The 115,478-nt window shown below is 38.5% G+C and overlaps 2 protein-coding genes across 2 annotated transcripts; both read left to right on the top strand.

The window, feature by feature from the left end:
- Positions 1–1,297: 1,297 nt before the first annotated feature.
- LOC112589500 (uncharacterized) lies at positions 1,298–96,521 on the top strand (the record flags this gene model as incomplete). Its single annotated transcript, XM_025303023.1, has 4 exons — positions 1,298–1,677; positions 4,960–5,064; positions 41,770–42,013; positions 96,318–96,521. Coding segments are annotated over exons 3-4 (423 nt in total), but the record flags the coding sequence as incomplete, so codon positions are not given.
- On the top strand, positions 63,682–65,331 carry LOC105183015 (uncharacterized). Its single transcript, XM_011140858.3, has 2 exons — positions 63,682–64,362; positions 64,558–65,331. Exons 1-2 carry the CDS (start codon positions 63,874–63,876, stop codon positions 64,612–64,614), a joined length of 546 nt encoding a protein of 181 aa, XP_011139160.2. The 5' UTR covers positions 63,682–63,873; the 3' UTR covers positions 64,615–65,331.
- Positions 96,522–115,478: the final 18,957 nt, after the last annotated feature.

The following is a 115,478-nucleotide window of genomic DNA, read 5'->3' as shown; positions in this document are numbered from 1 at the left end:
CGCTTGCGTGCGTGTCGCGGCCCTCAACATGTCCGCGCGGCGGCCGAGCGTATAGTCGTGGTTATGCGGTGGGGCGCGTTGCACCCCGCGAGCCGGAGGTCGTCAGTTCCCTAACGCAGGGGCGGCTCGTAACCCGCGCAAAGCGCCCCACGTTTTCTCTTCTCCGCGTCGCCGTCGCCGGACGTTGCTGTACGTGCGTGCGTGCGTGCGTGCGTGCGTGCGTGCGTGCGTGCGTGCGTGCGTGTGTGCGTGCGTGCACGAGTAAGCGAATGAACCTCGTAGTCCTCGTGTCGTTGTCATCGTCGTCGTCGCCGTCGTCGTCGCCGTCGCCGTCACCGTCGCCGTCACCGTCGCCGTTGCCGTTTTCGTCATCGTCGTCGTTGTCGTCATCATCGTCGCGGTCATCGTCGTCGAGGTGCTCTCTCGTTCGCCGACCCTCCACGAGGAGGAGCAGCCCCGCTCGTGCTCGAGGCGAGGATAGAGAGAGAGGGAGAGAGAGGGAGAGACAGAGAACGACGAGGACGGCGCACCGTCCGAGTGCTGAGTGCAGCGGGGGAGAAGCGGCTCTTCAGCAGCGTACAGCGGAGCCAGCGTATACGGCGGTGAAGGGTGCGCGCGTGAGGGAGAGGGGAAGCGAAGCGTCGCGCGGGCGGGGTGGACGGACGGCTAGCGGCTCGGCGAGAGGGTGGGTGACAGAGAGAAGGAACGAGAGTGCGAAGGAGAAAGAGCGAGCGAACGAGCGAGCGAGTGAGCGAGAGTACGAGGGGGAGAGCCGAGCGCGAAGGGGTGGTAGTAGCGTGAGAGTGAGAGGAGTACAAGTAAGAGGGAGAGAGGGAGGGAGGGAGAGAGGAAGAGAGGGAGGGAGGGAGGGAGGGAGGGAGGGAGGGAGGGAGGGAGGGAGGGAGGGAGGGAGGGAGGGAGGGAGGGAGAGAGAGAGAGAGAGAGAGAGAGAGAGAGAGAGAGAGAGGCAGGCGCGCGTATTGATTCCCGCGTGGCGTTATACGGTGAGGTGAGAAAGCTGCAACCGGAAGATTCCTCCTGCCTCCTTTCGCCGCGGGAGAAAGAGTGAGGAGAAAAATAGCCGTAGTCGGAGAGTGGGAAAAAAAGAAAGACAGAGAGAAAAAAAGAAAGACCGGGAGGAAAGGGGGGGGGAGAGAGAGAGAGAGAGAGAGAGAGAGAGAGAGAGAGAGAGAGAGAGAGAGAGAGAGAGAGAGAGAGAGAGAGAGAAGGTGGGAGGGAGGGAGGGAGGGAGGGAGGAAGGTTGACGAGAGGGTGAAGAGAGAAAGGAGAAAGAGAGCCGGCTGGTTTGATTGTGCTCTCTCGCGCGGCCCGCTCGCTCGTGCTCCCGCTCTCGTCAGGTACGTGTGTCCAGGTTACTCGCACGCGACGCCCCGACACGTCACGGTCTGTCCTCCGCGTCTTTTTATCCTTCCGCTTGTCCGTCGCCGGCGAGACGGAGGCGCGCGCGCGCGCGCGCCCGCTCGACTTTTCCCCGAGGACGGCGAAGGCGCGCTCGGGTTTTCTCTGTCGTCTCGAGGGCTCGCCGAGGCGAAGTTTCGAGCACGAGTGAGCGCGAGACCAAGTGAAACGGGGAGTGAGGGAGACGGCCCGACAGCGCCGAAAGCGGCAGGAGAGAAAGAGAGAGGGAGAGAGAGAAGGCATTCTCTCGAAAAAAGGGTATATCGATCGGTTGGTCCGGGACCATCGGCTGGCACGCCACCACACGATTTTCGTGGTGGCTCTGCTCTGTCTCTGTCTCTGTCTCTCTCTCTCTCTCTCTCTCTCTCTCTCTCTCTCTCTCTCTCTCTCTCTCCTTGCCCGATATACCGGCATCACGGCACCGGTGCCACACGTCGCCGTTTTTCCTACGCTGCCTTTTCCTTATCCCTCACATACACCGGCCTCTTCGTAGACGACTCGTACGGGCCTCCTTTTCCTCGCGGGTGCGCAGGTGTCGCTCGGAAAGCTCTTGCCGCGAGGACGACGTGCCTCCTTTTCCTTGCGGGACGACGCGCTTCCTCGGTGAGTTCCCGTCGAAAGCCTCGTCGTGCTCTCGACTCTCGCCCCCCGAATGAATCGTCCCGTTGGTGTCAGCGCTCCGATATCAGTGTCTTGTCATCGATGTCTTCGTAGAGATCCTCCGGAAGAGTTTTCGGATGAAGTTGCTTCGAATGTGCTACGTTGTTTCAAGACGAGCTCCGTTCTCGCCGGTGTGAGCGCCCGCTTGATGACGATAAACGGTGCAGTTCTCGTCAGTGGATGATCGATCGTGGATGGCGTTCGGAAACGTACGCGACGTCCTCGTCGTCGTCCTGGCGAAAGCGTCGGGAGAGCTCCTTTCGCGATATCGATATCTCGTCGTCGGCCGTTTCTGTGAGAATCGGAAGTGACGTTCCTCGAGGACAGGTTAGTTGTCGGCCGGCCTGTCAAGGAGAGACTGATCATCATCACCTCAGATGGGTTTTTGCTGTCGAAGTAGAGTTCGCCGGCTATTCGCCAATATATGTCGCGTAATTTATTCTCACGGGCATAAAGACGGTAAACGTCGCCGAAGGCGGTTGGTCGAAGTCACGGCGATTTCGGGCGATCGTCGAGAATCCCTTACGATTCGTGTATCGCGCGAAAAAGACGCGTTCGTCGTTGCTTCCCCGTCATGATCTCACGGATCGCGCCGCTCCGACTCTCGTTTCATCCCGGAGGACGCAATCGATGACGTGCACATTGTGCCGTTTTATACCTCGACCGTGGTCTTAGGTAGAAAATCTCCTCGTGGCTCGTCCGGAGCGCGCTCCGTCATCGCACCGTTACGCTGCGAATGTTCGCACGCGCGTATCTGAAAGCACCGCGGCGCGGGTGCGTGCAGGGCGGAAAAAATACAAATATCCACCGCGTACATCACCCTTCGTGCTGCCCTCACCACTCCGCCTTCTTCCAGCGGTCTCTCTCTCTCTCTCTCTCTCTCTCTCTCTCTCTCTCTTTCGGTCGTTCCATCTCGTGCGCGCCGGTGGGGTCACTCCTTCCAGCGTGGTGGTCATGGATCGATATAGCGTAGGAGGATCGCCACGGTGAAAGGAATCGAAGAGTGAAGTTCAAGAACCAGTTGAATGTCGGTTATGTAAATGGTTATGTCGGCGGCGCGGTGCCGTTGGCATCGTCTGATACGCCCGCGACGGGATACACGCGACGCGACTCCGCGGTTATCGGTCGCCCCGTCCGACCGACTACTGTCTGTTTCCACTTCGTCTCGCGCTCCCGACGTTTGTAACTGCCGCGTCGCCGTTCTTTACGTCGAGGCAGTAAGCCGCCAAATCCGACGAATGGAAGCTCGAGTTTTCACGCGGTTGTGTCGTTACGTTTGTTGTCGCTTCTCCAGTCGATCCCAGACGATCTACATTCGTGCAACGGCACTCGAGACTAGATTCCATTCTTGCGGTTTTATGTTCCGCGGGAGGGAGGGGACGCGTGATACTTAAAGGTTCGCGGAGACGAGCACGCGAGTATTGGGATTCTGGCTTGTCAGGATGTGAGTTTGATGAACAGAAGTCTGCTGGAAATCTCGTGGCGAATCGACGACGAGTCGGGGTGTCTCGTCGATTGAATTTCACTCTGGGGGAAGAATATCACACGGATGCTCGTTACTTCCGGCCGGCTTCAGTCCGAAGAATGTTTCTCGAGCAAAGGGGATGAATACGTAAATTCCGGCGCGCGTATGAACGTGTAATTTCCGCCGATCGACGGCCGGGCGTAAAAGAATCCAATTAAATTCCTTCGGCGGACGGAATACGCGGCCGAGTTAGAGAAGCTAAAAATCAAATACTTCCGCGAGTTTCTTCGACTGCGAGTGGCTCCTCGCTGTGCTATATAGCGAAGAAGTTCCACGGCGCGGGATGCTCCGCTTTGTTCGGCGCCTCGTTTTGTGCCATTTAACCGCAGTGCTAACAACAATCAAATGTATTTGCGAGCAAACAGCGCTCTTCCATTACCGGCGCGCGCTTTCGAGCCTCATTATTCTTCCACGTCGAAAAACTTGACTTTGTTGGCACGTCGCGTGTACACAATTTTTGCGTTAAACATTGCGCAACAAATAAATCGAGGTATCCTGTATTGATACTGCAAACATCCCAAGCGATTTAGATACTCGTGCGTTTGCATTGATATGTTTGTCGAATATATCGGACAACAGTCAAATGTTTGCTAATTTTTATACAGAGCGGCCGTAACGCCACAAAGTGAAAAACACACGTGCGCGCGTGTGATAAAAAGCGAAAAGGCGGAGGGAATTTTTTTTCCCGGAATGCAACGGCCGATATATATATATAGAGAGAGAGAGAAAGAGAGAGAGGGAGAGAGAGGGAGAGAGAGGGAGAGGGAGGGAGAGAGAGGGAGAGAGAGGGAGAGAGAGGGAGAGGGAGGGGGAGAGAGAGAGAGAGAGAGAGAGAGAGAGAGAGAGAGAGAGAGAGAGAGAGAGAGAGAGAGAGAGAGAGAGAGAGAGAGAGAGATAGAGAAGGCAGAAAAACGAAAGAGAGACAAAGGCGAATAAGAGGAAGAAGAAGAAGTGGAAGAAGAGGAAGAGGAGCTAACGCGCCACTCGGAGGAAAAATCGCCGGGTATTGTTAAGTGTTAAGTGGCGTGTGTAAGGGTATTAAGTAACCGGCGTGGCGTGATACACGACATAGTTAATCTCGTGTATGCGTAGAAACGATCGGACCGCTTTTTTTTGTTACGCCTTCGATACGCTATTAGCCCCGCGTCGTTTAAAAGTTGACGTTTTACTCGGGGGGAAAAATTGCTCTCTCCCCCTCCCTCACTCACTCGCTCGCTCGCTCGCTGCACCACCATCTCTCGCTCTCTCTCTTTCTCGATAAAGGCGAGACTCCTTATGTTAACCTTCGGAGGAGTCACATGGCACGCTCCGCGTCTGCAGCCGAGGACTAAGCACCCGCTTTTGTAATCTTTCAGGAAAACGGAACAGGGTGAGAGTCGTCCAGCAGAATGAGAGAAATCGCCAGATACCGATCGAGCAGGGATCCGTCGGCCCTTCGCACGAGAGATGGTTTTTAGAAGGTACGTAACCGCCCGCATGTAACTGAGAGAAAAACTTCTATTGTTCATAACAACTGAATGTTTGCTGTTTGACAGTTGTATAAATCAAACGGATACCGCAACAAATCATTTTTCGTTATTTGTAATTTTAACAAGTATACATCGCTGGGAATCAGCGATCATACATGTTTGTTGGATGTACGACTTCTAGTAAGAAGAATAACAACATCGTAATAGCGTAATATACAGGGTGTCCGGGATCTTTTGGAAATAAAAAATTGTGAAGATTAATTGGAGCAAACTGAGAAGAAAAGTCACGTATCATTTTGAAGAAATTGCAATAGTTATTACATTATTGATGATTGGAAATGACCACATCTAGAGGCTCTTTTAATTGATAACTTGAAAATTTGCGTACTTTGCAAAATGATGGGGACTTTTTTGTTCAAAATGACCTAATCTATATTATATGATGGTTACTAACGATATGAGAATATTGAACTTTGAAGTCTAAATCTTGAATCTATCGTTAGGCACAATAGCCGCCATACAATTGTAGGTTAGGTTATTCTGAACAAAAAAGTCCCTTACCATTTTGCAAACAAGTATGGAAATGTTCAAGTTATCGATTAAAAAAGCTTCCAAATGTGATCACTTCAATCATTAATAATTTAATAACTTTTGCGATTTTTACAAATAAGTACTTGACTTTCCTTCTCAGTTTGATCTGATTAATCTTTAGAATTTTTCGTTTTTAAAAGATCCCGTACACCCCCTGTACACATGCACGTGACTCTTCTGTGCTCTATATTCTGAATTATTATATATGGATGAAAGCATCTCTGAAAGTGATTTATAAGCTTTTTTAAGTAGCTACGAACTACTTTTACAAACCTTTTTATTGATAAAGTACTTTTGCAGTACGAGCCTTTGTGTGTATATCCGCCTTAACTTCATTTAACCTTATCTAACAGTTTATTAATTTTATATTGTATCGTGCCAAAATAAAGATAAAATAAAGATTAACGTAATAATGCGTTATTCTGTTTCTTTCTGCGAATGCCTACAAAACACAAACACAGAATTATTATTTCGTTAACCCTTCTTTACCAATGTTTAATTAGATGTAACGGAGCTATATTTGAATTATCTGGTAATTATGACACGCGCTAGTGTAGCATTGTATGTGTTTCATTAAGTATTTTACGCATTTTGCTATATATTATACGCCGATGAGAAAGAGTTAATACAACTGATTTGCTTACACATAATTTTTAACCTTTGCTTGTATTCTGCATCGCCAACAAATCAAAATTTTGCGGTTTGTCGGATTAACATAACAATATCATTTGCTCCCATTATATTGTTTGTATTGCGTAACATAACATAACGTAATGTAACGTAACGTAACATAATCTCCAGTTCGCCCTCCCGCGTGCTCGCGTGGTTCTTAGGGATGCAACGAAAAAGCGATAATATCGAAATATCGATATATCGAGAGACAAATATGGATATTTTTATCGATATTTTTTATCTCCGATAAAATCGATATATCGTTATGAATTTTATTGATATTTATTCAGTTTTATTTTTCAGTTACAGAGCTCTGAGGGCCTATTACGGTTCTATTACCGACATGAAAATTACAAAAGTGAATTCACTAGAATATATATTATGTAATTGGTCGATGTTTATAGTAAATTCGCTCACAATTATCATTTCCATCTCGATCGTTGAACCGTAATAGATCTCCTGCTCCATGTATGCGGTGATCACCGGCAAACAACTGCGGTTTATTATATATTTTCTAATAAGAATGTGACAATAAATTATATGAAGATAAAAATTTTTAAAAGATTTAAAAAAATTTTTCGTGTACATTCTTTATATGCATACGCATAATAAATATATATAATAAATGTGTACACATTTAATAATCATGTATTGTTAGCTACATTATACAATATATTACATGAATAGATATATAACTCAAATTTATCGCGAACAATACATTGTGTAAAATGACCTTTACATTAGTAGTATATTAAATTATTTTTGACTTTTTGTAGTATTATAAACAAATATTGAATTTGTTATGTTCAAGATAGCATTGTTGTAAAGTTTGTATCAGATTAAACTTAGAAACACATATGTACATATATTTTTTTATATAGATATCGATATAAATATCGATATTTTTCAAAATTATCGATATTATCGTTATTGATGGTTCTAAATGATGATAATATCGTTATCGATATTTTGAGAAATCGTTGCATCCTTAATGATTGTTCGTCGCCGATGCATTGAACGTTCTGTCTCTTCTGGCACCGAGAGGACCGACTCTTCGTGTTCGATGTAATCGCGGAAAGTGCAGAGAAGCGCGGACAGTTGTATTTAGCGTTAACTGCCGTGCGGTTCGAAAGCGAGCCTAATCCGAGCTCGAAAGCAAATTTTGTGGGACACCGGAGGCGCGTGACGGGATATCACAAATCGAGATTACCACTGAATATCTAGCCGATATTAAATAAAGCAGATCCAAAAGAGAAAAACGAGATTGCGTTGCTTTCGATCCTCTTCTTGCTGTCTCGCTTTATTTCGGAATTGTCGGAAATATACAATGTGAGTAAATGGGTCCTCTCTCTCGCTCTCTCCTTCTCTCTCTCTCTCTCTCTCTCTCTCTCTCTCTTTCTTGAGCATGGTATTTTGCAAGATTACATTTTTCTGCGGCGAATTACTTAATTCGTCTGAATATTTCTTTCGTTTGAATACTTCTTCACCGTCAATCGGAAATCGCGCGCCTGGAGTTATCCGTCTCCGCCTCGCTCTGGAAACAGGAATCTGTTGCATGTAACGTGTCGTGAGACACGTAATAAACGTTCTCGACGTAGTCGCGTTGAGGATCGACGATTGAGTATGACGGAAAATTGGTACCAGTCGATGTTTCTCAAATGAAGTAGCGATTACATTTCATCGTGGCGTTACGCTTGACATGTTTCGAAATTCGAGTGCGAGATCTTGTCTCTCGTTGTGTAAACTAAATATCGCATTGCAGGACGAATGTACTACAAGCGTGCGCGTGTGTATGTGTATATCGTGCTTGTGTTCGTAGAATATGTGAAATCATCATCGTTTGACGAGGTATCCTGAAACTCGTAACGTCACAAAAAAATTATTCTGTCGCTATGATAAACTTTTCCATTGTTTGGTAAGAACAGGGGTCAAATGGAAAATTTGATTAGAAGGACAGAAGATTTCTATAAGAGTTTTATATAGGGTGGCCCATGTAAAGTGTGACAACCCAAAAACTCTAGAAATATTTGTCGTATTAAACAATTGTTGATGATAAAGTTTCATGTGTATTCGGGAGGTTTTTCTAACTATATAAATAAAAGTCCGTCCCTGCTCTCCCCTGAAGGGGGTAACTTCGTAATTTCGAGTGGGACCTCTTATAAAATGTTACACGTTTGGGTTTTACGGGAAGAAACAAATAAACTTTGAAATCTGGAACATTTCTTTAAAAAATACTTCTATCTATCAAAAGTTATAAATATGTAAACTTTACAGCAAATTGCATTCAAACTAGTGATAAAATTAGATGAAAGACTTTATAGTTTATCACATGTTTTACTTTATTAAATGTTCGAACTGTTCATCACTCACATTTAAACACTTATTAATTCTTTTTACAAAATTTTGTCCAACTCTAAACAACATTTCTGGGGTTAAATGTTTATAACTTTTGATAAAAGTATTTTTTAGAGAAACATTCCAGATAAAGTTTACTTGTTTCTTCCCGTAGAATCCAAACGTGTTACATTTTATAGGAGGTCTCATTTGAAATTACGAGATTATCCCACACTCCTTTTCAGGGAAAAGAGGAGGTGGACTTTTTATTTATATAGTTAGAAAAATCTCTCTTATATATGAAATTTTGTCATGAACAATTTTTCGATACGACAAATAGTTTTAGAGTTTTTGGGTTATCACATTTTACATAGGCCACCTTATATATAATTAGTTAATTTTTGTTTCAATTAGTTTATCTCAGCCGAGTTTTGATACAATTGAATGTTCGAGTAAATTTTTTCAGTCACGGCAAGGAGAATGTCCCAATTAGTGATATTGCCTCATTTTGACTTAATAAATTGCACCCATTTGACTTAATAAATCATCTAATACGAGTCCGTATTTGTCTGAAATATGTGCTCTTATTCTAAATTTTATATACAGGGTGTTCTAAAAAGATATGTAAAAAATTTAAGGAGATATTCCTCACACCTGAAGGAGAAAAAATGTTATATGGACGTAGGTGCGGAAATGCTTATTTCAGGAGTTATATTGAAAATACTGTTAGCTGTACTACTTACATAAGGAAAAATTTAGGATTAATTAATATAGACGACAATCGTTTAATTAGGCTTATTTACATTTGGTTTTAATGTTTTATTCTGATTGGTGTTTACGAATAAGGCACAGTTTACCAGAGAAGGGCATTTTTGAACGTGTCCGTGAATCAATGCGTCGACGTGTCACTGCTTATATTCAGGCGAATGGCGAACATTTTCAACATTTATTGTAACTAACTCAAGGTCACATTAAATCTAAATGTAAATAAGTCTAATTAAACGATTGTCGTCTACAATAATTAATCCTAAATTTTTCCTTGTGTAAGTAATACAGCTAACAGTATTTTCAACATAACTTCTGAAATAAGCATTTCCGCACCTACGTCCATATAACATTTTTCATCCTTCAGGTATGAGGAATATCTCCTTAAATTTTTGACATACCTTTTTAGAACACTTTGTATTAGGAAGTTTCAAATGTTATAACAGGTTTCGAATAAAATTAAAAACTATATGCCGGAGCATGCATAATTATGGGCGTAGTATTGACGGCAAATTTGAACAGTTATTCGCCAATATTTAAAAAACTTATAGTTAATATCAAATGTTTATTCGATTTATTTAGATACAGTTAATCTCTAACTTCTTTAAAATTAAACTGTCAATAAGAATAAAGCAAGACAAAACTAAGCTATCATGGTACTACGAATATTCCTAAATAATTTCTGCGAAAGAACATTATAAATAAATTAAAATTTCATTCATAGTTCAGAAAAATATAAAACTCGGAACGTTCATGCTTCCCCACGTAATGAATTCCGTGTACTTAGCTTAATATGTATTTTATTAATTTTTTGATTTAATTTTTTTAATCTAATTTTTTAATTTTTATTAATTTTTTAATTTATTTTCGCGATGAGATTACTTTTCGTCACCAATTGGGGCCTTCACTTTGAGAAGTGTCTAATTGGTCCATTGTTTTCAGGTATCTTAATCGAGAATTGAATGTTCAGACGAATCTTTTTTATTGAGCTCATGGAAGTATCACTTCTCGTTTCCGAATTTTCGACCGGTTCTTATTCAGTTCATACAAACTGAGATTTTCCTTTTCGCGCGCAATCATAGTCTCCCAGGTGACCTTGATATGAGAATATCAGTTTTTATATATTCAGTTTTTATAAATATCGTATCAACGACGATACTTAATGGCGCGATAACTCACTTTTACGTCATCGTGAATTCCATTCGCCGTTGGCGATATATCGTTTGGGCGGAACAATAACTCAACGAAATAAACAAAAATAACATTCTCCCAGTGGGAAGTATCAGTGAAACGTTTCGCGCGCATTCTACGCTTTTTCTACACCATCCTAATTTCGCTGCTTATCTAATCACAAAGGAGCGGCATGAAGCAACCGACATTTAGCTTGCCGCTCTTCTTGCTCGAAATAACGAAAGTTACTTCACGTTATTTTCGTGATTCCGCCCGACTTGTCTCGTATTTCTCTCTCTCTCTCTCTCTCTCTCTCTCTCTCTCAACCCCTCTCTTTCTCGCTGTTCCTGCCATACATTATCCCGATTCCGACGTTTCATGTGTAATCAGTACACAAACCAGGAGAAGTGTTAAGCTTAATCATGGGCAACAACAGTGAGGCCCCATAAAGCATGAACGGCGTGCTCTCGAAGATTTACGCGATTGCAACGAGGGGCAAGAGAGAGAGAGAGAGAGAGAGAGAGAGAGAGAGAGAGAGAGAGAGAGAGAGAGAGAGAGAGAGAGAGAGAGAGAGAGAGAGAGAGAGAGAGAGAGAGCGAAGAGCGGGATACAAAATCGGCGCACGGCACCCTCGGGAGTGCGTGACGGTTTATCTTCCTCCGTTGCACGTGCATTATTATCATTATACTGCTCGTTCTTTTTCTTCCCTTCCTCCCTATCCCCCTTCGCTCTTACCCCCTCATTTTTTTCTCTCTATCTCTAACTGTACTCTCTTTCTCTCTCTCTCTCTCTCTCTCTCTCTCTCTTTAGTGCAAGCACTTTCCAGCAGCACGCCTCACCTCGCCTCGCCTAGCTTCGCCTTGCCCTGCCACGCCGCGCCGCGCCGCGTCGACTCGAAAGAATTTCGCAAGGGAGCGATTGGTCGTTTACTTGCTATAGCGACACTGTTTACGACCCCGGGTTACGATGCATAGTGCAGTAGTCGGTGGATAAGCCGCTGCAGTGTGACCTCTTAGCAGTTATAACCCTTCCTCGGTCAGAATTTACACGGAAGTCCGGCCCGGCGTGGATTTCATGAGAAATCGCCGGCTGATCCGTCAGCGGGGCACGCGAGCGACAAATCCGATGAGTAAAAATAAACGCTAACGGTGGCATTAAAGTTCCGTTTCTCATCCGTGACTCCCTGAGTGTTTAGTGAGGTGCACGCCTCATGAGATTACGTGCGCGTCAAGCAGCAGCAGCCGGAGATACGAGTCAATTTTCGTCAAAGTTGCCTCGCGACGATAAGTCGGCGGGAAACTTGTCCGGGGAAATATTTCCCGAAGAGGCAAAGATTTTTGCTTGTATTCCCGGGACAACGATCCGAGAAACACAGTTGCGCGTCCTTCAGCAACGAATTATTTTATTTCTGAGAGAGAATGTCTCTCGTAGCTTTTTTTCCTATACATTCTTTTCAATTCTTCTTGATTCTCTTCGACTCTTTTCAATTTTATCATGCTTTCTATTAGGTAAATCGGAAAGTTCCGTCCGTTTAGCGACAAGTAGCTATAGCTAGAACTATCATTAATCTCTAATGTCTAAACGAAGCTTAATAGTTTGTTTTGACATCTGTCAATAACATTCAGTACATAAAAGTATACGTTTGCAACAATAACATTGTCTTTCACTGCATAGAAAATGTCGAAATTTGAGCCAAATAAGCGTCATTTGCGCGAAGTGTTAATCTTTTGCTTCAATTGGAAGAAAACTGCAGGTGAAGCTCATCGAATGCTTGTAGAAGTTTATGGTGATAATGCTCCTTCCGATAAAACATGCAGAGAATGGTTTCGACGCTTTAAAATTGGTGATTTTGACGTAGAGGACAAAGAGCGTTCTGAACGGTCAAGAGTATTCGAAGACGAAGAATTGCAGGCATTGGTAGACGAAGACCCATGTCAAATGCAAAAGCAACTTGCAGAAGCATTAAATTGTTCTTAATCTGTCATTTCCGATCGTTTGAAAGCCTTAGGAAAGGTTTACAAGGAAGGAAAATGGGTCCCATATGAACTGAAGCCAAGAGACATTGAAAGGTGAAAAACCACCTGCGAAATTCTGCTCGCTAGGCAACAAAGAAAGAGGTTTTTACATCGTATCATCACTAGGGATGAAAAATGGATTTATTTTGACAATCCCAAACGTCGAAAAATTATTTGCAATCTTGGCCAACCCTCAACATCGACGTCAAAACGGAATATCCACGAAAAGATAGCAATGCTCTTGGTGGGCTCTATTTGGTGGGATCAGAAGCGTGTGCTGTACTATGAGCTATTAAATAGTGGACAAACAATCACAAGGGATCTCTACAGAGAACAAATGATCCGCTTGAGCCGAGCATTGCATGAAAAACGACTAGAATATGAAACGAGACAGCATAAAGTGATTTTGCTTCATGACAACGCTCGGCCCACGTCACAAAATCTGTCAAGGAAACGTTAGAAGCATTTCGCTGGGAAGTGTTACCCCATGCGGTTTATTCCCCAGACTGTGCCCCTTCCGACTACCACTTGTTTCGGTCGATGGCACACGCACTTGCTGACGAATACTTCAATTCTTATGAAGACGTCGAAAAATGAGTCTCTGACTGGATAGCCTCCAAAGATGAGTCATTCTTTCGCCGCGGAATTCGCTTGCTGACCGAAAGATGGAAAAAAGTAATCGCTAGCGGTGAACAATATTTTGATTGATGTACTTTTTCATTTTGTTTTTTAAATAAAGCCACATGTTTTACAAAAAAACGGACGGAACTTTCCAATTGGCCTAATATGTAGTTAATTTGTTTCCGATTTTCGACAATTTTCAATCTTTATTTAAAAATCGATAGAACAAGATTAATTAATGAAGTATTTTCCGTTGTTATCGATAACTTTACGCCATTTATTAGGCAACTGCTAAATTCCATCACGATAGAAACTTGCTGGCTTTGAGGCTACAGTCATCGATGAAATTTCGTACGTCGTCAACTGTCGAAAAATGTGTATCAGACAATGCGTGTAACATTGACTGAAACTAGTGAAAATCTGATAGAGCCAAGTCTGGAGAATACGCCGCCTGTGAGAGAACTTTCCAGTCCAAGTATAAGATGGTTTCCGTTGTGGTTCCTGCTGTGTGCGGTTTAGCATTGTCGTGCAGCAGGCTGACTTTACGGCTGCCTTGTCCAGTAAATGGCCTTTTTTCTCAATTGCATCGTTCAAACGTAACATTACTCTTGGTAAATCTCTGTTTTAATGGTTTTACCCAGTTCCAAGAGCTCATACTACAGCACACCCTTCTAGTCTCACCATATACGAAGAAATATATTTCTTTCTTTTCCGAAACGTTTGGGTTTTGCAGTCGACGTTGTCGGCTAACTAGGATCTATTCATAGGTTTTTGCGTTTAGGATTTTCATACATAATCCATTTTTCGTTATCAGTTACGATTTTATGCAAGAAATCTTTTTTTTGTTGTCTGTCGAGCAGGGTAACGCATGCAGTAAATCGGCAATTTTTGTTGTCAATGGTTAACTCGTGTGAAATCCATTTTCCTTCTTTCTGTATTTTTTTCCGATACGATGTAAACGATCGTAAATAGCTTTCTGGTTTACTCCCAGCTTTTCTGCAAATTCTTGTATTTGTGCTGTATTTTCATTCAATAGATTTTGCAATCCCTCGTCTTCAAATTTTTTGGCTGACTAGGGCGTGGTTAATCATGAAGATCAAATCGGCACATGCTATCAATCACAGCATTTTCATCATAAGTAGCACAAATCATTTTGGCTGCTTCAAAAGCGTTTTTGTTTAAATGAAATACGAAATGCATTGCATATCGAATATATTCGTTATCGATAGCCATCGAACACTATTGATTATTTGAGATTATTTGAGATTATTAAATACAGATTATCAAATTTGATCATCATCAAATCATATGTCATTTCGAAAAGTTAAATGTCAACAACACTGTAAAACCGCAAAAGTGCGGAATAATATTAATTTCAAATTTTGCTCTGAGCTGAGTAAATTTCATCGGAAAGAATTAACTAGACCTAATATATATATATACTAATAGAGATTTTAATTTCTGAAATATAAACAGCACCGTGACATAGAAGAATATTTATATATTTATCAATAATAAATTAATAGTCATTTAAATTAAGTTTGTATTATTATATATAGTATATACACTATGCATATATAATATAGAGTATAAATTATATAAATATTAAATTATATATTAGCAATAAATTAAGGCTGAATGTCGATGTGCTCCTCGGTTACCAAATTTTATAAGTTTTTTCTAGAAAATTTTTTTTTATTTCCGCGTATAACGCTTGGTCGACATATTTTTATATGACGTAGACATATTCTTATATGATGGAAAATTTTAGACTTCTTACTTTGTAATCACGGAGAAATGCATCGCGACAAAGCAGTTGCGGCTCCTTCGTCGTCGATCGGCTTCGAGTCGATTCTTTCAGCGATCTTATTACTTCTCGAAATGACGAAGACACGACTTACGCGATTTTTGCTGTACAGTTCAATCATGTAAGCACATCGACTGCTTTAAGTAGGACGACATCTGCGTTTGCTCGCCTTGGCATGCTTTACTTTCGGCTCTGGCATGTGCTCGTTTCGGCTAAGTTCTCAATGAAGTTTGCCCAGCTCTAATTAAATTGCGAGTGAATGAGTGCAGGGCGCCGTTATCGAAAGTGTCATGGATAATAAGTTCGCCGCGGAATAAGTAAACCCTATCGTGCAACCCCTAGAGACGAGAGAATCCGCGGGAGGATTGAACTTCAAAAGTATCGCTGTGCCGATTTGTTTGCGAGACGTGCAGGCGCGCGGAGCAACGCCGTCAGTAGTCGCGACCGAGTTCGGTCAAATGACGTCCATATATCAAGGATAATACATCATCGATTGACACATGTGACAGACTTCGTGCTTTCGCTAATGACACCGTATTTCTGCTCATTTCTAATTTACTACGAGACCCACATATACCGTTCATAATCGAACCTCGCTTTTTGCTTCTGACATTTTTCGATAAGATTTCATCCATTTTGTGCTATTTGAGTCTTTCAATTGGGTTAGCGAGTTGGGTCTCATATTGCTAACTCTCTGATTCGTATATAAGACTTCTTTTTCAAGTTCTTTCTTTCTTTTTTTAATTTGATATTTAGGCTTGCCAGAGTGTACATTTTACTCTTCGTGACAATTTATAGTTTTGTTCACTTTTTTTTTTGACGCTTTTGTCTCCAATGAAGTTCGTGGGAAAATCTTTTGTGAGACAGTCATGTTTTGTTCTTTTGTTGACTCCATATTATGCTTACAGTAGTAATTATTCCGTTTCGTCAATTTGTGAATTTCTCATCTACAATATTATAATTTACGCATAGTTTTGTTCCAGTAAGAAGAGTTCAAAATAGGACCGAAATGCTGCAACATTTTTAATGTTTTTTTAACATCTCAAATTACAATGTGATTATTAATAAATTTCCTGTACTATAAAATCCAATCCGCGACTATTATAGCGTTTACATTTCAAGAGTTTTGTTCGATATCGAACGGTTTTTTTTTGTTATATTTATATCTGAGTATAATCCTGAATTATACACTATTTTATAGACAATAATAGAAACATTAACCATCAAGTCTAAGATTTAAGTCACCAAATCCTCATCGAAAGCAGTTCTGATCTTCTGAAGATGTCATTCTTCTCGTTCAATAGTTCTCCACCAGAACTGTTGAAGTCCAGAAATATGTCACTAGCATTCTTAAAAGGTATTAGAATGTTCTCAGCAAGATACTTGACGTAACCTACATACCAAATATCATACATAGCATGGACATAATAACCTACAATATCGGGTGCCATTCTTATTTGTACAGTAATACCTTTTAATAGCGCCTTTTCCTTCAGAATTATGTTCCACAGCCATGTAAACGTAGCATATATTTTATTAATATATCTAGATTATATTCCAGCTTTTAAAAGTATCCAGCATGTGCTTGCTATCGCCGTCTTTACGAGAAGGTGTCCTGAATGTAGGAGTATAAATCTTGATGGTGAACGGAAAACTAAAAAGATTTTAGAATTTAGAAGTAATTCTTAACTAAACAGTAAAAGGCCATCGGTTGATCGAAAGCAAATAAAATTAATATATCTCACATGTCACATTGATAAAGTTCCAACATTGGCCGGCGTGTGTTTTAGCTATTGTAATTTTACGATTGAATATATAGAAGGTGTTCCATTTTAAACGAGCCAGGCAAAAATCTCGAAAAATATGGAAGATATTAAGAAACGTTTCAGACAAAAGTTGTATAGTTTCAAAGGAGATATAAAACAACTATATCATTTTGTTTGGCGCTACTTTCGAGCTATTCACTGATCATTATTTTTCTGAAACGGAAACAATTTTTTATTATATCATCTTTTTCTACCAATTAATTTTAACAACTTTTGCTTGAAACATTTTTTTATTTGCTTAATATTTTTTGAGATATTTAAGGAAAACTTCATAACTTTTTCAATATTTAACTCACGATATCTCGCTATTTGTCGGAAGAAAAAGTGGTACTAGACTTTTCTGCTCTATTTAATCTCAAGAATATTGTTATAATAGCGCTCTGACTTTTGTTAATTTACTGACTTTCGGAAATTGAAAATTATCAAATTATCAAAAGTCTATTGTAACAATATATTCTTGAGACCAAGTAGAGCAAAAAAGGCTAGTACCACTTTTTCTTCCGACAAATAGTTAGTGAAATATTATGAGTTAAATATTGAAAAAGTTATCAAGTTTTCCTCAAATATCTCAAAAAGTATTAGGTAAATAAAAAAATGTTTCAGACAAAAGTTATTTAAATTAATTGGTAAAAAAAGGCAGTGTAATAAAAAATTGGCATTTCCATTTAAGGAAAGTAATGATCAGTGAATATCTCGAAAGTGGTGCCATTTGTAAACAAAATGATATAGTTGTTTCATGTCCCCCTTGAAACCGTACAACTTTTGTCTGAAATATTTATTTCTACAATCAAAAATAAGAAAGTTATTGGGGTGGGCAACACTTAAAATGGTTCACCCTATATGTGATTATAACAAAATATATATAACTGTATAATTTATACAATAATTATAATTCGTCTCTGAACAAAAATCTACTAAAAAATGCGCTTCTTCTATTCGAATTTGAACGAAATCTCTGGCGTTTCGCGAGCCCGTTTCCGCAGCGAACGTACATGTCTACGTCGGTCTATGCACCGCGATGAGGCGGCAGAAATTTTTTCAACGAATACGTAACATTCATTACGGAGATTACGATCTGTTAAACACAATTTTTCAATGTAAGCATGCAACACCGCGTTTCTTGTCAATCCTATCGCACGAGCGTGCGGCCGTAGAGAGTATACGAGCATTGGCGGGGAACAATTCAACCGTAAATTTCGTGGCAGGCGGCAGGCGGAGATCCTTGCGGATTTTTACAAAGTTAGCGGTAACACCGCTGAGAACGCTCTTCATGGGGCACCCACGATTCTCTTTGCTCCAGCCCTCCCTCGCAAAGAGAATTAAAGGACGATTTGGCGGAGTTATATGTACGCGGAGGGTACGCGAGATTCCCTCGAATAGATCTTTGTCGAACGAGAACGGGGGTGGTGTACCTTTTTTTTCAGGGTGGGATACTTATAATGGGGGTCAAGGTTACGACGTGCAGACCTTGACACGCGCTTCGGGAGCTCTCATTGATTCTTAATGAGGGAAATTCGACACAGAATGCCATATAAATAGTAACCCGAGCAATTCGGCATAGTCGGCTCGCGACTGATGTCGCTTATGAGATTCCCGTCGTGCCATGCCATGACCCTAGATCAACTGTGATCGCGTGTCGGCATGTACCATCGATTATCCGATCGTGTTCGATAGCAAGATTGCCGTAGAAGTCGGTCATTCCCTCCTTCCCCTCTCCCTACCGCTCTCGTTTCTCTCTCTCTCTCTCTCTCTCTCTCTCTCTCTCTCTCTCTCTCTCTGTCTCGCTTTCTGTCTGACGGTAGAAACTGTACTAGCAAAAACAATCGGTTGATGATCGGTTTCAGGATGAAAGTCGATTTCGAACTGTAAACGGCTGGAGAAGTTTTTGGTTTTGATTTTTGATTTTGGAGAAGAGCTGGTTTTGTTGAATGATTTTAATGGAGAAGTGTGGAAAAACCTCTGCTGAATAATGCTAATAGTACAATTTACTACACTTGTATCACGCGATTGGACTATGTTCGTACGGAAACCACAAAATTTATATGTGATATGAAATAAATGAATTTTTGCATTTTTAAATCTGATGGTATGCAGGTATATCATATGTGCGAAGGAATATCAGAAAAGTAATTTAATTATTCTCTGAAATTATTATTAGCATTAGATTAACGCATGTTATGTAGGAAAGATACATGGAGATTTTTTTTCACGCGTATTTTTCAGAGTTGAACTACTGAAAGAGTTTGTTGTATTTCTTGGGAAAAAGTTATTTCTTTTTATAGTTTAAAAATTCTATTTCATATAGTTTCATTTTTTGACCCCTCTCCCTCTCTCTTTAAATATCACATGCCAGAAATTTGTTGACATTATAAGATATATTCCAATCGGGTAAAAGTACTTTTGAACTCTCTTGTTTCATGAATGTTCATATCTTGGAGCGAAATTCTCTGCGTTCTAATTAAACTGCAGAAATTGAGTCACTTAATAATTTGTTAATGAAAGTGTTTCTTTTTTTACGTACATTTTTAGTAGTTCCAGTTTCAATTTGCAATTCGCGACTCGCAAATACAACGTGAGAAGATTAAGGAGTTACACAAAGATCGATATTTAACATAATGTTGAAAGTGCTGTCGAAATGCTGACAGTGGGAGAGAAAGCAAAGATGAGCCTCGCAAACGAAACTGCGATCCGGGCGGTATAATTTTCAGGATATTTTTGCACCTTTTCTTTTTCGCGCGAGTTGCTCCGGGTTCTATCTCGTGCGTGCAACTCGGCAGCCAAATCGAACTTCTGTTCTTTGATATCGCGAGTGCGAATTTACTGCTCATTAAATTATTATTTCTCCATTAAATTCGCCAAGTCGATGTCGATGAGAGATAATTGATCTTTATTATTATGCCTATTTATGGCACTCGTGGATTACGGTCGGATTTCGTTTTCGCTTCATTAATAACCGGCAGGACGTAGACGGAAGAGCGGCGAGGGTTTGATCGCGAATAAACGAGCGAACGGGCAGGTCTCATTAATTTTCGCGGATTTTTTTGGCATTGTCGCGATTTATTAGTACGAGTGTGCGCCGGTGTGTATTATCGATTGTCTTGGAGCGGCTAGCGATGTGTTTGTATTCTGGCCCCCCTCGTTCGAATCGATCGGAGGCGATGTCGTTTAAATATTTGAGAGAATCGCGGTTGTGTATTTTACGGCGGGAATTAATATATATTTGCCTTGATCCTGCGCGCACGTGCGCTAACGTCGATATAATATTAAATGCGAACGTGGTATTGTAAGTAATACGCAGGTCAATTCGACCGAGATAATTTATACGCTAATTATGCGCAAGCGAATCACGCATCACTGACTGCGCATTACGATTTACTGTTTATTGATATGTTTTAATCGAATATACGTGCTTCTCTGCGCTCAGATCAACATAGAATAAATATCGCGGCTCTCTCTTATGTCGCCCATGATGTCAATGAGCGCAATTTTGTCGGCCGACATGTCTCGTTCCGTGCCTCCTGATCTTTGGCCATTTTGTCAAATGTCAAATATTGACATGTTCGTTACCAAGCGTTGTACATGTCGGACGTTCAAATCTCTCGGGAGGTCAACGTTACGTATATATGCGACAACGATCATTCTTCTTTATACGTCCATATTCTTTATACGTCCGAAGCAAACTAAAAGTGGCTCTCTCCCAACTCCGATTAATCCAATCGATGATTGATCGGGAGAACTGCTAATAGCAATTTTTAATTGTGTAATTTGTAGTTTGGCGATAAAGAAAAAATTGATAATTCTACGTATTTTAGGACAAAACTAATACTTGGCTAAGAGGTACGTAACAACTTTAAATAGAGGCTATAAAAAGTGAACGCGAAGACTTCTTGCTTATTTTAATAACAAACTATTTTTTATTTTCCATGTTGCTAATTCTGCCGGCTGAGATGATTATCGATTAGCTTAATCAACATTTCAGGAGCGCAAATCTATTTTATAATGTCAATAGTATGTCAATAAGAAAGAAAACAGAGTGGGTCTCTCTCTTTATCTCTCTTTTTCTGTAGGGGGAATGTTTCTTAAATAAGCCGCGATAGCGAACATGTTAAAATCGTACAATATCGCGTATGATAAAAAATTTGACACACCTGCATGGAAAATAAATCTCAGTTCGCGCAATTGAATAGGTAGTAGATAAAAAGTCTAGTGGTGAAAATTGATATCTTCGTTACGGAGCAGAAAAAAATTTGTCTGAATACTCAGCTGTCAAATTTGGTTGAAAGAGCTGAGAGCAATTGACTGATTAAAAACCTGCTACAAGAATTTTTGGCACTCCAGTTCTTTTTATTCCAATTAAATTTTCCATCTGCGGATCTATTTTATAACTTTTAACAACAGCGTCATTATTATTACGTTGCGCATCTTTTTTACCAAGAATTGAGTAAGCTAATATATTTTTTTAATTAAATTAAATTTAAAGTTAGGGACCTATAAAATTAGCCTAGTTAAATTAAAAGTTAATTGAATGAAAATTAACTTAATTGAAAAAGTTAAAATCAAATTAATTTGTTAAAGTTAAAAGTTAATTACGCAAATCAGTATTTATACTTTTTATATAAATAGCTTTTTAATCGTATGTTAAATCTATGTGGGACAATTAAACAAGAAAATATCGACTGCTTAGAATTCTATAAAAAGAAGAATACTACCCAATTGTACGTAGCGCTCAGAGAGGGGAAAGCAAATTCTCTTGACATTATCTTTTATTTATCTTATTCTACACGTTATAAGCAGCTCGCAACGATTTCAATATAATATTAATAACACTGATTAATTATTTTAAGGTGCATAAAAATATATGTTCTTAAGTTAATATTAATGCATTCTAAAGTAACTACTTCAAGTTAAGAATTAATTCTTTTGAAGTTAACTAAATTCTTTTGAAGTTAACTAAATAGATTGAGGTAGAAAAGTTATTAACGTTTCAATTTAATATTTAATTAATTAACTACTTATTACTCAATCGTATTTCTATCATGTATTGTACGTACAACGACTAATATAGTTATAATAATATTGTTATTAAAAGTTCCATAATAGACTTACTCATTTCTTGCAGATAACGAAAAGTTCAGTTACACTAATGGAATTATATTTTCCGTGTGGGAATTTATTTATTAACGTATCGATGTCCTGTGCATGTACGTTCTAACTGATATGGCATCTTGTTCTTCAGCTGCTATATCGTGGTACTTCAAATACTACTCGCATGGCACCGACACCCGTATGAATACAGTTAGGAACACGTGTTAATTAACGCGATGTTGATGAGAGCCCGATGAAATATTTTAATCACTCGATGGGCATGATAACCAGCTCATCGATGCACGTATGATACGCGTGCGCGCGTGTATATGTGTGTATTTTATGATGTGCGCGTGTGTATTGCTCGCTGAGAGACCGAAGTGCAATGCAACACTATCGTGGAATAATACACGACGGATGAGGGTGATTTTGACCTTGAAGATCCGGAATGTTTTGAGAACGCTAATTGTCTTGATTTCTCCGGTTGCCGAAACAGCGTGTTTTTTTATTGCCGGACAATGACAGTTGTGTTTTTTATTGGGGACTTGAATAAGTTCTCGCTGTTTCTCGACAGATGGTGTTACCTTAGCCTTTTTACATCGGGCAATACTACAGACAACTACATCGTGAAGCTCCACCATTAGGCTCGAAGTGACAGTATATGTTATTCCGCCGAAGCGTAAACAACATATTTTTTCATAGCGTTAAACATGTCGAATTTCGTGCCAAAAAAAGAGTATTTGCGGAGAATTTTACTGCATTACTTTTTTCAAAAAAAATCTGCAGCTAAAGCATATAGAATTCTTGTAGAGACTTACGGCGACCATATGCTCTGTCGGAAACACCATGCAGAGATTGGTTTAGACGCTTTAAAAATAATGATTTTGATGTTGAAGATAAAGAACGCTCTGGCGCACCGAAAAAGTTTGAAGACGAAGAGTTGGAAGCATTGCTCGATGAAGACCCATGTCAGACGCAAAATGAACTTGCAGAATCATTAGGAGTTGATCACACAACAGTTGCCAAACATTTAGAAGCATTAGGAATGATTCAAAAGCAAGGGAATTGGGTGCTGTACGAATTGAAGCCGAGAGATGTCGAACGGCGTTTTTTCACGTGTGAACAGCTGCTCCAACGGCAGAAAAGGAAAGGTTTTTTGCATCGTATCGTGACTAGCGATGAAAAGTGGATAAGCTACGATAACCCGAAGCGTAGAAAATCGTGGGGTAAGCCCGGCCATGCATCAACATCAATGGCAAAGCCGAATATCCATGGTTTCAAGCTCATGCTCTGTATTTGGTGGGATCAGCTGGGTGTAGTACATTATGAGTTTCTCAAACCTAACGAAACCATCACGGGAGATCGCTATCGACTATAATTGATGCGTTTGAGCCGAGCATTGAAGGAAAAACGGCCGCAATACGAGGAGAGACACGACAAAGTAATTTTGCAGCATGACAACGCTCGGCCACATGTTGCAAAACCGGTCAAAACCTACCTGGAAACGCTCAAATGGAAAGTCCTACCCTACCCGCCGTATTCACCGGACATTGCTTCTTCCGATTACCACTTGTTCCGATCGATGACTCATGGCCTGGCTAAGCAGCACTTCCATTCTTATGAAGATGCCAAAAAATGGCATCGATTCGTGGATAACCTCAAAAGATGAGTCGTTCTTTCGACGTGGTATTCGTATGCTGCCAGAAAGATAGTAGAAAGTAATGGCTAGCGATGGACAATACTTTCAATGACATGTTCTTTACTAATTTTTTTAAATAAAGCATTCATTTTCACGAAAAAACAGCGAGAACTTATTCAAGTCCCCAATAGATGGACATGCAGTATAGTCAGAAATGAAAATCTCAACATTTGGAATGGTCATATATAGGATGTTCGGGATTTTTTGGAAACGAAAAATTGTGAGGATTGATCAGATCAAACTGAGAAGAAAAGTCAAGTAGCATTTTGTAAAAATCGCAATAGTTATTAAGTGATTAATGATCGAAAATAACCACATCTAGAGACTCTTTTAATCGATAACTGAAAATTTACGTACTTATTGCAAAATAGTAAAGGACTTTTTTATTCAAGATGATCTAATCTACAATTATATAATGGCTATAACGTGTCTAGTAATAGATATGAATATATTAAACTTTGAACCCTGTGAATCTTGAACTTGTCGTTAGGCGTAATAGCCGTCATATAATTATAGGTTAGATCATTATGAATAAAAAAAGTTCTTTACTATTTTACAAATAAGTACACAAATTTTTAAGTTATTAGTTAAAAGATGCGATCATTTTTGATCATTAATTAATAACTTAGTAATTACGATTTTTGTAAAATGGTACATGACTTTTCTTTTTGGTTTGAATTGATTAATCTTTACAATTTTTCGTTTCCAAAAGATCCCGGATACCCTGTATTGTTGCCAAAATATTGTATACAATCGTTACGAGAAGGAACTATTATATTATCCCGAAAGTACGTACATTTATATTAATATCTATTTGAGTACGTTCTTGCTACACTCAAATGAGTAGATACTGAAGCATCCTGTTGTACAATGAGATAGTTTTATTATTTCGGTAAAATTCGTTATCTGAACTTCAATATCATGACCTGTTATAAAATTGTCCTATTTTTTAATTTCGACACGTTTTGTTCGAGGCGATGAATGCATTTACCTTTTTTTGGAGTCGTTTTGGTATTTTCGCACGTCTCATACTTCATCTATCGCCACTGCCATAGAGCATTTCCGTCATTGCGATTTATATAGGGTGTATAAAAAGTACCGGGATGACGAAATATCTCGAAAACTAAGCATTTTAGAAAAAATGTTTCAGACAAAAGTTATTAAAATTAATTGGTAGAAAAAGATAATATAATAAAAGATTGGAATTTCCATTTAAGAAAGATAATGATCAGTGAATATTTTAAAAGTGGCGTATTCTGTAATCAAAATTATATAGTTTTGTTTTATTAAGTGTACAAATGAATAATCCAAATTATTTTAAGCAGTTATGAAATCAATTTTAAATTGAATAGATTTTCCCGCTCTTTTGTGATTATGCAATGTTGACATATAACTATTAAAAAGGAACATATAGTTTGGCGGAAGGCCCAACATAACCTTTAAAAGTATTCAGTTCAATACAGTCGAAAATGGCAACAGATAAAGTACATATCTGACACTGCATTCTTTACGAATTCCAACAAGGAAAAAATGTTACAAGAGTGTGCGAATCGATTTGTTCCTTTCTCAGCGAAGGTGTTGTATCGTACGATGTGTGCGCATTTTGGTTTAAGCGGTTTAAAAGCGGTAATTTCAGTCGACAACCGACAATCGACAAACAATGCCCTGGAGGCCCTCGGAAGTGCGATAATGATGATTTGGAACAACTGCTCGCTGAGAATTTGGCACCAACACAAAAAGAGCTTGCAGAACAGTTGGGAGTAACGATTTCCAAACGACTTCCAAACGATTTCCAAACGCCAACATGAGATGGGAAAGATCCAGAAAGAAGGAAAATGGGTTCCGCATGAACGCACTGAAACCAACAAAAATCAACGAGTGGCAGCGTGTCTTTCTCTTTTCAATAAGCAGCGTCGAAAGTCTTTCTTGTGAAAAATCGTTACGGGCGATGAGAAATGGATACTCTATGACAACCCGAAATGCAGAAAGTCATGGGTAAATTCCGGCGAATCATCAAAATCGGTCGCAAAACCTAATCGCTTCGGAAAGAAGGTTCTTCTCTGCATTTGGTGGGATATCAAGGGCGTGCTTTATTATGAGTTGTTGGAACCGGATGAAACAGTTACTGCGAACTGCTACCAACGTCAATTAATCTGCTTGAGTTAAGAATTGGAACGAAAACGCCCGTATACTGGCAAAGGAGAACGTCCAGTGAAATTGTTGCATGGCACAACGCCAGGCCACACATTGATTCCAATACAAAAGACATCATAATGAGTCTTGGCTGGGACGTCTTGCAGCACTTGCGGCGTATTCACCAGACATTGCTCCATCCGATTATCACTTGTTCCGGTCGATGCAACATGCCTTGTCCGATATGCACTTCCAATCAGTGGATGAGATCCGAAAATGGCTTGACGACTTTATCGTATCCAAAGAACATTTTTCCGAGATGGAATTCATCAGCTGCCTGAAAGATGGCTTAAAGTTATAGAAAGCAACGGCGAATACTTTGATTGAACAATTTAATTTACTTTCTTTTAAAATAAACCTTGAATGTAGCTGAAAAAATTGGATTATTCATTTGTACACTTAATATATCCCCTTTGAAATCATATAACTTTTGTTTGAAACATTTTTTTCTAAAATGCTTAGTTTTTAAGACATTTCGCCGTCCCGGTACTTTTTATATATCCTATATACAGGATATTTCAGACAACTATTCTTTTTATTTTGAAACAAGGTGGTATTAGAAAATTGGGAAAACATATTTACCACGAAAGCCTATCTGAAATTTTTGATGGTGGTACTTTCATTTTCGGAAAACTCCAAGAAATATTGAAAATCAAAGGCAACTTAAAAATTTTAAATAGCCACATGGGGGTATTATTGGATAGAAAAGTTAAAAAGAAACAACCTGTGCTAAAAAAAATTAATATCACTCGGAGATGAAAAGATAATTATACATGTTCAAAATGCCTGCCACCTTGACGAAGACATTTTCCCATCCTTTCTCACACTGTCGACGACTCTGAGGACTTCTGCAGAGTTTAGAGAGTGACAAGCTTCCTGAATTCGCCGTTTCATATTGTCGTTTGGGGCAAACGACTAATATAAACACACAACATAATAAGTCAGACTCGTGATACGGATCACAAGCTAAATATAGCATCTGTTCCTTTTAGCTGCGCTGCTGAATTGCTGCAATGAGTTAGAGTAAGAAAAAATATAATTGTCTCAGTCTAACTTACTGCACCAGTTCAGCAGTGCGACTAAAAAGAACAAACCAATAAACACGGACGACTAGTCTCGACGCGCTTGTCCTTTATGACGCACGTGTCCGTCGCGTAGTGACTGATGGACAAGGATGTAAAGATATCTTCGTCAAGATATGAAGTCGTCAGACGCTTTGAACATCTGTAACTACCTGCATTTCCGATGATGTTAAATTTTTTTTCCAAACAAGAGTTCTTTTTAAAAGCTCTATTTAACACGATATCCCCATATTGTCCCCATGTTGCTATTTAAAATTAAGTTGTTTTCGGTTTCCGGTAAGTTTCCCAGAAGTAAAAGTATCACCGTCAGAAACTTCAAATAGGCTTTTAGTGGTAAACATGTTTTCGTAACTTCCTAATTTATATAATCACTCCTTCTCGGAATGAAACGGATGGTCTAAAACACCTCGTATTTAGATCTATTGTAATAAGCCTCTTATTGAAAACTTTTCTTGCTGGCTTTTATAAAGCTTATGACCCGCTTTGGGTTTTCGAGCCACCCTCTGAAGCGGTGTTAAAGCCCAGATACGCCTGTTTGCGGCGACAAGTAATACGTTTCTCCTATTTACTCCGTAAACGAATCACTACGTTCCTCGAGCCGAGGAAGGACGCGCATACCGCAGCCCGAAGTATGTGTATCTCAGCAAGTTCCTTATGCAAGTTACTGCATTTCCGTTCGCTCTTAACGTACTTAACGGGCTTCTCATCGGCATCATTAATTAACACGTATATCTCGATCGAGTCGTTTCTGCGCAACTGCGTCAGTGACGCGAGTGAGTGAGTGTATTTTGGGCGCCATGGTGAGGCAGTTGGGAGCAGGGGGCTGGGTCGAGCAGGCAGGACGAAGGACGTACAGGACACTGAAATGAGTTTTATTATATATTTTCAAACTCATCTCATCATATTCGGAATTAATATACAGAATATATTCCGTGAAGGCCCATCTACAATGGCTGCAAGAATAAGGTTCTAAGTGTAAGCAGTAAGAAATGGACCAACCACAGTCGATTATTATAAGAATAATCGATTTTGGTTGGTCCATTTCTTACTGCTTACGCTTACAACTTTGTGAGTCAGTAAATACGTTTTTGACCGAATCACTAAAGGGAATATTCCATCGATGAATTTTCACCAATTTTGAATGAAACCTCCAATTTACCGTTCCATCTCACGTTTCGTAGAATTCCGCTCGTGGGGCGCAGTTTTCGCTGCAAAATGTGTGATACGCAAATTCATTTTGCACCATATAAAGTGCAATTTTCCGCGACGGTGGAATTGACGGCTTCTGTGATGCGCCTTGCGCATGATGTCAACGTCTGTATTTGTATACTGCACCAATAATGGAATCAGTCGGCACTGTTAACTGATCCTTTCAGCGGGATCTCGTTTATTGCACGTGGGTTGCTGCAAAAGTTTCGGAAATGTGAAACTTCTAGTGTTGCCAGCTTACCGGCAACATTATTTTCATGAAATTTGACAATTTTAATGCTGGAGGGCGTTGACTGAACAAAAAAATGTCAATTGGTTTCGTTTTTATAGCGTGTCAAAGTTGATAAAAGATGAAAAAAATGGATTTAAATTGAGAACATCTTCACGCGATAATTTTTTACGATATTCGGAGTAATTTAACTCAACAACAGCGCATGGAACGGTTTGTTGCGGCTTTTGCTGATGATTGCACCGTCAAAAACAACAATTTATTGCTGGTTTCAAGAATTCAAAAATGGACGTAACAGTCTTAGTGATGATTTTCGTGAAAGTCGTTTGCCAACTGCTATTGTTCCAGAAAACATCGATGCTGTTCGCAAGATGATAGAGATGGATCGAAATGTAACATACTGTGAGATTGAGTCATCTTTAAACATCGACATGAAGCAAATACATACGATATTGCATAAACATTTGAATGTAAAGAAGCTTTATGCTCGTTGGATTTTCCTCACAATTTCACCGATGTTCAAAAACAAAATCATGTAAAGTGGTGCAAGGAGATGTTAAAAAATTCAATAAAGGATCGTCAAATCTGGTGTACAACATCGTCACAGGTGACGAAACTTGGATTTATTCGTATCAGCCTGAAACTAAGCGCCAATCGACTATTTGGGTCTTTTAAAGTGAACTGAAAGCAACCAAAGTTGTTCGTTCAAAAGTGTTTCGAAAAAAATGATCGCTTCATTCTTCGGTTTTACTGGACATGTTGCTACTGTGGCTTTAGAAGATCGAAGAACAGTTAATGCTGTTTGGTACACGACAGTTTGCTCGCCAGAAGTCATCGGTGAAATTAGAGAAAACAACACAAGAAGACGAATCATCATGACAATGCAAGCTCTCACACAGCAACTGAAACGGTCGATTATTTCAAGCGCCAAAATATCGAATTAATGTCTCATTGTCCTTATTTATTACTTTTACTATTTATTATTACTTTTTACTACTATTTACTATTTACTGTTTATTACTATTACTATTTATTACTAAGTCCTGATTTATTACTTAATGACTACTTCCTGTTCTCTATGGTGAAGAATAAAATGCGTGGTCAGCGTTTTACAATGCCCGAAGAGGCTGTCGAAGCATATAAATTGCATGTTTTAGCTGTACCTCGTTTTGAACGGAAAAAATGTTTCAAAAACTGGTTTGAGCGTATACAAAACTGCATAAATGCATAAAGAGGAATATTTTGAAAAACAATAAACCCGTTTGTTCAAATTTCTCTCTGTATTTTTTCCCATACTATTCCGAAACTTTTGCAGCAACCTATGTATTTTATAAAGCATAGTATGGAATATGTTTTGGAAAGGAGGAGGGTCCCTAAGGCCTGTTTTCGGCATCCTTCAAAATTGGGCCAAAATGGCTGGAATCACTTCCTTATACCCTTGGAAGTAATATTTAGTCAATTCCAGCCTAAACGGAAGTATTTAGAGTGTATACTTCAAGTATACATGGTGCATCAGCGCGCCCGTATCAAGCATTTCTTTGGAAAACTAAGCGTTTCTGAGAAAAATGTTTCAGATAAAAGTTGTATGGTTTCAAGGGGGACATAAGATGGTGTCATTGGTTTGACCTTGGATAGTTATTTGAAGGTCACGTGAATGTCGATTTCAATATTTTATATAGAATCCCCTATTTTTACATATCTTGTAGCTTATCTCGAGAGCTTTCCAAAACACTATCGTCACGTAGAAATCACGTAGAAACACTTATTAGAAATATTTTTGAAAGAAATGACTGATGTATTTTCTGCCGCAAGGCTAAATACGAAGTTTTGAAAAGAACTGTTTTAAGAACTGTATGCACCTTCTTGAGCAACTACGATCTCTTAAGCTTTTAATTCAGATCAAGTTCTGCTTATGTCCATGGCCTTATATCGGACCCGATCTCACATCTCAATGTCAGAGATACACAAAATGAGTACCCAGGGACCTGGTTACGATAAAAATAAAACTAATTCTTGTCAGAGCTACTTCTCGAGATTTTCTTATTACGCAAAAAGATATCTTGTTATTTTTGAGTTTTTCTTCTTTATTTTTTCTCCTTCTTTAGTTTTTAACCTTGCATAATTATTCAGATTTGTTCTACAGTGAATTGCAATTTATAATTATAATTAGTTTCCAATATGGCAGAAAATATGTTCCTGCAAACGAAACAATAACTATTCCTTTTAGTAGATCATCTATGACACATAAATGCATTATCTGCAAAGCTAAGTTGTTGTACCGCTTGTTGTTGTACCTTCCCTGGCTAAACTTCGGGTTTCTCTTAAGCGTGGATTGATAATTGATAAAAAGTGACAGGACTCATGTAAATCCAACACCCTACTCTACGTGGCTTCTTAAAGGAAGACTACGTTTACGATTTTACTGTTCACGTGTGGAGAATCAACAAGAATAAATAATATGATTTCAATCTCGGATCTCCTTAAGTAACGTTTCTACAAATCTTTCTGTAAGAAGCCTCATAACTCGCAAAGTACTTAATGAAAAATGACTTAGTTATAAGTGTTTTGGAAAGCTCTCGAGATAAGCTACAAGATATGTAAAAATAGGGGATTCTATATAAAATATTGAAAACGACATTCACGTGACCTTCAAATGACTATCCAAGGTCAAACCAATGACACCATCTTATGTCCCCCTTGAAACCATACAACTTTTATCTGAAACATTTTTCTCAGAAACGCTTAGTTTTCCAAAGAAATGCTTGATACGGGCGCGCTGATGCACCATGTATACTTGAAGTATACACTCTAAATACTTCCGTTTAGGCTGGAATTGACTAAATATTACTTCCAAGGGTATAAGAAAGTGATTCCAGCCATTTTGGCCCAATTTTGAAGGGTGCCGAAAACAGGCCTTAGGGACCCTCCTCCTTTGATGAAATTATTGGAAATAAGCTGCTACTTTAGTTGTGAATTAAGGGAACATATACACCTAGGAGCCCGAAATAAAGGTAAATTTCGGGAATTTTTTTTTGGAAAATCATTGAAGTTATAGGGCCGGGGTTTTTTTATTTGAAAATATACATTTTCAAGAATATTCATGATTTTTTCTGGTCAGTAGTTATAAAAATAGTAGAGATACTAGTAAACGAAGAAGTAGTGTTCGAAAAATCCGTATATTCCAGTACCAGATGTAGCTCTTTTAAGACTAAACTGAAACAAAAAAAGAAAAATGGAATATTAAAATAGATAGTATAATTTTCCGCGTATCATAGCCAATTTTGAAAATATCGATTTTTGATGAAACGGCGGACGCTAGAATTTGACATGGCGATTTTCAAGGAAAAATTCATTTGTTTCGTTGTAGTAAGAAAAAAAACGAAATATCGTAAAAAAAAATCCTATGATACGCGATGAAGAATTATGTATAGAATAAGCAAAAAAGGTCGTAGGTAAATCGGCTCAGTAGTTTTCGAGTAATTTTTGGTACTAATTTGACAAAAATTGTTTCGAGAAAAACGCGTTTGAATGTTTAGTCGTAGATAAAACATGAAATTTGTTAAACACATTGAATCATCGATACCAGGACCGTAATGCAGATCTTCCGCGACGGATGATATACAGCTAGATCTTCTACATTTTGCTGGCGACGACGTGTTCTCGCTTTCTTAGTAGTTTCAAATGCGCGCGCTTCTGCTTGCGCGATGCGATGGCCGTCTTCCTGTGCAGCATATTGATGTGCATTCGGCCCGACAGATACATCCATTGCATACATTATTTATAATAATGAAGCTGCACTATTATTAAACATGCACACGGTTGCCACTTCTACGCCAGGCTTTGCCCGGAGGTCTAAAAAAAGCGGGGAGGCAGGAACAAATAAAAATACATATCAAATATTAAATTTTCGACATTAACATACATTAACATATTAAGTTCAAATTAAACATCGTGCGATACTAATAATCATTATAAAATTAAACATTATTTATATTATATTATATTATATTATATCTTTACGAAGATACGCATATTGCACTAATATTACATCGTTATAAAAATATGTTATGAAAAAATATGCACCACCCAATATTTTAATATATTAACATAATATTATGTTTAAATTAAACATATAATTTTATATGTTAATAAAATAAATACAAATAAATACAAATAAAAATAAATACATAACTATTATTTAATTAAAATTTGATAAAAATTTATAAAAATTCTTAAAGTGTGTCAAGACTTAAAGCTATTACTTTTCTCTCTCTTTTTCTCTCTCTCTCTCTCTCTCTTTCTTTCTCTCTGCCCGATTATAAAAAATAGGGAAAATATAATTTTTTTCTTCTCATATCATATGACCCGGAGATTTTTTCTTCTGAGCCGGAGAGCCGGAGATTTTGTGTGTTGTGTTGTGTATTGTGTATTGTGTTTTCAAGGCTACTTTCCAAATTAGATTATTCAAAGCTTAAACTCTCGTCACTATTTTGCGTATAGTCACCAACGCAGCGCTCCAATAACGTATCACATTCCGATCCACGGAAAACATTTAAAAGTTCAAAATTTGATATCCCGTACAAGGTATTTCCGGAACTGGAATGTCGTCCGCACTTTTTAATTTTTTCGTATTGACATTAGTACTTGCTTTGTTTCTTTCGGCTTCATACCGATTTTTAGGTGGCTTTTTCGTTTTACATCTTTCCTGAATCTTCGAGAAATATGATTTTGTCTCGATCCTTTTCTTTCCTTCATTTTCACTTAGAATACTGTGAAATGAAGGCTTCGACCTCGGCTCCAACTGCCAGCTGTACGGACGGCAAGCTTCTGATGAATTAAACTATATTTATGTCTGGATAGCTGTTACGTACAAAATATGTGGCTAAAACAAGCTCTGTACAGATATACAACAGCGAGAAGCACAAGAAATTCGGGAAGGATAATACAGAGGGCGAGCAATTATGCCACGTTGCCTGGATGGCGCCCGCCTGTGCAAGTTTCCAACTCTCAGGCCTATAACTTTGTCATTTGTTGCATATCGACTTAAAACTTAAGGAAAATATTCTTTATGAAGCTTTAAGAAAGTGTAAGAAACGAAAAATCGATTTTTTGAACTCTGTCAGGTGTATATGACCCTTATATACAGGGTGGCCCACATAACTCTTAACAGCTGAATATTTCGGAAACTATTTGTCAAATCAAAAAGTTGTTCATGAGAAAGTTTTATGTATTCGGGGGGCCTTTCTAACTACATAAATATTAAGTTACTCCCTACCCCCTTAAAGGGCGGCAGAGGGTAACTTCGTAATTTCAAACGGGACCCCCTATAAAATGTTAGATGGTTAGGTTCTGCGGTAAAAATCGAGTAAATTTTGTTCAAAACATTTTTTGTCAGATGTTTCTGTTAAAAGATATGACGGTGTAAAGTCTCGAAGCTATATGAAATCAAAATCACAACACACTGTTTGTTTATTTATTCAATTTATTAAATGTTCAAAATGTCCGCCATGGACTTGTAAACATGTATTTATTCGAAGCAACAAATTACTCCTAACATTTTTTAACATTTCGAAAGTCACTGAAGTATAAGCGTCGCGTATCCTTTGCTTCATATTCTCTTTCGTCGTTGGCGGTTCAAACATAACTTTTTCCTTCACATATTCCAAAAAAAAAAATCTAATGGTGTAAGATCGGGAGATCGAGGAGGCCATTGAACAGGTCCACCATGACCTACCCATTTGTCTCCAAATTTTTCATATAACAACTGTTTGGTGATGTTTGCAAAATATGGCGGAGCGCCGTCTTGCTGAAACCACATTTCCCTTCTGACGTGTAGTGGCACATTTTCTAAAAGCGCAGGTAAATGGTTTTGTAATAAGTTACAATAAATTTTACTCGTTACAGTTTCTTCAAAAAAATAGGATCCAATCGCAAGGTCTCCTATTATTCCGCAACAGTTAAAGACCACCGATGTTGGAATGGAATTGATCGCATCCGATGAGGATTTTCAACGGCCCAATAATGCATATTATGTCTATTCACATGCCCTGAATTCATAAAAATAGCCTCGTCGGAAAAAAAGTATTTTGTACAGAAAGTCATTATTTTCCATAGCATCATGTATCCATTTACAAAATGTTATGCGGCGTTCATAGTCTGTCACAAAAAGTTCTTGTGATTGAATTAAGTGATATGGATGATATCTATTCTCTTTCAAAATTCGTTGAATTGAAGAACGACTGATACCCGATGCTCTGGCAAGTTCACGTTGACTAACATGAGGATTTAATGTAATTGCACCAAGAATATCAGCACTGTTTTTCTCATTAGTAATACTTTTACGTTTATTGTGAGTTGTTGTACGCGATTTACCATGTTCACGAAGCCGCTTTTTTACATTAAAAAATGACACGTGCGATTTTTTAATTTCATAATGTTCAAAAAACATTATTGCTGCACGCCGATAATTCTTTTGGCATTCACCTAATACTAATAACATATTCACTTCTGTATCAAATATAGTGATACCTATGATTTTCAAGGTACTAACTTTTTGAATAGTAATGTACAACTGACAAGATTTTCATGAATAGTTAAATTGACCTCAATGAATGTATGAATGTTTGTTTACGTTTGAATCGACGAAAGACAAGGATACGCGACGCTTTTACGTTTCCTATAGCTTCGAAACTTTACACCGTCATATCTTTTAACCGAAACATATGACAAAAAATGTTTTGAACAAAATTTACTCGATTTTTACCGCAGAACCCAACCATCTAACATTTTATAGGGGGTTCCGTTTGAAATTGCCAAGTTACCCCCTGCCCCCCTTTAAAAGGGGCAGGAAGTAACTTAATATTTATATAGTTAAAAAGGCTTTTTGATTTGACAAATAGGTTCCGAAATATTCAGCTGTTAAGAGTTATGTGGGCCATTCTGTATAGGATCCACGCAAAGTGTTACAAGTCTATAACTTTAAAAATATTTATCAAATCAAAAAATTGTTCATAATGAAGTTTCATGTATTCGAAAGACTTCTCTAACTACTTAAACGTAAAGTCGTCCCCGCTTCCCCTTTAGGGAGGACGGGGATAACTTCATAATTTTAAAAGGAACCCCCTATAAAAAGTTGCATATTTGGATTCTACAGGAAAAAACAAGTAAATTTTATCTGAAACATTTGTTTGAAAAATGCTTCTATCAAAAGTTATAAGCATTTAAACCTTTAGCGATTTCATTTTGATAGAAGCATTTTTCAAACAAATGTTTCAGATAAAATTTACTTGTTTTTTCCTGTAGAATCCAAATATGCAACTTTTCATAGGGAGTTCCTTTTAAAATTATGAAGTTATCCCCGTCCTCCCTAAAGGGGAAGCGGAGACGACTTTACGTTTAAGTAGTTAGAGAAGTCTTTCGAATACATGAAACTTCATTATGAACAATTTTTTGATTTGATAAATATTTTTAAAGTTATAGACTTGTAACACTTTACGTGGGCCACCCTGTATATATATTTATATATATACGAGGGTGGTCCGATAAGTACTTAGCCTACAAAAGAAAAACGAAAATTTTGGAAAAGTGGCGATTTATTTCTCAACATAGTCTCCTTTTAGCTCGATACATTTGACCCAGCGATGCTCCAACTTCTTTAACCCGTCTGAAAAATACGTTTTCTCGAGGTCTGCAAAGTAGGCCTCCGTGGCGGCGATGACCTCCTCATTCGACTCAAATTTCTGCCCGGCGAGTGACTTTTTCAAGTTTGGAAACAAAAAGATGTCGCACGGGGCCAAATCTGGAGAATACGGTGGACGGGGCAGCAGTTCGTAGCCCAATTCGACCAATTTGACCGTGGCGAGGGCGGAGGTGTGAGCCGGTGCGTTGTCATGGTGGAAGAGCACTTTTTTCTTCGCCAAATGGGGCCGTTTTTTCTGCAATTCGGCGTCGAATCGGCCCAATAATTCGGCATAGTACAGCCCTGTGACCGTTTTGCCCTTCTCCAGGTAGTCGATGTAGATCACACCTTGTGAATCCCAGAAAACGGTGGCCATCACCTTTCCGGCCGATAGGACAGTCTTCGCCTTCTTCGGAGCACGTTCGCCGGGTGAAGTCCACTGTTTCGACTGTTCCTTGGTCTCTGGTGTGTACCAGTGGATCCATGTTTCGTCGACGGTCACGAAACGACGCAGAAACTCCTTCGGATTGCGCTTGAACAGCGTCAAACACTGCTCTGAAGTGGTCTCACGGTTGCGCTTGTTGTCCGGAGTGAGCAAACGCGGCACCCATCGCGCCGACAGCTTTCTCACGCCCAAAATTTCATGCAGGATATGACCTACGCGGTCTTTTGAGATGCCTACTGTCTCAGCTATCTCGAGTACCTTCAATCGGCGGTCTGCCAATACGAGATCGTGGATTTTTGTCATGTTATCCTCCGTGGTAGCCGTTTTCGGGGCACCTGGGCGTGGCTCATCAAAAACCGACGTGCGACCACGTTGAAACTCGTTAAACCAATTTTTGACGGTCGCCATCGAAGGAGAAGAGTCACCGTATACAGCATCCAAGCGCTCTTTGATTTCGCTGCGCGATTTCCCTTCCAAAAACAAGAATCGAATCACCGACCGATATTGCTCTTTTTCCATTTTTCTAAAATCCGCGGACACGCCCGCTTCCACACGCGGTCAAAACAAAACGAGTCCGATTCGGCTGAAATTTCGACAGTAGCCGTCTACGAGAATGTATTACACGATAGTAAATTTCTCTTGCGATAGTGGCGCCATCGGGCGGTGAGGCTAAGTACTTATCGGACAGCCCTCGTATATGTACAGGGTGGCCCACGTATATATATATATATATATATACGTATATACTATATATATATATATATATATATACAGGTTGTCCCATTTTAAAGGACCCACTCAAATATCTCAGAAACACTGCGTTAAATCGAAAAATGCTTAAGACAAAAGTTGTTTAGCTTGAAGGAGGATATAGGACAGCGATAGCATTTTGTCTATAAATGGTACCGCTTTCAAGATATTCACTGATTATCAATTTTCTTAAGTGGAAATCTCAGTTTTTTATTATATCATCTTTTTCTACCAATTAATTTAAACAACCTTTGTCTGAAACATTTTTTTATTTGCTTAATATATTTTGTGATATTTAAGGAAAACTTAGTAACTTTTCCAACATTTATCTTACGATATCTCATTAATTATTCGTCGAAAGAAAGAATAGTATTAAACTTTTTCACTTTATTTACTATCAAGAATATATTACTATAATAGTGCCCGAACTTTTATTAACTTATCGACCTTTGGAAATTTCAAAATTATTAACTTAATAAAAGTTAGGGCACTATTATAGTAGTATATTCTTGATAGTAAATAAAGTAAAAAACTCTAATACTATTTTTTCTTTCGACGAATAGTTAGCTTGATATCGTAAGATAAATGTTGGAAATGTTACCAAGTTTTCCTTAAATATCTCAAAATATATTAAGCAAATAAAAAAATGTTTCAGACAAAGGTTGTTTAAATTAATTGGTAGAAAAAGATGATATAATAAAAAACTGAGATTTCCACTTAAGAAAATTGATAATCAGTGAATATCTTGAAAGCGGTACCATTTATAGACAAAATGCTATCGCTGTCCTATATCCTCCTTCAAGCTAAACAACTTTTGTCTTAAGCATTTTTCGATTTAACGCAGTGTTTCTGAGATATTTGAGTGGGTCCTTTAAAATGGGACACCCTATATATTAAATATAAATATTTAGCCACCATGTTGTGTCCAGTTATATTTGAAAAAATGTAATAATTAATTTGTAACCACTGACCAAAAGGTTGTAGGAACATGAAATTTTTTAATGAAAATTTAACAAAGTTTGTGAGTTTCATTTTACAAGATAATCATTTTTCAGCATTTTACTTATAAACTGGCCGCTATATTGGCTTCGACATATTGAAATTAAACATTCATATTAATGAGCAACAACTGAAAAAAATCGTAACGGTCAAATTAATAATAATTAGAACGAGTGTGTATGATTTGAATATCAACTTCATTATTTTTTAGCACTTTTTTCGAATATATAGCTGCCATATTAGGTTTCGTTATATTTAAATATACGACATCCCAATTGTTAATCTATAATCAACATCTGAAAATGTATCATGATATAAATTTCCACGGAAACTGAACGCAGTTTGTAATTTTTAATTACAATATTTAAAGTATGAAATAGTAATTTTTTAGCATTTCACGGAAAATTTAGCCGCCATATTGGTTTTGGACAAACTAAAAATTCATTTTTTTTCATGGATTCAATGCTAGCTACTAAATAAACCCATTAGCACATATTTCTGTGAAAATCGAAACTGTTTTATAACTTCTAAGTAACGATTTCATCTGTCGTATCTCGTTATTTGCAGACTTCGGCCACCATATTGGGGTCCGCCATGTTGATTTTTCGAAAGGTCACAGTTAAAATAAAACTACATATGTATAGCTATAAGATGAGCCTCGAAGGAATTTTCCAGTTGACCCCCGATTTTTGGACAGGAGAGGTGTCTTATTTGACAGAGACTGCCTTATATACCATATACCATATACCATATGGTACATATATGATATATAAGACCGGTATCCATAATTTTTCTAAAACAGCCATACACATTCATAACTTTCTCGAAATTATGTCGCTCTGCGGAACATTGTGCGAGATGCTTTACGTTCATGCACGTGCATGCTCGTCAAGATTCCCGTCACTCGGGCAAAAGTTACGTGCGCGTTGAAATGAATCCGATGGAATAACAGCGACACGAGATACAGCGGAGGTCTGCGAACGCGGAACGACGAATTTGACGAGTTTCTCGTAGTTCTATCGAGAGTAGGCACCGATATATTTCGAAGCGCGCGTTTCAATTACTAATGCCGACATCGCGTGTCACGCTCATTTTCGGCAAAAAGAAGAGAGACATTTTGCAACGGGCGCGTCGGGCCAGGATATAATGGAAATGTAGAACGAGGGCAAGAGAAGAAAGAAAAAGAAAGAATGAAAGCGCAAAAAAGAGAGTGAGAGGGGCGGGGGAGAGGGTGAGAGGCGACACGGTGCGACAGATCTACACATATCGTAAGCACACACACATACACGTACGTTTGTGTGGATTTATATAACCATTCACGAGAGGACGAGTGGAGGAAGAAAATCATCCGCACGCGCGAATCGGTAATCGATTGCGCGCTGGCCGGTTAATAAATTAAGGCAGCCGCGGATATATCCGAGAGAGCGAAAGAGAAAATGGGTTAATGAGACATGTGACGGAGGGGACGGGTCCGCGGGGAACGGGTGGGAAATGAGGGATCGGGACACGTGGAGATTACCGGGCATCTCTTAACAAGTTTATGATCCGACCGCGCATAAAATGTGCGGACGTGCCCGCCACGATATTAAACGTGCGTTAACGTCGCCGTAATTTAATTCTCTGTGTAAGAATACGACATCTATTCAATGCGCGCGCACGCCACAATGGGTCGTCCATATCGCATTACACTATTCAGATTTAGGAGCATCCCGAGCAAAACATTGATAGGGACATGCTCATGAAGTATATAAGGCCCTGATAAGATTGAAAGTAGGATGCCCTAAAAAGGTATTCTTCATTATTATCACATCCGGTCCCGAGATGGATGTTTTAGGGATGCCTTAGATTTTATGAAATAAGGCTTTGATAGGAAAAGCTGAGAAGGGCCTTAGAAGGATTTATTAGGAATGCCTTAAATCTAATAAATAAGGTTTTGATGGGGAAAGTTGAGAAGGGCTTTAGAAAGATTTTTAGAGATGCCTTTAGATTTAATAAATTATAGGCTTTGATAGAGAAAGCTGAGAAGGGCCTTAGGATTTCTTAGGAATGCCTTAGATCTAATAGATAAGGTTTTGATAAGGAAAGCTGAGAAGAACCTTAGAAGGATGCTTAGAGGGATGCTTTAGATTTAATCAATTATAGGCTTTGACAGAGAAAGCTGAGAAGGGTCTTAGAAGGATTTTTTAGGGATTCCTTAGATTTAATAAATTAGGCTTTGATTGAGAACACTGAAATGGGCCTTAGAAGGATCTTTTAAGGATACCTGAAATATACAAAATCAAGTTTTGTTATAGAAAATTAATAAGATCTGAAGCGTGTAATAAAACTATCATAGTTTAGTATTGTTTTAGTAGGTACGCTCTATCTGATTTTTCTAAAGACTTTTTAATTATACTGCAATTATAAACAAATTTTATTAGTTTTATTAGTTGCCATATTCATTAATCTCTTCCCAGGATTTTTCTAATATTGCCTTCGTTTTGAAATACAGCAAACTTTAATAAAAACAGTAGCAATATTTTTATGTACAAAGAATGCTATATTTTATTGTAAAATATGCTATATTTTTAAAATAAAGAATTCTTGTTGTATACTAACAAGGTTATAAAGAAATAAAGGAATTACAGTCTAAATTTCTTGAAATAAAAGGAATGAATATTTTTACTCAAGCGATAATAAAAATATTTTCTTATAAGACTTTCATAATATTCCCTTATAAGGACCTGTCATCATTCAAAATCATTTGTTACACATCTTGCAGGACCTTTGTCTTTCTATACCTACTGGGGCCCGATTAATGCTAGAGAAAAATAATCGGACCCTTACCAGAATCCTATTAATTTTTCTACTCGGGATCGCACTCGAGATGCACTTCCCAAAGCTGCAAACGCTAAATGCAATAATTTATGCGTCAGCTATCGATGAAAAAGAAGGCATTGCGTCGAAATTTTCAAATAACTTTATACTTTCTCGAGTGATCGGTGTCCCTATGCCGTTACAATCAAGGTGCAAATTTCTCAAATCTGCAAGTGTTTGTTGTGTAATTTACGTGCCAATTCTGCCGGCAGTGAAAGGAAGAGGGTTACGTTGAAATTTTCAGATAACTCTGTACTGATATTGATATTTTTATCTCATTACGCGCCCGAGGTGTATTTTCCAAACTTCCAGCCAGCAGCCGCTGCATAATTCATGTACTAGCTTTCGGTGGAATGAAAAAAGCATTACGTGGGCATTTTCAAATAACCGTGCGCTCTCTGATATGAATATTTTTATGTCATTACACCTCAGGCGCCTCAGGCGTATTTTCCAACCCAGCAAGCATAATTTGCTGCATAATTCATACGCTAGCTATCAATGAAAAAGAAGCGTTGCGTAACATTTTTTAAATTATTGCACACTCTCCCTCTGATACTGTTGTATTCACGAACGTACAATTACGCGTATTTGGCCCACGACTATCGCGTATCGCGCGCACTTTTGGACGAATGCGTGGGTACTTTGACCGGGTGTCCTGCCGTGATTCCAGGAAGAGGGCATGACGCACCGAACTCATGCAGTGGCGAAAACACGTGCGCATCAAGTACGGTGGTCGAGTCGGTGTCGGTCAAGGACAGCGGGAGCGGGAGCAGGTGCAGCTGCAGGTGCGCGTGGTGCAGCTGCAGCGGGAAGGGGGCGCACGACTCAGCTACGTCTGTCATCAGCCTCAACTCTCGTCGACGGCTCGCCGCAGCTGCAGCGCAGCAGCCATGCTCTGCTGCGGCCGCAGAAAGGTAAGTGCGAGACGTAGAGGAACGCACAGATTGATACGTCATATGACGGATCGCTCGCATTCGTCACGGTGGAGAAGCCGTGGTAGCCCCTGGGAGACATACGGGTGCTGAGGGTGCACGAATCTGACCAGGAACAGAGATTTCCTCGAATCTCACCGTGAAGAACTCACCACGAGTCTGAGGGTGTTTGCTTGATCGATTAATCTGTCCGCTACAAGTGTCGCTTATACTGATCTCTCATGAGAGACTAACGCCACGTATTTGTGACAGCGGTAGTTTTTCACTCAATGTCCACTTAGTTGCGTAACAGTGCAGACGCCATGAAATAAGGTACTCGTCAAATTATTACGATTACGAGAAGCTAAAGCAAATGTCTCAATTAGTCTTGATTTGTGATTTGTGAACAATATCTGTTTTATTCGACAAATCAACCAATACGTGGGTCCATATTAATCTAAATATGTGTTTTTTAAATTTTGTGCATTGTCGGTTATATATAAGTTTCGAGCAAAATTGAAAGTCAGTAAATGTGCTGCAACATCATTATTATATAAGCGCATTGGTAACGGCGACAGTTCGAACAGTTATTCGCGGATATTTTAGAAGTTTATAGTTAGTATCAGATCTTTGTTTGTCAGATTTATGCAGTTGTTTCTTTAATTTTCCGAAAGTAAATTGTTAATGAAAAACAAAACTAACATATCGTGTCTAAATGCTACTTTCGATTATGATTTCTAAGCAAATATTATAAATAAGTGAAAATTTTTCTATAAATTAAAAAAATTAACACAAAACCCCAAATATTCCAAAAAAATCAACTTTGTGTACTTAGTTTATCATGTATATCATTAAATTATTTACTTATTTCCACTATGAAATTACCTGGTTACTAATTGACACGTTTGCCTTACTACTGACGACTTTGTGTAGTTATGATAACGAAATGACAATATTTGAAACATCCGACTCACATTGCAAAGAAGAATTTAGCAAAAACGTAAGTATATTCTTATTATATTCTTGTCTGTCAGACAAGAATATACAGGGTGTCAGGGACTTTTTGGAAACGATAAATTGTGATGATTAATCAGATCAAACTGAGAAGAAAGATCAAGTACCATTTTGCAAAAATCGCGATAGTTATTAAGTTATTAATGATTGGAAATGGCCACATCTAGAAGTTTTTTTTAATTGATAACTTGAAAATTCGCGTACTCATTTGCAAAATGGTAAAGGATTTTTTTGTTCAGAATGATCTAATCTACAATTATATATATAACGACTATTATGTCTAACAATAGATATTGAGATAAGAGTATATTGAACTTTGAACTATGAATCTTGAACCTGTCGCTGGGTACAATAGCCGTCATATAATTGTAAATTACGTCATTCTGAACAAAAAAGTTCTTTACCATTTTGTAAATAAATACGTAAATTTAATAGCAAATTTTCAAGTTATCAATTAAAAGAGTTTCTAGATGTGGTCATTTTCAAATAATTCAATTATTATTGCGATTTTTGCAAAATGGTACTTGACTTTTCTTCTCAGTTTGATCGGATTAATTTTAACAATTTTTCATTTTCAAAAGATCCCGAACATGCTATATATAACATAGAGCCAATATTTACATTATATACATACATTATATATATGTCTTACCTCATCTCTTATAATCGATTCATATGTACAGGGTGTTAAATTTCAAATATAACAGTTTAAATATTTCGAAAACTATGTGATACCGAGGTCCGTTTTTTAAATGTATTTTTTCAAAGGGGACGCGTTTTAAAATAAGTAATAAAAAAGTTGATTTTGAGTGAAGGTGTCAAATAAAGGTCAAATAATTTTTTTAAATGAGACTCTAATTTTTTGGACACCTACATTTATAGCCCTTGTCACGATGAATTTAATGATCATATACCCAGGATACCAGAGGATGATTAGAGATTAAGGGGGAACCTGGTTTAGGAAGCTAAAAAAAGGAGATTTTTATGAATTTTTTTATCGACAATAATGCAGTTGAGGTTTCTGAAACTTTTACAATATTTAACTGCTTATTTGAAGATGTAAACAAAATTTTTATATTGTAAAATAATCGCAAAATGGAGCCGTGGTGTATCTCTAATCAAAGCGCCTCGCCAATTAAGTTACCAATCTGCGGGAAAAATATAGCTCGCGATTTTGATCTGAAACAATAAAACCAAAAGGATTATTAATTTTCATATATTTTTATTCTATGTGAACCAGGAACATGGTTAAAAACCCGTAAAATACACAATTTTTTAGCACTTGAACAAAAAAATGACATTTTTGAGAAAAATGTCTTCCGTTTTTATGCAATAACAACTATTTAAATTAATGTTTTTACCAATGCTTGAGGTTCACATCAAGTCGATTGATCAATTAGTTTATTCTCTATCTTTCCTGCAGATTTTAAGAAAGTACGAAAATGATATTTCGAGAAAAACGCGTTTAAAGTTTGCGGTACAAAAAAATATCATTTATTGGTGACTTACCGCAATCTTATGCTGATCAGCTATACCAGGGTCATGCTGCAAGCCTTCAGCTTCTTCATAAAACTCGTTTCGCTGCATTTGCTTCAGTCTACGAGCTGTGCGAGTCTTCTTGGTCGTGCTGCTTCGGCGCCGCTGCGCATCGTATTTATCAACAAACATTTTGCACTGCTGGCCGATATTTATTTCTAATAATTGCATTGTTAATAAAATGGCAGTATAGCTTTCATTAAAAATGCCAGTAGCCAAATATGCAGCGATTTGAACAATTTTAAAACCCGAATTGAGGTGTTTGGGAGCGATATACCACACAGTCGAATTGAAGGATTCGTTGGAATTTTATGTATGCCCACCTAAACACCTAGTCAAAAGATCTTCATTGGAAAGATCTTCATAGATCGAAGTAAGATGTTCCTCAATATCAGGCTTTAATGCTACGCACTGATGCTCTTGTCTAAATTATCACTTTCATTCTTGGAATGTTGGTTGCCATGAAATCTTCTTTTCGGCGGTTTTGAAACGCGCTGCGAAGAACCTCTTGAGCTTTTTGGATACATATTTAAAAGTGTCAAACGATCTTTGCTAAATAGAAGCTCTTTACTCGTCGAGAATCGGAGCAAGACTGACCGTTGAAACTATAAACGCATCAAAACCAAACATATACACTTATTGTTCCTACGTCTGTAAGTAAACCCACACATCTTTATATTACGTGTTGGGACACGAAATTACAATAATATAAGTCGTGCGTTACTCAGATAAACATTTGCCGAGTATTAAATCCGGACAAAAGGACCGAGGAACAAAGCGCGCGGCCCGCTCCGGCCGAGCGCTCATATACTTGCGCGACGCTGACTCACCATATATTCTATAACTTTTAAAATACTTCGAATTGGACTCTGAAACTTTGGGAATATATTCTTGAATAATTTAACTATCGATTAAGAAAAAAAAATTCGAAAATCTTGACCCTATAAACCAGGTTCCCCCCTTAAATAATGAAAAAACAAAACTCAGCAAATTTTATTCGTACATCTTAGTAAAATCAACTTTTATCTTGTTCGTACCGAGATCTATCATAATTTTCCTGCGTTAAAGTTTATAGTTTTTTGGTATAATGTAAGTGGATATGGAATGGGTGTTGGACAATGCAAAAACTATATACACTCTTCAGGAAATAAACATGCAGCACCAGGTCAGAGATATATGAGAAGATATAGGAATGTGTAGTATTTAAACCAAGTCAGTTATTGAAATTAAATATGAGTGTGACCAGCATAATCATTAGGATAAGTTGCGTTTCTATTTTCTTTTCTTTTGCGTTATGGTATACTAGTGAGGAATATCGTGACATGTTTTTAATTTATGGTAAATATCGATAAAATGCTAGAGAAATTGCTAGAATTTTTTTGTCATTTGATCTCTAATCATTTTGGACATGTGGCCATTGAATTCGTCGTGACGAGAGCAACAAACGTAGGTGTTCAAAGAAATTAGAGTTCCATTTGAAAAAACAAGTTAACCTCTATTTTACCTTGACGCCTGCACCGAAATAAAATTTTTTTTATTAAAATGTGTCTCTTTTAAAGCAATACCTAAAAATAACCTCAAAAAAACGAACTTTGATATTATTTTGTTTTCGAGATATTTGACATGTTACATTTGAAATTGAGCATTCTGTATATACGGTAGTCAGTCTGTTAGTAGTGGACTCTCAATCGTAATAATTTGGTACACCACTAATTCCGTTTTGTCTAAACTGTTTTGCAACGTACCAATGCAACCAAATTAAGTTTCGCATATAACACACTATTACGTAATTTACATATTGGGTTGACAAATAAGTTCGTTCGGTTTTTTAGAGTAGAATAAAACGCAATTTTTTGATACACAAGATCAATTATATATTGGCCATCTTTATCGATGACCTCTAGCCATCTTTCCACCAACTTCATTATGCTGCGTTCGTAAAACGTCTGGGGCTTATCGGCGAAAAACCAATCCATGTGGTTTTTAACGGCCTCTTCATACTTGAAAGTTTTCCCGTTCATAGAGTTCTGTAGCGACCGGAATAAATGATAATCGGAAGAGGCAAGATCCGGTGAATACGGAGGATGAGGCAAAACATCTTAGCCAAGCTGAAGCAATTTGTTCCGAGTGGTCAATGACGTATGAGGTTTGGCGTTGTCGTGGTGGAAGACGACACCCTTGCGATTTGCCAATTCTGGACGTTTTGTGCGGATTGCTTGGTTCAATTTCGTCAATTGCGAACAGTATACAGTTGAATCAATCGTTCTGCCTGACGGTAACAGTTCGTAATAGATGACACCCTTGAAATCCCACCATACGGAGAGCATTATTTTCTTCGGATGCAATCCCGCCTTCGAGGTTGTTTGCGGTGGCTCGCTGCTGTGCCCCCATGATCTTTTACGCGTTATATTATCATAGACGACCCATTTTTCGTCATCCGTCACCATTCGTTTAAAAAATGGGTCGTTTTCTTGGCGTTTCCGTAGCGAATCGCAGATGGATATGCGTGTGGTCAAGTTAGCCTCGGTTAATTGATGCGGCAAACATTAAACCGAAAAACCCAGCTGACACAAATGCTTTTCTATGCTTGTGTGGGATATATTCAATGTCGTAGCAATCTCTCGTACCGATTGGAATGGATTTACTTCGATTATAGCCTTAATGTCACTTGAATTAATCTCAGTCGGGCGATCGGAGCGGGGCGCATCATTGACGTCGAAATCTCCAGAACGGAAATTAGCATACACTTTTGGCATACGCGTCCTGTTAAGGCATCATCTCCATACACACATGGCATATCTTTTTATGAGCATCCGCAGCTCGTTTGCCTTTTTTAAAATAATAGAGCAAATTGTGACGATAATGCAGTAATAGAGCAAAATGTGACGATAATGCACGTTATTTATTTCCATGTTCACAGCTACGTAGCACACATAATACTGATGTTAGCCAAACTAAACACAGCATAACATAAACAGTGAAACATAACCTTTCAAATATGTATTCGATATGCACGATAGCGCTGAGAAAAGAAAAGCGAATCCGCATGAAACTTACGCTGAAACAAAAACCGCCAACTCAATATTTTACATACTATTATATAAAAAAATACACGATGATCTGTTGGGATCACGGTTTCTCTAGTGATAGCAAACGTTCTACACATACACAGTGTCTCGAATATATCGAGCTTCTCGTTGGCGAATTTTGGAATGAAATGTGAGTCGATATCTGCTTAGTGAAAACGTTTGGTGAAATCATCGTTAAATCCACCAAATCTGAGACGTCGCAAATTAAATCGACATTTCTCGATAAACAATTAACTCGAATCGAATCGAAATTAAGGGTTGTCGTTTTAAAACTTCAGCCGGGTTTAGCTCCACACATGACCGTGCTCGAAGCGTGCAATTTTTTCACGGTTTCGTGGAAGGTCTCACCGGGAATGCGTAGTTTGGGTTACCCTTGGTTGTTGCATAGGAACTCCAGCATTCGTATCGCACAATGTGTGTCCTACATTAACGGACAGGCACGAAAAAAATGCAGCTTGTCTATCACGCGTTCATTCATATCGCAACTTTTGTCCGATATAATATTGCGCGTGACCAACGCGTGGCGCAAAAGTTATTTTTTATTCGTGTACGAGCGTATTTAATTTACATTCTGCGCAGGATGTTCACGGCTATCGTCCTTGTTTGCGTTTCCACTTTTTTCGAGATAATTTTTAATACACACCGATCTCTCCCCTCCCCTGCGATAGTTTACGTTCATTCATCTGTGCTGGACGCCACTACGTGCTCGAGAGAGAGAGAAAGAGAGAGAGAGAGAGAGAGAGAGAGAGAGAGAGAGAGAGAGAGAGAGAGAGAGAGAGAGAGAGAGAGAGAAGAGAAAAAGAAGGGAGATTACATTTTCTCCTTTCTCTCGAATTGAATTCACAACTCCTTTTCCGTGGTTCTTGAGCGCGAGGAGTAAGATATTTTGATTTATGATATTACAAATGAAGAAAGATCGCGGTCATGATGTAGCTGCGGGTGTGAAGGGGTTAACGGAAGTCGCGTTCACCCTCCGTCAGGACACTCACCCTACATCGCGAGCTGAGAAACGACGGCGCCGGAAGCGGCGCTCGAAGCCGTTCGAGCACACACCGCTCTCTTTTTCTCTTTCTCCTGACTCGCTCCCGGATTGCCGTCCGTTCAATTTGTCTCAATAAATCGTCTGGCGGGCTTCCATCGCGTCAGGCTGACCGAGCGGCTCAGACGGACGCGGTTTTCCCTTTCGCAGGACGTGTCCCTTATCTTGGAGTATGGGTCTTAGGCAAAATGTCGTCCCTGATTCAGACGTGCTTTATTTTAACAAAAGGTTTCACATCGCGACTTGACAGAAAATAAACGCTCCTCTCGCTCGCGCTCGGTCTGAAACTGTTATCGAGAAGCGCTGGGATTTTCAAGCGCAAGATGTCGTGATATAAAATATGAAGAGGACACTCGAGAACACATGCCCGATCGTTCTCTTCACAATCTTTGATCTTTCGCGTATGCGTGTTCGTATCATTGACGTGGATTGTGAATCCAGATTTGCACGTACGCTTCCAAGGAATTACCTCGGCTTATGCGTAAGCACTGGTAACTGTTACGATGGGCGCTCATATTTGCAAGGACATATCTTGAATATCATGCAGAACAAGATATTTCAAGTATTTATATCAATACTTTAACGACGAAAATAAAAGATAATACTTCGTTTATCTCGGTCTGTGGCTTTCGATTTTTCAAGAAGCTATTTCGTTCACGATTGACTCACGACGGCTCAAAGTATTTCGTTTTGAACGATTGCTTAGTTCTGAAGTACTCTGCACTCGAAGAATTAACGTGTGAACTTTCGTAGTGGTCATCAGTGAACAGCGCTAAAATATTGTAAAAATTGAAGATTCAATTTTTCGCGAAAAATCTTTTTTATTTTTCAACGTATAAATCTTTTTTATTTCTCAACATATAAAAATATTTTTTATTTTTCCCTCTGAGCCTATACACTCAGTTCAACAATGCTCAAATTTCTTGATCTCATTTTTTATGTTAAGTGATAATAGTTCGAGGATACCAAATTTGGTGAGTAGAAGGATGCGGAAGGATTTCGTAGTGTAATGCAAATGCGGTTTTGCTGCCACAGTTGCGGAATGAGTTGGTGCATTGTTTTGGTGAAACAGAATCTTTTTCGCTAAATGCGGTTGTTTTTCTTTATTTTCTCAAACAATAATAGTAAAGATGCGTAATATTTGCCAGTTATCGATTTACCTTTCTCTAGAAAATCAACGAAGATTATGAAATCAACGAGCATCCTATAAAACAGTGACCATCATCTTTCCGACTGCAAATTATTGTTTTGACTATTTCTCGATCTTAGACTGATGGTGATGAATCCGACTGTGCTCATCAACTGTTATGAAACGGCGCAAAAATTCTTTCGGATTACGTCGAAACAGCTTCAAACTTCGTTTACAAATATTCACACGCTCACGCTTTTGATCGAGTGTGAGCAAACGCGGCACTCATCTTGCAGGTCATTTTCTCATATGTGAATGTTCTTTCAAAAAATCATACATCCGGTCATTTGAAATGCCTAAGATCTGAATAATCTCACGTACCTTCAATTTTATATCCTTCATCACCACGGACTTTTTGAATAGTTTCTGCAGTTGTGACCTCGACAGACCATCCAGAACGTTTGGCATTGTTAAATATAATATGTATTGACAATGATATGCCCGGACTAACAGAGGCTAATGAAATCCACATGCCTCCATGATGTGAATCTTCTCGTCAAGTTGAGCTGCAACATAATACTGACTTCTTTTTTAATTCACAGGGTGTCCTTTATTGCATAAACTACGGAAATTAAAAAAAATCATTATTAACAAAATAGCGTCATGTAGAAGGAATGAAATCATTTTTTCACGAAGTTTTACAGTGTTTTTATAGTAAAAAAATAGAAATAACAAAAATACATACACCATAGTAGTTCATGCAGTAGGGACAATAAATTGAAAGGTGTATGGCAATTTCAAGTCAATCGGATAAGTAGTTTTAGAATTATCCACACCATAGTGTTGAAAAACAGCATTTCGAGAAAAACGCATTTAAAGTTTGATGACAAGTTCTTCATTAATTCAATATTTACCTTCAATTAGCGATCTCTAGGGCTATATAAACATGTTTCCTCTTCTTTTTGATGCTCTATTAATTCATTTTTTTCGTATTCTTTGAGTGATTTTCGCTTTTTTAGAGGCAAAAGTCGCTTCGCGCGCCGCTGTTTTCAAGCGCGCATCTTTCTTTTCAATATAGTTTTCGGCTACATGTCCTACTTTTATTCCCATTAAGTGGAGCATATGTAAAATTGTTGTATTATCCTGATTGAAAAAACCAGCTGCCAAATACGCTGCAATATTTACAATTTTCTCTCCAGTATTTAAATATATGTTTTGGGACCATTTGCCATATAACAGCATTATAACTTTCATTATTATTTTGAGCATGACCCCCAACATATCTTTTTAATAAGTCTGGACTACTTAAATCTTCATAGATTAATTTTATGGCCGATTGAACATCTGGATGTAGTGGTAGTTTATGGGTGAAACCATCGAGATCGTTGTTACCTTTAACGCGTTGCCAATCACCCCAACTACCTGAACTTTCTGTATAAAATATATATTTATTACCATGAATCTTTCGTTTTCGCGTACGTGACGGACGTTGCTAGTCGTTGGAGCCATGTTTTCAATCCATGTTTTCGAAACGAACCGCTTTATTGAGAATATATGTCTCCGTAACGATGCTCAGAAATAAACTGACCCTACTAATATACAGGGTGTCCCATTTAATCTGACAAATCGTAATATCTGGAAAACTATAATACATGTCGGATCAAAAAAAGTGGGTAATGAAATTTGTTTGTCTCGAAGGGGGACATCCAATGATATCAAACTCGATCTCCCACCCCACTCCCGGGGGGTGGGGGTGGGGGACAACTTTGAAATCTTAAATGGGAACCCCCATCTTTTATTACAGATTCGGATTCTACGCCACAAAATACGTAAGTTTCGTCCGAAACTTTTTTTTTTATTCGTGATAGATGGCGCTGTAATCGCAAAAAATTAGATTTTCTGCAATTCTCCAGAAATGATCATTGGATTGAAAAATAAAAAAAATACCTGTTCAATATTTTTAAAAATATTTTTAAAAAACATAATAACAGTTATTCCCCCCATCCCCTCGGGGTAGGGTGGGTAGTAACGTTCAAATCTCAAATGAGAACCCACACTTTTCATTGCAGAATTAGATTTTACGTGAAGCTTTTATGGAAACAATTTTTTTCATTCGTGATAGATAGCGTTGAATTTTTCCGAGAAACTACTTTTAGCGTTACCCAGGAACAACGACGAGGACGTAGTAGCTTTCTGTTCCCTTCGGGGTGCTTGTTTTAGGTGAGTCCTCTCGCCTCTCACTATCACGGGGTGATTTTGCATAATTAATTTGTTAGTGGCATCTCTCCATCGTCCGCGCCCATAGAACTTAAAAGACAATCATTATTAGATACTTACCTTTCTAATCAGGAGAGGTGCTTAATCAATTTTTGAAGAGTGTTTCATGCCACTATCATTCTCTTCTGACTTTGCATCATGGATTATGTAACTGTGCAAGAAAAAATTGAAATGATTTTCATTTATGGCGAATGTAGGAGAAATTTTGAAAGTAGTTTCTCGGCAAAATTCAACGCTATCTATCACGAATGAAAAAAATTGTTTCCATAAAACTTCACATAAAATTTAATTCTGCAATGAAAAATGTGGGTTCTCATTTGAGATTTGAACGTTACCACCCACCCTACCCCAAGGGGATAGGGGGGAATAACTGTTATTATGTTTTTTAAAAATACTTTTAAAAATATTGAATAGGTATTTTTTTATTTTTCAATCCAATGATCATTTCTGGAGAATTGCAGAAAATCTAATTTTTTGCGATTACAGCGCCATCTATTATGAATAAAAAAAAAGTTTCGGACGAAACTTACGTATTTTATGGCGTAGAATCCGAATCTGCAATAAAAAATGGGGGTTACCATTTAAGATTTCAAAGTTGTCCCCCACCCTCACCCCCCGGGAGTGGGGTGGGAGGTCGAGTTTGATATCATTGGATGTCCCCCTTCGAGACGAACAAATTTCATTACCCGCTTTTTTTGATCCGACATATAGTTTTCCGGATATTACGATATGTCAGGTTAAATGGGACACCCCCCCGTATAGGATCTACCAAGTCTGTAAATATGAAGCCTGAATTTGCCCATAGATGGCCCTAGCTGTCAATGTAGTTACCGTCAAACCGCGTCATTGGCGCCATTTCCATTTGTTGACATCTGACAAAGATTTTCAACTCACAACAATACAAGTTTCATACAACAGCATAGTTTGTAATAGCGTTGAACATGTCGAATTTTGTGCCTGGAAGCTACGATTTGCGGACGGCATTGATTTTCTGTTACCATTTGAAGAAAACTGCTGCAGAATCGCATCGAATGCTTGTCGAAGCTTATGGTGAGCATGCTCTTGGTAAATCACAGTGCTTTGAGTGGTTTAAAAATCTCAAACGTGGTGATTTTGACGTGAGAAACGAAGAATGTGGAAGACCACCGAAAAAGTTTGAAGACAGCGAATTGCAAGCATTGTTGGATGAGGACGACGCTCAAACGCACCAGCAACTCGCGGATCAATTAAATGTAACACGAGAAGCCGCCTCCATATGTTTGAAAGCTATGGGAAAAGTCCAGAAGATGGGAAAATGGGTTCCACATGAACTGAATGAAAGACAGCAGGAAAATCGAAAAACTACTTGCGAAATGCAGCTCGCCAGGTACAAAAGAAAGTCATTTCTCCATCGAATTGTGACTGGCGATGAAAAGTGGATATATTTTGAGAATCCTAAGCGTAAAAGATCATGGGTAACTCCAGGCGAACCATCGACATCGACTGCAAGGCCAAATCGCTATGGACGAAAGACAATGCTCTGTGTTTAGTGGGATCAGAAGGGTGTGATCTATTATGAGCCGCTAAAACCTAGCGAAATAGTTCATACTGAACGCTACCGACAACAAATGATCGATTTGAATCAAGCTTTGCGTGAAAAACGACCAGAATATCAAAAAAGGCAACACAGAGTGATTTTGCTTCATGATAATGCACCATCACACACAGCAAAACTGGTCAAGGAAACGATTGAGGTTTAGTTGGGAAATACTTTCGCATGCGGCTTACTCACCAGACTTGGCTCCGTCCGATTACTACTTGTTTGCATCGATGGGACACGCACTTGCTGAGCAGCGCTTCACTTCTTACGAAAATGTACGAAAATGTCTCGATGACTGGTTTGCCTCAAAAGAGCAACAGTTTTTTTGGCGTGGCATCCACAAATTGTCAGACAGGTGGGAAAAATGTATAGCTAGCGATGGGCAATACTTCGAATAAAATATTTTTTATCATTTTCATACAATAAACATGTATTTTCTATACAAAAATCCCGGTTTCATATTTACATACCTGGTATTCAATAACTATAACGGACAACCAACACTAGTTTGAAATAGAGGGTTTTCGCCGAATGCAATGAGCTGCACGCGTGTATTTAGACATGGAACCCAACTAACAAAAAGGGCTGCGACTCTTTCTGACCTGAGCGCTTCATGACTTGCCCACGTTTAACTTGAATTACTCCGAAAATATTTTACATATTAAAAGAAACCATTTAAGGCGTTATTTCTACATACCTAAAACTATCAATTTATGAAGAAAATCGACTTTTGCAACCTTTTGAACTGAGAAGGGTCTTTAAGATAACTCATGCCCTTTCTCGCGTAATTACACCGACGCTTAGTTCAGGTTAGGTTAGTTTCACGTAGAACGACCAAGCGTGCGTCGGCGACGTGCGACGTGCGAGCGAGCGAACGGTCGCATCGGTCGAGATTAATCGGGTTAATGTCACGCGTTCTCACGTGCGCGCCTCGCCTACACTGACCGCCACGTGTATTGCCGATGCCGGTGGACATGCTGAGGATGGCGTTGCTCTTGGGGATGGTTAACCTTTACCGCACGTGTCTGTTGAATGAACTTGAGAGGTCAGGCATCGTATAGCCTGTATCAGACTATGGATTGGGATTGAGATTGGATTGAAATTTGACCAATTAGAAAAAAGAAAATAACCTCAAATATAGTAAAGTTAACTCTGATTGGTTAAATTTCAATCCAATATTCAATCCCAATCCATAGTCTGATACGGGCTTAACGTCGACTGTGCACAGGCATCATGGGACGCTTGTCGTTTTCTCTTTCTCGTTAGAATTGTCTTAATATATTTGGGACTTGTCATTTATTTGGAACTTTCTCGCGAAAATGGAGTTCTATTATGAGCTTTGTCATGACTGAATAACAGGTCGCGTAGAGTAAGATCAATAAATGTCGCTCAAATATCAATCGATCGAAAGTCTCTTTAGGCTTTCTATTGGATTGTAATTGGATCGTATAAACAATCGTCGGATTTCGTATACTATTACACAGGTAAAATATATATTTTTATGTTTATATTTTTATGTTATTCTAATTATGAGGAATGATGTACGTGTGAAAGATGATAGGAAGCGATACATCAAAATAGTGTGTACGTTATTTCAAATTGTAACAGCATAAAAATATATGATCGTTTCGAACATTAGTTGAAAAATCCGAAATTATTACTCGATTTATTAGACACCTATCATTTCATATCGGTGTCAGCATATAACGTGTATAGTTGACTTCTATATTCTTCTATATTTTATATTCATGTTTGACTTGAACGTAAAAATTTCACGTATGGTGCGACGTACGTTATTCGTAATTATGAGTAGTTGCGATGCGTTCGATTCTACGTATAACGAAAATTTAATAATAATGCAATTGAATTATATGTGTTTAACCAGGTGAGCTTATCGAAATTTAACCGGAATTATACAGCAATAATTACATCTCTCACCTACGTTAAACGTGCGAAAACTACGGGAGATGCGATACGGGAGATGTATTCTATTAATTAGCCTGAAAGAGAGACCAATGTTTTCCAATATGTCAAAGGTCAACGCTCGATAGTTTATTCGCAAATGGTGTTGTATCTTTGAATTCTTAACATATCATGAGCTGTTCCGCGACATGCCAAAGTCAATCTTCAGCTATCGTCATTTCATTCCGTCGAAGATTCAATTGCTTGAAAATAATCCCGTTAAAATTGCGCATTAAAGCTTTATTATACCTGAAACTTCGATTTTTTACAAGGTTTCAAGAATTTCTGAATTTTAAATTACATCTGTATATATCGTAGTTACTCTTCGTTAACACCTTCTGCTCAGAAAGTACTCGGAATCGACCAATAAAACACAGAATATTCAATTATTCAGATAAATTTATCTTGTCGCCTTCAAAATAGTTCCCATTCTGTGCGACATATATATGTCAACGTTTAATCCAATCTTTAAAACACTTTTCTTGAGCCAATTTTGATATGGCCTTGAGTTCCTTCAGCGAGTTCTCTTTCACCGCCTCAGTCGTCTCAAAACGCTTACGACGAAACGGTAATTTGAGTTTTGGGAAAAGAAAAAAGTCACAGGGTGCCATATTTGGCGAGTGCGGTGCCTGCGGAATGATGTTAGTCGAATGTTTGGCCAAATAGTCTCGTACGAGAAGCGATGTATGCCGATGGTGCATTATCGTCATGCAAAATCCATGAGTTGTCTTTCTACAAATCGAGCCTTTTCTTACGAGTTTGCTCTCTCAAACGCCTCCTAACGCCCAAGTAGTAATGTTTATTAACTATTTCGCCTTCCGGAAGAAATTCTGAATGCACGACGCCGCGATCAAAGAAAACGGTCAGCATTGCTTTAATTTTTGACCGACTTTAACATGGCTTTTTGGGTTTTGCCTCATTATCGCAACGCCACTCTGAATATGGTTGACCAGTTTCGTCATCGTATTCATAAACCCACGTTTCGTCACCAGTAATGATACGTTGCATGAACGTTTTGTCGGTAGATGCTTGAAAAATCATTTCTTTGGCCACATTTTTATGGTACCCTTTTTGCAAAAAATTTAGCTGTTTCGGCACCAGCCGTGCTGCAACGCGTCTCATGTCCAAAACTTCGGTCAAAATGATATGGACAGAGTCATTTGATAGGTTATGCTCGGTAGCAATCTTTTTTTCGCTCACACGGCAATTTCCAAGTACTAATTTCTTCACTCTTTTAATATTTTCGTCGGTATTTGACATGGATGGGCGACCAGAACTTCGTTCTGGTCGCCCATTCATGTCAAATACCATGTCAGGTCTTCGACGGCTGTACGATCCTCTTTGAACAATTTATACTACTCATTTGCCTGTGTTTTTGAAATACAGTTATCCCCATATGCTTTTTGTAGCATTTTCAACGCGTCGGCACAAGAAATTCAGTTGGAAACACGAAATTTAAGGCAAGCTCTTTGCTCCATAATATTCGATGTCGTAAAAATTGCAGATGGTACCTGAAGTCGACTGACATAAACAGCCGCCACGAATAAACTAATTGACAGATTGTGTTCTGATTTTGTATGGAAGTTAAGTGCAGTGGTACCAACTTAACCAGAAAAGGATTTTGAAGTATCTTAAACGCGCGTCATTTAAATGAGCAATTTCGGTTAAAATTTGAGTAGAAGGTATGCTAGAGGAATTTTATTTCCTAAGATTTTTTATACACCTCGCCGATGATCATAGAGATACCAATAATTATATTGCTTACCCTTTATTATTCGAACTTGAATATTGAAGCAAATATTAACTGCGCAGAATCTTGTTGCATTTCTCCGAATTAATTCTGCTAAGAGCTTTAATATTTCGTATCCTCAAATAGAGTTGGATGATTTGAATCTTTGATGTCGAATTGTTTGAAGTTTCAAACTTCAACTTTAAACACCGAATTATACTAAAACTTTGGAATCCAGCTTGAAACGTCGAATTATACCGAGGCTTCACGGTACTTTGAATACTTTGAATGGAACTGCTCAAATATTATAAATAATACAATAGTATGAATAAAGAAAGAAGTAAAAATCGCATAAGGTATCATAGTTATCCCTTCGAACGATCACACAAATATTCATAGGATATAATGCGGGCGATTACAAATTTTTGGTAATCCTGTACATCTACCAAATCTACCGTGAATGGAAACGGCCCAATTTTAGGACGCCGGCTGAATGTATTTGCGCGATACCCCGGCATGACATATTTCGCAGCGACTACTTTCCAAAGAGAAAAAAGCCGCTCTTTCTCTCGAGTAGTTACGAAAATACTGACCTAATAACCGCGCTTGCGCCCTTAAATAGTCGCCGTAGTAAGAGGCGGCGTATATAGCCCGTTACTATTGTAACGTGAAAATACCCTCGCCCTTAAACCGCCCCAAATCCCCGCGGATTCGCGAATCGATACGCTCGCTCGCGCTACGCTTCAAGCGGCGACGCGAGAATATGCGCCGCCGCCGCTTGAATTCGGCAGGAACTCTTAGCCGCGGTAAAACCGTAAAAGCCTCTCTCGCCGGCTCGCCGGCGCGGGGGGGATCTTTAAAATTGATATCGTCGAGAACACAGGGAGGAGGGGGGCCGCAGGATCGAAAATGTGATACCGGCTGGAGTATCAGTCCGCGGTGAATCAATATAGAGAGATACGGAACGGCACGGCGCGAGGCGGCCGGCCGGCCGGTCGGTACGGCGGTGCGGGCGGGACGCGGGAGAGGGGGAACTTTATCTGATATATTTGTCACAGTCGCGGCCGCAAATATCCGGCAGGCTGCCATTATTTTGCATTCTATCGGCGCCGGGAGCCCCGGCGAAATAAACGCGCATACATTTTCTATCGGGCCCGAGCGGTCGCGCTCTATCGGACCACGCTTGAGCGAGTTTTCGGTACGCGCGGCCGGAAAGTCGGCGAATACGCACGACACGGCCGGCTCGGGGAATTTATTTATGTATATAACGTACACGCGACGCGCGTGATTGCCGAATGCAATTAAAACGCGGACGCGCTCGCGCCCGTTACACGCCGAGTGGAGCGAGTTCGGAAACGCGACGTCGATCCTGTCTCGCGTTTGATCGAAGGGCGATGGGAGGTGGGAGAGGGTGGGGGGAGGAATCGATGCGGAATTTCGATCGTGGGATCTGTCGTAGGAGATGCGACGTCGGTTATGCTGCGGCTTAATTGTTAGAAAGTGAGACGATTGTCCGACGATGATGGGAATTTTACGAGTTTTTAAATTGCATCTCGGAAGCAAATATACTGTGCTGAATTAATTGTTAAATTTACATCGTACGTATCATAATAAATTACATACAATACATGTGCAGATGTGTAAATCCTTTGGTTTTATTGACGCAGCAATGAATTTACTAAAAGTTGCGCGATTTACATATTGCATTTTGCATGACATATTGTTTTCAGTAAATTTTCATCGTTTTCGTTTTGCACTTTTTTGTATTTCTATTTCGTCGTTCTACGTGACAAACACGACTGACGTATGAAATCATAAGGGATGCAACCTTTACAAATTGAGTAAATTTGTTGCAAAATTTATGCACCCTTTTCCGTCTGGACAACGTAATAAAGGGAGATGATAAACAGCATCGAATAGTATTTATATGTAGCTTCCTTGCTTTATTACCTTGTATAATTTTATTTTTGTATATTATGAAATAATTTTAAAAGTAACAAATAAAACACAGGCAGGAGCCAAACGTCATTGTTCGTGCGCGGTAAAGTTTACAAATATCAAATATCAGAAAAACGAACGTCTTGGTGATTCCAACATTTGGAACCTCTCCAATGCACGTAAAGGAAAGATACATTATAATCAATCTATCGTGAACAATACATGAAGTTACGATCGAGAAGTAATACCGTTTCCAAATTTTTCTTTATACTTTTATTTAGAATATGGCAGTTTGTTCGAAGTATTTGTTATAATATAAGGTGTCCCATTTTAAATGAGCCAGACAAAAATCTCGAAAAATATGAAGGATAGATACCAAGAAACGTTTCAGACAAAAGTTGCGTGGTTTCAAAAGGGACATAAAACAATTATATCAATTTGTTTACAAATGGCACTACTTTCGAAATATTCATTAATTTGGACAACTTTTATCTCAAACATTTTTTTATTTGCCTAATATTTGTGAGATATTTAAGGAAAACTTGATAACTTTTTCAATATTTTATTTACGATATCTCGCTAACTATTTGTCGAAAGAAAAAGTGGTACTAAACTTTTTTATTCTATTTGGTTTCAAGAATATACTGTTACAATAGCGCCCTGACTTTTGTTAATTTGATGATTCTGAAATTTCCAAAGGTCGATAAGTTATATATATTTTTTATATTTAAATTATACGGATATTACAATTTATAAGTAGAAGTGGTACCATGTATAGGTGAGCAAAGTGCTCACCTATACAGCACAGAAGTTTCAGCAATAGCAACATTGCAGCAACGTTTTTCAACTTTTTCAACTGTGCAGTATGAGCAGTAACTTGCGCGAGTGCTTAACCGCTATATTGCTACAATGCAAATAGCGAACATCTACTTGAACATTTTTTAAATATATTTTTATTAATGCAACAATATAAAATATTACATATATAAAAATAACTCAGAACTATTAACACATAAACGCGGGCCGCCAAACATTTTTTTATTTGTGACATATATTCCACATCAGATTGTTTTCAAGTGTGTTTAATACAACAAACGAGAAAGGCATGCATGCGAGTTTATACCGACATATTATATATATACGTACATAGAGACATTACAATTTGCAGTATTTATCAATGTCCAGGTATGTCTTTTACTCCGCAATAAGTATATTATTGTATAATATTCAATAAGTTATTTTTTAATTCTTCTTCATAAATATTCACCAGTGTATCTTGTTGTATACTAATGTTTAACAAAAAGCGTCTCGTTTCAAAGTATTTATACTGTCACATATGTACAGTGTTATCGCATAAATATTTTAAAATAAGTCTTAATAAGAAAATAATATTATGTAATTAAACTAAAAGATTAAAAATATTAAACATCACCATCACAGAAAACAATTTTTTTTGCATAATAACTGATGCCGCTCGTGCCACAAATAATTCCACTAATCAATAAATCGAAATCGTTTTCGATTAAACACAGATTTTTCAGCGCATTATCATAAATTCTTTCTTCTTTCACGTCAATTCTTTCTGATACCTCAGAATCTCATAGATCTCACTGTTAACAAAAATTTATGTTTATGTTTATGTATTATATATTAATTAAGTTTATGTGTTATATTCTGAATTATTTTTACACCTACGTTCAAAACATGTAAGATACTCATTATTTGCGTAGCGATTAAGCACTCACGTACATTACCATGCACCTTATGGTACTCGTATCCATTTTACTTATAAATCGTAACCGTCCATATAATTTAAATATGAAACAATATATATATAGATGGATTATAAAAATATATATATATATATAGATATATATAGAAAAATATATAGATGGATTAGAAAAATGCTAACTTTTTCTTCCATATAATGAATTTGGTAAATTACTAATTAAGCCTGACATGGTTATTTTGTTAATTGTTGCAAATATTTTTTATCCTAATCAAGCCTATTTTATTTTTCATAAAAAACTGTACACTTTTTGTCCAAATAGTTCTTTCCTATCTGCAATAATTATCGAGATATCATAAAGAGGGTGAAACTTTGAGCGGTAGTCTCACTCCTTAAACCTGAGCCATTACCGATAAAAAAAATATAAGTCTCTTATTTTTGGCTGCTCTATAAATATGCCAAGTTTCGTCGAAATCGGAGAGACACACGTCGCGGATGTTCCTTGTTAGTATCTTTTATATTTTTCGAGATTTTTGCCTGGATCGTTTAAAATGGGTCATTCATGGGTATAATTGTGGAACCTGCTCTCTCTGTTTTGTAAAGTTTAGGATTAATACATGACGTGTATGTATGTAGGTGTACTCGGATGCGTCTGATACGTTGAGCGCCGCGGTACAAAGATAAAAAGCGCCAACGACGACTCATAAGAGTTTTAAAAAAAGGTACGTTCGCAAATAGAGAAGTCGCCTACGATAGACGATATTTCAAGCACTTCGTTAACGCGATATTCCCTCTCGCTGGCTCTCACAACCTGATGGACTTTTATTGCATCGGATAATCGCGAGCTTTCGACGCGATACTCCTAATAAATGTATCGCGTACGTACGTCCGAATATGACCGCTATCTCCGACGTGTTGCCTGATAAAATCCAATTTTACCCTCTCCTCGTCGCGATCTCGGAAGCTTGACACGATCGTGCGTACATATACGTAAGGAAGACTCGCGTGCAATAGATTGTTTCGTTATTGTTTATTTACCGCGGGCAATTTTGAGATTTTTCCATTTTTGTCCGTCCCGCAGACGGCACGCTTAGAATTGCGTGTGAAAAAAATATGGCGACGCGCGGACGAATCGCCGTGAAATATCACGGCCTTCTGCATACGCCCCCATCGCTTTCCGCTGACGTCTGGCTGGGACGGGATCGCCTTTTGAAAGCGAGTCTCGCGTTGAGTAAGTTCAACGGATGTGAGAGAGACAATCGGGAGACGCGACGCGAAAGAAACGACGCCGGGCGCCGTTGACGCGCGTTGCCCTTTGCGTCGTTGTCGCTGTCGTCCTCGCCGGCGTTACGATCTTTTGTTGAATACTTCGAAGACGCAGAATGGGAAAAGATAGTCTACTCTTCTCGACTACTTTGGTGATTTTCATCCTAAACTAAGCAATGCCATATCGTCTGCGCTCTCGAGTCAAGTTCAGGTTCTCTCGACGTTCGTGTGATGATTTTCGAGAATTTTTATATTTTGACTGTGTCATTTTTCATCGTGTTATTTTTATTATATATATATATATATATATCTTTTTTTTACGTAAGTCTCGTTTAAATATTTCTTAACATAATTATAATTTAATTTATTATTAATTTTTTTATCAGTTTATATCTACTTGAGTTTATTTGTTAGATTATTTATTAGATCAGAGTTATTGTTCTATATTATATATAATTAGTATTATTATATATAATTAGTATTATATTATATATTATATATAATTAGTATTATAGATTTATTAGTTTATGTTATATTAATAATACATCTGTGTGCTTACGTAATCCCGAAAGGGGATTGTATTGAAAATGAGTAAAAAAATATTGACTTTTCTATTGATTTCAAATTTTCTGTTTGATTTATGAATTCCTCATTATATATATATCCCGGGAAAAAATAATTATATACGAACTTTGTATCTAGATAGCGATATATAATAACATAATTATATATAATATAATAACACAATTATACATGTTCACGCAGAAAATAATGCTGTTGTACATTACAAATATAACTGAAGTCAATGTTTATGTTTTGTGGCAGCTCCTATCATCGATGTTTAATCACATTACATTTTTTTCTTTATTCTACAGCATTTTTTACGTGTAGACATATCTGAACAAATATGATTATACAGAGTATAACATAAAAAGTAACGGCACTGCAAAATATCTCGGAAACTAAGCATTTTAGAAAAAAATGTTTCAAACAAAAGTTGTATGGTTTCAAGGAGGACATAAAACAACTACATCATTTTGTTTATAGATGGCACCATTTTCGAGATATTCATTGATTATTACTTTTTTTAAACAGAAACCTCAATTTTTTATTATATCATTTTTTTCTACCAATTAATTTCGACAACTTTGGTCTGAAACACTTTTTTCTGAACTGCTTAGTTTTCGAGATATTTCACCGTCCCTGTACTTTTTATATATCCTATATACAGGGTGTCTCAAGTTTTTCCGTACAAACTTTAGTAGAATGTTCTAGCAGAAATAAGAAAAAAATGTTATATAAACATAGGTCTCAAAATGCTTTATTAGAAAGTTATAGCAAAACTTAAAATTTCACGTTGAAGAAGTGAGTGTACATAAGTAAGTGGTACGCCGTTAGATGATGTTTATCTTATCCGCTTCTTCTTGTCGTGTTTACTGTTAGAAATGGTTGAAGGTGATCATGAAAACTATAAAATCAATTAAATCAAGAGACACGGTAGTCTCTCGCGAACTGTCGAGTTGCGAGTATTTCAGATTATTCGCTAGTAATAACAAACAGTGAACATTGTCTCAAAATGCTGCGAGTTTTCACAAACGAAGAATACACGGATATTCATTATGTGTACGGTTTGTGTGCAGGAAATGCAAGGGCTTCTACTAGAGAATATGAACGAAGATTCCTTAATAGAAGAGTGCCGTATCACACAGTCTTTACCAATGTTCATTTGCAATTACGTTCGACGGGTTTATTTCGTCCATTGGCAGAATGTGGAGTTATACGTAATTATCGTCGTTCTCAAAGAATTCTTAATGTGTTTAATAATGATCCTACTACAAATGTTCGGCGAGCGCCATATCAGCTCCAGCTAGCTCCCGAAGTATGGTTTGGAGAACATTGCGAACTGATAACAGGTACCCGTATCATTTCACACCGGTACAAGAATTTTTGCCAACCGATCACGAAAAGCGAACACAATTTTGTGAATGGTACGTGCAACAAGTACAAGAAGATGATTTTCTCCCATCGAGGATACTATAGACTGACGAGGCTACATTTACGAGAGGTAATGTTTTCAATTTTCATAACAACCATGTATGGTCACATGAAAATCCGTACGCTGTTCGAGAAACAGCTTTTCAACATCAATTCAGCTGTAATGTATGAATGGGCATGTACGACGACATGCTAATTGGTCCACATTTCTTGCCAGAACGTTTAAGTGCACATTCTTTTTTAAACTTTCTTAACAACGATTTAGCAATTGTTCTCGAAGATGTACCTTTACTATCTCGCCAACACATGTGGATACAGTTAGATGGATGCCCAGCACATTGTGGTAGACAAGTACAACAGTAGTTAAACGAACATTATCCCGAAAGATGGATTGGTCGAGGAAGTCCGATATCTTGGCCTCCAAGATCACCAGATCTCCAGAACGCCATTAGACTTCTACTTGTGGGGGACAATGAAAGAAAAAGTTTATCGAACACAAGTCATATCAAGAAATGAACTAACACAAAGAATTATCGACACAGCTGCAGAGATAAAACAAAATCCGCAAGAAAGTCTTAGGGTGATAAATTCAGTAGTACATCGATGTATAGCTTATATTGACATGGGCGGACGGCACTTTGAAATGTGAACTTAAGTGATTGTTTCTTACATTTTGTATTTTATTTTTGCTATAACTTTCTAATAAAGCATTTTGAGACCTATGTTTATATAACATTTTTTCTTCTTTCTGCTCATAGAACATTCTACTAAAGTTTGTACGGAAAAACTTGAGACACCCTGTATATGACCACACATAGAAGCAAAGTTCATACATGCGCAGAAAACATTTTAATAGAATAACACACGACACTGTATCGCGTAACTGAAATATATACACACCGAAGTTTAAATTTATGCATTTTACAACAATTAATAGTTTTAATTGGATATCCGTTTAATTTAGCAGTATGAAAATTTAAATTATCCTTGCAACATTTTCTCATACTATCCTCAAATATTTTGGATAATATGAGTACATTTTAGCCGGGCATACTAATATGATACTATCTCAGTGTATGAATATTAATATTTTCCAGAAAAATTAAATATATATGATTGTATATATACATACAATACATATAAAATTTTCCTGACGATGTGCTTTATATATATCTTATTGTTATTTCAAGCAAAATTGATCCTCTTTCAAAAGGGCTCAATTGATCGCCTATATTTCAAAATCAGAGACATAATTTATAACATAATTTATAAGTCTATGCATATTGTAATTTAGAGATAGCGTATATTCGCTCGCCAGAAATTTTAGCGAGTGAAATTTTAGTATCATGGCTAATTTACCTACAAGGCGTTTAAATCCAGCCGACCGTGTAATTACCGTTATCTCCGAGACGTTGCGTAATCTGCGGCCGTTTATTATCGCCGATTTTGTTTTACGCTCTTAAATCACTTTTATCGTGTTTCTCATCGAAATGGGCGAAATCGATTGTTAGTAAGGAAGAGATGAGCATACGGGAGAGCGGTGGGGAAGAGAGAGAGAGGGAGGGAGAGAGAGAGAGAGAGAGAGAGAGAGAGAGAGAGAGAGAGAGAGAGAGAGAAAGAGAGATTTCACCGCGTCAATATAAATATAATATGTTTCTCGTGACGTTTCTCCTTGCCGTCGTGTCCACTACAATCGGCTTGTAGAATACGACAGGAGGAGAGCTGTCATTTTCCGGAGAATTGAAAAATCACTGCCGCGAACTCGCGTTTCTCGCCGGTCTTGGCCGGGTGAAATAACGCCGGCATTGTGTCGGCGGCGTCGCGACAAGCGAAACTTATGTCGGCCCGGGTCGGATGAAGAGGAGGCAGGTTGACAACTTTACTTAAATTTCACTAATGACATCATTAAAATAATAAACGACGTCGTTTATAAAGCAGAACGCGCGGCGAAGCACGACTTCCGTGGCGTCCGGCGCGAAGCGGAGTCCTCGAATCGGAAAGTCCTCGTTCGCCGACACGGTGCCGGTTTCGTTCCGCTCAGTCTCTGTGCTTCGATTATTGGTGTCCGATATTCGGTCGCTCGATGCCGAGTTACTCACATGAGGGGGAGCGAATTAAGTCGTAACATACGTAGTCGCGATCCGCGATTGTCCGACTGCCAAATCCAGCGCACGCGACGTTACACACGCGTGCAGTTTCCAATTTCTCTTAAAGCGAATGTCTCAATTAGTGATCGAGTTATCTCACCGTGGAAATAAATTAATAAGATACATGCTAGTCTAAGTATATAAAGTTGATTCTGTTGAAAAGCTGGAAAATATTTGGGATTTCAGTTGTGTTATATCTCTCTCCAATTTACGGAAAGATTTTGATTTATTTATAATATTTTCTCAGAAATGATAAGCTAAAGTACTATCTGGCGATATAGCGGTTTAGTCTTGTCTTTTTATTGAGCACTTTTGAGAAGGTTGAAAAATAGCTACTTGAATCTAGCAAATAAACATTCAATGTTAACTATCAACTTCTCTCTAAGATATTAGTGAGTAATTGCTCAGTCTGCCGCCGTTATGCTTGTAATTGTTATGATGTTTTAGCACATTCACTATGGTTTACAATTTATTCGAAACTTGTTATAATCGATAATATACAGGGTGTCCAAAAAGCCCCGAACCGGTCAAATATCTCGAAAACTAAATGTGTTAGAGAAAAATGTTTCACAAAAGTTATACGGTTTCAAGGGGAACATAAAACAACTATATCATTTTGTTTACACGTGGCGACATTTTCGAGATACTCACTGATCATTATTTTTCTTAAATGGAAACTTATTGGTTTTTGGAAATTTCAAAATCATCAAATTAACAAAAGTCAAGGCGCTATTGTAACAATATATTCTTGAGACCAAGTAGAGTAAAAAGGTCTAGTACCACTTTTTCTTCCGACAAACAGTTAACGAGATATAAGTTAGATATTGAAAAAGTTACCAAGTTTTCCTTAAATATTTAAAAAATATGAGTCAAATAAAAAAATGTTTCAGACAAAAGTTATTCAAATTAATTGGTAGAAAAAGATGATGTAATAAAAAATTGGGGTTTTTATTTAAGAAAAATAATGATCAATGAATATTTCGAAAGTGGCGCCATCTGTAAACAAACTGATATAGTTTTGTTTTATATCCCCCTTGAAACCATACAATTTGTATGAAACTTTTTTTTTCGAAATATTGTCTTGTTTTTGAAATATTTTACAGGTCCAGAACTTTTTAGATACCCTGTATATGATTTAGGATAAATACACCCTTATTAGCTGATTTATTGAAGAAGACGGATGCGCAGTTGTCACAAATGGGGATGATATCTAATTGAGTCACTACTAATTGGGACATTCACATTAGTGTTTAGTAGATTTCCAGTGATGCGTTCTCTTGGTTGGTTTCTTTTTAGTAAAGGCGGATATCGCCGCGGTTTTCAAGCTACTAATTAAAAGTATTATAATGGGAAAAATATGCACGTCCAAGGAAGAAATGTATTCGAAACTTTAACAAAAGATTCCTCAGAGACTTGTTTGTATGGACGTTTTATTACAGTTCGAGTTCGAGATTCCGCTTTATCAAAATATTAATTATTTAAATATTTCTAGAAAAGTATAAAACAGTATCTCGAGGAATCTGTCCATTGACAAAATTAAACGCCAAGAGATACCAGAATATACGAGATAAGGATCGATCAAATTTCGAAATTTACTTTTTAGATAAATTCTGATCAACAGTTGTTCGTTAATTAACATATTGATTGACTAATACTAGTTATCATGCAACTGACATACGGATAAGATCCTTTATTCTATATGCTAACGAACTAATCTGCATAGGTTTTCTCTAGAAGAATACATTTTTATTGAGTTTTGCTGAATAACAATCAACACATTAAAATGAGTTGCTAATTTCGAAATAGCGTCAGGAACGAAGGTTTTTAATATCACTATGTAGCAATCATTATGTCTGTGTCAATTTCTTTAGGGATGAACTTATTAAAATTAGAAGAAAATAATTTGATTTTAATATGACATAAATATGACATTCGTCGCTCATGCGCCGAAATTTCTTTCTTCTTGTGAAATTTTATACCGAATGTTTATTCATGATGCTATACGTTATATTTTTATCGGTAATGTTTGAATTAAAAAGGGAGAATTGGACGTCCGCAAGATCGCGAGCAGAAAGGTTGTTCGCCATACTTCACGTGAGTTTTGGAACGCACTGGAGGGTTTTCATGCTTGGAAAGCAAATTCTTCTGTTGGACACAAGGCGAATATGTTCCGACTCACATAAAATCTAACGGACTACTTTTCTGTACACGGTTGTACAGGGTGTCCAACGGGAAGTTGCTAAAACTAAACGACTGGTTCTTCCCTCCATGATTTTAGAACGAGTCTTCAGGTTAATGGCCGCCGCTTGAGGGTCCGCAGTTTTATTCTGATTGTGATAGAAGCAGGTCTGTCTTATCGAGTGCTTCTTTTCTAGAGAAAATTATATAATAGTGCTTGTAGAGGTTAGGTTTTGTATTAGATATGGAACATATAAAATTACAAGCGAAAACACACTGAAGAGGTTAGAATTCATTAATTGTTTAAACTTAGGCGTTATGTCATTTCATTTTTTGAGAATAAATCTGCATTAAAATAATTCTTTGTGTTGTTTTTAACAGAATTATTGATAATTTTATGCAGTATGGAACTACCCAAGATCGTAGATACGATCTGTTAGGTCCTTCTGTGTCTGTATCTGTAGAAGAAAATATTGAAGAAATTAAGGAGTACTTTGAGCAAAATCCAAATGCCTCTATTCGGAAAGCTGGCCAATCCCTTCAAATATCAAAAACAACGTTACACAGGATATTAAAACGTTTCCTGAAGATATATCCGTATAAAATAATATTTCATCAATTGCTTTCGTCGGAACGCGTTACGACGAAACAATGTATAAAGTTTATGGCACCCGAGTCGTCGGTTTGAGATATTCCAAATTTGCTCAGGGAGAACTAACATGGCCACCGTATTTATCGGATTTAAATCCATTCTTTCTTTAAGGGTACATTAAAGACAATTGTTATAATTATTATGCCGGAAATTAAAAAACGGTGCTAGATTTAGTAACAGTAAGAAGATTGTCTGTAATATTAAAGACGACATGTTGAGAAAAGTTCTTACGAGTTTTCGTAAAAGAATTGAGTTTTGTACAAATTTAGATGGCGCGAACTTTGAAAATGTTTCTCATTAATTTATTTGATTATATTTTTTATCATTTTCCATTAACGAAATAAACTGATACACTAATATCTTTTTAACATTTTATTTATATCCATTAAAAACTGCAGACTTTCCTCTTTTCAATGCAATTTTTTTTTTTACAATATCTGAATACATTCGAAAATGACAGCTGATTAGTCTCAACAACTTCTCATGAGACACTTTGCATACGTATGTGTCATCTTTGAAAAAATAAATATCTTTGGAAAAATTAAAGTAATTCGGTGAGATGATAGGGGAACGATCTCTCTATAAAGTTCAAAATCTGTTTAAAGTATTTACAAAACAGAAGCGCGTGAGAAGCTCTCTAGGGCGCGATGAGCAATTTTTCGCGCGTTTTCCAGCGATTTGCGGCGCTTTCCAAGTAAATAAGACTCACCATCCCAATGTGTTCCTATGTGTTACCCAACTTCAGCCGCGCAACTCGCGCTTTCCCGACTTTAACCGACTTTGTCCGCCGCCTCGGCACGAAGGAGAAAGAAATTTGGCAGCGCGCGCATCGCAAAGGACCATAAAATAGATACACACGTGGATCTCTCTCGTTCCAACTGGTGCGGATATCAGGCACGGTTTCGGTGCCTCGTTGTACCTCGCTTCGCTTGACAACATGCCAAGAAAAGAGGGCTCGACGTCGTAAAAGTAACTTCCGATTCGATATTACCATAAGTGCGGCGCGGGCGACGGTGGCGGCTGTGTGAGTTTCCGGAACCTCGGCTTTACATCCCTTCCGCGTATCACGCGTGTCGGCGGCCGGCCGGATATTTTGCATGCTTCTGCGAAAGTCGCCCCCGCGAGCCCGCTACTCTTACACGGCCCCGAGAGTGTATTACGTGCAATCGAGTCTCCCGCGCGCACGCGAACCGGATGTTTCGTAAGGACGACCGGCCGCTCGTGCATAACGGGGTGTCACAGACGCGGCATGATTCGTTGGTACAAAGGGCCAATTTGAATTGTAATTGTATCTCGCCCTCGGCTTCCGCGGAAACAATTATTCCGCGTAGAAATCGCGCTGCCACCACAGTCGCAGCCGCCGTTTCTGTGTGTCGCAGGCTCCTCTCTCGCGGGAAGGAATAAGGTAATAGTCTCAATTATGGGTCGAGTCCTAATTTCGCGTGAGGCTTGATTAAAAAAGGTATGCATAATGAAAACGAGGAAATTTTTTAATTTTTTTTTACAATTGTTATATCCGTAGGTCACATTCGCGCACATTGTTAACTTTTAAGGAAAAAATATAAACTGTCAATTGGTCAAAAAGGTACACATAATGAAAACAAGGAAAACTTTTTTATTTTCATTAGTCCTTTTACAATTATTATCTGAAAGTTACATTCACAAACACATTGTTAATATTTCAGGAAAAGATTTTAAACGTCACTTGGTCCAAAAGACACACATGATGAAAATAAGGAAATTTTTTGTCCTCTTTAATCCTTTTATCTATTATACCTGAAGGTTACACTTTCTGTATTTACAAATATTATTAGTATTCATAGAAAATAATATAAAATGTCACTTGATCAAAAAAGGCACATAACAAACATTTAATGAAAACAAGAAAAATTAAAAATATTTTTTTTTAGCTCTTCATAATTATTATACGCTAAGGTCACAAGCATTAAATTGTTAATGTTTAAGGAAAATATATAAAATATCACACTTACTGCTCGCAGTATGCTTCACTCGATAAAATTACCTCTTGGGATTAAAAAGCAAATGTTGCTCATAAAATCTTAAATACGTCATAAATTTAGTACGTATTATTCTCTTGACCCGAATTTACGTATCGTATGATCTTTGCTAAGACGCGATGTAATATGTCGAGCCAGACTTGGGATTCATACGTGAACGTTTCTTATAATTTTTTTCGAATTTGAGATTAATGAAATTAAAGTCTCGTAATTTTACTTTCAAACTGTGATGTCGGTCTCTCATATTGACATTAACAGTTCCTCTCAACTGTCCGATCGACAACTTTGCAGAAGTTAATGAGTCATTTCAGCCGTAAATAAACCATAATTAGAACCGTTACTTGGCGTCCCGCCGAAAAGTATATATGTTCACGGTGGATCATGGACGGAGTAATTGGACGGCGTGGATAAACGCGATGTTGGTAATCCGCGCGTCGGGAATATCCGCTGTAGAGTTTCGCTTCGGATGCAATCGGAACACGCTCGCCGATTCAAGATTAGTCGGCTATCGATTGCGCGTGCGCGCGCACACGTTACTGTCGCCGTCGAAAATTCCGAATCTTCGACATTTCGCACGGAAATACGTTTTCGATGCGCGTCCGTAGTACGAGCGCGCGGTATTTTTGCAAATATAGGTGCGACCTACTGGATTGAATAAATCATTCAGCGTGACCCGAATTCTGCCGCCCCGCCTGCCCGCCCTCTTGACGGTCTGACGTAAATCGAACGCTCGACAAGAGTGGAGCGCGCGCCCCCGCGATTGTACGAGCGCGCGTGCGCGCGCGCGCGAACGTACGCGAGCTTACGCGAAGATTAATTACGCGGGCGTAATTTAATCTCAAATGAACCCCGCTCGCCCGTATTCGAACGCTGCGGATAAAACCGCCACGCTCGACGGCGCGTATGAACGACCTCTCGAACTTTTATTTCGCTCGTTTTCTTTCCCTTTTTTTACACTTTTCTTTTTCTTTTTTCTTCTCTTCTTCTTCTTTTTTTTTACGCCCAGGTTTCGCTGCGAAGGAATGAGAGAAGCGCGTCAATATGGCCTTGCGATTGAAATCTATCAGTATTTTACCGCGGTATTTCTTAATGCGAGCATCGAGGGGAGAAGATGATTAATGTCATTTAAATTCTACTCGCTTTCGGCACCATCTACAGTAAAACGTTTAGTAGCTGGCCAATTAAGGCCAGCTATATCAGGATTTATTAATTATTTATTTTATTTTATTTATTTTCTTTTTATTATTCCATTTTATACGTGTTATTGTAGCTAATATTATAACATTATTATATAAATTTATTAATAATTTATTAATTGTGTTTGTTAATTATTATTTATTATTTATTATTTATTTCTTTTTGTAATTGCTATACACTTTAATGTTGTAAAATGAAATCTCGATTGTAATTCGATGAAATTCGCGTGAGCGGACCTTTTTATTGCTCTATTACAAAATGGTACAGTTACAATTGCATATAAAATTGTCCTAACTAACACTATAATATATTTCTGCAGCAATTTCTAAGGTTAATTTTGCATTAATTTAATCAGTAGTTAATTTAAGTAATATAATTTTTTTATTACTGGTTACAAATACGCTTGCCAAACATTTTCGTCGTAATGGAGACGTTGATACAGACTGTTGTTGTTTCTTGCTTGATACGAGAGACAATTGACAGTAAAATTTTCGTAGGAGTTTTAATTACAAGAATTAAATGTCTAGCGGGCGAATGGGCGACACAGAAAATTGCGATTGACTGATAACGCACAATAATACTTTTAAACGGTTCGGTCACTCGAAGAAATTATCCACGAAACGTGCATGTGCGTGCGACAGAACAAACTATCTATCGAAAGTTTAACATTTTAAGTGCCGGCCTGGAATGGCATTACGCCTGCCTTTGCAAGAGAGCCAACGTAATTCGATCTTTTGTGACATTTTAAAATCTACTAGAGCGCGCGCGCGCGAGCAATATAATATTCAAAGTTTTAAGCATCTGCGCACACATCTCTCTCTCTCTCTCTCTCTCTCTCTCTCTCTCTCTCTTCGACGTACGTGTTAATCGTAAATGCGCATTCCTTGTTAAATCGGATAATACTTGTCAATGAGCTCGCAATAATTAAATGCGAATTTTATCCGTGAAAGCGACGGGAAAGTTTCCCTTGGCCATAAATAACGTGTCATTTATGCAACGCGCGCAGCTTTCTCGATCATTGATACAATTTAATTATTCGACGGGGCATTAAATGACACATCAATTTGCTCTTTGGTCAAGGTAGATTTTTCTGCGATCGGATGTCGGACAATCTGGCGAAAAAGGCAGCTCGAAAAGCAACGTGATATATTTAAAACAAGAAAAGATGAAAAAAAGCCGGCTATCTCTAAATATCACGCACGGACTCTCGTTCGACTCTCTCGTTCCGATTCGAGCTGCGGGTTTGCGTTTCATTCGCGAGTAAATTAACTTTCAAAAAGTAAAAACGTGCGCTCACGCCCGCGCGAATCTCCGGCAATTATCTCTCACGTTTATCCTCACAAAGGAAGTGGAATTTTACGGATAAACGATCGCACGCGGTATGCGTAATAATCCGATAACGGGAGAGACCTGTCGGGATTCCGGAATGGATAAATGTACATCTTGAAGATGTAATTCGTTTACCGCTCCTTCGTTTCAGGGATATTTGTTGCGCCTAGGATTCGCGGGATTCCCGGCAACTGCGGTGAACGCGAAAATCTCGGCGAGAAGATGCGAAAAGGGAACAATGCCTGTACTACATTCGAATATTGCTGCGAGGCTTCCCTTCTTCGCGCCGATTTTCGCGAATCATATCTAATTAAAAAATACTTCAATATTTTATACTTGTTTCCTTTTGTCTATCATCATCGTCATCGTCATCGTCATCGTCATCATCAATATTTTTTATTATTATCATTGCTCTGTCATATCGTCATGTTCTCGCGCGAGCGTTCACACATCCTCAACTATTCAATGTGTGTGTGTGTGTGTGTGTGTGTGTGTGTGTGTGTGTGTATGTGTGTGTGGCGCCGTTCGCGCTACGAAGCTGCAATAAACACTTATCTATTCACTTATCCCTGGCCGCTTATCCGCGCCATTATCTATCCCGTGGCTACTTCTGCGAGCGCGTAAATATTGAAACACCCTTCCGGGAATGAAGTGTGCTGCCCTACAAAATCCGCGACTTGGTGCAGTTTCCCGGAAGTACGGTGTAAAAGACCTCGCGGTTTCCTTCGCGGAAGCCGGTTACATTGCGCGACGTCAGTCGCTTTTACATCGCGAGCTAAAGAATATTTTTTTCTCAGATCCTCGCCCAAAAGAACGAAAGCCGACGCGATTATTAGATTCTCGGCTGAAAGCTAACATAATTGGAAACACTCGTTATTTTTTTCCCTTCCCCTCTCTTTATCTTTTTCCCTCTTACCCTTCTTCTCTATTCTTCTTTCTTCCTTCTTTCTCTCTCTTTTTCTCCAATGACGTTCGTTGAGGGTTCGTACGAAAATTGTGTGTAAAATATAAAACTATTGGGTTATCCGGAAAATAATTTAGGTTTTTCCAAATAGATGGTATTAGTTACCTTTTTAAGCAGTTAACCTCATTCTAAACCAGAAAATCATTTTACATTTTTACAACGCACATTTCAACCTTTATTTGAAAAAAGTTGATTTGGAATCTGTCAAGTTGTTTTTGTTTGGCGTCGTATCAAAAATGGAAAATCAAGGTGAGCATTTTCGTCATATTTTGCTTTTTTATTACCGTAAAGGCACAAATGCAGTGCAAGTAAGAAAAAAATGGAATATCGCATATAAAGAGTATGTGTTGACTGAATACCAGGGTTAGAATTGGTTTTCGAAATTTCGTTCTAGGAATTTCAACCTCAAAGATGCACCATGTTTTGGAAGGCCAGGTTGAGGCTGATGAAGACCAAATAAAGGCATTGGTGGACGCAAATCGTTATTTAACAACACGAGAAATTGCTGAGAGATTGAATTTATCGAATTCGACCGTGCATGAGCATTTGAAACAACTTGGTTTCATTTCAAAGTTTGATATTTGAATTCTCAAACGCATGTTTTCAAAGAAAGAGGTTTGATTCGTATTACCATCTACGACTTGCTATTGAAACGTGAAGAAAACGACCCATTTCTGAAGCGATTCATAACTGGAAGTGGAAAATGGATTGTGTACAACAATATTAAACGCAAAAAATCATGGAACAGACGTGATAAATTAGCTCCAAGCACATCGAAAACTGATACCCATCAAAAGAAAGTGATACTCTCTGTTTGGTGGGATTGGAAAAGAATGGTTTTTTTCAGCTGCTATCAAACAACCAAACGATTGATTCGAATGTCATCAATTGGACAAATTGAATGATTCTGTGCAGAATTCCATGACTTCAAGCGGAAGAGACCGGAATTGGCGAACAGAAAAGATGTGTTTCATTATGACAACGCCAGATTTCAGACAAGTTTAATGACTCGCCAGAAGCTGTTAGCACTTGGATGGGACATGCTACCGCATCCACTATATTCACCTGATCTGGCACTATCAGATTGTCACTTGTTTCAGTTAGTGCAAAATTCTTTTGGATGATAAAAATTTCGATTCAAATGAAGATGCCAAAGTCACTTAATTCAATTTTTTTGCCAATAAGGATCAGAAATTCTACGAGCGTGGAATCATGTTATTACCTAATAAAAATGGCAAAAAAGGTGTTAGAACAAAATAGTCAATACTTAACAGAATACAACCTCTTTCTATTAAAAATATCGTCTTTCATTTTCATGCAAAAAACCGAAATTACTTTCCGAGCAACCGAATAGATGAAAAAAATATAATCAGTAGTGCATTAATTGTTGATTGCCTTCACTATGTAAGATATTTCGTATGTATTGACTATTATATTATATAGCCTAGATATATCTGTTGTGTTTCATAAAAGGAAAACATGTCTGAGGAGAAAGTTGCACAAAGGGTTATGGTAACAGGAAAAGTTTTTTTTCTGAAAATCAGTCGTTTGGAAGATTTCAAGGTGAAAGTCATACCTTTGAATGGAATAATACGTTTGTATTAGGTTTGTGTAAAAGAAATTTTTGCGTATCGAATATAAAGACGCATATTTCAGTTAAAATTTATATTTATTAATCAAAATAAAGACCATTGGTCTGCACACATTTCTCCCAACGGGAAACAAGTTTGTTTATTCCTACAAAATAGAATTTTGGAAAAGATAACGGTAGAAAAATCGGCGCCAAATTTAAAATGATAAAAACCGCAATTATTTTTGCACCAACATAATATTTGCGTCATTTTATAGTCAGTAGTTGGAAGAAATTTAAAGACCTATCACAATATGATTTTTTCAAATGGTTCTAAATGTAAAATATTACATATGTTTGAAGAACAAACAGGAAGATAAAAAGTTTGTCTTTCATATAGAAATTTTTTCTTGAAAGGTGTTCAAAATGACTTCGGTATATTATTTCAATTAATTAAGATATACGGGACAACCGGTATAAGTGAGAAAAAGAGGAAAGAAGAAGCGAGGAAACGATGACTTAAGAGTTGCAGACGTCAGAACCTTTGATTTTTCAATTCGAGTCAGCTCGAGGATTTCGAGTTCGTAATGTAAACCGAGTGCTTTTGTAACTATGCCAATTACTCTCGAGGGAGGAGTGTTCCTTTGAGCCGAGGTGGTTAACTTTAGAGAGATCGATATGATGTATCTCGAAACCTCTAGATCTTAATTTCAGCGGTGACTTTCTTTATCAATCGATAGAGTTCGCTTACTCTTTCTACTCCGTATAGAAATTTTTCGATATAATGTGTTTTTCATAAAAAATGCCAAAATTTATCTTGGGATTATACAACTGATTAATAATTTTCCAGATATAATATATCCTTTATTTAGAATTTCCAAAGGACCCCGCACATTTTATATGAATGTTACTTCGGTCAAATTAGCTGAGATTATGAAAATGTTGTGGTTTAGGTGGTGCTGATTAAAAGTTTCCTTTGGCAAAAACTCTCAAAATCAAAATTGTAAAAGATACGATGGCTTAAAGTGAGTGCTATTGGAGTTTAAGAAATGCCGGTTTCTCTGAATACACAAATTAAATTAATATATAAATGTTTGAAAAATAAATATATTTGGTGCTCGCGCGCGCGTGTGTGCGTCGTATGTGTATGTGTGTGTGTGTATGTCACGCAGAGATCAGGACCCCGTGGATCGTCACTTCTATAGTATTTAATGACTCCAAACCCTGTCTGTCGTGCGTATGTGTGTGTGTGTGTGTATGTATGTGTAGTCATTATCGCGGTGTAGTTAGTATATAAAATATTAGTTCTCTTATTTGTCCCACACATAGTCTTACTAGTCCTAGTTATTTTGAAGATGACAATTTTCTTTTACGTCAATAATTATGTTTACATTATCATGTTCACATCTATATGCAGCATCAAGAATATAATTTAATATAACTGTACTTGGATATTTAATAATTTGTTGGTGTTTTGCATAGCCTAAGAACCATGTGCTTCATGTTGCCAGTGTCTTATCTAATTGCGTGACACACACACACACACACACACACACACACACACACACACACAGACACATACACGCACACGCACATGCCCCGCGGGTCGTCACTTCCATAGTCTTTAATGATTCCAAACCCTCTCTGTCGCGCGCGCGCGCGCGCGCGCGCGTGTGTGTGTGTGTATGTGTGTGCGCACACACACACACACACACACGCGCAACAGAGAGAGTTTGGAATCATTAAAGACTATGGAAGTGACGAACCACGGGGTCCTGATCTCTGCGTGACACACATTCAGTGTTTCTGATCCCTGCGTGTATTCAGAAATAGGCATTTCTTAAACTCCAATAACACTCACTTTAAGCCATCGTATTTTTTATAATTTTGATTTTCGGATTTTTTGTTAAACAAAACTTTTGATCAGCACCACCTAAATTACAACATTTTCATAATCTCAACTAATTTGACCGGAGTAATTTTTTTTCACATAAAATGTGCAGGGTTCTTTATTTTGTAATTAGTTGATAATTGATTACGATTGGAAATGTCACTCTTATCCTAAATATGGGGTCTCTGTCTAAAATTGACATGCAAGCACTGCGGGAAGTTACCTTCTCTGTCGGTAACGTCGATATCAAAAAGGGAATATTATTTTTACACAAACTATTGCATTTAAACTTTATATTTTGTACAAAAATTATATTTGGATATAAAACAAAGACTAGAGAAAATATCGGAAACATTTTGAATTTCCTATTTAGAATCGGATAATCTGAGGCATTACGCTTATCTATTTATTATTTATATGTTCGTTTGTGTCTATTTGTTCTATTTATTGTATATGTATTTATTCATCCGTCAATTTATAATTTATAGCAAGACGTTACTTTCGAATTTCGCGCGGTTGCACGATACAAATGTGAGTGCAATGTGTATTTAAAGACCGAATCGCTAGGCGGTGTTCGAAAAAAAAAACAAACGAGAGGTGGGTGGTAACCTTGTCGTTATTGGTTGGTTGTAAGCAATATATATATTGATAATAATAGATAATATGCATTATTATCCTTCCTTTTCACAACGCTTTTAAGTGAAAGCACAGTTACGATTATCAGGCCTACAATATATTTTGCATAAATTCATCATCTCGAACCTATTTATTTAGTTTTGTATTTCCCTTTGTCGTCGATTACTACTGCTGTCCCTATTTTTCTCTATTATTTACTACTTTTATTTCCGTCCTCGTGCCATTATGTGTATTTAATATTATGCAACTACAAAGACCAGGCTTCCCAATTAGATAACCCAAGAAATATTCCACTCGGAACGTCCTCCACGAAATATTTCCTAAAATCGAGATTCCACTTTGTGCCGTCGAAATTTTTACCGAGCAATTCTATCGAATCGATTAGAATTGCCAACTTAATGAGAGAACGAAACCCCTGCGTCTCCGGCTCCTTCTCATTCCTTCGGAAAGTTTGTTGCCGACGACACGATCGCACGGGATCATCTTCTAGATGGAACAATCGGTCTCGACGATCTCAAAGGAAGACGAAGACAAGGGCGGACGGCGATAGGGCGGAAAGGAGATGGCAGCGCGTAATATACCGGGAGGTTTCTCGGCTCTCTCGGCTCGGTCTTGGATTTTAATGGATCGACCAATGAGGGCGAGCGACGACGCCCGTTATAACACGTTAATGAATAGCCGTCTATCTTGGCGCGTTCTAATGCGAAATCGATACTTAATTATCCACCACCACCTATCTACCTTTGCATTTCGGCCGATACTTGCGTACTGCTTAACACTCACGCTCGATTCGCAGAAATATCGTCGAAACAGCGCCGACTATCACTGCCGATATTAGGGAGGATTCACACTTGGGCAGAAAAGCAGAAAGTAGAAGGGCAGCAGCCAATCAGAACTCGCGCTGATAGACTGTCCTTCTCTTGAGAAAGAGAGACAGAAGAGAAGGACAGACTATCAGCGCCATTTGTGACTGACTGCTGCCTTTCTGCTTTTTTGCCCAGGTGTGAATTCTCCTTGAGACTCTACTACTACTCACTAATATTCGCGATTAGTGTATTTCTTCAGTATATTAAATGTACCAACATAATACTCTCGTTGAAACAATCGCTCGTATTACTCGTTTTATCGTTCGTAGTCGTTTATTTTTTTGCATAAATACGAGCATTTCTACTTCTCTCTCTCTCTCTCTCTCTCTCTCTCTCTCTCTCTCTCTCTCTCTTTCTCTCCCTCTCTTCTTCTCTTTAATTTATGTCAGGGCGATTTAAGTTGAGTAGAAGTATCGTTAATGTTGCCAGTTGCAGTGCTCCTAACGCCGCGATTACGAGGCTCTCTGATTCTTACGCTAATTACAGCCCTTTATTAACGCGCGGCTGTATGCAACATGACGTTAACACGATTCCGACCAAGATACGAAATGGCGTGACGATTATAGCCGTCAGAGCCGCCAGACGTGTTAATATTAACCGGTAATAGCTCTGCGTGGGCGTTTTATGATTAAACATGCAATCATCGGAATTATTTATAACGCCCCTGCATACGTTGGAATTCGCCGCTCATGCGTGAACATCTGTAATTACATATTATATATAGACGGGGGAGAGAATGTAGTGAGAGATAGCGAGAGAGAGAGAAAGAGAGAGAGAGAGAAAGAGGGGGGAGGAGAGAGAGAGAGAGAGGGAGAGGGAGGGAGTGACGGAGGGAGGGAGAGAGGAGGGGGATGAGAGAGATATTTCGGTAGTGAGTTATTTTCACGCGGTTACGCGATTAATAGAGCAGAAATGACGTTCTAGGTTTAAGGCTTAAGAAACAGGACGACTCTCTACCTAGGTAGGTGTCACGAAACACGAGCAGCCATTAATTTCATCTTATATCATTTTCCGACGTCCTCTGCCCCTCTCTTCCTCTCATATCCACGACTCTCGACTGTCGTGTAATGTGGAGCATCCCCGTGTAACGCCCAATATAATCCGCGAACTCTAATATCGTCCATGAACGAGGGCGGACGCTCGCCCGAGTTATCGATATCGGTGAAGACGCGGCGGCGCTCCGGCTCTTCCCGAGGCCTGTAATAGAGCGAAGTTTATCAAACCGCTTAAGAGGACGATGCACCGGCTTGCGAGCACGAAAATGAAGTCACTTTTTTAGTCGTGGATCGTACGGAGCGCGGGTCGGGCGATGAGACCACAGAGTTTATCGTGTTATTAAGCCTTTGAAGCATGGTGGGATCCCACAATCCCACCTTTTCTTTCTTCATTTTTAATTATTTAAGTTATCTTTTTGATATTTTCGTCCGAATATTTTTCACTTTTAAGATATGTTAGGTATTAATATATGTGCTAAAAATGTAAAATGTCAATCTTTTTTTAAATTTAAGCATCCTGTAAATAAACAAATTGCATAAAATTATATATTTTTCAGTAAAAATTCATTTAACGAGGTGATCTATAAAAACAATCGTAACGAAACTTATTCTTTTTTCGTTTTTGAGGTCGCCGATTACGAATCCGCGGTCAGATTTCGAAATTCAAAATGACGGATCCAATATGGTGGACAAAACTGTTCAAAATCCTTCGATTTCGACAGAAATAGATACATGGAGGTTTTTTATGTCGCTAATCACGAATTTATTATCAGATTTCCGAAATTAAAATCCATAATATCAAATCAAAGTTAACCGTTTGAAGTCGTTATTGGATCCGCCATTTTTAATTTTTTAATTTCGACTTTGTATTTGTCATCTATGATCGAAAAAACATATATATACCGAGTTTGATACATATCCATAATATCATATCAAAGTTAGCTATTTGAAGTCGCCATATTAAATCTGCCATTTTGAATTTTAAAATTTTGATTCCAGATTCGTAATCAGCGGCCCAGGAAACCCCTATATATATAATCAGTTTCTTTTATTATTGCATAGAAAAATTCATGTTTCAAAGGGTTAACAGATATTTCGCGTTGTTCTCGGAATACGCAGGCCTGAGGCCATTATTTTTTAAAGCAGTGGGGGGGGGGGGTTGTAGTAACGAGCCAAACGGATATTTTCAGGAGCCGTCGTTTTCACACATATGACTGCGGAAAAGCGACCGGGTGATTTGAAAATTACACCACTCTCTGCGTTGTGTTTATATCACGGTCGCAAAAAAATCTGACAGGTGTCGCCACTTCTGACGTCAACATAATGCCTTCTCGAAGTTCCGCGATTTATTCGGAGAACTTTCGCGAGACTAGCGTACGGCTTGATGAGGAACGGCAGAAGAGGATCAATAAGGACGTTTTTCTGTCCTTGCAGGTTTTCAAAAAACAAATTTTTTTTGCATTGCACAATCATTAGGAGTGTCAGAAGTGTTAAAAACAACCACTAGGTGAAGAAAAGTTCGATCTATAAGGCCACAATTAATTATTAGTCTAGATATATCATTGTTTTTCTATATATAGGTATATCTATAGTATTTCAATTCCTTTTACGGCTAATAAATGGACTAATAAAATATTTCTGCTCATTATATTTCTCTTCGCCATCATATTAACATCATTTTAGACCATCAAGAGATTCTGAACATACATATTATTATTATCGTATCGTATTATTACAGACGATGTTGCCCATTACTTACTGGATAGATAAAGACAAGGGAGGAGAATCATACTGAGCAATCATTTTTAGAAGATGTTTGAAAATTACGATCATAGTCTTTAACATGTCTAAAAAAAAATAAAGACAAAATCTTACAAAAAACCTTATATAAAAAAAGCAAAACAAAAAATGAAAAAAGAAATTATAACCTCTAAAATGATCACAATCTTGATGCGGTGTGGAGGCGATGTGAAGTCTGTAGGCAACTAATAGTGATCACCTGTTTGTTATTGGCACCTATGTGTCAAGAGTAATAAAAAATTAATTTTTTCACTATAATCTGTATTCACCTTGAGAACAATACACATTGTAGTCTAAAATGACGTTATATGATGGCAGAGAGAAGTATAATAAGTGAAAATATTTTATTAGTCCATTTATTAATCACAAAGAGAACATAAATAGAGTGTATAAAAAGTATCGGGACGGCGAAATATCTCGAAAACTAAGCATTTTAGAAAAAAAATGTTTTAGACAAAAATTGCTAAAATTAATTGGTAGAAGAAAATGTTATAGTACAAAATTTCCATTTAAGGAAAGTAATGATTAGTGAATATCTCGAAAGTGGCGTCATCTACAAACAAAATGATATAGTTGTTTTATGTCCCCCTTAAAACTATACAACTTTTGTCTGAAACATTTTTTCTAAAATGTTTAGTTTTCGAGACATTTCGCCGTCTCGATACTTTTTATACACTCTGTATAATGATACACTTAGACTAATAATTAATTTTGGTTTTATGGAACAAATTTTCTCTCACCTAATGGTTACTTTTGATATTTCTAATGATTATACAGCTCAAAAAGAAGAAATTGTTGTTTGAACATTCTTAGACAGGAAAACGCCCTTCTTGACGCCGTTTCCTTTTTTTATTTATCGCCCTAAGTCATTTTGCACAGCCTAGCGTGGAAAATTGCCGTTCGCATTCAGGTTTCCAAAATAGCGCAACTCCTTTACTAAACAAACGAATATGTGGCCCAGTTTGCCCTAATTTCTTCTTTCCTCTCCCTCACTCCCTTTCATCGAGCGGCTCGCTCTCTTCTCTTTCTTATTCCTCCTCCTGCCCTCCTTCCCTCCCGCCTCTCTCTTGCTCTACTCTTGTCTTTGTTCGCCACTTTCCACTTGCACGCGTCACGCCATGCGCCGTTATATTATCCGAGATGCATTCTGGGATGCGTCTCGACCGAATCGTTGCAACGCGATGCACGGAGGCCGGATTAAAGTTTAACGCCGCAACAATGCGGCGTGGTCGAGCTGGCTGGTACGTTTATGCTCACACTAGCATTCTTACCCGATATTATGCACGTGCCTGCGAATGCAGGTGCTTGCGCAGGTAGCTCTCGGCGATGTTTGCAGAGCAGCCCTGCGCTGCCGCCGACGCGTGCATGTGTCAAACTCCCGCGATAACTCGCAGATTGAACTGCGTCGGTATTCGAGATCGCCAACACCACAGAGGATCTTGAGATAGCGAGACACGCCCCGCTGTTCCCCACGATTCTCCGAACTAAATCGCGCGGAGAATCGTGGGCGAAGAAAAAGCATCTCGTTCTCTCTTTCATCCGAGAACGAGATCACTTGCGTCCGAGAAGCCAGGAATGTGCGTGAAAAGCACCGTCGCGCGGCGCGAGACTGTGCTTCCTTTTATTTCCACGCATTTTTTCTCGCTGCTTGTCCCTCCAACGAAGATGCCGAGACATGAATTCTCCAGTCGCCGGGCGGAATATCTCGTGTCTCTTGCGAAATAAATTTCAAGACCGCAAGGGAACAACGCGGAATATTCCTCGGTCGAGTGCAAGCGAATTTTTCGCGTCTATTTGATAATTAACGAGAGAGACATGATTTGGCTATTTAGAGACACAGAAGAGAGAGAGAGAGAGAGAGAGAGAGAGAGAGAGAGAGAGATATCAGTTTAGTTGTACTCTGGAGCTACGATCCCTAAAGCGCTGACTAAGTTTATATTGAATTATATAAAAATAAAATATTAAGAAGTAACAATAAAAATATACATACATATACAGGGTGTTCGGGATCTTTTGGAAAGGAAAAATTGTGAAGATTAATCAGATCAAACTGAGAAGAAAAGTCAAGTATTACTTTGCAAAAATTGAATTAATAATTGAAAATGACTACATCTAGAAGCTCTTTTAATTGTTAATTTGAAAATTCACTTACTTATACTTACTATATTACGTACTTATTTGCAAAATGGTAAAGGACTTTTTGTTCAGAATGACCTAACCTACAATTATATGACAGCTATTGTGCGACAAGGTTCAAAGTTCAATATACTCGTATCTATCGCTAGACACAATGGCCGTCATATAATTGTAGGTTAAGTCATTCTGAAAAAAAAATCCTTTGCTATTCCTTTACTAATCCTTTACTATTTTGCAAATAAGTAGGCAAATTTTCAAGTTATTAATTAAAAGAGCCTGTAGATGTGGTAATTTTCAATCATCAATAACTTTATAACTATTGCGATTTTTGCAAAATGATACACTTCTTTTCTGAGTTTGATCTGATTAATCTTCACAATTTTTCGTTTCCAAAAGATTCCGAACATCCTGTATATGGAAAATAAAAGAAATAAAGATATAATTCTTGAAAATTATTTTGCGTAACATTAACTTGCTAGATTTAGAAAGAACAGAGAGCATATTTTTTAAATTTGAGATGAAACTAGCAGATCTAATATTACAGGGCAGAGAGATAGAAAGAGAGAAAGAGAGAGAGAAGGAGGGAAGGGGAGAGGGGGGAGAGCAAGAGAGAGAGAGAGAGAGAGAGAGAGAGAGGCGATACTTTTAATAAGCGACTACGGAATCATTAACTATTCACCGGTCAAAAAAACCGGAGGAGATTTTGCGCGACCCTTCGGATGCGGCTAAAATGCATCACCTGCGATCGACGACCCTCCATGGGCGCCGCATCAAAAAGTGCATGCATTCGATCGGTTACACATAGTATGCGCACCGTGGCAGCCACACACTCGTGTGCGACATCCTTAAGCGACTCTCGGGCCACCCTTCCTTTCCGGGTCACGCGTTACCGCGCCGAGGGAGGTTTCATAATTGAGGACTAATTGTCGCCCCTGCCTGTCAGGGTTCGAACGGGAAGAATACGGAGGATAAAAGTGCAGGGGAGAAACGGGAAAAGGCGAGCAGAGGGCGCGGGGAAGGAAGAGAGAAGAAGATACTCGAGAGATAGCACGTGCACGCGTGCGAGAGAGAGAGAGAGAGAGAGAGAGAGAGAGAGAGAGAGAGAGAAAGAGAGAGAGAGAGAGGCGGAGAGCGAGCGAGATTCTTTTCCTCCGAGTACGTGCTTGCTCCTCGACTGAATCCCCTTTCTCGTCCCGGGTGTAATGGCAGCCAGCGGATTAAAAACGGGACGTTCTCCCGACAGGCGTAAAAACGAGATGCCGGGAGGAGACGGAGTAACATCGGGCGGGGGGGAGAAGGTCCCTTTGATTTTCAGACGGGCCGCAATTATCCTTCCGTCGCACGCGGCCTCCGCGCCGCCGGAACTGGAGCAGGTGGATCGTTACGACACCTCTCCTCTGTCCTCCCTTTATTTTCCCGTCCATTTCTCGCGCCTGTGGCTTTCCGCGCGCGCGAACGTATGAAAAGATCCGCAGGAATATCAACGGGAAATACCCACCGGCGATGGCGGGCGCAGGGGCGACAGCGGTTAGATATCAACTTCGGCGATCGTCATCCCGGGAGAGCCGGATTGCGTGAGAAACGTGTGCCGACTCGTTTGTCGCAGGCGACAATCGATTGCGATCATTGAAAAAAGATAAGGGCCACCGCAGCTCTCTCTTTCCCGCCCCCTTCTCCCTCTCTCTCTCCTTCCTCCTTGCCTTCATGTCTTCTTCCTTTTCCATCGTCCTCTCTCCTTTTATCTCCATTTCTCTTTCCTTCTCTCGCTTTCTCTTCTTTTCTTCTTCCCCTTCTTCCTCCTTCTCTCACTCTCTTTCTTTCTCTTCAGTTTTTCATTTGTACGCGATTTTACGTTGGAATGGTAGATACATGAAATTCTGAAATTGAATAGACTTTGAGAAATGGGCACTTCTGAATTTCCTTTTCGTGGTAATGGGAAATATTTCATCGAATATTTGTTCGATTTGTTCGGATCTGCTATAGAGAGAAAGAGAGAGAGAGAGAGAGAGAGAGAGAGAGAGAGAGAGAGAAATACAAAAATTAATTTAATAAGTGCAACATCATTAGGCAGATGCCTTGTAATTCATTCCCGTTACTCATTTCTAACAAACATTTTGAGAAATTTGCTTCGCCAAGATGTCAAAAGGAATCATTGTTTATAGCGACTTTTCAATTTTCAATCGCAACATATCCTTGAGGCCAAGTCTGAGGTTAAAGTCCGCTTCCTCGGTTGATCGTATCCCGGCGATGGCGATTGCACTTCAACATTTTTGCTGAAACAGAAAGAATAAGTTTTCATAAAAAAATAGCGTCATGTAAATAGCTGAGCTATTTGCGCCTTGTGTAAATATAATTATAGTAATTTTCATTTGTGTTTTTCGTATCGTTAAGTACACGTACCGCAAGTTGCGAAAATTGTCGCTGCTAAACACGTGAAATTTAAAGCGCCCGAAATTCCGGGTAGGTCCAAATTTGCCGAAATCACGCGATTGATGGAGAGGATTGTAATTTATTCGGAGAGGACACAGAGGCGTATTAATTATCCCGTTACTACAATTATCGTACATTTACGAAAGCGACTTTGCGCAAAATGCACTGCGCGCTCCTTCCCCCCCCCTCCGCCCTCCTTCATGCCTGACCGCGAGAATATAGCAGCGTGTACAGAGTGATTCGAATCAAATCGTGAGCTATAACTCAATGCGGTCGTCGCGTCGCAAAAGATTCCATCGAGGATATCGACCGTAGTAATCGGGCCAATTGATACGAGAAGAATGAATCTCGCGTGTGCCCCTGAATTCTCTGCGGGAACGTGCTCGTAAATTATCGAGCGCGTGTGGAGTTTCCGCGAGGAATTTTGCGTGTGTCATTTAATTTATTACTTTATTTAATAATTGTCCTCACGAGTCTCTCTCTCTCTCTCTCTCTCTCTCTCTCTCTCTCTCTCTCTTTCTTTCTTTCTTTCTTCCTTTCTCTCTCTTCCTGTTTCCTTTCCACCCTTTTCTCTTTATCTTTCTCTCTTATTTTTTACCTCTTGCTCATCGGTCGTTATATAACGCGCCTGCACGCCACTCGACGTCGGTATATTTTAAATAAATTACGCTCTCTAGTTATTTCATTAATATCGCCGTCGTATCCGCCCGATGATGTATCGTAGTGGGACACATCGTTTATTCATATCGGATAACACGCAGTATTATAATCAGCATGGATATACGTATTAATTATGGATTATTATTGCGCCGCTAATATGGACTAATTATGACTGCGAAGCAGCTCGCGCGCGTCCGCCGGAGATATTGGAATTGCGTGGAGATTTACATAGCCGAGTGTTTAAATAATTGGGAGACGCTCGTGTGTGTAAATATTTCCAAGGCGAGGCGAGGGGAACACTTTGAATTCGAGGTGACTGAAACGGACGATCTTTTTTAAATCTCGAAGTGAAACCTAGTCGATTTATGTCGGACAATTGCGAGAGAACGTTGAATACTGTTCACCGGCGCACCAAGTTACATTATGCAAAATCGCTCGTATTATTGCGAAAAATCCGCGATTGTTCCCCTCGGCATGTTCCGTTACGGATTGCACGCATGAATGCGGACGTAATCATCGCTGAAGCAAGAAATTAATAATTCGCCAGCGCGTCGGTCGTGCGGTCGACCGATGTTATTATTTCGATTTTATTTCCGCCTCGTATACTTATAGTATGCGCGTGTTCGCAACAAAAATCCGACCGGCATTCATTTATCGGAGTGTTTTTTCGCTTGATCGCGAATTGCACACGGTTCGCGCTAATTGCGGCCTCTGTTGGTGGTCCTGCTTTAATTGGGGAATACCGGCGGGCTACGATGTAATGGCAATCGCATGCAGATTGACTGAAAGTTTCGGACGCGTATGAGATTTAATACAGGCAGCCGCAAATGCCAAGTATGCGTCGCGGGCGATCGGCTTTGGGAACCGTCAATCGATCCCCCGGCAACGGTCTATAAGCTTTGGCCGAGGTATTTTGCGAGCACATCTTACATTACTTATAAGCCAGCCGCGTTACGTAAAGGGGAGAAAATGAGATACAATATTATAACGATTTATATTTTATGCGGGTTCTTTGTTACTAACCAATATCTTAAAATTGAATACTTAACGATTATGCATTCGTCAAAGTGCTGTTTAATCGATTGTGTTTAATCGACTCAAAATTATGTAACGTTTATTACTAGGTCGTTAGGTTACGTATATAAATGTAAGGATGCTGCGTAATGGGTCGAAGAGGAACAGAGGTGGTTAGGTGGTCCGCTACTCTAAAATAGTTTAGAAAAATTGTTTAAAAAGGAACAGTGTTTTGTTACAAATTTATAATTTTGAATAAATATATAAATTTGTAATATGTAAATTTATAATAGATATAGTCGATATATTGTAGTTTTACCCTTAATTTATAGTTCACATTACATGTACTGTAGATTTTCAGTTTTATTGCAACAGACTATGTAGAAGTTTTCATATTGTAAAAACAATTGTAGAAGTTTATTTTGAATAAATATACTATTATAATATATATTATAAATATATATTATAATATATTTCGTTACAAACTTATATATTTATCTAAAATATTTATATATTTATTCAAAATGATCTTCTAGAATTGTTTCTATAAAATGAAAACTTCTCCTGCATATATGTACCATGGTATAGTCTATTGCAGTATTAAAAATTTACAGTACATGTAATGTGAAATATAGATTAATGATAAAGCTATATATCGGCTATATTTATCACAAATTTACATATTAAAAATTTATATATTTATTCAAAATATATAAATTTCTAACGAAACACTTTTTCTTTTTAAACAATTTAAATATTTATATAAATTTGTAACGAAATATATTATAATATAATATATTTATTTATTCAAAAATTTATTCAAAATAAACTTCTAGAATTTATTTCTACAGAATGAAAATTTTTTCTGCATATATGGTCTGTTGCAGTAAAATCTACAATGCATGTGACGTGAATTATAAATTAACGGTATAGTTACAATATATCAGCTTATCGAACATAACTTCAATGGAAACCTCGAAAGAAGTTATGTATCAGTACTGCTTAGGAAGCTGCGTTAATAAAATACCTTATTATTGTTTAACTTTGCACAACTCCAAGTGTATATAATCGAAAAAATGTTAAATAACGAACAGAACACTCACAAGGAAACGGTCGGAACTGTCCCTCACCGATTTTGATGGGCTTTGGATATGTTGTAGAGCAACAAAAACTATTAGACATGTATTTTTTTTATGTGCGTATCTCAAGGTTTAGGGGACGAACCTCTCGAAAAAAACCAACATTTTCATTTTTTGCGAATATCTTCTAAATTTTCTTAAATAGAAACCTCAATTTTTTATCACTTTTTCCTTACAATTAATTCGAACAATTTTTGTCTGAAACATTTTTTTTCTAAAATGCTTATTTTTCGAGATATTTCGCCGACCCGGTACTTTTTATATACTCTGTATAGAAGATACGAGGGTAGACCCAAAAGTACCTGACCTGACGTACTCTCTAAAAGTGAATCAGTGAAACTCACTGTCAATCAGCGATCATGCATTGATTGTCAGTGCATAATCGCTGATTGACAATGAGTTTCACTGATTCACTTTTAGAGAGTATAGATAGCGGTTATTGTTTGAAAAGAATGACTATGGTAGAAAGTACCAACCTTATAAAGCTTAAGTTTGAAGTTTGACGACGCTACGTTGTTTAGTATTTGTTTGGCAGCCATCAATAGTGAACGCTCTTAGTAAATTTGTAAACATGGAAAAAATTGGTCATCGTTATGTGATACAATACTTTCATTTGAAAGGCCTCAGTCCAACCAATATCAAAGCGGAACTAGATTCTACTCTGGGGGAGTCTGCTCCTTCGTTTACAACAGTAAAATATTGGGTGGCAGAGTCTAAACGAGGCCGTACGAGCTGCCAAGACGAACATCGCAGTGGTCGACCAAATGAGGTGACCACGCCAGAAATAGTGAAGAAAATCCACAAAATGGTATTGGATGACCGTCGACTGAATGTGCGCGAGATAGCAGACATGGTAGGCATTTCAAAAAGTGCTGTACATCGCATATTGACTGAAAATATGGACATGAGAAAGCTGTGCGCAAGATGGGTGCCGCGATTGAAACAAAAACAGCGTCGTGAGGATGTTTCAATCGAATGTTTGGCGAAGTTTCGCAGCAATAAAGCTGAGTTTTTGCGTCGATTCATAACCATGGATGAAACATGGGTCCATCACTTCACAGCTGAGACGGAGGAACAGTCAAAACAATGGACCAAGGTGGCTTGATGACTATTTTGAGGAGATCGACGATTTCCACTATAAACAGGGTATCAAAGCTATTGAACATCGCTGGGAAAAGTGTATTGAGCTAAAAGGGGACTATGTAGAGAAATAAAGATATTTTTTCCTAAATTTTTTGTGTTTTCTTTGTTAGGTAAGGTACTTCTGGAACTACCCTCGTATATAGAAAATTCGAATTTTTTTACATTAAATGGAACACACATGGTGGTCGATAATTTCGCGTGTAAAAAGATATTTGTAAGGAACTTTTGTAGAGGGACAAAAGAGGACTTACACTTCATTTTTTTTCCTTTTAATAGAACGGGAGTAGAGTATAATTTTTTTTCAGATAGCTCTCGTCAAAATTAATAACATTTACTTGAGATATTTTTTTTATTCTATACTGTTAGAAGGAAATTCAATTATGGAAAATAATTTAATTTAACTTACCGGATACACTTAAAGACGTATTCGATGTTATTTCTAAGCTATTTAGAAACATTTTCGGCATACCAGGTCTGTAAATATGAAACCGGAATTTGCCCATAGATGGCCCTAGCTGTCAATGTAGTTACCGTCAAACCGAGTCATTAGCGCCATTTCCATTTGTTGACATCTGACAAAGATTTTCATCTCACAACAATACAAGTTTCATACAACAGCATAGTTTGTAATAGCGTTGAACATGTCGAATTTTGTGCCTGGAAGCTACGATTTGCGGACGGCATTGATTTTCTGTTACCATTTGAAGAAAACTGCTGCAGAATCGCATCGAATGCTTGTCGAAGCTTATGGTGAGCATGCTCTTGGTAAATCACAGTGCTTTGAGTGGTTTAAAAAATTCAAACGTGGTGATTTTGACGTGAGAAACGAAGAATGTGGAAGACCACCGAAAAAGTTTGAAGACAGCGAATTGCAAGCATTGTTGGATGAGGATGACGCTCAAACGCAACAACAACTTGCGGATCAATTAAATGTGACACGAGAAGCCGCCTCCATATGTTTGAAAGCTATGGGAAAAGTCCAGAAGATGGGAAAATGGGTTCCACATGAACTGAATGAAAGACAGCAGGAAAATCGAAAAACTACTTGCGAAATGCAGCTCGCCAGGTACAAAAGAAAGTCATTTCTCCATCGAATTGTGACTGGCGATGAAAAGTGGATATATTTTGAGAATCCTAAGCGTAAAAGATCATGGGTAACTCCAGGCGAACTATCGACATCGACTGCAAGGCCAAATCGCTATGGACGAAAGACAATGCTCTGTGTTTAGTGGGATCAGAAGGGTGTGATCTATTATGAGCCGCTAAAACCTAGCGAAATAGTTCATACTGAACGCTACCGACAACAAATGATCGATTTGAATCAAGCTTTGCGTGAAAAACGACCAGAATATCAAAAAAGGCAACACAGAGTGATTTTGCTTCATGATAATGCACCATCACACACAGCAAAACTGGTCAAGGAAACGATTGAGGTTTAGTTGGGAAATACTTTCGCATGCGGCTTACTCACCAGACTTGACTCCGTCCGATTACTACTAATTACTACTTCTATACAAATTCCGGTTTCATATTTACGTACCTGGTATTGAGGAAGTAATTTCCTATAAGATATCAACTTTATGTTTGATTAGATTAGCTAGAGAAATAGGTTCTTAGTGTTATCGAATTTCCTTCGCGTAGATTAGACTTTGAAGTGGCAAACTTAAGGAAAATGTTGATATGTTATTAGCGCTAAATGAATGCTAATGCAACTACCGACAAGCTGCTGAAATGTTCGTTGAACATTTCCACGAAAATTGGCATTTTTATATTTAGAAAACTGTTTTCTATTTCTATTTTCGTTTTTATAGTCTATTTCAGTGATCCTATCCCATCACACTTATTGGGAATACGCGTACATTCTTAGACATAAAATTGCAAAATTTGCAAATGGATTGGACGCGGTGAATTTATTCTTTTTTGGCGGTCATTTAGATCGCCAGATTTAACGCTATTAAGTTTCTTTTTGTGGGCTTTATGTAAAACATAAGGTTATTATACAGTGCCTACCAAAAGTTCCACCTAAATAATTTTTGAATGGTTTGAAATGTAGGATTGAAATTTATAGGAATTTATAGGAAATTTATAGGAAATGTATGTTATTTAACCACAATATTATTTAACCACGAAAACACCCATCTCGACACCCCGGGGGACGGGGGGAGCGGGGAGCTAAAAAATCTTAAATGGCATGTTGAGTGAGGGCTCGTTCGAAAGGGCTTCCCGAGACGAAAACAACGCGAGGTCGGCGAGGCCTCTACGATCTTTTTCGCAGAGTTATAATCATTTGAACATTTTTATTGAGATTTTGCGACAGCGAAGGCCCACGGCGACAACAGAAGAAAAATAAGGCTTCACACGTGCATGCGCGTTCCTGAGTGTATGTGTGTGTGTGTGCGCGCGTGTGTGTGTGCGTGTGCGTGTGTGTGTGCGCGCGAGCGTGTGCGTATGCGTGTGGGCGTGTGCGTGTGTTCGTGTGCGCGTGCGCGCGCGTGTGTGTGGGGTCTTTATCTCTGTTGACACACACACAACAAGGAGGGTTTGGAGTCATTAAATACTATGAAACCGACGAATCATAGGGTTCTTATCTTTGTGACACACACACACGCACATAACACACACACGCGCGCGCACGTATGCATGCACGCACGCATGCACGCATGCATGCACGCACGCGCGCACACACACACACACGCGCGCACACACACACACACACACGCGCGCACACACACACACACGCGCGCGCACACACACACACACACACACACACACGCTCACACGCTCACACGCTCGCACGCTCGGACGCACACACGCACACGCGCACACGCGCACACGCGCACACAGATTTTTTGGCTCCCCGCTCTCCCCGTCCCCCGGGGATGTGGTGGTGGGTGTTTTTGTGGTTAAATAATATACTTTGTGATCCCATTGTATCCCTATAAATTTCAATCCTACATTTCAAATCATTCAAAAATTATTTAGGTGGCCTGGGACATTTGGTAGGCACTGTATAAAATATAAAGTATAATGGTTATTGTTTCTATAACTAAGGAAGATATGAAAATAAGAACACATATTACTTTTAGATCGATTATTAATTTTATCAGATAACTGAAACAATATTCGTAAATTCATTAAAATATATTGGGTGAGTGCAAAAGTTCGTGCGGAGTTTGTGAGTAAAAGTCACACAGTGATTAGGCAAACAAAAATCTTTATTCAATCAATGATATATTCTCCATCGTTTTCTATAATCTTTTCCCAACGTTCTGGCAGCATACGGATGCCTCGATCATAAAAACTGCGCGGTTTAGATTCGAAGAACGAAGAGACGCCGTTTTTTAAGGCTTCTAAAGAGTCAAAGTTTTTTCCATTTAAATAATTTTGCAATGACCGGAACAAGTGATAGTCAGATGGTGCGAAATCAGTAGAATATGGTGGATGCGTTAAGACATCCCATTTCAGGCTCTTCAGTTTGCGCAGCGTCTTTTTCGAAACGTGTGGTCTGGCGTTGTCGTGATGAAAGACGACTCCCTTGCGATTTGACAAAATCGGACGTTTCTCTTTTATTTCTCGATTCAGATTGGTTAATTGGCGACAGTACTTGTCCGAATCAATCGTTTCGCCAGCGGGGAGAAGCTCGAAATAGATTATGCCCTTGCAATCCCACCAAACAGAGAGCATCACTTTCATCGGGTGCAAACTGGCCTTTGGCATTGCGTCACCATACTCACCTGATTGTTTCCATGTCCGTTTGCGCTGAACATTGTTGTAGAGGACCCATTTCTCATCGCCCGTCACTAGTCGATCCAAAAACGACTCGTTATTGAGCCGCCCGAGTAAAGAAACGGCTGCAGAAATTCGCTTGATTTTGTTCTTCTCGGTCAGCAAATGGGGCACCCATATATCGAGCTTCAAATCGAATCCCATCTTTTTTAAACGCCGAAAAGCGGTTGATCGGTCAACGTTTAGTGCTGTAGCAACTTCTTCTGTTGAAATTCGCGGATTATTAAGCACTAAAGTACGCAAAACATCGTCATCAATGTCAGAAGGTCGACCAGAGCATGGCTCGTCTTCAAGGTTAAATTCTCCGCGCCAAAATTTAGCAAATTTTTCCACAGTTCGTTTAGCTGGTGCTTCATCCTGATAAACATCCTGAATGTTTTTTACGGCTGCGGCAACGTTTATTCCCTTCCGAAACTCGTAAAGCATAACATGCCGCAAATGCACCTTATCGATACTCATTTTTAAAGTGATATTTCTCGAAGCAGTTTGTATGAAAACAAATGATTCTTTTTTTAATAACAGCTGAAGACGTCACCTTTCCAACGTTATATAATATGTAGATGGAAGTATTAATGACAACACTTTACGACGCTTATAACTCCATCTATTGAAACTCCGCACGAACTTTTGCACTCACCCAATATTTAGAAATCTGCAGGTACCATTTTGAACATTTAATAAAGTGATTTTTAAACCATTTTACGTTTATTTTAATTTTATGTTTTTTTTTGATATTTTTTAACATTAGCCTGTCCAAGTTACGTTCCAAAATTTATTTTTTTCCATAACTCTTTAACAATGCAGAAGAGAAAGAAATATTTCGAGTGAAACATTAAAGTTATTAATGTTGACGAGAGCTATTTTAATAAAAAATATTATAACCTGCTCTATTAAAAAAAAAGAAAAATAAGCGGGAATTCGCTTTGTCTCTCTAAAAGTCTCTCGTAAATATATATTTACACGTTAAATAGTCAACATTTATGTGTTTGTCCCATTTAATATAAAAGAATTCAAGTTTATATTTCTAATCAAATTTCGAAGAAAACAATTTATTATAATATAGGGTGTTACATTTAAGATGTTGCCAGTTGTTATCTATTAGGTGTACAAATAAATAGTCCAAATTTTTTTAAATAGTTAAAAAATTAATTTTAAAATCACTTGATCTTCTTGCACTTTCGCGGTTACATAGTATTGACATATAGCTATTAAAAATAAATAATTCAATATAGCGGAAGACCCAACATAACCTTCAAGAGTATTCGGTTCAGTAGAGTCAAAAATGGTCATAAATAAAGTACATATCCGACATTATAATCTTTCCGAATTTTAACGAAGAAAAATGCTACAAGAACATGCAAACTTGCTCCTTGTTCCCTTCTCGGCGAAAATGTATCGTATATGATGTGTGCGCATTTTGGTTTAAGCGATTTAAAAGCGGTGACTTCAGTCTGATCGACAAACAACGTTACAGAGGACCTCGGAAATGCGACAACGATTATTTGGAACAACTGTTCTCTGTGAATTCCGCACAAACGCAAAAGGAGCTTGCACAACAGTTGGGAATAAACGCAATAAACCATTTCCAAACGCCCACATGAGATGGGAAGAATTCAGAAAGAAAGAAGGTCGGTTCCGCATGAACTCAACAAAGCCAACACGAATCAACGAGTGGCAGCGTCGAAAGTCTTTCTTGTGGAAAATCGTTATGGGCGATAAGAAATGGATACTCTATGATGATCTGAAATGCAGAAAATTATGGGTAAGTTCTGGCGTACTATCGACATCAGTCACAAAGATCAATCGCTTCGGAAAGAAGGTTCTGCTCTACATTTGATGGGATATCAAGAGGTTGCTTTATTACGAGTTTTTGGAACCGAGAAATACAGTACTGACTACCAACGTCAATTAATTGCTTGAGTCAAGAATTGAAATGAAAACGTCTATACGTTTGAAAATGTCTACGTTTGCAAGGGAAACGTCTTATGAAATTGTTGCATGATGACGCCAGGCTGCACATTGCTTCTAAGATAAAAAATACTATAATGAATTTTGAAACGTTTTGCAGCACTCACCAGACATTGCTCTCTATCCGATTACAACTTATTCCGGTCGATACAGCACGCCTTGTCTGATATGCATTTCCAATTAATGGATGAGATCCGAAAATAGCTTGATGATTTTATTGCGTCCAAAGACGTAGTATTTTTCCGAGATGAAATTCATCAGTTGTCTGAAAGATAGCACAAAGCTATAGAAAATAACGGCGAATACTTTGATTGAAAAATTCGTTTTACTTTCTTTTAAAATAAACCTAGATTTTAGCTGAAAAGTTTGTATTATTCATTTGTACACCTAATATGTAAGTATGGATTAATACAAAAAATATTTTGGAAAAGAATTGTTTGTTTTTATGGGGTAAAAAGAATAGGAATATTAGTTGGACCTCGGGTACAGGTACTAAACTCATATGAAAGTCAACTTAAATTTTTTAAATAATAAAAAAATATCATAACTTGATTCATAAAAAAAAAAAAGAAAAAAGAGGACAGTAATATTCACGTTTTCATGTGACAGTGTTTTTCTACTTATAAATCTCAGCAATTTATGTCCTAAGATTTTTTTATGTAGTTAACATTTCTAGATTTGTGATGTTTTGGATTTATGTTTGCCCAATTTTAATTCAGCCAAATGTTTCATAAATTAAGAATGCAATAACTTTATATCGACCTTCTATGATTTTAACAAGGTGATAATTTGCTTTTGCGTTACCTAAGATCAATGACATTATCATAAAAGCCAATTAACCCTTCTGGGTTGCTTGATTTACAATATATTGCAGAAATTGACGCGACTTATGAAATCGGATTCTTCTAAATTTTGGTGCGAGTGTGAGATGAATAACATTATTTTCATGTATTTAGTAGCTGTTTTTCTTCATATTTTTTCTTTATTTTTTCACTATACTATATCTAACGAAACTTTCTAATATTTCATAATTAATGCTGTATGTGATTTTTTTTTGAGATCAGAATAACGTCTTCAGTACAGGTATTTATTGCCTAACGTAATAATTCTTTCTGTACTCTCCTAATATAATGAACATTACAAAATATTCTTAATATGCCCGATCTATTACGACAATAACTGATTCTTAGTTAATGCAAAAGAGAAAAAGTAATTACTCAGTTTAGAATTATATCTACAAATATATGTATGTAATACTTTGCCAGTTAGACTTGTTTCAATAAAATGTAATCCAATATTGCAATCATTCATGAAGTTAACATTTAGAAACCAAGTGCAATGCAAATATGTATGTATACATGTACAAACACATTTATTATTTTCTTCTAATTGAGTACACTTGAGAGTTGTGACAATTTGATTAATTTTTTTCTGATATAGTATTTTGCCAGTTATATTTATTTCAATGAAATGTGATCCAATATTGCAATCATTTATGAAGTCAACATTCAGAGACCAAATGCAATGCAAATATGTGTGTATACACGCACACACATACACACATCTTTTTCATTATTTTCTTCCAATCGCGTACACTTGAGAGTTGTGACAATTTAATTAATTTTTCTCTGATATGTTGAAGAAAGAATGAGTTGAAGAAGAATGAGTTGAAGAAAGTGTTACGTCCAGCGGACTCCGGGGAATTAAAAATTTTTTGTTTCTCTCAAACTTTTATTCTCCCAATATAACAAGGGTCATAGGAAACAGACACATCTGGCGAACATCCATCGCGTCAAATCGAAGGCGATACAGAAAAATGCCATAACAGAAAACAGTATCATGTTGTGAAAATCTACACGTCTCTGTTCAGAGTTTAATGTGTCGGTCTAGCTATAAAATTTGAAACTCCTCGCTAACAAATCTTCAACAAAACAAAGCAACTCGAAGCATTCCTGCTCTAAAAACTTGAAACCTACATCTTCCCAATCCGAAACCATACGTATCCTACCAGTCAAACAACAAAGCTTACTTCACTGGTAGTCATAAAATCTTATCTCAACCTTTGATTTACGGCATCCTGACTCTTCCAGCTGGCCACTTGTACACATCTGTCTACCCTACAAGAATCCACCACCTTCGCACTTGTCATGCCTAATCCATTCGGCCAATCAAAACCAATCTGCCCAAAACTATGAGACATCCACACTCCACTCCTTAGCCCTTCTATATTCATATCTTTAAGAACTAACCGTCTCCTTTCACGAGATCTTTTAACCTCATCCTTAATTTCCAATGGCTAAGACTTTTTTCCACCAAGGTCAACCAGGACCAATAATAAAAAATTACTAACCAATCGAAAGGGTGGACGAACATGTGGGAGAAGAGAAAGGAGTACCAGGAGATAAACGTTGAGGGAGAATGTAGGGAGGTATAAAGAAGAGTGACGGATCTAGGTTATAGTTGATTTCTAATGAAATATTGATAATTGCTCGGAGGTATTGAGCGTTAGATTCTATTGCTGCAGGATCTCTTGTTTCAAAGATCGACTCGAAAGAGTGGAGAACTCTTTGAATGGTGACAGTGGTATGATAATAATGACCCACTGAAAACGGATTCAATAATAACGGGTGGAATTAATAAAATGAGGGTATAAAGGTAGAGAATAAATAAAACTTACTGCTGGTTCAAGATGACTTGTACAGGAAAGGAGAACAGGAGATGCTACTTTGCGTGGATATGCCTGTCAGGATCTCTCAGGATCGATCCAATACCCACACTAGCACGTTACATACAACAATGTACTCGTTAATAATTATTGGGAATGATGAAAATTGTCAAAATTTGAGTGACTGGATGCTAACTTGTCAAAGTCTGAATGTCTGAATGCCAACTGTCAAGAAAAAAGAATATCTGAATAAATGCGGAGGCGAATTGTCGCGGTTTTTATACTGATGATCGGAGGCAGAACCCACCAGAGTGGGTAGAGAGATAGCCCTTGGAGAAGGGGTGAAACCCTAAGAAGAGTCCAATGATGTCAAAGTCACTGTCACCATTCAAAGAGTTCTCCACTCTTTCGAGTCGATCTTTGAAACAAGAGATCCTGCAGCAATAGAATCTAACGCTCAATACCTCCGAGCAATTATCAATATTTCATTAGAAATCAACTATAACCTAGATCCGTCACTCTTCTTTATACCTCCCTACATTCTCCCTCAACGTTTATCTCCTGGTACTCCTTTCTCTTCTCCCACATGTTCGTCCACCCTTTCGATCCCCTCGATATCTTATTCTCCTGTCTTTTTTTCTTAACTGTCCACTCCCCTTAACTCGCCAGACCGCTCTCGCTCCCCCTCACCCGACTAATTTTCTATATTCGTTTTCCTTCCCTTTCCGTTCCTCTTCATTCAGAACAACACACACACACACACACACACATACACACACACACACATACACACACACACACGCATACACATGTTTCGCGTAACTGTAATCCGTCATTTTTAAAATCGCGCCGTTGTACCGTATACTGCTTGTTATCTTAATTTTAATAAATTTTGTTATTTGTTCAAATTATTTTTCATATAATTGATTTTAAAATCACCTCTCTTGCTCACCTCCCTCAATTGTCGCTCACGGTCCTATCCCAGGTAAAAGGATTCAGTTCCTTGACCTGAAGGACCTCCGACGTACGTCCGCGCCATATAAAAGAGTCATTCCGATCCTTGATCGGCACCGCAGACTTGTGAGTATGTCGGAGCTTGCAAATGCAAGCATCCAGTTAAGGCCATCACACACAAATGAACGTAAGCAATAAGACGTAAGCAGTAAACTGACCAATCACAACCAATTATTCTCGTAAGTTTTAAAATAGCGTCCTTAAATTTGTGATTGTTCGATTTGCTTATTGCTTACGTCTTCCTGCTTAAGTTCGTCTGTGTATGATGGCCTTTACATTCCTTCTCTAGAACGTAACAAAAGAATTCCTATAAAAAAACTTGCAACAATCGTTCGTCGTCATGACGATCAATGAATCGTTAGGATACGAACAAATTGTGTAGCACGAATCATTTACTCGTCATTGAGATCGTATATATGATACAATTATGAAGTAAAACTCGTTTCATGCATCCTACGACTCCATGAAACACCACGCGGGTCTGCATATTAATATTTATTCATATAGCAATGGGAAATTCATGATGCACCGCGCAATACGCCGGCGAAATGTTTTGTCGCCTGAGTCAGCTGCGTGAACGTTGCTTGTAACTCGCTGTATTATTTACGGAGGGAGATCAACAATGACCCTTCTCTAAGGTAGACTGAAAAAACTGTGAAAAAACGGTCGACGCGACGGAACGACGGAAGCGAAAATCTTATGGCGCGCGGTCGTCCCGCGAAATCGTTGTTATGCCACTATTATTTTACAAGGATATCTGCGCCTGACCTACATTTCTCTATCTGTCAATGGCAGGCTCTTTCATTTGTTATTGCGAGGCCTCGATATTGTAGATGATACTGTGTGGAAAAGGTCAGACGTCATTTGCCGCGAACCAAATTGTCGGTATATCGAAATTGCTTTCATATATTTTCCCTCTCTGCTTTTTTATCTTCACACTCCTCGATTTTCGGCACGTCGCGCTTGTATTAATCGTAGTATCGCATAGAACCGGCTAACTTCAATCGCGAATCCATTCAAAATATACATACTTATTTGCATGGCTGATTTAAATTGCGTTTGTATTAAATTACGTTCGCGTAACGCAATTGCAGTTTAGCAATTAAAGTACGAATGTAATTGTATTTGATTTGAAGAGAAGAATAAGAGAGGAGAGAGACGCAGTAAGAAAAAAGGGAGTGAGAGAGAGAGAGAGAGAGAGAGAGAGCGCAGAAATACTGAATAAATACTTATCGTCTTGAAGCACTTATGTACTCAATCAAAACAAGATAAACAAGCATACTGGGAGAAAAAATATGTAAAAAAAGAGAAAATGTATATTCAGATTGACTTAAATTTAAATTCTTTTATTCAAATGAAATAAACAATCGAAGAAATCGTTGCAAGTCGAGGAGATGTTCCTCCCAAACATTTTTTTTAATCTGTAACTTCTCATGAGAGAAATCGATTGTTCATTTCTAAGTGGAATCTCTAAATGGGAGAATTTAAATTTAAAGAAATACAAATAAATACGTTATCAGTATACACATCGAATAAATATTTTTTATTTCTTTTTCTCTCGATGTAAGAGACAGTCACCTGGAAATTCATGAGAAAAGTCTCGCAACGGGCATTTTTTTCTTTACGTAAATGGCTCGTCTTAACGTTGCAACTGGAAGCATTGCAACTGCAACAAATTTGTCAAAAAATTTCGCGTTTCTCCTTCGGACTGCTTTAGATGTATTTTCTCTCTCCCCCTTCCCCTTCCACCCCAACGATCTGTATAAATGATAGATTCCGTAGAATTCCCCAACAGTTTGAGACTCCCTGAAAACCTGCTTGCCGGCAGACGCGAACGTACGCGGTTTTCGATCGCGGCATATTTGCGGGTTACATCGCGCCGGTGCACGAGGAAGAGAGGTTAATCGGCAAGGAACGTCGATACTGAATGCATAATTTATAAAAAGCAAAGGTAAAGGGCATTCGCGTCTTTTAAATTTCCGTCGCTGCGATTGCGCAATCCTGATCGACGTTTCGATCTCCTCCGTTGTGTTCCTTTCAAGATATTTGTTTCCGCAGTCTGAGTCGGGATTCACAGAACGCATATATCGAGCGAATATATCTACCGAGTAAAATCGAGAATCGCGTGTTGTTCGAGCAATTCACAATATTTCGCATTATTTTGTATGACTGATTATGCGAGTAATGATTTTTGATGTAATTGGCGCGCAAATGATAACTTCCCATTATGATTTTACGCGATAGCGTATACATCACACATGAGTATTATTTAAATAATTTAACGTCTCTCATTACTTATCGGGCTAAATATTATATATTCGATCAGTCGCATATTCCCGAATTATACGAATATCAAGATATTATGAAAACAAAGTCTCGTTCGAAGTTCTGACGGAATTTTACGTCGCGAGTTTTTCGCAAAGGACGCGAGCAAATAGGGAGAAATGTGCGCTCCATTTCGGCAATCTTTACGCATTAATAATTTCGAAATGTTCTTTAAGGACGACTGATCGCTTCTGCACGTAAATTAAACCGTTGGGACGATAAAAAAACATATACGTTATACGGCGTGTCGGTTTTCGATATGGATCGGTTTATTCTACTTCAAGCGGCAGAGGGATTTATTTGATGGGCCGGAAGCCAAAGAAGCGCGCGTTCGCTCGCCGATCAAAGCGACGTGTCCGTTATAAAGGCAGGCAATTTAAATAAAAAATTAAAATATTAAAATTCTTTCATGGAACACGCATATTTTCACCCGAAATTTATCGCCCTTTTCGCAAATGCGAGATTCCACACGACTAGATCTAAGTGGCGGTAAGAGCGTGGGGAGGAGAGGAAGGGGAGGCAGAGAGTATCGACGTGTTGCGCGATTAATGGCCTATAAAGTCTATCGATCGTCTAGTTTGCGTCGCGAGGACATCCACTTTGCGCGATAGAAATGAAAAGGCATCTACATTCCGGGCATGAGAAACACACCGGCTGACGTAACGCCGAGCTGAAGAGATCATTTGGGCGTTTTTAGACGCGTCGCGCGCTCCCCTGCCTCTTCTTCGAGACGCGGGCGAATCCCCGACGAGTTCGACGAGGGAGGGAGCCGCGACGCTTCTCTATAAATATGAGAAAAGACGTACTACTCGAATTTGAATATTTCCCTTTTATTGGATCTCTCTTTATAATGGAAAGCTTTCGCCCCGGACTTTCGCCCTTTGAATTTCAATCCTCCGTCGTCGTGTCTCCGCGCGGCGTTCCAAGTAGAATAAACCGATCTGTAACGAGCGTGCGGACGGACGGACGGACGGACGGATAGATATTCGCATATTTGCCTTTCAATACGATTATACGTGTACTTCACGCTCGAGTGGCACGGCCTTACTCGATATAAATATAAACCATGCTTCCCTCTTTCTCTCTCTCCCTTCCTCGCTTTCTCCTCGGGTAAAGCTACGAAGGGCTACGTTATTTGGTTTCTACAGCGATGTCTTTCGAGTGACCTACTAGATTTCGTCGCCCCTCCCTTCTCTGGAATCGATGAACCTCTGAATTTGTGCGAAACCTCATTCAGAGTACTTCTTCGCTTCCCTCACCCTCTTTTCTCTCTTTGCTTTTCGCTGTGCCTCTACCGTTCTGTTGCTGGCATTCATATGTCTCGAGAAAGGCGGACGTTGCACACATGCACGCGCGACCGATCGATCCCCTTACATATTTTATGAACTGTACGTGATAAAATTCAAACAAGCGACATCGTTACACGGATTCGAGGACCGTAGCTACGGCTAACCGGGAAATCGCAGTTTAACCTGTTCGGCGCGAGAGGGAGTTTTTAGCTTGTGTTTTTCAGGGCCCCATTAGAAATTCATGGGACGAGTCGGAAGAACGACCGTGTGAAATCCAATTTCACGTCGATGCGGAAGGTGGCGAATTCCGCCGTCTTGTAATAGGCGCGGCGCGACCCGACACGCTGCTGCACTCAAGAAATTATATCTTGCACGAGAGTTAGCCGAGCGAAAAATTGTTCTCATGAAGCATAAGGTCCCGATAAGGCTGAAAGTAGGATGCTCTAAAAAGGGATGCTTCATTATTACCACATCAGGCCCCGAGATGGATCTTTTGAGGATGCCTTAGATTTTGCGAAATAAGGTTTTGATCGGAAAAGCTGAGAAGGGCGTTAGAAAAATGTTTTAGGGATGCTTTAGATCTAACAAATAAGGCTTTGATAGAGGGAAAACTAATAAGGGCCTTAGAAGAATTTTTTAGGGATGCTTTAGACCAGAGGTTCCCAACTAGAAGTGCTCGCACCCCGTAGGGGTACGAAAAAACATTCTTAGGTGTGCGAGGAAAAGTGATTGTAATTAATAATGATTAAAATAAATTCTGGAATAATCCGGCATTTTTACCATCAAATTAAGAAAAATGTTATTAAAATTATATATTTTTTACGTATCTGTACGTATATATTTATTATGCGAAGCTTGATAATATGATGAATAATTGAATAATTGATAAATAATAATTTTATAATATTAAAATGACAATTAACTTCTATAAAACAATACTATTGTAATAATAAATTATTATAAATTAAATGCATTAGTTCTATAAATTTTTGCTTTCTAATATTTTATTTATGATTAAAAAATATTTATAAATGTTACATATTATTCTACAATACATTATTGAACTCTTTATGGTTTAATAAAAAATTGAATATTTATTTTGATTTTTAATTTCTTCTTACCTTAAAATCCTAACAACTAATTTGCACTATAAAACATATGAATAATTTTTCTGTAGGGGGTGCAAAGGTTCAGTAATAAATTTTTAGGGCTACGAAAAAAGTTGGAAAACCCTGCCTTAGGCTTTACGAAATAACACTTTAATATGAAAAATTGACATGGGCTTTAGAAGGATCTTTTAAGAATGCTTTAAATATACAAAAACCAGTTTTAGTTTTTAGACTTTCGCGGCCATTGATACAATCAGGGTGTGTTTCTTCTGGATGGATACTGCGTCGTAATTCAGCTTTGTGCCGACATTTCGCAAACATTGCAGCTTGCATCATCAGGGCTAGGAGCTCCGGTACTGAGTCTTCCTAGTTTATGGTTGTCTTTATATACTCTTCCATTCTTCTAAGTGAGGGTTGGGAGAAATGGGGAATGGGGTGGGAAATGTTTCGACCAATCATATTAATTGGCCAGCTAGTCAATTAAAAAACCGGCAGGACAGCGTGCCAAATAGGGTTCACCTGAAGACCTTTATCTCGATTAACATTGTTGGAATGCTTCAGAATTACCAATCTTTCTCGATGTTTACTGGCGTAATAGTTTTGTGAGGTTTATATTATATTGTAAAGTTTGCTATATTTTTAAAATAAAAAATTCTTGTTGTATACTAATAAGGTTATAAAGAATTAAAGGAATTACAGTCTAAATTTCTTGGAATGAAAAGAACGAATATTTTTATTCAAGTAATAATAAAAATATTTCTTTATAATGCTCTTTTAATATTGCCTTATAAGGCCTTGTCAATATTGTCTTATAAGGCTCTCATAATATTCTCTTTTAAGGACCCCTTTAAGCCATTTTGTTATGCATCTTGTAGGGCCCTTGTCTTTCTATTCCTACTAGGGTCCGATTAATGTTAGGGAAAAATAATTAGGCCCTTACCAGATCTCTATTAATTTTTCTATTCGGGTACGTACAGGGTGTAACAGCAACATACAGGTCAGTATGACGAGTTGCTTATCCCTATTCGGATGATAATGCAGAGGTTGCCGAAAAAGTCACTCGTTGACTTTATTGATAATGATATTTGCTGTTCCCAGTTATGACAAATGCAACTAACTTTGTGCCATGACCGTTGTGACAATTTATCGATTGTTTATCGACAGGAGCCGAGCCTCATTGAATTAAAAAGATGTTTAAAAAATGAAACTGAAAAATAAATATTACGGAATAAAGCAGAATAAATAAGAGTAATATTTAAAGAGATAAATAATACAACATATTTCCTGGTTTCGCATAATTTCTTAATTGTTTTCTTACATTGGAAAATTCGATAGAAATTGGAGATTAGGAAGGACGATACAGAAATATTAGGTAAATCGGAAAATTCCGTCCGTTTAGAGACAAGTAGCTATAGCTAGAACTGTCGTTAACCTATAATGTCTAAACGAAGCTTAATAGTTTGTTTTGACATCTGTCAATAACATTCAGTACATAAAAGTATACGTTTGCATCAATAATATTGTTTTTCACTGCATCGAAAATGTCGAAATTTGAGCCAAATAAGCGTTATTTGCGCGAAGTATTAATCTTTTGCTTTAATTGGAAGAAAACTGCAGCTGAAGCTCATCGAATGCTTGTAGAAGTTTATGGTGATAATGCTCCTTCCGATAAAACATGCAGAGAATGGTTTCGACGCTTTAAAATTGGTGATTTTGACGTAGAGGACAAAGAGCGTTCTGAACGGCCAAGAGTATTCGAAGACGAAGAATTGCAGGCATTGGTAGACGAAGACCCATGTCAAACGCAAAAGCAACTTGCAGAAGCATTAAATTGTTCTTAATCTGTCATTTCCGATTGTTTGAAAGCCTTAGAAAAGGTTTACAAGGAAGGAAAATGGGTCCCATATGAACTGAAGCCAAGAGACATTGAAAGGTGAAAAACCACCTGCGAAATTCTGCTCGCTAGGCAACAAAGAAAGAGGTTTTCACATCGTATCATCACTGGGGATGAAAAGTGGATTCATTTTGACAATCCCAAACGTCGAAAAATTATTTGCGATCCCGGCCAACCCTTAACATCGATGCCAAAGCCCACGGAATATCCACGGAAAGAAGGCAATGCTCTGTATTTGATGGGATCAGAAGGGTGTGCTGAACCATGAGTTGTTGAAAAGTGGTCAAACAGTCACAGGGGATCTCTACAGAGAGCAAATGATTTGTTTGAACCGAGCATTGCACGAAAAACGACTAGAATATGAAACGAGACAGCATAAAGTGATTTTGCTTCATGACAACGCTCGGCCTCACGTCATAAAATCTGTCAAGGAAATATTAGAAGCACTTCGCTGGGAAGTGTTACCCTATGTGGCTTATTCACCAGATTGTGCCCCTTTCGACTACCACTTGTTTCGGTCGATGGCACACGCACTTGCTGAGGAATGCTTCAATTCTTATGAAAACGTCGAAAAATGGGTCTCTGACTGGATAACCTCTAAAGATGAGTCATTCTTTCGCTGCGGAATTCGTTTGCTGACCGAAAGATGGGAAAAAGTCATCGCTAACGATGGACAATACTTTGATTGATGTACTTTTTCATTTTGTTTCTTAAATAAAGCCATACGTTTTGTAAGAAAACGGACGGAACTTTCCGATTGACCTAATATTTAAAAGTCTTATATATTTTTATCAAACGACGCAATTATCAAACGACATATTTTCGGTATATTATAGTCTTGTATCTTGGTATCGAAAATAGGGCCTTTTATAGTCTATAGGACTATTATAGTCTTGTATCTTTTATCGAAAATAGGGCCTGTTTTTCGAAATCTTTTGCAGCTTGATAGTTGCGGTCGATTAAATTGCAATCAATATTTATACTGCGTTTCTAGTCCATTCATATTTTTACAGAAGCGATCTTTTATAGAAACATAGATGAAATACAGTATATAAGACTTTTAAATATTTCTGTATCGTTCTTTTAATCTTCAATTTTTATCGAACTTTTCAGCGTGAGAAAACAATTAAGAAATTATGCAAAACCAGGAAATATATTGTATTATTTATCCCTTTAAATATTACTCTTGTTTATTCTGCTTTATTCCGTAATATTTATTTCTCGGTTTAATTTTTTAAACATCTTTCTTAATTCAATGAGGCTTGGCTCCTGTCGGTAAACAGTCGATAAACTGTCATAACGAACACAGTACAAAGTTAGTTGCATTTGTCATAACTGAGAACACGGCAAATATCATTATCAACAAAATCAACGAGTGACTTTTTCGGAAACCTCTGCATTATCATTCGAATAGGGGCAAGCAATCCGTGATACTAACCTGTATGTTGCTGTTACACCCTATACGTGACGGAGCATTTCAACGCATACGATATGAATCGATGGGATCACAAGGAGCGCATCTGTATCTGATCTTACGCTCGCGAAGGGAGGAAATGCGCACGGAATCGGACCTCAGCCGTCGCGAGAACCGGACATTAGTCCGCTTGTGATAAAAAGTCCCTCCTCTGTGGCAAACGGTATCTCCGGAGGATATTTATGCCTAACAACATCCTCGAGGATACGGCAATCGGGGGGTAAACAGCGGAATTGATGAGTCACGACTTCCTGCTCCTCCTCGAGAATCCCAAGATGAAGTTTCTCGTTTGCGGCGACGGCGATCCGTCTCGCAAATAATCGTATCTCGCGTGTCGCCAGGAAAATGGAATTTCGTCGCAAAGGATGCAAGAGGAGGAGAAGCAGAGGGACACAGACCAAGATGAAAAGAGAGAGAGAGAGAGAGAGAGAGAGAGAGAGAGAGAGACTGAGTGAAAGATAGAGGGTGAGAGAGAGAGAGAGAGAGAGAGAGAGAGAGAGAGAGAGAGAGAGAGAGAGAAAGAGAGAGGATCTTTCTCCGCTCCTCGATTACGAGATAGCTGTCTTAAGTTACAAAAAGTGTATCGCTGGGACAAGTGGCCGGCTTGCGAACTCGTGACGGGACGAGTTATTAATTTATGAAACATCGTATCGTGAGAAGTTGTGCCGCGCGCGTATAGCGCGAGTTCGGGAGGTTACCGGCAATTTACTTTGCTAATTGCAAAAGTTCGAACGGCCAGGTGCTTCTCCTTCTCTCCTCGAGTCGTCGATCCTAAATGTCGTCCACTCTGGACGACATTTAGGCGCATACCGCGCTGCTTCATGCCGGCGCGTAACTCGTGCAGCGCCGTCCATTAATGGCATCCTTAATGGCGTCATACAATTAGCATCGTCTCGGCAACTCCTGCAGCCGCGCCGTCGGATTCCGCGAAAACTCCAGTTCGCGTGTTTTCGTAGTATACTCTCGTGGACTGGTCGAGGACACGAGGACGAAAGATCTCGCCCGCAGGAGGCGATCCTGCTAGATAATCGATAGCTACCAGGTCTGTAAATATGAAACCGGAATTTGCCCATAGATGGCCCTAGCTAGGGTTGCCAGATGTCCTCCTTTGGGGAGGATTTCCTCCTTTCCGGCTCCCTGTCCTCCTGTCCTCCTCAGAACATTATTTGTCCTTCTCAAACGCACATCGATGAGCTTCTCTTTTTTTGCTCATCAAAATTTGCCGTACCCGGTGACCTTTCTTTTCCTGTGGATCTTATATGTCTAGTAGTTACAAAGTCTCTAAATACTCCTCAACCTCCTACTGGTAATATTGCTTAGTAACGTTTCTTACCCCTCTCCTATTGGGCATTTCACGCCTGCGTCGGACATGTGAACTAGATATATCACAGTATGCCAAAGCAAAGTGCAATACTTTGTTTATAGAGAGCATATTAGCCACGTGTTTTCCCACCCGATGACCTTTTTTTGTTTGCTCATCCAAACTTTCCAGCATCCTCCCCAACTGACTTTTGCATCTGGCAACCCTAACCCTAGCTGTCAATGTAGTTATCGTCAAACTGTGTTATTGGCGCCATTTTCATTTGTTGACATCTGACAAAGATTTTCAACTCACAACAATACAAGTTTCATACAACAGCTTAGTTTATAATAGCGTTGAACATGTCGAATTTTGTGCCTGGAAGCTACGATTTGTGGACAGCATTGATTTTCTGTTACCATTTGAAGAAAACTGCTGCAGAATCGCATCGAATGCTTGTCGAAGCTTATGTGAGCATGCTCTTGGTAAATCACAGTGCTTTGAGTGGTTTAAAAATCTCAAACGTGGTGATTTTGACGTGAGAAACGAAGAATGTGGAAGACCACCGAAAAAGTTTGAAGACAGCGAATTGCAAGCATTGTTGGATGAGGACGACGCTCAAACGCACCAGCAACTCGCGGATCAATTAAATGTAACACGAGAAGCCGCCTCCATATGTTTGAAAGCTATGGGAAAAGTCCAGAAGATGGGAAAATGGGTTCCACATGAACTGAATGAAAGACAGCAGGAAAATCGAAAAACTACTTGCGAAATGCAGCTCGCCAGGTACAAAAGAAAGTCATTTCTCCATCGAATTGTGACTGGCGATGAAAAGTGGATATATTTTGAGAATCCTAAGCGTAAAAGATCATGGGTAACTCCAGGCGAACCATCGACATCGACTGCAAGGCCAAATCGCTATGGACGAAAGACAATGCTCTGTGTTTAGTGGGATCAGAAGGGTGTGATCTATTATGAGCCGCTAAAACCTAGCGAAATAGTTCATACTGAACGCTACCGACAACAAATGATCGATTTGAATCAAGCTTTGCGTGAAAAACGACCAGAATATCAAAAAAGGCAACACAGAGTGATTTTGCTTCATGATAATGCACCATCACACACAGCAAAACTGGTCAAGGAAACGATTGAGGCATTTAGTTGGGAAATACTTTCGCATGCGGCTTACTCACCAGACTTGGCTCCGTCCGATTACTATTTATTTGCATTGATGGGACACGCACTTGCTGAGCAGCGTTTCACTTCTTACGAAAATGTACGAAAATGTCTCGATGACTGGTTTGCCTCAAAAGAGCAACAGTTTTTTTGGCGTGGTATCCACAAATTGTCAGACAGGTGGGAAAAATGTATAGTTAGCGATGGGCAATACTTCGAATAAAATATTTTTTATCATTTTCATACAATAAACGTGTATTTTCTATATAAAAATTCCGGTTTCATATTTACATACCTGGTATATCTCGACGAGGACGCGCCTGCGACCGAATGAAGCTTAAGAGCGGAAACCTCTTCTGAAAATTTGTGCAAATAGAAAGTGTTCTTTCTCGCTTTAAGCGGTTTATAAATCTCAGCTCGCGGGAAGACACTCGGCAATTCGCGGCTGATAAGTCACACTTCTGAATATTTCCTCGGCGGAAACTTTTCCGACAAATATTCGCCAAAGAATCTCATTAAGTGGAGCACCTGCGTGAAATTTGAGCTCTCATCTCGTGCGCATGGGCGCGCACACACACACAGTACCACGCGCACCAATCACGCTCGTAACACCGCGCATAAATAAGAAGTTCCTATTGCACGCACATGTCCAGGGGCCCGCACGCGTTACATTTCAATATATAAAGTTTTCCGACAACATCGCAACGTCATACACACCGTTAAGGTCCTTGCACAATGCCAGGCAACAGGCAATAGGAACAAGCAATAGAAATAAGGAAATAAGAAATTATCGGCATCGATGTACAATGATGTTATAGCAATAAAAACCTTACCCAATCGGAACGTTCGAATTGTGTCTGATGCCTCGTAGTATTTATAACTAATCTAATCAAACATAATCCAAAAGTAACTTAGTTCTAAGTTCTTCTATATTTTAGATTCATGCTGTGAATTAATTATTTATTTATATTTTAAATATATTTTAAAGCTCTTGTTGTTTGTGTGTGAATAAAGTAAATCAGTAATATGTAAAAAAAAATATATACGGAGTATTTCAGACCATCCGGGTCACCCGATTTTTTCATAAACGCGACATTTTAGAGAAAAATATTTCAGACAAAAGTTGTAGGGCTTCAAAGGATCTATTTATTAACGTTATGAATTTGATCTTGGGATGATCTTGAAAAGCCCAGTCAAGATTAACATAAAAATCTTAAATAGAAACCCTAATTTTTTATTACACCGTCTTTTTTCACCAATTAATTTGGACAACTTTTGTCTAAAACATTTTTTATTTGCTTAATATTTGTTTAGATATTTAAGGAAAACTGGATAACTTTTTCAATATTTAACTTACGATATCTCGCTAACTGGTTGTTGGAAGAAAAGTGGTACTAGACTTTTTTGCTCTATTTAGTCTCAAGAATATTGTTCCAATAGCGCCCTGATTTTTGTTAATTTAATGATTTTGAAATTTTCAAAAATCGGTAAGTTGACAAAAGTCAGGCTTTTCAAGGTCATCCTAAGATCAAATTCATAGCGTTAGTAAATAGATCCTTTGAAATCCTACAACCTTTGTCTGAAATATTTTTCTGTAAAATGTCACGTTTGCGAAAAAATCGAATGGTTTGAAACACCCCGTATATAAGTATATACTGTATATGGTTTTATTAGTATAATATTTTCATTGACATCCTTCGTCATTAACTATGGATGACGAAAAGATGTTATTTCTCTATACAATGCAAGTAGTTAACCTATCATTGTACATTGCAGTTTATAAATTTAATCTAACAATCCGAACGCTGTGATTAGTTAGCAACAGGCAATAGGAATAGAATTTCCAACGTGACGGAAATTCTATGTCTATTGCCTGTGCTATGATTCATTCTGCATGGTTTCTGGTATATTGGAATTTCTTGTTTCTATTCCTTATTTCTATTCCCTGTTCCTATTGCCTGTTGCCTGGCATTGTGTAATGGCCTTTACGCATTTCATTCTCTCCGCTATAGGTAATCGCGGCCGAACCCGGAGGCAAGAATACGCACGTACACGCGTGTACACACGTCAAATAGAACAGCGTAAGAAGAAGCGCGAGAATACTCGCGGATAGGTCACGTCGGATCGCATGCGCGCATGCGCGCGTGTGTGTGCGCGCGTACGTGTGCGGTGTTCTGGGACGCTGTGTACGAGACCTGCGATAGAACTCACGCGCGTGTGGCTTCTCCCCTGTGTGAATCGAATATTACGCCGTATATGATGTCGTGCGGTTGCGTCGGAGCGCAATATTCGTATCGCCACTCGCGTGTGCGCGCACGCATGTACGTACTTACACGTACGTCGATTTCGTGCATGTGCACACACGGAACGGGGCAAATATAGCCGGGGCGGAAATTAGTTTGACGAAGCGGCTTTTGGGGGTTCTTCGTGAAAAATAGTGGTCTATTATGGGAGACCTCCGAGTCTGTGCACCGACGCAAATTTCGAAAGCGGCGACTTGTTGCTTAATTAATTCGATAGTAAATTTTGGATAGTACTATTGTTCCAACTTTCAATAACCTTAACCTCATTTTGTATTGTCAAGGTCATCGCTTTGAGTACTATTCGAAAGATTTCAATCTCTTTCGTCGTTCATTGTTTATTGAAAAAGCCATTAACGTAAAAAGTTTAAAACACGCGATTAACTTTAACACTAGAGGCCATATTTTGTATATGCAAAAATAATATATGTATAAATGGGGTGAGGATTTTGCCATCTAACCTGACCTAATTCGAATTAGATTCATTTTTTATATTACTACAAATATATCCTTTACACGAAAGAATTAAACAATAGAATATATATATATATATATATATATATCTTTCTTGTATATCTTTATATTGTTTATACTTGTTTATACACGTTTGTACTTATTCTATTGATAATGTACGTTAATTATTTATGTGGCAATGGTAAATATATTATCATTTTTTTTTCATTTTTACGATACTTTCTTTATATGTTTCCCATGGCTTGTATTCGACTGTTTATCTTCAATTGTTTACAAGTAAAGTTGGAAAAAGCAATCTAAAAAAATTTTATTTCTTGGAAAATATGTAAGATTAGAGGTTGAACATTTTAGTGAATATTTTATACATGACAAAATATAATATTTTTTCCAGAATTTTTCGCAAACTAGACTTTTTTATAAACAAATTACTTGTATCAATTTTTGAGATCCGATATGAATTTCGTAATTTATAATCTAAAAAACCTTTATATCATATATCTGATTTGCATTTATATTTAGACTTACATTAATTTGCTCCTATATGGCAGCCATATTGGTTCTGCCATTTAAAATTTTTGAAATCTGACTTTAGATTTGTAATCAGCAATCCAGAAAACATAGATATGCAAGATTTCACAGAAATTTGTTAATATCCATGATACGGATTGGGTTAGATAGGTTAGATTTTCGTAGAGTGAGAGGCTCCGCCTTCAGTGCTGAAGTTAATTTTCATATTCTTCAACTTTGTTTGGTTAATGATATTTTAATAAATAACGAATGTTTAATACAATTCTCTCGTCGGTTCCCAAGTAGCAGCCCGATGTCTTTTTGACGTTAGATTTGTCACTAAGACATTATTGTCACGTCATTTAACGTTAGTCTGCTATCCGGGTTGAATCGCGTTTTGCGATAACACGGGAAATTAATGCAGAAACTGCATTAATTGTCATCTCCGCGGGAGAAATAAATTGTCAGACATTATTGAGAAAAATATTGGTGTTTTTTCACGAAGGGGGATACATTCTCGACGCAGAATTCTCCCTTGTGATTTCCATCCGATATTCATGCACGAGTGTTCAATATTTCACTATCTTCATCCGGCAAAACGCGGTTCGCTCGATCCGGACAATGGAGCGTACTAACGCGGACGGTAATGCGCATCAAATGTCCGTCAAATAGCATACCCCTCTCTCTCTCTCTCTCTCCCTCTCTCTCTCTCTCTCTCTCTCTCTCTCTCTCTCTCTCTCTCTCTCTCTCTCTATTTGCATATTCATCGATTTATAGCGCTGTTGTCGCACGGGGAACGTCAGTTGTATATTTTTCTCGTTGCGCTTAATAATCTACAGTACGACGATTTTTCGCGCACATGCTGTTTTACGGGGCCGGTAGTATCAAACGTACAATGTGCCAGCGTTTCTGTTACCTTTGAAATTCTCTTTCAGCTATGGTCATAAAACCATGACGGAAATAATGGGGGCGTAGTGACGGCACGATGGATAAAAAAATCGGTCGATCGTTCGTCAGTTTTAACGTGCGACTACCCGCGACGTACGATTATCCGTGATAATCGTCACGTCAATTTCTGTCTGCGTCGTGTTCGTGCCACCAGATTTGCCAGTTCATTCGTTCGAATCGCGAAAACACACT

Source organism: Harpegnathos saltator, unplaced genomic scaffold (genome assembly GCF_003227715.2).
Source record: "Harpegnathos saltator strain DR-91 unplaced genomic scaffold, Hsal_v8.6 scaffold528, whole genome shotgun sequence".
Taxonomy (NCBI): domain Eukaryota; kingdom Metazoa; phylum Arthropoda; class Insecta; order Hymenoptera; family Formicidae; genus Harpegnathos; species Harpegnathos saltator.
This window is presented reverse-complemented; position numbering and strand designations above follow the sequence as displayed.

Coding starts and splice junctions, on each gene's coding strand:
- LOC105183015 (XM_011140858.3), top strand. CDS start 63,874: ATGCTGCGAGTTTTCACAAACGAAGAATACACGGATATTCATTATGTG. Junction 64,363..64,557: donor CGAGGCTACATTTACGAGAG/GTAATGTTTTCA, acceptor ACAACGATTTAG/CAATTGTTCTCGAAGATGTA.